The sequence below is a fragment of the Melanotaenia boesemani genome, chromosome 2 (genome assembly GCF_017639745.1).
Source record: "Melanotaenia boesemani isolate fMelBoe1 chromosome 2, fMelBoe1.pri, whole genome shotgun sequence".
Taxonomy (NCBI): Eukaryota; Metazoa; Chordata; class Actinopteri; order Atheriniformes; family Melanotaeniidae; genus Melanotaenia; species Melanotaenia boesemani.
The window spans coordinates 18,607,844-18,729,739 of NC_055683.1; the positions used below are offsets into that span (position 1 = coordinate 18,607,844).

Below are 121,896 nucleotides of genomic sequence, written 5' to 3' on the forward strand. Positions count from 1 at the left end.
CCTTATCTGAGCCACCTCAGCACCTCTTCTTTTACGCCTCGCCCCACCTCCTAGCCACAATTAGTTAATCAAAATGTGAACTTTAACACAGGATTTGAGAACATTTTTGAACCAGAAAATAATCATAAACAACAAGTCACATGATCACGCAACTGCCTTCCTATTTAACAAAAGGAAAAATGTTGCACACAATGTTGTTGAACACGATGGGAAGCAGCCATCATGCCACACGATGCAACAGTGGTAAGAAAGTGAAGGCATGCATACATAAACAGGAAGCTACAAGTGTGCACCCCTAGTTGCTCTTCTGATTCAAAGACACATGATAACAATCGTTCTGTGGTTACATAGAGACAACAGAGAGGAGAGAACATAAAAATGAAAACAAGCCAATAAAGTTTACTTTGAATCTTTAATGTCTCCTTATATATAGCCTTTGAATATCAGTGATAATCCTTTTAGCATATGGGTAATTATACTGAATCTAGAGGAGCATTATGTTCTGTTTGAATAGCAGCATGCCTTAAATGACACCACCTCATGAACACGAATTAACCCAGTTAAACACAGAGATAAGCTCTATCTCCATTCACAGTGACACACACTTGAATATTTCCTTTAATTTTCCTATATACAGAACTTTAGGTCTGCTCTGATGGCAAACTAACCAATCAGCTGTACTGATTAATAGTTTTGTGAACCCTTCAAAATCCGGCTTCATTGTTTTAGACTCGTAGGCTTAACGCCCTCTGAGTGGTCACTGAAAAGACAACTGGTTTGAAAACAAATAATAAGGGCCAGAATTCATCCAGATTTAAAAATGTTTGCAGACTTTTACTGGGAAGAGACTAGACTGATAAAACTGATGTGACAAGCCTTTTGCTTAATTTTGTTTTAGTTTGCTTTGTCTTAATTTTGTGGAGATGTTCATCCTAACCAACCACTCATCAGTTACTTGAAAAAAATAGAAACAATCTGATGAAGATGACTTAAACCAGCCTAATGTGGTTCCTTGGCATTGAATGGCTGAGGTCAAACAGGACAACCATTTTCTACGGCCATGAGAAGATCATTGGTAACTTTAATAGCTGAGTTGAAAGTACCCTTTTAAAGAAATAAAAAAAATAGATTGGATATATGTTCTTTATCAAGAGTTAGTTTTTTTTTTTAGTAAAGGTGTGTACAGCAACCATAAAAGCCTGCAGTACATAGTCTCTAAATAATGATCTGTTCCCATACATATGACCTATGATGAAATGAGTATATCTATGTAACCACAAGGTCTATTTGAATACATTTGGAGTCATAATAAAGGGAAAACTAGTGACATTTGTTAAGATGTGTATTACAATGTTATGTGATTTTTTAGCATGTTTTTGAAGAAACATCTGCTTGAGTCATCGAGTATAATCACTTTATCTGTGCTCAGCATTAAGTGACATCAGAAATCTGAAAATCCGTCAGAATCACAGCGTAAGGTCCAGGTCGAACTTACAGAAATGGTTTCTCTAAATTCAGCTTTGGGTGAGAGAAACTGAGTCAAACATTTAAAATAACTATCACTAAACTGGGATCTAGGGCTGATGACTAACCCTAACTGAAAGAAAGTTGACGAAACGGCCTCTCCAACTGTTAAGCATGGGGTGGACTGATCATGCTTTGGGCTTGTGTTGCAGCACGCAACACAGTGAACATTAAATGACAAATAGACCCAGTTAAGTACGAAGAAATTCTGGAAGCACATATGGTACTAGCTGTAAAAATAGCTGAAGACAAAAAGCGGAGCTGTTATCTATAACTACATAAAAGCAGAGATATTGTGTCCCTCAGGTAACAGGAAGGTTCCCATGCTGCCACCCTCTGATCAGAACCAAGCAGCTCTAGAGAATGCATTGTGCCAGACCAGCTGAATGAAAAGATTTAAGATCTCCCATTTGATTTGTGTTTTCTGCCCTCCATATATCCCCCAGGATCATCGCTCTACCTCTTTATGCATCCCAACCCTCTTTTCTCCATTTCTTGCCTTTCAGCCAACACTCTGTAACCATATCTCAGTGCATATCTATTAAATTTGCTGACAAATCACCCCTCATTCATTATTTAAACTACTGATCTGCTTTTATTTAAAGAAAATATGCCAAAGACACTTAAACCCCAGACAGTGGGGAGGAAGAAGTTTAGCTAACATACAGTAACTCTACTGTGAAGTCATGACGGTACATGTTAGCTTCAGTATTTTTGCGTATCCTTGACATATCTCTTGATATACTATGTCAAAGATTTTAAGGAAATTAATGTTGAGGGAGTCGGACAGAATGCAAACAGCAAGCAGGGATGAGTTGGGGGCTTTAAAAAAAAGAAACATGCAAAAAATAATGATAATAATACAATGGAGCTCAAAAATGGAGAAGAAAAAGAAAATGGTGAGCGAGAGAGAGATTAACACAATGCTTATAGGGTATATACAAGAAGAAATGTTGGAATGAAATGTTCCCTGTTTGGGGCATAAGGCCATAAATTAACTATATAGTAAACATCCAACACTGTATCTGTCTTTATTTAAAATGAATAACTATATAACTTTTAATCTCGATCCAATAGATTCGTCTTTCCTGAATTATTTCCCAACTCTTTCTCTTGATGTGCCACCTTCCCTTGAGATGGCTTTCCTCCTACCTGTCTGCACTCCTTTCCTATCTACATCCCTCCCTCACTACCTCATACTATCCCTCTGTCAACCCCTATTTCACTAGCTATCCCCATGTTTCTTAATCCCCCTCCCTTTCCTGCGACAATTCCTCTCCTTTTCCCCCTCCCCTGCTTCTTTCTGTCAAGCCCCTTCTCTCTTTCTTCTTCCTCTTTGGCAGACACTGTCCTCTTCTCTCCTCCCCTCTCTTCCCTCACTTTCTGCCTCTATCCTCCTCTCTGTTTATCTCGCTCCAACTTACCTCCTTCCCTCTCTTTCTCCCGCCATCCATCCCCAAATAAAACCTAATAGACTGCAGTACCACACATGCTCCAGACATGCTCTCACAAAGACGAGGATGTGCACCAGTATTAGCGCAGTAATTACAGGCGCAGCCACCCCCCCCCACCCTCTGCACACACGCATGCACATTACAACCTGCTGCTAAGTCAGCACCAATGCTGTTAGCGGTCAAACTGATGATTGCATTTTGCAAAGGGAAAGCATCTCCTTAATTAATGGGAGAAGCCAAAAGCAGCCTGAAAAGACTGAAAAGGACAGAGAATAAATGGACATGGACTGGTGATGAGATCTTAATAGAAGCAGGACAAGGAGTGGGTCTTGGTGATCTGCAACCAAACATAAACGCAGGACAAAAGTAGCAAAAGACGGTGTCTGTGACATATAATGAGTGAGAGAGGAGGATGGTGAAAGGGAGAGTTAGCAAGCTAGAGCTGTGCTCATTTGAGCACAAAAGATGCGAGCGTGTGTCTGCGTGCATGAGAATAACACCAAAAAGGAAGAGGAGGAGTGAGCAGGAGAGGGAGGAGTGACTTGGGAGAGGGAGGAGGGAAAAAAAGGGAGTGAGTGCGAGAGATATTGTCAGGCAGTCCTGCCAGAGATCAGCAGTGGCAGCAGCAGCACGAGCTTCAACAGCGGATGGGACACCGACGCACTGAGCAGACGGAAGCGGTCAGGAAATACGGGAATACACGCTGATGAAGAAGCATCAACATAAGAGAGAAGGATGGAATAAAGAGAGAATTTTACTGCTTCTCCCAGCGATTTATACTTTTGTTTGGAGCATCCCACAAGCAGAGCACCAGTGAAAACACATACATATGATATATATATAAAATTCCTATACATATATATCAAATTATGCCTGTTTTCAAAGAAGCTGCAGCCGGACAAGGACTGAATTGACAGCAAAATGCATCAAAATATTGGGAAACAATATGCAGCATTTATTTAAAAACTGTTGCATATCATTGCACTGAGGTTGTTTTTCTCCATTTTTTTTCTTTTTTTTTTTTTTTTTTTTTTTTGAGGGGAAAAAATGATGCAAATGGAAATCTGTAAAACTGGCAGCTGAGTAGTTTATCCAAAATTATCAACAGAGTTTCTGTTGCATGCAGTCCTGTAATTACAAAGGAGCTTCTTTTGAAAACAGGAATTTTTTTTTTCAACCCTCGGTGCTACACTGCCGTTTGGCTGTCGCATCTCCACTTGTCTCTGTCGTCCGTGAGAGCTGGTAGTATTCCAGTGAGGCTTGTGTAAGTGCACTGCTGAAAGTGCAGAGGGCAGTCCACAGGCTCCCTGACCCCCACGCTGATATTTCCTCAGCAACGACAAAACTCCCACTGAGCCTGAGAGATAAGGGTGAGGTAAGTTGTGGAAGAGACAAAAAGAGGCAAAAACATCAAAGAACGGATGGAGGTAGACGGAGATCAGAGGCAAAATTGAGCCATGAAAAAATGAGAAAAGAAGAAACAAAACCATTGAACCGTTCCATTCTGCGCAATAAAAAAAGAGAAAAGAAATCCAAGCACATTTATCTACTTCACAGCATCTTTTGAGTGTTGGATGGATGAGATCTAAGACATTAAGATCATAGAGTCAGTGTCACAACAACAGCCCTTCCCTCTCTCGTTCTCTTCTTTTTCTCTCTGCCTGAGCATTTCCAGTGGAGAGCTGAGCAGGCTGAAACACAAGAGTATCCAGCTGGTGTCCCAGGTCTGTCAGAGACCTTTGGATCCAAGGAGAGGAGGGGTTTCAGTGAAGCGCAAAAGGGAGAAAAAGCAACAGAAGCCCTGTGCATGCTGAGCACCAAAAGCCATTGGACTTGTGTGTGTCTCTTAAAAGCTACAGACTGAAACAATCGTCTGTTATCAGGGAGTTTGAGCTGTTTGGGAATGTGTGTTTGTGAGTGTATGTGTGTGGATGTGTGAGAGAAAAACAAGCCTCAGGTGCAAGAGGGACACTTTTGGACTGTAATCACCACAGGAGTACAGCTTGACGAGAGCCTGGAGTCTCATCTCAAAGATATTTAACCACTGTTACCTGTTGGGTGTTTGGCTGAGAATAGGAAGGAGCTGTCTGTGCAAATGTGAAGCTGATCACATAATATCACTTATAAAGACATCAGTGGCTGAAAGACTGAAGCTACATTTCTCAGAGCGGGAGAGACGTTCATCAACATCAACCACAGTGGCAGCAAAAAAGATGAACACTGCAAAGAAAAAAAGCTCCCTTTTAACAGTGACACTGAAAGTAGCAGGATGATAGGATCTGAGAAGAAGTAGAGGACAAAGGGGAACACGACACACTTTTGGTACGTGTTTTTCTCTGGACTTTAAAACTGATTTGACTCCACCGTTGAATTGTTACCCTCAGGAATATGGGTTTAAATTTGGAATGAAATATTTTCCATGGGGGAACCTTTACTGTCTGCAAGTTTGACAGGAATCTGGTTTTCGCACTAGCGCCATCAAGAACCTAGAGTTCAGACTTTTCACGGATTATTCATCAGCTCAGTGGGAAAGCTGGCTGCTGGAAATGCCAGAAGCAACTTCATAGGTAGCACGTCCTCCTAAACTGAATCCCCTCCAGGATTTGGATTTGCTTAGAACCGCCTCTGCTGTATGCTGATGACCTATGGCTTTGTGAAAGGTGATATTTTTAAAATTTTTGGAGTTTATGACACCCAAACACACATACAGTAACTGTCAGACTTCTTGTGTGTCTATGCATGTATGTTCCTGTCCTGTAAGGAGCATGCTGAGATGCAAGACATTTTTATTTCTTGCTTATTTATTTTCTTTCTTTCTGCCCTCTTGTTAAACGTTGCGCATTAATAACTCACAGCAATTGAAAGTACTTTTGTGCTTCAACTATAAGTATAAGAAAATGTCTTGCAATTTTCTAGCTGTTTACTTGTTTTAATGATATAAAGACTCAGAAGTTCATTCAGTGACACTTTTTCAGTAACAATTTCCCTGTCTCTTTGTTGTTTTCATAGTTGCGGTAGCTTTTGGGACTTTTGTTAAGTGCTACTCATCAGTACTAAGACGTCGCAAGATATTGGAGAAAGACAAAGATGGCCTCCTCAGTGTATCCACTCTTGTTGAACTTCTCATTGGCCATTTTCCTGGGTCTGACTTCCCTGAGTGGACTGAGCCCTCGACCATCAGGTCAAGCTTTGGCACAGGTTCCTACTAACAACCAGACAACAGAACCTTCTGTGTTACCAGAGGCATCGCTGCCAACGCCCACACCAGAGACAAATGAGCAAACAGATGGATCTGGTGGGAACCGCTGTTGGGGTTATTATGATGTTATGGGCCAGTGGGACCCACCTTTCAATTGCAACGCAGGTATCTACATGTTCTGCTGTGGTTCCTGCTTCTACCGCTTCTGCTGCCAGTTCAAAGTCCACAGTCTGGACCAGACTTCCTGTTCCAACTATGACACACCAGTGTGGGCGAACACTGGGCGACCGGCTGCACCTGTCACAGAAGTCCATGAGGAACCAGACCGGGATCGAACCCACATGATTGTATATATTATCTGTGGAGTGGTGGCCATCATGGTGCTGGTGGGGATTTTCACAAAGCTCGGGCTGGAGAAGAGTCAGGGAGGACAAACAGATATGACAAACTCCAGGTAAGAACTGAGAGATGAATGGATGGATGGATGGATGGATGGATGGATGGATGGATGGATGGATGGATGGATCAAAGACGAATTTGACACTTGACCTTTTTGAATGTTTTTTTTTTTTTTTCCCTAATTAAGGACTTTTAAGACAGTGGAGATGCTTTTCTGGATAAGAGTTAAATATGACTGCTACACAAATAGGTACACCTATCAGCTAGTTACATTAGCTTGGCACAAAGCTAACGGGGACACATTACACCAGTTTTGCTACACTGAGTTCCCATGCATTTCAAGATAGATTTGAAGGTTCTAAGGGTAGTTTATCAATGTCTTAATGGTCTTGGGCCTTCTTATGTATCTGACCTGATTTTAACTTATGAGCCCTCGTGGACCCTGAGGTCCTCTGGTACCGGCCCTTTAACTGTCCCAAAAGTTAGGACTAAACAGACTCTGTTGATGTTTTTATAAAGAGGCTCAAGACCTACCTCTTTAAGCTTAGCATTTATTTATTTATTTATTTATTTATGTTCAGTCTTATATCTTTGTTAACCCCTTTAGCTGTATCTAGGCTACCTTATCTGTTCTTAATGTTTTAGGTGTATGTGTGATTATAATGAGGTGGGTGTTTTAAAATTGCTTTATTGTATACTTGTGTGTGGGGGGGCTTATTATTTTATTTTAATATGCATACATTGTTTTTATAATGTAAAGCACTTTGTGTTGCTTTCTGTATGAAAAGGACTTTATAAATCAAGTTCATTCGATTTGATTAAAATAGCCTAATCTAACCTCAGAATATGAAATAAGTACATTTGTTCAGGTGTCGAAAACATAAGAGACAGTCCATGGCTGCATTTTTTGAAATGCTGACAAGTTCTTAGGTTGCTTACTGCCTTTTAGTAATTTGTACCTATGAACTATGATGTAAGTATTGACTTTCAGATAGCCCTTGGTTGTGTAATGTGTCTGTGCAAAATCAACAGTCACATAGATGAAAAAGAGTTGCATAGAGTGTCATTGTGTCAGCATGCCACCAGTTTGGTAATAAATGAAAAAACTGGATAGAGGTTGGTAACGGGTGTGAAGTCTGTTTGCAGCCATCCAGAGGCAACGGACAACATACCAGTTGAAAGAGTGGGGCAGAAAAAGAGAGGAAGGAAGAAATAGAGTTTAGACTGCAAAGTGGAGATTCCAAAGGATGGATATGAAGTGATAGTACAGAAGTTTTAGGGGGAGGGCAGTAATGCTTCTGTGTTTTATGTGTGTTGGTGTAGCAGTTTCACATTGACAGCTGATTAATTGCTGTGACACAACAATGACTGTGGCAATGCGTGGCCTCAGAGAACAATGAAAAGAGTGAGGGTGTTTTTTTTTGGAGGGGTGGAATATTGAGCGGATCTGACTGGAAAGCAGCCAATGTCTTTTACAAAAAGCAGGGGTGTTTGTTTCTGTTCGTGAGCAAGAGACAACTGTGTGCCGGGGTGCAACCAGCCAGCCTATTAGGTATTAAGAACTGGAGCATGGGGTCTCGTTTAAAATCCTTTCAGTTGTCTCTCAACTTTCCTGGTGCATAAGGAAGAAATGTCAGTAAGCATCCTTAACATTAAAGTGCACTCACTGTTAACACAATGAGATGAAGCATCTCTTGGCACATTTTATCTCAGTCAAAAGCATGTAAATATGTGAATTTTACAACTCAAGTTAAAAAGATTCTTTGAGCAGCATTTTTTAGAACGTGCTGGTTAAACCCACGTGCAGGTCAGGTTGCTTAGAGAAATTTTTAGATTTGTCTTGAAGTTTCAGAGAGATGGCCCATTTGTGCCTCCCAATGTCTGGACAGATGTTGGCAAACATCTGTTCTGCTGAAAGGTGCTGAAGCATGACCCTGAAAATCTACTCACTTAACCATTAACTTTGACCTTCCTGGATGTTTTTATTTTCAACCCAATAAAGTGAGGTGAGTAATTATTAACACCTAACGGCAGCATTAGGTCAGAAGCTTCTAATGCAACATAACAGCTGATCCTGATTATTTTCTTTTTCTTTTTTTCATTTATTAGGAACTATGTACAAATCTAAACATAAATGTTTCCAGTTTCCAGCATCGTACCAGAATTGGCCTTAGGCTAATGTGTATCTGCCGTCTCCTTGCAGTATTTGTCCTAACAAGTTTTGCTGGTAAAAAGATTTTACCAGAAATTCGGAAAAGCTTCAAACAAACAAACAAAGTGCATTTTATTTTTGTCATAATTTCAACACAATAAATCAAATATTTTGAGTCTTGGAATATTGGAAATGTAAATATCTGGCAAATTTGGGGGCAGAGTACATGTGTGAGGACAGCTATAGATAAATAAGAACAAGTTAGTCAGACAAAGAAGAACAGACTCAAAACATCCTCCTAGCCATCTTTAATATGCCTATATTCCACGTATTTGCATTTTATATTAGGCTCTCAAATATATTTAAAAAAAGGCAGAAAAAAGATAAAGGAAGTTACATGCATATGTTTTCCTTTTGCAAACTCTAACAGGCCTATATTTGTATTATATCAAACTGTCACAAAAGTGACATTGACCAATAATTCAGTTTAAAAAACGCTTGTGTGATGGTAGGAAGGGGTCAAAAATGGTTTAAAGCAATGGACTGCCAGACAGAAATCCAGCCCCATCTGAAAGCTTTTTACTTTTCAAGCCATGCTGTCAGTTGTGTTTTTTTTTTTTTTTTTTTTTTGTTTGTTTTTTTCTGTATTGAGCTTAAGCATGAGGAGTAATTTTATATGGTCTGAAACTAAGGGTTGATGTTTGGGGGTCATTTTGATACTATGGGGTTGTATGAGGACAAATGTAACTTTTAAAAGTCTATGCCCAGGGGGCCGTTTATCCATGTGTACAGATACTGTGACAAAACCAAAAATGCAACAAATGCAAGTGCATGACTTAGAAATGTCCCTAGAAATGTTCTTCTTTTGTCTTATAGGATGGGGGGAAGCGTCACAAATTGAATGAAAACTGCAAAGAAGGAGCGAAAGAGTAAATGAGAGCTAAACATACAAAGAAAGAGAGAAAGAAATGAGGGTCGAAATTAAGTGGCATTGGGGACAGGCTCATTTTACAACCCAGTTGCCAACCACAGCTGTTTACCTCATTTCTGCCGAAGAGTGGCTGCGAGTGCGTGAGTGAGAAAAGGAGGGAGAGAGAGAGAGAGAGAGAAAGAGAGAGAGACAATGACACAAAGGCTAACCACTGTACTGATGTGAGTCTGCTGGAGCGTGAAGAAGTGAGGGATTAAAGGACAAAAGACGAAAATCAGTCAAGATAGTCAGTGCTTCCAGTGAGTTACAGGCTAAGCTGTAATTCAGACGATTTCTTACTGAGACATGTGGGTGACATGGTCGGGCTTTTGCTTTTATCTTAACATCAAAATCTATTTAATATTGCTGTGAAAATAATAATCACATGTCAAATCATGAGCTGTCCAGGGTGTTAGTGATCTGAATAATGCAGCAATGGGAAAATGGGTTTACTAGAGATGTTGCAGATTTATCATGCTGGTAATTTTCAGATCCTGTTGATATGTATATTTATATTTGCATATTTATGTCACTCTATCCAAGAAAAACAAAAGCATAATGACATGAAGGAAAATACCCAGCGCTATCAATTTTATGTAATTTTTTTTTTTCTTTTTTTTTGTAGACCCAATTACATAAAGTCATGACAAAGCTATGGGTCGTTATTCTTTGCCTGCAAAGCACACTTGATGTCTCTGTCTTGAAAAGATGAGTCCAGGTGAAACCATTTTATTGCATCGATACATACTGGAAAATTCCTTCTTGACCTCCATACATTTTTACACAGGGACACCTTCACCCAGCTGTGAGCAGGAAATTTGTGTGAGTTTGGGTGCACGAGTGTGTGCAAATGTGTTTGCTTGTGCACTCAACAAATAAATCCAGCCACAAAGCTGTAAGGGCAGTAATGTGCTAAAACCTTGGGTCAGGCAATCACAACAGGCAGCGGTGCAATGATTTATCGTGCAAAACACACATGCTAACCACACACACACACACACATTAGTGTCCCCTCCAATCCATTGCTTCTCACCTCCAAAGTGACTGTCGATATTTTTTGTTTTGCTTCATACTGTCAGCTGATGCGTCTCATTTGTGGAAACTGCTGCAAAGCCAAACATTAAATCCTTTGATATATGATGCAGCTGGAGGAATTAATATGGCAAATTAAGTTTTTTTATATTTTATTTTTTTTATTAAAAAGAGCTCAGCTCATAATTGTGTAGACCACAGCATTCTTGAAGGTTTGAGAGGAGGATATTGGTAATTCATGACTTGTCTAGTGAAGTAGACGTGGTAATATTACCAAAAACCTCTTAAAGGTGACAGCCTATATCAGTTAGGCAAAAAAAAATAAATAAAAGTAGAAATATGTTTGACTGACATGTCAGCAGCTTAAAAACAGCTTATGCAATCAAGATAATCTGACAACAAAGCACACTGGTTCTAATAACTGTTACTTTAATTATAATGCAAATATTCTTTGTAAATACAGCACAACTGCAGAAATATTCAGTATTATTAGTCATATTATAGCTAATTGAAAACGATCCTGTGATGTGATGCGATGAAAAATAATTTACATTTTTATGTGTCTAATCGTAATCCTGCAAACAAAACAGTTCAGGAACTTTGCAAAACGTATGCCAGCTGCTGATGATCATTCTGAACGGTTAAGTATTTACTCCATAAACAAAACTGATTTCAGTTGGATTAATCCTGTGATTATGGCAAGATATCAGGCTACAATTACACTTAGGTGCCAAACATGAAAATTAGAAAAAAAAATACAAAAACAAGACAAAAACATGACAATATTTCTGACAAAAAAGCAAAAAAAACATTTTATCAAGAAAAGAAAGAAAAAAAATCTAACAATATTTAATAAAACTGATATTTTTTCTTAAAGTCTAACAAGAAAAAATGCAACAGAATTTCAGAAATAACAACAAAGCAGAAAAAAAAATAAAAGAATTTAGAAAAGAATTAGAAAACACATATTAAAGGAAGTTGTGTGGATCTCTCGGTAATTTAGTTTTTTTCTTTTGTTGTTTTTTTTTTGTGGATGTTAGTTAAAATAACCACCACTGAACAGATACATAAAGTATTTTTTCCAATATTTTGAGACTAAATTTTATTATTTATTAAGCTGCAAAGGCCTAGGGAGGATATCTACAGAAGAAAAAAATATTTAGTGACTTGTTTTACAGTAGAGTTTCCCAAATGCAATTTTTCCGCAAGTTAACTTTGACATGATGAGATCTAACTGACATTTTACAGAGAGCAGCCATTTGCTCAGACTCTGCCATGTTGACTTAAATATGTGCCTCTCAACGCCAGCGCAAACCAGAATTGATGATGCAACACCTGAAGCACCGACAGCTTTGGTGTTACTTCAGCCAGTTGTGCAAATTTCTGTTTTTCAAAAGGCAAGGCAGTTTATTTGCATAGCACATTTCATGTACTGGACAATTTAAAGTGCTTTACATAAAACAAAGGCATTACAGATATTTAGAAATAGTAAAAGGCATCAACACATAATCACAATAAAATAATAAATTACATTCAAATGATTAAAAGCAACAGAAGTTAAAAAAAAAAGTTAACATGCAGATTTCATACATAGGTGCATGAGAAAAGAAATGGTTTTAATCTGGATTTGAAAAATGTCTACAGAAGTGTACCTCACTGCACAAGTGGTGCATTTAAGGAAACAGGAAGAGCTGCAGGTCCATCTCTACATGAATCTGTGTGATCCAGCAAAATCAAAAATAGCATAACTATTGTAAATACTACTACTACTACTTAAAAAAAAAAAAAAAAAAAAATTAAAATAAACCTTGAGGCTACATCCAGACAAAAATGTAACTGATTATGTTTAAAAAGGTTTTCTATAAAATCGGAATCTATCAAGAAATTTGTGCATGCACTTCAAACCACTGAAAACACTGTAGTTTATATGCCAGGCCTGTAAGTGGTGCTGTAGCGCTGTCACATACATACCAAAAACAGAGAATAAGACATGGAACACAGGCATAAACTTGTGTTTAGTCAACAAACATACAAAGAAGAAAATGAAAAGGAGGTGCATAAGATTTTGTGGTAAAAGCTCAATCATCCTCAATAGCTTTTGCAGCACAAACACAACACTATAATCCACCATCGCTGTTGCTGTTAACATGTTTTGTGCATGCAAGTTAAGGGAGAGGTGGGGTTATGTTGTCATTGGTTTAGGAAAGATGTGTATTGGTTGTAAACATGGAAATAACACTCTCAAAAATGGTTGCTTTACAATGCGATTGAGATTTCTTTAAAATCATTAACAGATTAACAAGCTCAGTCTCTTCGAAATTCCCACAAGCAACTCCACATGCATAGATGACGTAACAAAGCCTCGGTTGGTGGGATCAGTTGACCTTTGGCCTACTAAAGCAGCGCTCGTAACACTTCTGGTTCGTAAGATTGAAGTGGAGTCGAGCAGACGGGCTCAAGCATAACAGCTCTACAAAACTCTGGCGGTTTCAGACGTGTTCACTCAAGGACCCGGTTCCAAAAATGAACATTTTGAGGCCCCTAAAACACCAGTTTGATGTGGACGAAGCATCTAAACAATCAAAGCTTTAGCTGATTCACCTATTCGTCTCTGCTTGGGCATGACCCAAATCAGATTAGGTTTAAACTTGTGTAGGAGCATTTGTGTATAGATAAATTTGTTCCTTTTCAAAATTAAAAGACAAAAAAAAAGTATCAAATTTAGTCTTTTTCAGAAATAATTTGTTCTGGTTTTGATTGAAATTTTGTGTGTCCACTTTGCATAGACTGAAACGTAACGCTTTCTTTTTTTGTCATTAATGGTCTTTCAATTTAGACCTCTTGACCACCTACAGCTCCAGTACTCTCTTTGATTTTTATTAAGTGAATAAAATTATTACTTCATACCTAACATGTAAATATAACATTTTTACACAGGGACAACTTCACCCAACTGAGAGCAGGAAATTAATGTGCGTTTGGGTGCACAAGTGTGTGCAAATGTGTAACGTGATGGATTCCAGTACAGACACAAATATACACACATTCAATCACAAGCAAGTAACTTTCATTCACGTTAAACAACTCTGTAGTATCTATTTTGCTAATGAGCTAAGCGTTCAAGGGCACAGACGATTGTGTGACCCACTGGGGAACTAAACAACTATTTTCACCGACCATTTTTTTCTATATATATTTGTTTCATCAGCAGTGTTTTCTATTTCCTTTATTGTAAGCCATGCTGCTTCTTTTCATCAACGCCCGTGACAGCTGTCTGGAACCCAGCTTCTTTTGCCACAGTTATAAAAGTATACAGATGTGCTGAACATGTTGTAGTGCATCATTTTTGTGAGCGTGTCTTAAACTGTGAGGTGTCCACATGATGATGATGATGATGATGATGATGAGAAGTACAGTGCGTTTAGAGCAACGGTTTTTTTACCTTGACCGAAGATAAAGATACAACTATCATAAGATAATGATTTTGTAACAAATGAAGTTAACCTTCTAACTTTGGTTTGGCAGCAAGGCCACACCTCTAATCACCTGCTGAGCATTCTTATACCTGCCTCACCAACTCAGCACTATTTGTCTTGTTCTCTCAACCCCACCCTTCCCATCCCTGTCCTCATTTATCCTCCCTCATCCAGTTATTTCCCCTTCGATCATCCACCTATTCATCCATCTATACCCCTTTCACCCTCTCACAATCATTTGCCCTTTCATCCTCTTTCCCTTCTCTTACTCATCCCCCCTCCAGCCTCACCTTCCCGCACCCATTCATTCTTATTCATTCTCCCTTCCTCCCCATTCTTTCATCCTCCCTCCCATCCATTCTCCTCTCTCCACCTCCTGTTTTATTCTCGCCCTCTAGACATTTTTGTTTTTAAATAAACTGTATTGAGTAAAGTGAACAGTGCACCACAAGCCATGATGTAAAGTGTGGGGTCGTAAATAAAGCTTGTTCCATCAGAGAACTTTCAAATTCATCTATAACCTCGTCCATACCTTTAATTAAACCAGTAAGCTAGGGGTGGATGATACTGCAAGATTTGGTATCAATCTGATACCTTGTCAATAAAGGGCTAGTATCATTGATACAGGTACATTTCATAGGGCTGTCAAAACAGTTTTATTGCTAAAAGATTAATCTATGGAAATAATGCTTTTTAACACATTAATACATGAAAGACAAAGTTATTACTCATACGATAAAAATCAGAATTTGGTATTATCACGGGGAGAGACGTTGATTTTGAGCATGTTGTGTCACAGCCGTGAACCAAATACACCAAAAACAGCAGATTCTCCTTCTTTATGATGTTTGTGACAGTTTTCAAGCCTTACATCTAGAATATTTATAATTGGGTATCCAGAAACAAAGTTATTACTGATACTAATTTAAAAATCTGAATTTGGCATTATCTCGGTGAGAGACGCTACGTTTGGGCATGTATAAAGGTACAGCTAATATCTGCCCACCACCACATTAAACACATTGTTAAGATGTGCTTCTTACTTCTCAAACAGAAGCAATTTTTCCCGACTGGTGCATCACAACTAAACTCATTACATTTCTTCAGCCCTCGCTGGTATTCTCTCCTGTTTTTGATAAAACAGTACACTCAAAATCTGTTAAAGTGACTTCTTTCTTGGTGCTTGGTCTGAATGCAAATAAATCCTTTGATGCTGCAGTGGCATAAAAAATTCTCTGGCCCTCTTACAGTGCACAGATAATTCAAATAAACAATGAATTATTGTTCATGCCTTTTACCGGCGTATTTAGCTTCTTATAAGGGGTTTAGGGTGTTGAATATTTTAAAACAACACTTTTTTTTGCCCTATCACAATTCATTACCAGCTTTACTTTCATGTTAATGCTAAATCTGCTTTTCAAAACTCCACAAGGCCAAAGAACTCTCTAAAAGCAATTAAAACACACATCTGCTTACTGTGTGCACCAGCCTAAAGGCTTTCTTTCATGCATTTTACGTCTTGGAATGCACAACCAAATGAAAGGTTTCTTTAGCTTTGTGCTTTGTTTGTCCCAGCTGTGCAAAATAACTCCAGATTCTTCTGAAGGTTTTATGTATTTTAAAAAAGAAGTGAATGCAGAACTTTAACTTTGAAGAAGAAATGGACATTAAAAAGAGCTTGCTTTTCTGTGTACACAGGCGACAGGGGTGAATTATTTACATGGTGGCAGCTGTATCAGCTGCGCTGTGATTGTAACTCCACACCACACCTCAGTGCAGCACAGCTCAGTGAGACAGGTTGCTGCAGAGCCTCAAAGTTCCTCAGCTCAACTGTTGCTGCAGTGGATCACCACCACATCATCATCTGGTGGTTTTCTATGAATCGGTAGTGGCACCAGCGGTGTTACTTGTGACTGCATGAACGAGTCAGTTGAAGCAAAACTCTCACCAGGAAATAGATGATAGCATGCTCATTAATATGCAAAATATCTTCAGCTGCAACACCAACTAGTTGACAGAGTTGCTTTTGCATGTATTGAAGTGTCTCTTTGTCTAAACATTTACAGCCTCATTCTCCATTTAGAACACTGAGGTTTAAATCAATTACTCTTGGTCGTTCCTAGATCCAGGCTAAAAGACGTATTTAATGAAGGAGGTGGAGCCTTTTCAGTGGTGGCTCCTAATCTCTGGAACAGCCCATTTTTTACACCATGGTAGCTTAGACCCTTAATCATTTATAAACTTTACTTAAAACCCATTTCTTCTCACTGGCTTTTAAACCTGGTTGGGTGGCTTTTATCATGCAAATACTGTTGTTTATCACCTTACTCATTTACTTGGCATTTTACTGTTTTATTTAACTCATTTTTATTGCTATCTTGGAAATTGTTGACTTCATTTATATTTGTTCAGCTTGACTTGGCTTGGCAGTTCATGGCAACTAGTCTTTATCGGGATGGAGTGAGCCACTTGACTCCACTCCATCCTTTCTCTTCTGGGGTGTGCATCCTCTGAGATTTATGGAACAGCTTTGCACCATCTTACAAATGTAGATTTGGACATAAATTACAATTTATTGCCCCTGCAGCATGTGTTTACACTTCATCTGAGAGCTCATACTAGCACACACAACCAATTTGGCTCAGAAAATATCTTTTTCAAATAATTAAATTTTGCTCATCTGCAGATCAGCTATGAACAGATACATTTAAGGCACTATTTTTCACAAGTTATGCACTATAGCCTAAGAGCTGACTGGTGGGTAATAGATTTATTATATTATCACTTGACAATTCTTTGGGTGCATAGGGGCTCCATGAGGACTGGGCTACAGTTTAATTTTTAGACGCCAGCATTTGAAACTGTGACATATTTCGGCAGCATCTGGCTGATGATTGCAAGCTTGGTTTAGCAATGACAAGTTCAATGTTGTGCTTGTACATGCCTATCAATACTGTATTTATTAACAAAGGGAAATTGGAATTGTCAACTTTAGACTTAAAAAAATGAAAGAAAATGCTATCAAGAAGTTGAATTTCTGATAGTTTTGTTTATTAACCTTGACATCTATATTTTAAATCAAAACTAAACATAAAATCTCTCATTTGCTATTCCTGACTGATGGGCACCATCAGTTGCTTCTTTAAGATCGCTGCTAATATCTTTTAACCTTGGCAATGTGTTAACACACACACCTCAATGCTGCAGACCAGCGTACTGACAACTTGAGCTGGATTTATACTCGCCCTGCGCTCACGTTAGGTCCATCACGCCTTCACCGCCGTAGGTCCGCAGAGGCTTGACGGCACCTCTTCCAGACCTGATGTGCATCCCTGCTACATAAACAGTTATGCGAAAGTACTCTTGTTATTGCTCAGTTTGGAATTAGACATTTTCAGATTTCTGGATCTTCTTGCTGAATTTGTGTGGTAACCACCTTTTATGAAAACAGTAAGAAGTAGATGAAGTTGATGAGAGGCTGATTGAATAATTTCTTTGTTTGCTTCCATGAGCTCATGAAGTCACTGAACCATACTGAAAGCCATTGCTGTTTTAAAACAGATAATCCATACCGCAACTGAGGTGAACCATCAAAAGAACTCCGACCTGCTGAGTTTACCAGCCGATTCCACCTCTGCTGCCACCTTCAGATTAAGAGGAGAAACTGCAACACAACATCAAAATGACACGTACCGCTACACTCGAGTGCGAGAGCACACTCACCAGCATCAGCTATGCTGTAACTGACCTTACACAGATGACAACCGAGTATACATCCAGCTTTACTTACCCTCTTAATTCTTATCAAAGCATGAGTTTACATATATTTTTTCCCACTCACTTCTTCTCCATTAAAGCTTAGCTCTGGTCAAAAGAATAATGACACAAATGATCTAGTAAGGATCAGATCATTTTCTCTGGTAACCTGATACTTTAGAACTTTTGCATTGACTGTATGACTTCACTGTATAAATGTGTCATTTCCGGCTAACTGTAATAGGATTTATCATTATTTCACTACAGAAAGTACAGCAAACCATTATTCTAATCTTTCTACATTTTCTCTCTCATACATAAAGTGAAATATTTTCAACATCCCTCCTTGCCCTTACCTCATCTTCTCTTTTGTTTTGTAACTTTGGTTTGGTTGTATGCCAGAGCAGCACCCCCCCCCCCCCCCCCCCCCCCCCCCACCTCTTCATTGCCCTACTTCTTCTCTAAAACAGATTCCAGTTCTGATGAGCTTTCCCAAATTACCTCATATTTAAAACATGTTCAGCTTAAGATAAGCCACTTGACTTCCACACATTACTTTATGTTTTAGGATAAGACATAACACAGTTAAATGAGGTGTGGTAACGACATAATGAGAGGTTTATTTTTGAGCTTGGCTGTGGGCTGTTAACAACGATCTGTGTCATTTTTAACTTTGTAATTTGGAGGCTCTGTGGGAGTGCCTCTGTGGGAGGCACTATTGTTGTGAGTGAATATATGCCAGTCTAAATTCACTCTTAGAGTACTTTGCTAACTCCTTAGGAGAGGGTAAACTCTGTTGACTGTGTGTCTGTGAGCTTCTATGGGAGCATGTAGGTTTGTGTGTCTGTGAACAATCTACATGGACTTTGGGAACATGCCATCTGACATGGGCTCAGTTTTCACTCCAGTGATCCTGCTAAGGGTCTCGTCCAAGTCTGGATTGATGCTGTTTCCAAGTCGTCCTGACAGAAAATCAACTGCTTACATGTAGCTGTTTGCTGAAGCACACAGCCATCTATCTATCTATCTATCTATCTATCTATCTATCTATCTATCTATCTATCTATCTATCTATCTATCTATCTATCTATCCATCTATCCATCCATCCATCCATCCATCCACCCATCCATCTTATGTAATACCAATGTTTAATTTAATATCTTATCCCGTTTTTTTCCTAAAGTGATCGTGTTATCTTAGAATAAAACATGTATGTCAATGTGCACATGGGGTCGTTTTACATGGTAAACGAGATGTATTAGAAAAGTTCAGTTCAGATTATATTTGGTTTGATATATTAAGCTGAATTAGATACGGTCCAGTTAATTCCAATTCAGTCGCATTATAACTCAATTAATTCTAATTCAGTTCGTATTTAGAAAAGAGAATCATAAAAACAAATGTTAAGTAGAGAAAACCAATAGATCACACTAAACCTTCACTTTGACTCAAATCTTAATCCTGAGCAAGCAGTATGAATCAGATTATATATATATATATATATATATATATACATATATATATATATATATATCCATTATCTTGACCGCTTATTCCATTTCGGGTCGCGGGTGAACTGGAGCCTATCCCAGCATTTTAACAGGTGAGAGGCAGGGTACACCCTGGACAGGTCACCAGTCTGTCGCAGGGCCAACACAGATAGAGACAAACAACCATTCACACGCACACTCACTCCTAGGGAGAATTTTAGAGTGTCCAATTAACCTAACATGCATGTCTTTGGACGGTGGGAGGAAGCCGGAGAACCCGGAGAGAACCCACGCATACACGGGGAGAACATGCAAACTCCACACAGAAAGGCCACCACCCTCAAGGTTCGAACCTCCCCCCAGCTGAGATTCGAACCGGCGACCTTCTTGCTGTGAGGCTGCGGTGCTAACCACCACACCACCGTGCAGCCCTATATATATATATATATATTTTTTTTTTTTTTTATTTATTATTTTTTTTTTTTGTATAGTTTTTTTTTACTGCATTAAATATATTGTGACTGTTGAATTGAGTCTTGATGAGAGTCAGAGAGAGACTTCCACAGAAGTATTGGACTGGTGGCTTATAGATGTGTGTGGATGTCAGTCTATATAGAATATTTAGCTTTGGTGATTACTCAGCCTGTGTGTGTACTTGCATGTGAGCATATGTGTGCAGCATATGAATTTAGTCTGCGCTGGGTGAGCGTACAACTCCCAACCTGACTTTTTGTCCCAGTCCAGCCCTGGTAGATGGTGATGCACAGCTAACAAGCTCTGTAGAGCTTCCTCTGTTTTAGACCCAGTGTTGGCTGAAAGTCACCACTCTGAAGATAGCTGGTATCGCTCCCCAAAAGCAAATTTAAGTTCAAAAGCTCTTCACTCCTTCAATGTCCAGCTCAACTATTTGGTGTAGCAGATATAAAATAATATATCTTATTTTCAACAAAACAGATGGACTTTTATTTATTATTGGATAAGACATGCACTATATCATACTTAGAGGTACTCATAAAGTTAAATATTTTTTAAGTGCAAATAAAAAACAACTTGATGAATCTGTACTGTTACTCTGGAAATTAAAAGGTTAAAAAGTTCACCCATTAAAAAGCTGGTGTGACAAACCCTTCTGAAAGATCATTACTCTCAAACCTGTCTGGCTGTGTCATGCCTCGCTAATTGCTCTCTATAATAATCGTGTCATTTTTTTAACACTGCTCTCCCATCTGCAGATCATGACAGCACTAATGCCAATGAAGAACATCAGGGAAAACAGCTCTTATAGCAGCTTGTATACGTTTTCCTTTGTTTCTTTTTACCTTAAAAGGCACCATTAACTACCATGTGTTACATGTCCTGCTTCAGTCTCCCATCTTTCTTTTTAAACTCCTTCTACCTTTCAAAGCACTTTAATCACCTCACCGTTCAAACGTCACACCTACAGGTGACCCTTCACACGCAGATCAAACAAGAGAAATATACCCGTCCCCTGTACCATTCAGATTTCATCGTCCACTCCTATCATCCCATCTATTCCCATTCTTCACCTTTATTGTGCAAATACTAATTACCCGTCCCCAGCCATTGTGCATGTTTAGCATTGTGCAGGGAGAGAGATCAAACAAAAGGATAAGATGATTGTAGATGAGGGGAATCCAAGAGGAGCAGGATGGTGCTGCGAGAAGGGTTTTCGTCTTGACTTTGCTCATCACTTTCATCCCTTACCATCAACTTGTTCCTGTTCTGTTTGCTTTTCATATTGCTGCGCTTGTACTTGTTCCCTGTTGGCCTTTCATGGTCTCTATCTCCTTCCTTTTTCCTCTTGAGCTTTTCCATCTTGTTGCTTGTTTTCTCACACTATCCCAGCTTTTTTCCTTCTATGTTGTTTGCATGAAAGAGCACATATACATTTATGGTATGGTACCACATAAAAGAGAAATAAGATGCAGCATTAATTTAATAACAATTAAATATGATCATTTTGGGGGCCTTTCATTGTGTTCAGTTGCGTTTTTATGTAAAGGTTGGCAAGTCCAGACTCATGGTAGGTATTTCCTCCCACTGAAGACAGCCCTGGCTTTTCTTGCTTTATGTCTCTATCACCATGTAATGCATTTGCATGATACCTGCCTGGTGACTAGTTTGGCACACCTCAAGTAAAGAATGATCAGCTGCCTCACAAGCCATGGTTTTTGAGGCCTTAAAAGACACAAGTGTTTCATGGATGTGGAGAAAAAGGGTGCTCCAGAAGTACGATGCAAATATGAGAAATGTATTTATTTTTGATGTGTCAAAAGTAATTTGTAAATAAGCCATTACAGTAAATGGGCTATTTAATATTGATGAACAGAACGAAGTTAAGATATTCTCATCTTACATAGTGACACATGCATTTATTTTTATTTTTTCATCTTAAACCAAATCATGACTCTTTTAAGATCCTAGATTTTGCCCAGCTAACATTGGTGATCATCCATTTTGTAAATAGATTTATGTGGCCAATGCAGGTACAATCACAATAACACACATCAATGTAACAGCCACAGAGCCCAGTTCAAGTATAGACAAATCTCTCCAGTAGTTCCTCACCTTTAGGCTAAAAACCTGCTTATTCATCTTCCTCTCATGACAGGTCAAGGAGAAAGATAACTTTAGAGGAGGAAGTTTAAAAGTTCCCATATTTTCCCTGCTGTCCTCTTCTTGTTCAGTAATTTAAGCAACTATCCTGTTTAATATTTTATTCAGCATTAAAAAATACACTTCATCTATATTAGTAGAATGGAAAAGAATCACATTTATACAAGATTCATACTTATTTGTCAGAATTAAAGTGTCGCCCAATATCTGCTAAATTCAACCAAAAGTGACCTAAAATGGTGAACTAAACTGAACTGAACTGAAAAACTCAGTCTTTAACATTGCAGACGGTTGACACCAGTTGTTGGTGACATTACAGCTCTGGATGTTTTTTCACCTGCTGTGAAAAGGTTGATTTATATTTTGTTGGAAAATACCAAAAACACCCCTGATATCTCAGTCTAATAATAGTGATATGTTGAAATAGATAACATATCTAAAGCATCAAACATGGTTCATTGTAGTTATCATTTAACAAATCCCCACTACACAAAAGCTGTAGAGTAGGGGTTTGTTAAATGATGATTTATGGATAAATGACAGCAAAATGTGGATCTTTTTAGTGTTTGTATATGTAATATGTTATTTTAATATACTCCATGTTATCCATATTCCAGGGCTGTTAATTAGGGGTTTCATTTGTATGTTGTTGGTGCAACATGATTGATGAGACTGCAGAGGTAAGGCTTACAGTTGATACTACCACTTTATCATTTGCACAACTCCCTGTGACTGCTTCAGTGGCCTCTTCGGCACAGCCCTTACACACACATAAATAATATTACACGAACAAAAATGCACGTCTACTACGATTTAGCAAAGAACTGACAGTAACAACATTGAGCAGTACTCGTAGTTTACACGGTTAATGTTTTAAAAAGAAGTTTTGTGTTTGACAAAATCACTCAAAGAAGCTGTTTTAAGCAAGCTGATGCTTTAAAATACACATTTTTATCTAACTTATATTTTGTTGCTTTGTTTTGGCAAATTGATAGTTTGTAAAATTCACATGAACCATATCTGATTTAAAAACTTTTATTTTTTATGTTTTCTCAGTCATGCCACTCCCCATGCACTCACACAAACACATGCAAGTAGGTACACTTTGTAAAGTTTGAGAGTGGTGGAAAAACCAAATGAAGACTGAATGCTGGGAGATGAGAAAACAAAATATATATTTTCTAAACCTTGAGAAAGAAAACTAAAAACCACACTAAAAGGTAGAAAAACTGTTCTAAGTGGTACGATTAGTGGTTTAACTGGAAAACTTAAAGTTCAACTCTGGACTTTTAGAATCATAAAGCTCTGTTAGTTCTGACTGGGGTGTATCACCATGACAACTCATCTTAAAAACATCTAAAAGCACCACCCCAACCTATCAATTCTCCTAGAAAATGTAAAAGATATTCAAGAACATAAGTTTGTGGGCAGGGTGAATCCCTCGCTGACTTTGAATCAAAGAGTGACAATGGTGTTTAAATTTTACTGTTATAACATAAAGCTTTCAAACTAAAACTGAATTAAATAAATAAAAGAAATTAAGTAAATAAAATATATTCATTACCTTCTCAGATATTCCAGCTAAAATATTATACACAGCATATTAAATTCATGAAAATAAATCAGTTGATTACTATGCATTCGTATTCAGATACATGTTTTAAAATGATTTTAAGATCTTATTAAAATCACTGGACAACTAAAATCTTTGGACCATTTCATTAGAGTAAACTTGTTGACTTACACATTTACTGTATATATTTGGCAATGTTGGCTTGCTCTTTTTTTCTTTTTCTTTTTTTTTTTTTTTTTTTGTAAGTTTTCTTACCTGGTCTCTCTTTCGGCTGCTTTTTTTCTTTTCATCCTGCATGTAAAACTTCACCTACATGATATCCAGGGCTTAGAAAACCCAGGCTGACTCACAGAGTTGATCAGCAGCATAGTACCACTGAGAAAAACATTCGTTGTTAGGGGTCCCGCCTTATAATGCAATTTCAATAAGGACACAAGAATGTCTAACAACACAAAACCATGACATTTTTTCTTGTGTATTTATATAAAAACACTAGAAACAAGTGTAAGAAATACCCTAAGCAGTGGAATTTATCAGACCGCTAAGCAGGCCGGATTTATTTTGCACTCAGAAATATAATGCAGCGTGTGAGCTATAATGGAAATCAATGAGGATTCAGCCCTGCAGGTACACCACACAAGAGCCACTGTGTGCAGGACCCAGGGTGTCCAAGTGACCTATTAAATCCAGTTAGTTAGTCCTAACTCTATGCATGTTGTAAACCTCCCATCATCCCTGGAGACCTCAAGTTTTCTAAGACTCTGCCAAATCCCCATAAGTCCTCTTTCAAAATTGTTCAGAGTGATGTACAAGGATGTCAAAATCAGAAGAGATAATAACTATCAACATGATTTCAAAATTAATTTATATTTAAATCTTTTGCTGGTCAAAGCTGCTATTTGTCTGAATATTACTGCAGACATGCAAAATGCACACTCACAATCATATCTGGCAGCAGACACACAATCAATATGGTTCTAATTATACTGATGCTGTATCAATATTTCATTGTCAAAATGATGCACGACTCATGTTTGCCAAAGGAACCACGTTAAGCAGAAAGAAGAAGAGAAAAGAGTGGAAAGGTCTTTAATGTTGTGCCCTTGAGCTGGAGTGAAAACAATATAATACTCCCTGCAGGCAACTGTGAAATAACACAGAGTCAATGGTAAATGACAGGGAAAGTAAGATTTCTCATCTCTACATGACAGCCCTGATGGTTCAAATGCAATCCACCTGATCCATCCACTCCTCCCTCTCTGCAATCATCTTGTTTTCCATTCATATCCTTCATCTCATTTTACGCTTCTTCCCTGGCCATCTTCTCTCCCCTCCTCTGTTTTCTTCCTCATAAACTCTCAAGCCAATCTGCTTCCTCTGGTGTTAAACCTTATGTTAGTTAGGAAAAAAAGTAAACACAGAAGCAGTTTGATGATGATCGGTCATTTTTCCAGCTGACATTAGAACTGCAGTTCTGGAGTCAACAACCACATCGTGTCCATACGCTTGCCTTAAATGTCAAAATTCACCACTTTCACCTGCTGTACACAGCTAGCTAAACTGATTACCCTGATGATTAGACAGACTGCCTTTTAACACATCATCAACGCTCTTGCCCTCAGGCTCCGTGAAAAGCTGTGTTGAGGGTTAGAACTCAAAATTTAAATGCTGTTTCCACTAAATGTAGTCTTAGCATCTGAAAACACTGGAGAACAGATGGAGGAACATAATCTTCAAAAAAAAAAAAGGGGGGGTGGGATGTCTGGGATGCACTTAGGCTGCAGCATGTTATGCCTCTTGAAAATACTTGGCACATAGAGAGGGAAATGTTCCTACAACTTATGGTTGCTATTTCCAAGAAAACAAACCAAGAAACATTAAAACAGTTATTTTGGTACCAGTAGCAGTAGTAATTTTAATTGCTATACTTTGAGGACTTTTTCCACTTCAATGGGACTCTTGACAGTGATTTTTAGATGGCGATATAAGAAGAAGGCAGCCATTAAATACATTGTGGCCTCATCTTCTTTCTTCCTTTTGCTGGTCACACATGATTCCTGCAGGGCTGCGCAACACTGCCCTTGTGGTTTCCTGTGGAACTGCTCTCTTCATACATCTGGGTACGCACCCATCTCTGTAAATGGACTGAAGTCTACGGTCAGAAAACTCCATCTGTATGCATATTTAACATTAAACAAAAAAGAGCCCGTATTCTGCAAAATGAATGGGTAGAGCTAATTAGTAGGGCCAAGGGGTGAAATTGGGATTGGGCCAAAGTAATTTCAAGTATGTTGATTTTTCTTCAGTAAAAGCAATTAAAACATTCATGTGCACTGTAACCACTGTACCTAGCTAACTCTTAAATAACTGAATGAGGAAGAGATGATAAGGAAAATTTGCAGTTCTAATTGAAAAACTTGCACAAATGCTAATTCTTGCTAAACTTCTCCTTCAATTATAGATTACATATTCTCAACAGAAATACCGAAAGCGAATTATGCCACTCAAGCTGTTGTATTATAAAAGTAAATGTGATGTATAATGTTGAACATGACCAAGGAAATCCAGAGCAAGAAAACAACACAATCCAAGCTGAATCGACTATTTAGGCTACCCACTACACATGAAGGCAGCTGTCACCTCCCTGCCTTTTACCTTCCTTCATTGCTGTGCCGTCTCTGGCTGTGGAAGATGCTTTCAAAAAGTACTTCCACCCCAGTTGCCAGCCATCCAAAACATCTAAGAGCTCACTGGGAAAAAGAGCACAGCAGCCAGCAGGCTGCACCACACTCACAATTGTCAGGAGGAAGAAACTTTTAAATGACTAAATGACACGGGGATTTGTTTTCCCAACCATATTACAGTGAACATGAACATCTTGCTCTTGTTTTTTAATATAGTGCACACCAAACCGTGTCTGTGTTATCATCTGCCATCACACTTGTCTGTGTTATCTTATCTATGGATGCACCATGAAACACTTTGCTAGATCTAAAGTTTGTCTTTGCAAATGGAGGGTGTTTTGTTAGTTTTTTTTCTGACTGGCCTCTTTGCTGAATATTTTTGCTGAACATCTATCTACATAGATACATATAGATATACTGTATATCTATATGTATCTATATATGCTAAAGGCTAAAGGCTGTGGTATGGGCTTGTGATCTCACATGTAGGTAAGCAGCAAGAAAAAGTATCACATTTTTAAATGCACTCTTAAAGATATTTAACTATCCAACCATAAACCTATTATCCTGCATCGTAGTCTATCTTCCTTGGAGGACAGGCATGACCCATCCCCTCACCCCAGCTTAGCTCACATTAATTTCTATAGCCATCAAAATGGATTTATGGTCCTCCTTTGCTGTGGGAGCTATATAACCTTTGTTTCTTCATTAGCTATGAGTCTTATATCTTATACATAAAGTCTGTTCTTATGGGTGATGACATCATGTAATAAATTGTGTTTAAATGCTTAACAATTCAAAAAATTTGCATCAGAACTTTGTTATGCATGTCCACACCTGCACAGAGTTCAACCAAGTTACACACAGAGTGCAGCTAGAAGAGAAAGTAAAGTCTCTACTAGCTTTAGGAAACCTAAAAGGATAAAGAACAAAGGGAGAGAAAATAAAATGAGGGACAGCAGTTTCTTCCTCATTTCTTTGTGAAGAGGGGAGCAACACCTGATCTATTACAATAAGAGCTAATATCAGCAGCATGATAGGAATTGTTTTGGGACTATGCAGATTAATTACTATCAGAAATTAATCAGTTATTACCATAAATCATTTGACTTTTCGGGACTTTGTGTCAATATTTTAGTTCTTTCAATTGTGACATATTTGGAATCAATCGATTCTTCGTAATGTCAAGATTGTGTTAACTGTAAACATGTTATCTCGAAAACTGAATGCACCAGAACTGTAATGTTGGTTGGTAGTGAAGGTAAACAATCTACCATCAATTTTAAATTAATCAAATGAAAGAGAGGAGGAGACTTTTCAGTATTTAAGGTCAAAATAAATGATGAATAACGCAGTCTGATTATTATAACTCCTACTGTGGGCACATTTGAATCAGATTTAATACCTTTTAGAAATATCTGACCTTGAAAAAGGTCTGCCTTACGATTATCACTGAATTACTTCATTCAGTGCATTAACTAGAAAATAAGGGAGTGCATCGAAAACATGTATAACCTGTTATGAGAAACAGAGAAAAAGCTCACAAGTTACAACACTAAACATGACTCATGTATTTGTTGGTGAAGCCTAGCAAATGGTTTACTGCATAGCAAACATATATTGATTTTCAGTATCAGTGTAACATAGCAATAAATCGTTATTGGCCAAGCATAACATCATGAACCACATGGTGCTTAGTTTCAGACACGGCAACAGCACCAGGTTCATGTAGGTAAGGAAGTTACTCAGTCATCTGTAGCTGATTTTAAGTCGAATCTTAGTAATACCTATACAAAGTAGTTATTATTCTATTGTATTTTATGCTACAAATAGGTTTAGATCATCTGGCATCTATTCTGCTTGTACTGAGTAGGGCCTAGTATTTCATACAACACCCCGGCATGGAGTTGTTGCTGCCCAGCAGTGTCCTGAGGCTGAAAAACCACATTTCACAACTTTTGCTTCCAGGATGCTGCGTTATGTTGCAGCTGAGTTTCGCTTCACGCACTACGTCACACACTAGCAAGCGGATATCAACACACGTCATTTTGAGCAGTGCAAGCTTTACATATAACGCAAGAGTCAACAAAGGGACTGACTTTTACTGTCTGGAAAGAGCTCAGAGTACAGGTAGGATACAAGATGGATGCTGAATTAGAATTGTTAGGGAAAATCTGCCCAAGTTTCATAAGGCCCTTCTTAGCAGCCTGAACTGCTGTTTTCTTTGGGTTGGTAAAACCCAAAGAAAGTCTTTGTCATCCCACTGCAGTTTCAAATTTTGACCATTTCACTAATTTATTACTGTCATCTCAGCCATTTGTTGAAAACCACTGATCCCTTTTATTGTCCAAAGGAACAGAAAAAACATGCAAAGAAAAAAATGGTCTTGCTTTTTTCGTAATGCAAACTTTGAAGGGTTGAAAAGAAAACATTTGTTGCTTAAGTCTACATTTTTCTTTTGTTTTTGTTTTTTTAAAGACCAAAGCAGTTTCATGTTTCCAGAGATCATGCAATCTTTTTTCTTACCGCAGTAAGACTGTTAATAATAATGTTAATAACTGACATCGATGAGTTTCTGATAATAAATAATCTGTGTTGTCCCTACATGAATCCTAATGTACTGCCTTCACTCTGAGACAACTGCTGCTGATATCAGCTGTTGGTGCAGGTGTGCTGCTCACATCTCTTTTCAAATAAATGAGGCAGCAGCTGCTTCTCTTGCTTCATTTTCTCTCCCTCTGTTTTTCTTTCTTTTCTGTTTTTGGTGGCCTGGTTTCCCTTTCTTGGAGACACGCAACTTTTTCTTTCCTGTTGCTTATGGCTGTCTGATCACTAAACAGAACTCTATCAACACTGCAGGTGTGGACTAAACCATTTTGCACATTTTTAAAGGTTGAAAAGGGTCTCAAAGAACATCCATCATTATTGTTAATGCTAAATTAAATTCATTCCACTTTATTTAGACAAGGTGAATTTCATAATGATGTTAATTAACTAGAAGTAAAAATTCAAACACAAAACCTTTTTAATTCCAGTCTTTTTAAAGACCCTTCCTACAGTGAATCCTGGGTAAATATTACCATTTCCACATCTTCCATCTGACAGTGTTGATGTAAAACATCATACAGAACAGCATAAAGCAGCATGTACATGCTATATTCCCAGTCAGATTTTAGAGGTGGCCCGTGCCTTCTCAGGTTTCCCCCTTTGGCCTTGACCCTGCAAACAGCTTCTGTCATTGGATGATGTTGATACTTATCAGGTAAGCCCTGCCCTTGCAGAATAAATCCCATTTAACACAATCTTTTTCACCTCTCTACCTCTGTTGTACTTCTGTCTATACTGACTTCTCTGTCATTCGCTAATGTTTACAATTAGGAATTTAATGTACACACGAGCAGGTTTAAAGTACATGGTTAAGTTTAGGAATCTATACCTTGTCATGGACTACAAATCAATACTTGGTAATATTTAGTTTCATGGCTTCCTCTCCACCTCTGCTCCACTTGCTTAGTGCAAACAAACGTGTCCTGCAGGTTACTTCACGTTTTCATCTGCTGAAGTTAAACAAAAAAAGAGTGATGAATAACTTTTGGTTAGCTTCCTAAATCACTACATTCTACACATTGGTGCATCCTTTGTGTTGTGACAAGTATCCTATACCAACATTTCCAATTTCAAACTGCATCCTGTATTCTTTGCATTGTTTTTAATAATTTGTGCCGTTTTCAATATTCATGTTTGCATGTACTCTATCTCTGAAGGGTGAAAAAAATTCTCAGAAATAATTGGACTGATGTAAAAAAAATATTCCAAAAACTCAAATGTTTGTAGGGCCATTTGGGATGCAACTATGATAAGTAAAAAAATGTTTTATTTAACTAGTGTAATGTGGGCTTCACTTTTCAGTTCTCAAATGTTCAGGATTAGCTATTTGTGACTTAAGACCTAACTGTGTAGCTACAACTCTAACATTTAAGCTGACCTGTCTGTTGCTGGTAAATATTCTTAAGAAGACAGTTTGTGTGCAAAAAAAGAGGTAATTATGCATCACTGCAAGCTAGACTCAGCAGCCACATAAATCTATGGCTATGCTTCAAACACAACGCAATGAGTAATCAACGATAGAGAAAGAAAAGTGGTGTTTGGAGGGAGGGGGGCTGAGAAGACGCCACAAGTGTGTGTGCTTATATGTGTGTGACTGTGTAAGTGAATCAGAGGGCAGTTTGTCATGTTGCTGCTTCACAGCCCTGATCCAAGCTGACAGATGAAGCTAAGCGCAGCTAAAGAGCACACATAAGAGACGGGATGAGAGAGATGAGGAGAGGGGGAGGCATTCAGGAGGCAGTGGAGATAAGGGGAGACAAACAGACACAAAAAAAAGGATAGGACACAGAGCATGGGAGATGGGGAAGAAGGGATGGGCAAAAAAAGTGAGAGATGAAGGGATGTGGCAATAGTCGACAAGTTAGAGCGCCATTTAAAGCAGAGAGGAAAACAACAAGGAGGCTTGATGGAAAGAGAGAGAGTAGGAATAATTTCAGTTGTTCTCTGAAGTCATCAGGGGGGCAAACAGGGAAAATATTTCCGCTGATGTAAATTACAGAAAGGTTTAAGTGAAATAAAGTGAGTCAAAGCCACATAAACACCACCAAAATACAACATTTTCCTCATAAAAACGGGAAGAATAGTGTTGAATAAAAGATATCCAGTATTAGAAGGTTATAAAAATGCTTCCAGTTGCTTAAATCCAATCAAACCTTTCATTGTTCTTGCTTCCATTTTACTGTTGGGAGTAGCATCATTTTAGTAGCAGTAAAATTGAGGGAAAGTGCTCCTGTGAAATCAGTGTGATGCCTTGTCTTTCTGGATAAGAGAAGAGAAAGAAAACAAAACTTTAATGACGTGGTGGCAGTTGAATGCACCATGTCATTAAAGTCAAAAAGGAAGTGCTTGTTTTGAGATAAAATATCTAAGAAAAATGATAAAAGATTTACCACCTGTAGATTTATGCAAACCCAACGAGGTGCAGTTTACATCCATGTGCCAATTTTCCCCATTAACAGGTGTTGTTCCTCGTCTGTGTTGTGGGCGGAGGATGTTTGCTACATATATTAGACCCCAGTGATAAATGTTTATTTTGTGGTATAAAGGTAAAAAAGAAATGTATTTGACTGGACATAGTTCAAATCCCTCTCCAGCAGTTATTAATCTCCTAAACGTATTACTGTCAGTTGTATATCTCAAAGTTTTTGCCAGAAAATAACTATTTAGACTATAAAATGTCTTAAGTATAACTCCATAAATCATAACATAAGGTTTGAAGTTCTAAAATGTAAAGTTTTTGCTTTCTATAACTTTAGAAATAACTTTCAGAAATTCCCAGGAGAGGATTCTTGCCTGCTATCAGGGCTCTTCCAGGACCCAGCAACCTGCTAAAGGCTAAGCTACGGGGCCAGCTGGTGCAACTGCCGGTAATGAGACCTCCACTGGATGACCAGTGCTGCTCTGTGGCTGATGGTTCAGACTGCAGGTCGCTCGGTACACAGCTGCAGCCCAGTTAGACTGCTTAGGGACACCGCTTGAGAAATGGGATTGCAAACAAGAGTGGAAGTGAGAAAAATCAAAATATCAGCAAAGGAAACTTAAATGTCATATTAGCCCATTTTTCAGTCTCCCTGATAATTGCTTGTTTTATTGAAAATGAAAACAAGCTATTTTGGGGTCAAATTTGCAAAGCAGATGTCTGAAACAATAAAGATTTAAGTCCTTAAATACTTGTGATTGTCAAAGTAATATCTCCAGATAAACTGAGGCCACCACCTGTGTACTTCTCCACTTTGCTCCAGCAAACTTCTCTTGCTAAATTCTCATTTAACCAGTTTCCTGCCATGAATTGTAAAGCTCTAAAATACCAGAGGACAATACTTTTTTAATACTGTTTTACAAAGAACATAAAAGCTGTTAATCTTTACTGTCTGAGGCTTTAGACGGTCATCTTGAGTTTCAAAGCAGAAATGTACATGAATGCCCTCATTTTAAATAGCTGAGGATATGTTTTTTAGTAGTGTGTGTTCACATAACTGCACAACAGTTATCTTTTATTTTATTGCCACATCACATGTCCCATACATCATCACGTGTTGCTAGACTTTTGGGATGTTGGAAAGCTGAGTTCAAGGTCCATCCTTGTCTTCTATACTTACTTATTAGGATTGGTTAGGGTTTTAGCATCATTAGGGCTTATACATTTGTGTATTTATGGGTTGTGAGCTCTGTCATGTTGTGCAGAATTTTAGATTTACAGCCATGGAGCGTAACACAACATTTTGCTGTTGTGGACAAGTGTTTGCTCATTTTCTAGCTAGAAAGGGATGGATGTGTCCTGGATTGTGGTTTTAGCCTTTTTCTTTTGGTTTTATTTATTTATTTTTTTTGTGTGTCTTATATTATAGCTAACTTTAATTTTGGTACAGTTTGTTCTTTAGTGCATTTCTGTGTTTTCTTTTTCCAACACCTATTTCCGGTTTCTTTGGCAGGTCATTATCTTTTTTTGTCACTATGTGTAACTGCCTGTTTCTTGCTTTTAATTACTCCTGATCTGTTTCCTACATTATCTTCCTGTCTATGTTACATGTCTGTGTAGTTTGGATTCATGTTGTATTCCCTGCCTTTGCAGCACTTGTACTTGTAAGTCTATCAAAGTTCCTTAATGAGTTACTCAACCTTCTTCTCATGTCTTCATTTGGTCTTAAATCCTGCTGTGTCTGGTCCATCTTCAACCCAACAGCACAGGAGATCTACTCTGTTGTCAAATCATAAATGGGTGAATGTATTGGAACCCACGCTGTGATGGCAGTCACCTCAGTACATCTTCATCGTTTCATAAAAAAACACAATTTTGTCACAATCATCAAATGAATTCTTGAATTGTATTTGATGAGTTTTAGGCTCCCAGAATTTAACAGTTAATCTTGAAGCCCAAGTGGATGTTTGCAACCAGAAAACCTAAAATACTCCTGAGATATTCATGAGAAAAGGAAGAATGAATGACCTCCGGCCACAGCTGATGGTTTAAGAATGGATGTAACATAGACAGAGGTCGAGTAAATGTAAAGAGAATGTGGATGGAAAAGGAAAAAAAGTAAAGCTGGACATGCTGACAGATTAGAGTTACTAATGTGACCCTCCCAATATATAAGCTCTCACTCATGTGAAGGAAAAAACCAAGATCCCACTTACATTTTTGTATGCACATATCGGTATGTGTCTTTCTAAGTGTGTGTCTAATTTCATGACAAATGAGGAACAAGAACTGGCAGTGAGAGATGCTTATCCATTAGTATATTATACTGCACTAACAGGGTGTCCTTGCACAGTGGGTGTTTGTGTGTCAACCGTGTGAAAAAAACAGATTGCACAGAGCTTTGATGTCTATGTATTGTACACAGCTAAACATTGTGTAGCATGAAGGGAACATCATTGCATGTATGAATGTGTACTATGAGATGAACCCAGGTTGACTGATGGCTCTGGCTCTTGTTGCGCTGCATTGCAAAGCTTTTTGTAGTGTTGCTGTCTGATGTATTACATTGCATTGCATCAACGTAATTGGACTGCGTCAGATGGAGTTGTTTAGTCTTAAACGTGTGAGCAACATGACTACAATGATCAGACACGGTTAGTTTAGTCTTTGGAGATTGAAGGCAAGAATACAGGAAAATATAGCTCACACAGTTGTTATTGGTCATTTTTTTAAAGTTCCTCAGCCAGGTGTGGTGCTTTAGGCTGCTCCGTTTTTACCTCACCAGGATCCCCAGAAAACATGTTAAGTAGAGTAACAACTTTTTTTTTTCTTCGTTTTTTGCTGAAAGCGTGAAACACATTTGTGTGCTGGCAGAAGTTAACACACTGTGCTGAGCTTCATGGTTGATTCAGAGCACCCTCAGAGGGTTTAACTGTGAAATATGTGAGATGTCATAAAAGTGTAACTTAGATAAATAGAAATTGGGAAAAAGACATTGCTTTTAGATAAAATCCAGCCCTGTTTTTAATCTTATTTCAGACTTGAGATCTGCACTATCAGGGACATCAAAAAGAAATATTAAGTAGAGTTGAGACTTATTCAGCCAAATTATTATTATTATTATTATTATTATTAATCCAATTGTCACATTATATTAATTCACATTCTGTTTAAGCAAACCATGTTAAATAATGCACAATTGGCAGCACCACGTAAAGCTGAAAATATATAAAATTCCTGGTTTTGCTTGTTTGTGTTGTTCTCTAACTTTGGCTCGCCAAATCAGATTTTTATAAGTGCACCAGCCTCAGGATAGAGATGTACATCCTTCACAGGCAAAGGCATACTGTAGTATCCTGATACTGTCCACCGCCCAAATATGACCACATGGGTCATATGCTTATGCAAATAGATACAACCTATAATAATTAGATTTAAAGAATATGCAACCTCTGTTGGTTGTGAAAGCAACTACACGTGAAGTTTAACAATTGTGTATATGAATAGGACGGTTGAATTGTAAAAAGAATGTATTTTATCCTTTATCATGATTATTTACTAAACCTAACCAAGTGTTGTTACTACCTAAACCCAACCATAAATTTTGTTGTAGCATATTTAAATATAACTATGGCAATCAGCAAAATGATTTACTCTTACAAGATTTTACAGCTTGTTAAATGAAAGGCTTGAGGATGACATGTGCTTCAACTTGGAAATGCTTTCATGAGTTATTTTCTCCCCACCACTTATAGGAGGACAACTCTACAGTACACGCTTATGGGTGATTTTTAACATTGATCTTTATGGTCGTTTTAGATTAGAGAACTTCTTTAAGGGACCTTTGATTCCCTGTCAGATCCATACATTACATGTTCTTTTTCACTGCAAAACCATCATCAGGCAAAGGGCAAACATGAGTCAGTGGAGTAGTCCACAAAGCAATAGGTTATGATGCACTAGCTACAGGCATTTCTTTATTTACAGTCTATGATGATGCTACATCAGAACAGGGATTAAATGTACCCATCAGATCTCTTAAACATACTTGATCATCAGAAGTACTTTGATGTTAGTGTCAAGCAGTCTCAGAATAGAAATACACATCCTTAATATTTTGCGTTAGGTAATATTGTATGACTGTTAAACTGAGATTTCTCTGTTCTAAACTGGCAGGAAATGAAACCTTAGGGTGTTTTTTAACCATGTGTAACATGAAATCGACCTGGAACAAGCATCTGCATATCTATTCAGGCATCAAACACATTGACTGAGTATCTAATGAAGCTGTTTGCATGTGCACTCATACTTCATGTTGCTAACTAAGCAGCTGAATCCCCATAGACACAACAAGCAAGCATCTTGGAGAAAGCGAGCTACTACATCTTTGTGCTAATCCAAACTGCATCCAAAATGAGCCAAGCTAAAATATGCAAATTCAGTAATCCATCCTTGATACATTCTTTCATTTGTGTGTACCTCACCTTGCTGAGCAGAAGAAGCAGCACCCTGAGTAAGCTGGTCATGCCAGTACCGTGTGTTAACGCCTGAGGTTGTAATCCAAGGTCACTAACTCTACCGTGCATACACAGTCACAGAACATCTGTCACAGCCTATGACAATGCACACATTAGTGAGTTCTGTGATGTTCCTTCTTTACCAGTGCTGCCCAACATACGACATACATGCCATGTACAGGTGAACTTACCAAAGACCTGACAGACCACTTTGCCTATGTTACAAAGATGGATGGTTTAGATGGTGACTCACCTGGCTGAAAAGAAACAGCAGTTTTGCCAAAGTGGGAAACGTATGTATCATTACATTGAAAATATACTGTTAAGCACAGCAGCCCTTCAGCCAGCTGTGAAACATTTTCAACTAGTGACACAAGTTGAGTTTTAGCTCATGCCAGTAACCCTGAATACTCAGAAACGTATAAGTTGATACAATCACTTTGCCATGGGATTCAATAGGGAAGTGACCCCAAACTTTTGAACGGTAGTGTATATATATATATATATATATATTTAAATCAGACAGATGATGTAAGCATGCCCTTCTTCAGTTCTTAGATTTTATGAATCAGAACAAAAGGAAAAAAAAGCACCTAGCCTTTTTCCAGACTAAAAACAGGTGAATTAAACCACATATGAACAGCAACATATGAAACATTATGCCATATCTTTATTCATCAACAAAAACTGAGACAAATGCAGCAACATTGTGTAAATGGTAAAAGGTCTGTATTTATATAGCACTTTTACCCAAAAGTCTTTACAATATACATCACATTCACAGACTGATGGTGGAAGCTGCCATGCAAGGCGCTCAACCACGACCCATCAGGAGCAATTTGGGGTTCAGTGTCTTGCTCAGGGACACCTCAACATGAGTTCAGCAGGCCGAGGATCGAACCCGCAACCCTCAGGCTACAAGACGACCACTCTAGCCACTGAGCCATGTTGGTCTAAAATAACAATGTGAAAAAGTAACAATATCCAGTAGCCAGGAAAACCACCTTCATCACCAACAACCTGATGTAATAATTCTCTGTTTGACGTTATCATTCTCTTACATAATTGTAGAATAAATTTAGTCCACTCTTCTAAATTATGTTACTTCATTTCATTGAGGCTTGCATTATTTGTTTATGGACAACTCTCTTAAGGTCCAGTAACAACATTTCAATCAGGCTAAAGTCTCAGTTATTCTGAGTGAGTTATAACAAAATCTTGATTCTTTTTCAGTCCTTTTGTTGTATATTTCTTAGTGTGTCTGGAATCATTACCCCAATGAGTGGCTTTAGCCAAGCTTTAGCTGTAAAGACAGATAACCGCACTTTTGACTTTAGAATAGTTTAGTACACAGACGAGTCCATGGTCAACTCAATGACTACAAAGCGTTCTGCTCCGGTGACTGCAAAATAACCCAAATAATTAGTCCTTAGTCCTCCACTTCCGTGCTTCAGTTAGCAAGAGGTTCTTGGTTTAATGCACACAAGGCTGTGCATTATCACCAAACATTTCCACTTTGGTCAGTTCTGCCAAGTTCTTTTGAGAGAGACAAGACTTTCTCCTGAAAACACTTCCTAACAAGCCATACTTGTCAAAAAATCTCTAAGACTGTTGTCGATGTGTACTTTCTTTTTCACATAACAATATAACAAATGTATCACAAATTCTCTCAAATGGCTTAAGCATTTTAGACTTAAACCAGTTGTAATGTATATATTATATAATAGAAAAATGTTTTTCTGTCTATGTCACTTTAATGATGAATGATACTGAGGTCATAGTATTGTGAGCACCTGAATATTGTCAATAATGTCAATTGGATGATGGATATTCCGCTGACAAATATGCGTAAGCACATGTGTCTGTGTGTATAGGTGTATTCATGCGTGAGTTATTTGTGCGTCACACTGATGAATGCCTTAAGGAGTGTGAATCTGTGTGCGTGTTGTGATGGGGTCTGTTTTTTGTTGTTTCTAAAATAAAGATGCCTGAAAATAACGAGTGCAAGTGGTGACTCACACAGTGACATATGGTATTTTCTGTGACATCATCTTCAGCAGCACTACAGTCTCAGCATTGAGATCCTGCCAGCAACTGGTTTGTGCAGCTTCCAGCATGCTGGCTGTGAATTTCTGTTTTTCATTTAGCTTCTCTGCTTTAGTTTCTACAAGTCCATGTTTAAATCGATTAATCAAGGGCTTGGCATTCAAAAGTACCAAAAATATTTATGAGTATTATTTCTTCACTTAAATTATTTATATACAGCGCCTGTTTTGTAGGATGGACCTGTCATATTTGTTATTTATGTTCAAACCTTAAAACAAAATCTGGAATGGTGCATATTTACAGTTGCACTTTGTACATAACTTTGTGTTCAAGCAGAAGTCCATCATGGGAAACTGTTATTGCCAATAGTTCTGCTAAACTCGGTTGTATTTATTCCTCAAGAGTTACCGCTGAAAAAGTTTGACTTTTGTGCTGCATTGATGACACAACAATGATCTATCTGTAGGATGGGGGATTCAGGAAAAGGCAGATGAATGACAGGAAGTGGATCATCCCAGCAGGGACCAGTTTATAGGCTGGTTAAACCAAAGAACAGTTTCCACGTAGCAGGTTTTAGAATATGCATTGAAACTAGTAAAAGACAAAGAGGCTTCTGATATAAAGGGATAACTGGGTTAATAAAGACAAACATACTGATCTTTGAGTAGGGCACAACTACATGGCAACAACTCAGAAATGCATGTTAAAGCCATGAATTCAACCTAAAATGTCAATTCTTACTGGTGAAGTGGCTCTAAACTGAAGCAGAGGTTGGAATTGCCTCTCAGTTTTAATATTATTTCAGCACTATATTATTTTATGGCACAAAACAATAAGACTTAGATTCCTAAAACTATCATGTGAGATAACAAAATAAGAGAAAGCCTTATATTTTGCCAAGGCACATTAAGCAGGACATCAGTAGCAATGATAAGAGACTAACTTGTATGTAATTTTCCCTTGAGGAATTATGAAAAAAGATAATAAAACTAGTCTAATATTGCTCAAATAAGCAAAGATGTGGCATAGATATGTAGGGACATTGTTCAAGCTTGCCTTTTTAGAATAGTCTTTATAAGGCGGATGATCATCTGTTGGCAGAAAAGGGAAGAGTGAGAGCAGCATAGGTTACAGGTTAAAACCCAAAATGTAAGTGAAAGGACTCAGCTGTTATATAGTGTTCATGCTCAGTTCAGTGTGGTAGCAGCTGGTGGCTTTTGCAACTGAGAAGGCAGATCATTCAAAACATGTTTGTGTGCGTGCATAGGCACACACATATTATAGTTCTCATAAACACATCATACAAAGAGTGAAATTGTTGACGGCATAATCAGATGACAACACAATCTGAAGTGCATTCAATGCAATACTTCACTATAATATTTCCTCAGCTGCTTAACACTGCACGAAAAATACAAACCAAAAGTGGTTAACATGAAATTCCAAATGATGAATTAACATAATAAGCAAAACAAAAAAAAATTCAAATTAGCTACCTGAAAGCAAGCCAGCTAGAAGAAAACATTTTGACTCACCAAAGGCCCTAAGCATAGTTAGCATAGAGACTTGTTCACACTTAGCATATTCTTGTTTCTAGGGCTGAGAGAAAAGAATGACACCATTGTGATGCCATTAAATGGCTGTGAAAATGCAAGGCAAAAAAATGTCCTTCCTTGGGCAGCCGAGTAAGCTTCCCTTACATTTAGGTATTAACTTTGAAGCTATCTGATTTAGCCTGTGTAGTTTTCTAAGTTATGATCCGTTTCCCTTGGATTAGCTTAGCCATGCTACACTAATAAATTCGCTGCAATAATGCATTCTGATAGGTCCTAAAATAAGAAAAGCCTAGCACGTTTTTGGTTTTATGCACGATGTCTGAGTTACAGATTTTTTCTTAACAGCAGAAAATCAACTGAATTGTGATTAATTCTCAAATCAATTATTTCCACAAAGCAGTTTTGGTGTTTTGGTAACCTTCGGTAGCTTGTCAGATCTTACAGTGGAATTATCTGAAAACCCATGCAAAACACAGAGTTGAACTGACTTATACTGTTTATTTTTATTATATTAAAGTCCTTTTCTCTCTGAAATTTTAGAGGAGGTGTGCTACTGGACACTTCATCTCTGGATATTTAGGTATTTTCAGAATCGCAGCCTTGTTACCAAACGTGCTGAACCGAAAAGTGCACAAAAGGGCAATATACTTTCTATGTGTGGCCACTTGTGCAATTAAAGCTAAGATTTACTGAGCAATTAATAATAAAATAAATCTACCAACCAATGCTCATCAGAGTCAACAAAGTCAATTTTAGAGACATCATGGACATAACTCATAATTTCACACTTAGTGTTTCAAGATGAAACACTAGTGTGAAGTTCTACACATGTACGTGCACACGCATGTGAGTGGATGCAAAACTACACATGAACACAAACAAGGCCTGGCTTTGCAGGGACTCAGCGATGCCAAGGGACATTATTTGGCAGCTGTCAGGTCTAATAGGAGAATAACAGGGTGGGAGACAGTTCCAGGCTCTGCACCAAGCCTGCATGGGTGCACTATCTGGCAGCAACAGTGTAGCTACGTGTCTGCTGTGTGTGTGTGTGTGTGTGTGCGTGTGTGTGTGTGTGTGTGTGTGTGTTGTATTTCTCTGACAGCAGAGGTGTGATAAAGTGCTGTGAATTACTGATAAAAAGAGACTTCAAGTGTTGACTTCTGTCATTTCATAACAGCAGAAGACAAAGAGAAGGATGGGTGGATACTGCGACATACACACTTACTCAGGAAACACACACACTACACACTCCATCTGAATGTATTTTTCTGGGTTCTCCTCTTAGTTTCAAAGACCTCATTTTGAATTCTAGTTGAAACCACCATTTCAAAGGCAGCAGTTTTAGAACAACTATGAACTTCAACTTCATTTACATAACAATCAGCTATTGAAAAACAAAGCTTGCTGCAGCCAACATAAAGGGCATGGGAATCCTTCGTACTGTAATCATATTGCATTTGAAGTCTTTTTCAAGGCATAAAAACAAAACACACAAGCATATTATGTAATATTCAAAAAGAAAGTGCAGGAGATAATTTGGTCACAAGGTCATGGTGGAGATATCTCTGCTGTCTGTTGGATCTGCTTTAGGTTTTTGTTTGGGATCTTTCATTTGAATTAATAATTAATCAACAGAAATAGGACACATATATTCCCCTCTCGCTTTGCTCAGTTTCTTATTTTAAAATTAACTTTGCCAGCCCTGAAGGATTTTTTGGTGAAACCTTTGAAAATCATGCACAGAAACACACACAATCACATACCCGTGTAATTCCCACCCACTGTTACCTCGCTGAATTCCCACCCATGAATATTATGGGGTGAGTCACTCCTTTGTGGCACCAATGAACTCCCCGCGGGCATAACTTTAGCAGTGCATATGTATGTGTGTTTCTGTCTGCATGTGTTTGTGTGTGTGTGTGTGTGTGATAATGCGCTATACTGTTTGTGTAGGTTGGTTGGGTGGTGCAACTGTAGGTGGCAGGCTGCATCACACACAATTATACAGCATCAGTGTTCAAAACCAGCTGGGTTTCATCTCCATGCCAGGTTATGGGAGCCTGGAATCAACGGTGGGGCGCCTTGTAATGTAAACTAACCTGCTGTGACAGTGAAGAGTGATTCAGCTACAAAATGTTGTGTTATAGACCCAGGGGACCAAATGTGTTTGAGTGTTTGGGTGTTTGTCTGTAGAGCAGTGCTGAATGTTTTATTACATGGCCATTTTTTATTTGTTCTCACCTTCTTATATGTTTTTGTGTGTGTGTGTGTGTGCATCAAAAGCTCTTTGACAATTGAAAACAATGGTGCTAGTTTAGTTATACAACCAGGGTTGTGAAACTGCAAGGTTGCAAAACACAACTATGGATGCTGTGATTGAGTTTCATGGTGTTTGACTTTATAGCCCTGTTAGATTTGCCGTTAGACCTTGACAAACAATTTGCAACAGCTGTTAAATTTTGTCAAATATGTTTTTTTATATTTGCATATTTCCTTCTCCCCTAATCCACTAGCAAATATGCACATACTTACAGCTGATGAAATTAGCAGACCTGTATAATAGGCTAGTTCTAAATCTTTTTTTTTTTTATTTAATCAACTAGCCACCGACGTTTCTGGCCCTGATTTACCATTGCTTCGTCAAGATTTGGCATGAAAAATATTATGGTTGGTATTAACAATGGGGTGATAATTTTGCACTTTAGAGGTGTGAGCACATTAATCTTTGCACTTTGGCCTATTGCATATTCATTTCTGTTAATTTGCACAGAAATTTGTGAATCACTGCCGACTAATTTATGAAGGTTTGTGCCTACAATGAAGTGCTGATTGTCCACTAGTTTACCCCAGAATACGTCTTAAATTTCATGCCTTGGATGACTGTAATTGTAGCTGCACAGAAGATGCACAACTGTTGCATGGCACCAGGTGGAGAAAAGAAACTGCAGAGGTTTTCCAGGTTTTGTTTTCCAGCATAGTATGAGTCAAATAACTGGACTGGGTTTAATTTGTTGAAGACGTTTTGCTCTAATTCAGCAGATTGAAAATTGTGATTTTGTACATTTGATTTGGATTAATTGTTATGTAAAAAAAAAAGGACAGTTTATATAAGATTTTTCTCCTTTCTGCTCCTTTTTATTTCACTTGGATTATTATTTTATTGTTTTTTGTTAATTTGTCTAATGAATGGATAAACTAAACTAAACTAAACTAAACTAAACTGAACTAAATTGACTAAGAGTTTCTTTGGTTCTTATGGAGATAGCGGGAGGTTTCAGTTAAGTAGCCTGTGAAACCACTGATATTTTAGTCTGTGACTGTAGTTGAGAGCCATGACTAACTTGAAGTCCTATTAGAGTTACCACTAGTGATGTGCCATGCACGAAAGAGCCAGCTCCAAGAGCGGATGCTTTGTAGTGAATCAGAAGAGCCTGCTCGCATTGAGTGAGGGCCTGCTCCGAGTTTTTTTTTTCTTTTTGCTGCGTGCTTAGCTCTCAATGCTCAGCCCTAGCTCTGCCCACAAATTGGACAGACGGCCAATCACATGTGAGGATATAGGATCATATCATTATGTGAAGACAGAAGGGCGGGGCGGGGTAGACGCACTACACTGTGAGTGAGACAGCAGACAGTCGTGAGGAGAGTACGTGAATGAGTGCGTCGTGTCATCAAACCTTTTTACAGAGAGGAGAAACTGGATCAGCCCGTCCAAGATGAGGCATCTTATTTTTCTGAATGCCTGCACTGAGGACATTAATGCTGCTTTCTTGAGTTTGGCTGTTTTGTAAATTTTGCTGTTTGTTCATTTTTGTGATATAAGGGTTTTGTTGAAATATCAAACAAAAGTTAATGGTTTTGTGTCAGAATAAATGCTCAAAAGGAGGCAAACATAAGACTTCTAGTAAAAATTCTCACAATTCACTAATTTCTGAGAAGTTAAGGTAAATTATGGCGCTATAAAAGATGCTAAATTAAGAGCCGTTCTGGAGCCAAAAGAGCCGGCTCCCTGAAAAGAGCCGAACAGCCCATCACCAGTTACCACTGTCAGTATTTTCACTTGAGGCTAAATGTGAATAGTTGTCATCAGTCTCCTTGGGATAGCTGAAAGGATGCTATTGTAGCTGGGGGAGGGGTGATGTCTCAGTACTCTTCCTCTGTGAAGTGAAGATTTTCTTAACTTGACATAGATGGGCTCTTTCACTGTCTGATCAAACCGCTTGCTGTTCCAAGATTTTAACATTGTGGTCCTCAAAAGTGGATTTTATCATTAAGATGAAAGAAAAGAGCCAAGTTATGGCCTGAGTTGGCTGTCCTATGCTGAGCCATCTGTTGAGCGGTTGGAAAAAAAAAAGATGTCAAAAAATCTTCAAGATCAACAGTTTCACAGATTAACTCTGTGAAATCTTCATCAGAATTAATGAAGTTTTTTTGGATGAGAGTGAAACATCTTCAAGATGACTTTACCGACACAGGAAACCAATGCTGAAATGTACTTAAAAAACTTTACCAGAACATACTGCTCACCAAACTTTGTTATTCTTGAGGAAATACATCCTGAAATTGATTTTGCAGATCTGTTTTGTTCTATGCTTTATTATTATTATTATTTATTTTTTTTAATGTAAACACCAGAAATTCTGTTGGGGTATTGCACACATACAGAAAAAGACAGTATTATGATTTTTACTGGTGATGCTGCTGATTAATGTAAACATGGCTGTAGATGACTAACTACAGCTGTGAATTTCTGATTAGATAGTACAGTCGGTTGACAGCCAAATGGCTTTTCAAGTTGTAGCCCAGATTTATAAGAAATGGCAGAGAAATATTTTGCATAGATTTTTTTTAAGATATATCCTTGTTCTCCAAAAATGTCTCCACAAAATGATTGTGCCACATTTGAACCTTTAAAAGTTAAGAAAACAAGTTCAGCCTACTGCAAATTTAATGTGTGAAACCTCTACAAGCTCAGTTACAGCCAGCTAAGCATCTACATGGTGGAAAACAGCACAGGTGTGCACAATGAAACTACATGACGCTCATGGAGAACTATCTTCCAAAGAATGTATATTAAAATTTTTACCCTAACAAATCACATCCATCCATATATTTTGGAGTTGTAAAAAGACAAAAGCTGTGAGTGAGTGGATGGCGAGCTACAGGCTTCTGATTATCAACAGAGAAGAGATGCTACTTCCCGTAGGCTGACTCAGTATTTGTTGGAACCAACCAATTGCACCTGTGTTTCTTAATCCGAAGTTTAGGAGTGAACCTCACAAAACTAGACGCTTCCATCAGCACTATTTCTGGTTTGCAGCCACGTGCTAATTTGCACATCTTAGTTAATTAGGACATTGATTACATGACGCCTCATTATCTGAACTCTATTTACTACCCCAATTAATTTAAATCATTATTTCATACATTATTTAATCCAGTTGTTTCATCTCTGCTGCAGCTCTAAGCCGCCTTTTTTCCTTAATTAGAAAACTCTGGAGGAGATGTTTGGGGATGTGCATGGTGCCTGTAAGGTTGGGTGGGGATGAGTGTGGGGGAGGGGTGATCATGGGCAAAAACTGAATATGTGCTTTATTTCTGTTTCCTAAAAAAATTTCATTGTTGAGTGACATGAAAATAAGTCTGTCTTGTAGCTGCAAGCCAGTTTTATACTAAAAATAAAAAAAGAGTCCAGCTTGTATTTGCATCCATTTAACAGTTTAATCAGTATTTTAATGGGGCATTAGACTGAATTAGTTTAAGCAAACTTAACCTAATATATTTGTACAGAATATAATGAGGAATATGCAGTTTATTCATTGTAATTTTCAAACCTTTAACGAGCTATGCCCGTTGGTTTTGATCACATACAGCTTCTAATAAATCATGAAAGATGCTCAAAAGAACTAAATATTTAGTTCACACACAAACACGCCCATTAGCACAGATGAGCACTACACCACTTGATAATACCTAGAATATTTGATGCAGTTGCTCATAATTACACAAAAACAAATAAAGATAAACCTTGTCAAATGACTGCAGTCTAATCATGGGAAACATAGTCGACCACTGAGAAGTTTCATGCTGTTTGAATATTAGCACAGTTTTAGAAGCTAATTATTTTTTCCTGTAAATATCCGGATGACCACTAATTGCGCTTGAGTGAGAAGATTTTTCATTGATAAATGGCCGACTCTGAAGCAATTACAGCAACATAAACTGCTTCACAGGAAACCACACTCTTACGCTCAGTTGGTGGGCTCAGCAGGACCTTAAATATATCACTGATATAAGGACTACTACAGTTCATTGTGTGAGAAGTGCTCTGTTAGAAATATCCTGTCTAGTTTTTGCAATATTTAGTAAGTCTGAGTCAGAACTAATTCCACCAAATCACACTGGAATAAAACCAGCAATAGCAAAGGCTTTAGAAATATTTTGTTGGTGTGCCAGCTTTGATTCATTCTTCAGTTTATAGCCCTGAACAACTGAACAACCTACAAAACAAACCTCTGGTTGGGTCCTGTGCACATGGAGAAACTTCCAGTCTCCCCCAGCTTAAAAACAGATTGTTGTTGACCTTAGAATTTCTATCTATACTCTAGATCTATGCTCTATGCCACACTTTGCACAAAAGTTAAGGAAATTTGTGTTTGATAGATTGTTTCTTTGTTGTAACAAACTTGTTTGTAATAAACATTATACTGTTGGAAAACCTGTTTATTTCCCTTTGAAATGGTGCCACATGAGGATCTGTGGGATGAGCAGCTATAGAGTTGACTATGTGGGTTGTCCACATTGATTAAGGTCTGAAGAAACACGACATACTACTGGCAATTTAACATATGTAACAAACAGGGGCCTCAGTACGTGGGTTTCCATTACCTCAAGAATTGCACAAAACCTAAATATCGCAATAAGAAACAGTAATGGAAACACCTAGATTTCCAAAAAGCTGTCAAATATCGCTAAAAAGTTTTTATGCTCTCATGAGGTAGTTTTTCAGACATGTCGAGGAGTATAGCGCAGAAGTGTAATGGAAACACTTTTTCACATTTACACATCCTCGGATGTGATGCAGGGGGTGATGTGACCAGTTCATTTCAACTGAAGATGGTGCTGCATGAATATATGCATGAGGAGGTGAAAGTAGTTTAAAGGAAAGAAATATAACTGCCATCCTTAAGAGCAAACAACAGCAAGAAAAATGGCTAATGCACTAACACCATTTAATGGAAACACCTGCAAATCGCCATTGCACTTTGTCAAAATTTTAGAAATATCACTTTTATTTTGCGAAAAATTGTAATGGAGATGCAGCTGCTATCAAGTGAAAGAACCATACACAGCCTCAACAGCATAGCACCTCTTCCCCGTACTGGTCACCAGCTTGGTCACACACTGCACTGAGATGGCATCTCTTTCTTCAACCAGTGTTTGCCACAAGTCAGCTAGTGTGGTTGTGTTGGTCACTCTGACACAAACTGCATGCCGAAGCTGATTCCACATGTGTTCATTGAGGTTGAGGTTAAGACTGCAGGGAAGCCATTCCATTCTCTCCCCTCCCAAATTCTGGATGTCTCTGATAAACCTCATTCTGTGTGAGCAAGCATTATCATCTTGGAGGATAGAGTTTGGTCACAGACTGTGGAGATATTGTAGTTCCGCTGGTTGCAGAATCTCATCTCAATATATCTCTGCATTGGAATTGTCTCCAATAATAATAAGCCTTGTTTTTCCAGTGAGGGAGATGCCGCCCCACACCATCACACTGCATCCACCAAATGCTGTTACCTTATCAGTGCAGCAATCAGCATAACGTTCTCCCCATCTTCTCCACGCTTTCCCTCTACGATCCAACTGCCATTGGCAGAATCTGTACTCATCGCTGAACATAATGTTCCTCCACATTTCCAGGTTCCAGTGCACATGTTCCTGACACCAGCCCAAACAGGCTGTGCAGTGAAGGTGAATCATGGTAGTCAATAGTTTGATAAGCAATTTGTCTTGCCCTGAGAAGATTTGGCTAATATTTCTTTGGCACAGCCCATAGACTTATAGCTCTGCTGCTCATCCAATGCATTTTTCTTAAAAATGTGGCACAATTTAAAGAGAAATAAACATGTTTTCAAATGTTAGAAGATTTATTCCAAAGAAGCTTTACTTTTTGTCCTAAGTTTATACCTAATCTAATTATATCATATGCATCTGAAGTATTCAGGGACAGTTAGTATGTGTTAGCTGAAGATAACATTTATTCACCCTCTGATGTTTACTGAAAAGTCTATGTCTCCGGACAGATCATTTAAATCTGTGTTACATTTGTATGTTGTTTGAAGCGCTCCACATCAACACTTAGAGCCCTCCCTTATCACAAAAGAGCCAGATTTCTCTCAGCCTACAGACTGCATGGATGCTTTTCTTATCTAGAGTTTATACAGTATTTGAATTTATTTCCACTACTTATCCTGTATCATTTGCATTAGCACTCTGAGTTTTAAGCATTCAGCTGTGCCTTACTTAATATAATTCAGACGAAGTAAGTTGGTAGAGAATGAAAGAGCAAGTTTAACTCAAACGTGAAAAAGATTCAGGAGGAAGAGTTGGGAATATTAAAGGTAATTAAAAGAAGAAACAAAGAAGAGGGAGAAAACAAACAGTGGACTAATGTCTCACAGTGCGAGAGACCAGACATGATGATCAGTGCAAGAGAAACCACATCAGAGGGCTGAGAATACAAGAAAGGCAGACTGAGGGTTGAGGAAGTGATACAAGCAGAGATAAAAGGCTTATAGCGATGAAATAGAAAATAAAGAAAGAGAGGAGATAACAGGAAGGGGAGGCTGAAACTCAGATGTGGAAAGTTGAGGAGATAAGACAGATTAGAAAAGAAGCAAAAACACTTGAAGATGTTTCCAGGGAGATAGAGAATGTAGAGAACAACAAGTGCCGAACATTGCGGCACTCTCAAGTGTAGACGACGAAAGTCAGACCTACAGAGCGGGTGGGAGGAGGAAAAGACAAACTGCCTCAACTCACTCATTGTGAAAGTATGAGGAAAGTAAGAGTGGAAGACAAATGAAAAAAAAAATGGAGGGGAAGTGAATATATTAAAAGAGAAATTAGAGTGGTGAGCACACTAAAATAGAAAGGTAAATTAAGACGCATATGTGGATAATGTGGTTTATAGACATGTTTTTTGAGTATTTATTGGGGGAATAACCTTTAGTAGTTTAGTAATACCTCAAGGTTTGTGGTTATATTCATTTATTCCTTCATAGGAGTTTTTCTTGTCTGAAATGGACTCATTTATTGAAGCTGCTTTCAACCAAAAAGCTGTGAAGGTATAATAATCAGTCAATGATACTAATAATTGTAATAAGATTTTTTTTCTACATTTCTATATAGGGCATGGGTTCCCTAGGCAGCTTCTTGCTTTGCCAGGTTTGTAATTCAGCCTTGCTTGTCATCGCGCCACAGCTTTGAAATTAAATAAATGTTTCCCTGATGTTGATTCATCCAGGAGAGATTTCGCTGAGCCGCTTGTTTTCCAGGCAGCACTCCCCCCTTCATGTTCACACCAGAGAGCTGGTTGCTGTGCAGCTCCACTGGAGCTGAAGATTGCTTAATGGCGCCTTAGCTGTAAGAAGAGTGTCGGGGGGGGAAAGGAAAGAAATACGGATTACATTAGATTCCCCTACCTGATTTTTGATCTTGATGTGTAAACTATAAATTTGTTTTATTTGCTAACATTATTCAAAGGTAAAACTTGACCTTTGTACAAACATGACAATGAAAAATAATTTTCATATTTGCATTTCAAAAGCTTATGAGATGTTTGCAAACAGATTATATTAAAATAACATCTCAAACTTACATCTAATATCATATTGGAATGTTTGTTATTATTAGCATTAGTGGAAATAACTTTACAATACAATATCTGGAGAATTTGTGGTGGGATTGCTGAAACTGCACATTTCTTTTCATTCAGCTAAAAAGTTTGGTGAGGTGAAGTGTAGCATTCTGTCTGACTAGGAGTGGTAATTTAATAAAACTTTCCCTCTAATTACTGCTTCTTAAAGAAAAAACTACTCTTAATGGCACTCTTCTGCATCCGTGAGCATCAGAGGGCTTTCCTGTAAATACTGCTGTGATATTTGTGTTTCTGGTGAAAAAGAAAAAATTGAATAGCAGTCAAGCTAAAAATAAGGCGTCCCTTGGTTTTCTCTGAATAACACTATGTGGTAGTTGCTCATTGTCCTGTTATATGGAGGCACTGTAGCAGATTAAGGAACATTTTCAGCTTTCTATGATTTTAAATTCTGCCTTGTTTACTGTTGTGGGATTTTTATTTATTTATTTATTTATTTTTAATCATGAATTATGTTGGAAATAGAACAGCCATCACAGTATTTTTAGTAAGCAAATGACTTTCTATGGTAATTTATCTGTTTGTTTAAACCTTGATTAGTCTTTCTGATTTGCGTTGCTAGTTGTATTTTGGTTTGTCAAGGTTTCAGGTTTTTAACCTATTCATTCACATTTTTATTTTCCTTTTTATGTTGTTGCTCTTCTGGTTGTACATCATATTCCCAGTCCTTATTTACTCACTGTTGATACTAAATGCTTATTAGGGCTGAAAAAATGTAAACACCAATTTAAAAAAAAAAAAAATAAAAAAAATTAAGGAAAATTATTTTATTGCCGAAGGTGATAAATGACATCAGTGTGCATGAAATCATTGTTAACAAAGTGTTATATTTCTCTTGTTTTTTATTCTACAAAGGCTTAGTAACAGAACATTTTTGACACTGGAAATAAATGATCTGAGGTCTCCAGATGGCCCTAGCCATCCTGCTATGTTCACTTCTCAGGAACAGTAATGTTGTTCTAGGGTCAGTTTGACCCGGGGCGTCTTCGATCGTCCAAAAGTATTAGAAACCAAAAAAATCCCACCAAACATTTTTTCTATGTTATTATTTACTCCATTACAAACCATTTAAATAAATATTCAGTGTATTGGTGGTCTTTACCTATCAAAGATCATGATTCATGAGGATAATCTGCTTGTTTTTCATCTTTTAAAAAAATACATGTTAAGATCTATACATGAAATACAATTGATTTACATGATATAGAATGTTTAAAGATTTTATTTTACATTTGGGGTGGCATGGCTCAGTGGCTAGAGTGGTCGTCCTGCAGCCTAAGGGTTGCCGGTTCGATCCTGGCCTGGAGAGCTCATGTCGAGGTGTCCCTGAGCAAGACACTGAACCCCTAATTGCTCCTGATAGGTTGTAGTTGAGCGCCTTGCATGGCAGCTTCTGCCATCAGTGTGTGAATGGGTTAATGTAATGTACATGTAAAGCGCTTTGGATAAAAGCACTATATAAGTACAGACCAATTAGTACAGACCACAGTTTTGCCTCACATCTATTTTTTAGATTAAGACCACTGTATTTCACAATTTTTATGTCAATGTCTATCTTAAAGGAATATAAATAGCAATTTCCTCATTTGGTTCATTATCAGAATCACCAGACCCAGAGCTGAACTCTTCATCTTCATCTTTAGACACACCCTCTATTTCATGATCAAAGATGAGTTCCAGTGCCTCCAGGGTTGTCACCTTTTGCTCACTTTGCAAAGCTCTAACAGAGAGTATTTTACAATATGTAGCTGCATGGTGTGTCGGTAGGACTGAGGTAGAATGTCTCACCATTCCCCTGCTGAGCATCCCCTCTGTAGGGGTGAAGTTTATCCACTGGGACACAAAAGGCACCAGCCAAAAGTCGTAAGGACACCTGCATTCTTGTACTTTACAGAAGAGAAAAGGGGGGGGTGACATTTGGAATATTTATTGTGGTGTACGTTGGGTATTTTTTCCGAAAATATGGCCAGGGTTTAAGGGGTTAATCCAGGGATCTGAAATTCTGTCCTCAAGAGCCATTGTCCTGCATATTTTAGATGTTTTCATGCTTCAATTCACCTGTTTCAAGTTAATGGTTTATTATGTGAACTTGACAACAAGCTGTTGGAGCCATTTAATTTAAATTAGGTGTGTTGGAACTGAGAAAAAGGTGTAACATGATACTCAGCACCTCCTGCAGATCTGTTGGGTTGGATTATTTTGTAGTTTAATCATGTTTTTAAGTTTGCTGCAGCTCACATAAGCACAAAACCCAACACATATGCTAACAAACAGACAATTCCCCAGCCCTCTAAAACATTAGTGTGTTTTAGAGGGCTGTTTAAACTTTGATACCACCACTTGTAGGAAACCTGTTTTTGTTTTATATCATCTTGCAGACATTAAATTAGATGCAGTTGTCAAGATGGAAGCAGGAACACAAGACAGCAAACTGCAAATAACAGTAAGTTGCCTAAATAAAATATTTGATACATTAGAAAGTTTTAAAAGTTTTGCTTTAACAAATCGGCTACAATCAGAGAGCTGTTTTTCTGATTAACCACAGACTCAGAGTCCTTGTTGACAGCTGCAGGGTCTAAGGAATTAAATTGACAAGCCTTTCCCGTCTAGTGTTCCAGTTTTCAGGAGAAAGAAGTTGTTCAAAGACGTCAAAAAATAGAAGATTATGAGAGGGGAAGTTGTCTTATTTATTTATCTTTTTTCTTGTATAAATGATTGACACTCCCAGCTGGCAAACAACTAGAGACTCATTCTTTTCATCCTCAATTTCACATCCTCAAACTTCATTCTGAGCATTTTCTCTTTTATTGATATAAATAATCTTTCTGAAACATGTAATCTCATGTTATATCCACATCAACATGTTTTCTATTTTTTACAAGCTCTGTCCCAGCTCATCACATCCTTGTTTTAGCAGCCACTTTGTCTCCTATCTCTGCCATGCTCTTTTCTTTTGTAACTTGTGTGGATTTGCTGAAACGCTCCAGGGAAAGCCAGCGAGACGATTTGCAAGTCTTAAATGTTTTTCTTCTTCCCTTCAGGACTCTGACGGAGCTTTTGAAGCAGCCAGGGGAGGCAGGAGTAGTGGATGGAGCTGGAGTTCATCATCCTATAGGGACAAACGGCATCACCGCCAGGACACTGCGCTCCAACAACGGTAGGTCTTCTGAGAGCGTGTGTTAGCCTGCATCTGTATTATGTAAGAGAAATAAGCTGATGCAGGAAAGTGACAAACAGAAATGTCCACCTGTTAAAGTATTCATGTGCAACTTTTTTTTTACTATCCTATTTAAAATCGCCAGCCAATTTATTAGATACACATAGCTAGTACCATGTCGGACGCCCTTTTTGCTTTCAGAACTGCATTAATATTTTGTGGTATAGGCCAACACGGTGTTATAAACATTTCTTAGAGATTTGGCTCCATATTGACATGATAGCATCACACAGTTTCTGCAGATTTGTCGGCTGCACAGCATCCCAAAGCTACTCTATTGGACTGAGATATGAGGACTGTGGAAACCATTGGAGAACAGTAAACTCACTGATATGTTCAAAGAACTGGTTTGAGTTAATTTTATCTTTTTGATATAGCAATCATAGTGCATTATCCTACTGGAAGTGGCCATCAGAAAATTGTCATAAAATGATGGACATTGACAAAGGATGGACAAAGGATGGTGTTTAAATGATGCTCAATTGGTACTAAGTGGCCCAAAGTTTGCCCGGTTAAATATATCCTACAACATCACACCACCACCTTCCTGAACAACTGATTGAAGGTGGGGTGGATCCTTACTTATGTGTTGTTTATGCTGAATTCTGACTTGGAGACTCATCAGACACGGCAGCAATTATTTCCATCTTCTGTTGTCCAGTTTTGGTGAGTCTGTGAACTGTAGCCCCAGTTTCCTGTTATTAGCTGACAAGAGTATTTTTCTACTGCTGTAGCCCATCGTCTTTAGGGTTTGATGTGCATTCAGAGATGGTATCCTGCATACCTTGGTTGTAACCAGTGGTTATTTGAGTTACTGTTGACTTTCTATCATCTGAACCAGTCTGCCCATTCTCCTCTGCCAATGAAAATGCATTCAGGTCCAGACAGCTGCCATTTTCTGGATATTTTCTCTTTTTCAGACCATTCTCTGTAAACCCTTGAGATCTCAGGAGTTCAACAGTTTCTGAATTACTCAGATCAGCCCATAAACATATCTCATTCTAAATCACTTAAATACCGTTTTTCTCTCATTTTGATGCATTTGAACTTCATCACATTGTCTTGAAGATGTGCATAACCAAATTTATTGAGCTGCTGCCATGTGATTGGCTGATTAGTTTTTTGTGTTAATGAGCAGTTGAACATATGTGCATAATAAAGGGGCTGGTGAGTACATATACAGTATGTATACACACATGAGAATATAATAATGACAATGAGAATTTCTTTATTTCTGTTTAAGTGCTTAATTTAATTACAGATATGATCAAAACACATTAGGTCTAGAGATAGAAAAGGTGAACCTTGTCTAATGACTGAGGCAAAATTTAGTTGTTGTGGTATTTTATTAACAAGGAAGAAGGATTCATTTTGTGTAAACAGTAGGTATAAGGCAAGGCAAGTTTGTTTGTATAGCATGTGTCAACATGCTTTACATAAAACCTTGAAAGTTTTACAGCAAGGTGCAAAAGAGACATTTAAAGGAGAATTAAAGCAAACTAAAAAGATGTATAACAAACCCCATGATTAGCTGTTACTTAGGCTGTGAAATTAGAATCAGGTGCATAACTGGATGTTTGTGATCATCCTGCTTAGTTTAGGGAAAGTAATTCAATCAATGTCCAATTCTTAAAAAAAGTGTACTTTTTAAATAAATAAAATAAATTCTTTAAAAAAGACCATTTTATCAGGCTTCTTCTTAACATCAAACAATTCTGTTGAGTCATCTTAGTTGGGTAAACATAATTAGGGTTGATGAGGGTTTATTTGATTTATTTACTCAGGCTGACTCTCACTTTAATTGGGTCACATTTGCTATGATCAGTTAATCAAATGCATTTGATGAGCAGCACCTGGCTGCTACTAAGCTCCTGGACTCCCTGCATGCCTGTATGCATGCAGTGTACGGCACAAACATCATAACAGGCTAAATCTGCTTAAAATTACATCAATTCCTCTGTCATCACAGGTCATGTGGAACTTAAATGGAAAGCATGCATATTAGCTAGTATAATTTAAGACATATTTGCCTCTGACCAAACAACTACTGTCTTCATCTGGGAACGTGGCAGTATTGTCCCAGTCCATGTGTGGTGGCACTCTGGGGCTCCCTCCCTTAGGCAGACCACATTGTGAAAGACAGTACAGGCCACTATGATGTCCCATGTCCTGCCTGGGCTGACCCTTAAGACACTGAAAGCAAGCCTTCAGGAGGTCAAAGGTCATTTCTACTTGTGCTCTTCACCTGGCATGGGTATTATTATACACTTGCTGTGCTTCCTGAGGGTCTGCAAAAGCTGTCAGGGAATAAAAGGCTGGCAGGCATAACCTCTGTCCACCAGCAATACACCAGAGAATTCATGGGTGAACACAAAATGTCATTATCACCACCTCATAAATAGAGGAAAAATCCTGACGCAGCCATGATGTGAACAGTGGTTATTAACAGTTATTAACTCTTATTGCCATGGTAGATCAGTGATCCTGCCATAGATTGTGTGGGTCTATTTGAAGGCTGATCCAGGATTGGTTTCACCTGACTGTGAATCCGTGTCTGCTCATCCTGGCTTGCTCTTTATGCAACCAATTAAGCCTAGATGCTCTTGTGTTGGATTGAATGAACCCAGCTTGGTCATTTATCCTGGATATCTGGATCCTACTCTTACAGGTAATAGGCCTCAGGGAAGGACCAGAAAAAATCTATTTTTTAAGGTTTTGGTATGTCAAAAATAAAAAAAAAAATGAGTGTTTTCTCTTGCACATGAATGAATGCAGAAAATTGTAAATGGTTAACAAATAGTCAAGCAGCACGGCATGTCACTGTATCCCCTCCAAAATATGAGGGTTTCATGCCTCCATTAACATTTTTCCTTTTAACTGTTTAATATTCACTGGTTACATCGTGGCAGGTTTTCACACACTAATCACCTGGATGCAGGCATAACAACTAATCAGTCCATTCAACCACAGTTTAGATGATAAGAGCTCTCCCATCTTAACGCATGCTTATACTTAAAGAAATGAAACACAATGCTGACCAATGTATCTTCATGATACACGTAAACACACAAACATGAGTCATCCATGGCCAATGATGAGCACAGACAGACAGGTCATTTTTAATTAAGATGTAATCAGCTGTTCTAGCTCCAGACCCACAGAGGAATAACTGTGTGACCCATCTGTCTGTCTAGATGTTTTGACCACACACACACACACACACACGCTCAGTTGTGTGTGTTTCTTCAGCGTATTGAGACTTAAATTAGACATATTGCCTGGGGGCTTATTTGTGACAAGACTGATGGCATGTTTAAAGGACAAAGATCTCCACTGCCTCACAGTTTTGCTCTTATTATTTAGCTGTGGAGCCTCCCAGCTGTTCTGATAAAGAGGTCGGTGTGCTTTACTATGTGACAGATGAATGCCTGAACTGTTAAGTTCAGGTTTCTCTGCAGAGGCAGCCGTGAAGCCATTTAAAAACAATTCACATGACAACAGCTGCTCAGCGTTAATGTAAAGGCACAAAAACAACACAACAGCAGCATGTGTTCCATATGTTCTGCCCGGGTTAATATATCAAGTATTCACTTTTTTATTTCACAGAAAAGCATGCACTTGCATGTGACGTTCACAAACATCGACACTAAAGGAAAAACTTCTTCCCTTGCTTTCATCTTCCCAACACTGGTATAAACAATAATTTGGCCTCATTTTCACCCCTTCTTCTGCTTATTAGCACTTGGCTTTCTTCCCTTATTCCTTCCGTTTCTTTTCTATTAATCCCCTATCTTAACTTCCTCTGCTTTCTCACATTCCTTTGTCTCAGTATCTTTTTTTAATCTTTAGTTTTATTAGCCTTAAGCAGGATGAACAGAACTATTTTATGGAGGCCCTGAAAGGCCAATACAGTGCTGCTAGATAAAACAATACACAAAATTGACTGAAACACACTGAAAATAAACAAGGGCACGGCCATCCTTACAATCTACCATGTTCTTCATCATAATGCTGCATTCATACAGCATCATCTCAGCAGCAGCCTATGTGGATGATAATATTTGTCTTTTCAAACTGTTTAGATTTCATGAAGGCAAGGCAGTTTATTTGTATAGCACATTTCATGTACAAGACAATTCAAAGTGCTTTACATAAAACAAAGGCATTACAGATATTTAGAAATAGTAAAAGGCATCAACACATAATCACAATAAAATAATAAATTACATTAAAATTATTAAAATTATTAAAAGCAAGATAAGTTAAAAAAGTTAACATGCAGATTTCATGCATAGGCGCATGAGAAAATAAATGTTTTTAACCTGGATTTAAAAGTGTCTACATTTGGGGAAAGTTTAATCTCCACTGGCAGTTTGTTCCATTTGTTTGCAGCATAACAGCTAAATGCTGCTTCTCCATGTTTAGTCTGGACTCTGGTCTGGACTAGTTGACCAGAGTCTTTGGATCTAAGAGCTCTGCTAGGTTTATATTCTCTGAACATATCACAGATGTATTCTGGGTCTAAACCGTTCTGGGATTTGTAAACAATCAGAAGGGTTTTAAAATCTATTCTGTGACTGACTGGAAGCCAGTGTAAAGATTTCAAAACTGGTGCGATGTGTTCAGATCTCTTAGTCCTGGTTAAAACTCTAGCAGCAGCGTTTTGGATGAGCTGCAGATGTTTAATGCTCTTTTAAGGAAGTCCTGTTAAAAGACCATTACAGTAATCCAGCCTACTGGAGATGAATGCATGGATGAGTTTCTCTTGGTCTTTCTGGGAGACTAAACTTATAATTCTGTTGATGTTTCTGAGCTGGTAAAAAGCTGTCTTAGTGACAGCTTTGATGTGGCTGCTGAAAGTCAGATCTGAGTCTATCAACACTCCCAGGTTACGAACTCGGTCGATGATTTTAAGAGCCCGAGTCTCCAGGGGTTTACCAATGCTGACCCTCTTCTCTTTGCTACCAAACAGAATATTCTCAGTTTTGTCTTCATTTAATTGTAGAAAATTCTCCTTCATCCAGGTGTTTATTTGCTCCAGATACTGACACAATAAGTCTATTGGACTGCAGTCATCTGGTGACAGAGACACATAAAGTTGTGTATCATCTGCATAACTGTGATCATTATTGCTAAAGTTCTGTAATATTTGACCAAAAGGAAGCATATACACGTTGAACAGAAGAGGTCCAAGGACTGACCCCTGGGGGACTCTACAAGTCATGGCCACTCGCTCAGATTCATAGCTGCCGATCGTAACAAAATAACTCCGGCCTTCTAAATAGGACCTGAACCAGTTAAGGACCGCTCCAGAAAGTTCAACCCAGTTTTCCAGCCTGTGCAACAGGATTCTGTGATCTACAGTATCAAACGCAGCACTGAGATCCAACTTAACCAGAATCAGTATTCAACCTAATGTCATTTAACACTTTGACCAGAGCTGTTTCAGTGCTGTGATGAGGTTGGAAGCCGGACTGAAATTTATCAAGATTTCCACTTTCATTTAAAAAGTCATGAAGCTGGTGAAATACAACTTTATCATTAATCTTGGAAATAAAAGAGAGGTTAGAGACAGGTCTATAGTTGTTCATTATAGAGGCGTCTAGAGTCCTTTTCTTTAGGAGTGGCTTAATAGCAGCTATCTTTAGTGACTTAGGAAAAATGTCTGATGCCAGTGAGCTGTTAACTATCAGTAGGAGATCACTTTCTACTGAGGTAAAAACTGTTTTAAAAAGTCGGAGGGTATCATGTCCAGAGTGCATGTTGTTGATTTCAAATGCCAAACTGTTTCTTGTAGGATTTTTAAATCAACCATTTTAAATTGCGACATAACATCAGAATTATTTCCGGGTCTTAGACACAGACTCATTTTCTTGTTTGACTGTGTGGAATTAATATTTTGCCTAATTGTTTTAATTTTTTGGCTAAAAAAGATTGCAAATTGGTTGCATTTCTCAGTGGAAAGGAGCTCTGGGCTTATCTGTTTAGGAGGATTTGTAAGTTTTTCAATCACAGCAAACAGAGTGCGAGAATTGTTGACGTTCTTGTTAATCATTTCAGATAAATGCAGCTCTCTGGCCTTGCACAGCTCATTGTTTTAGTTACGCAGGCTTTGTTTGTACAGCTCATAGTGAATTTGTAGTTTATTTTTCCACCATTTCCGCTCAGTTTTTCTGCTTTCTCTTTTTAGGCTGGTAACCACAGTGGTGTTTCTCCATGGTGTTTTCTGTTTGCTCAAGTTGCTCTTGATTCTTATCGGTGCAACAGCATCCATTACATTCAAGACTTTCAGAGTGAAATGATCCAGGAGTCCATCAACGGACTCTGCACTGGTTGCTGTTAACATAGCTATGGACTCCACAAACTTAGCACTTGTTCTTTCATTAATGTACCTCTTCCTAACCGAGGAGAGGTTGTTTGGACATTCTGAGTGATCAGTAAATCAAACAAAATACAAAAATGGTCAGACAAGGCCAAGTCAGTGACCGCAACAGAAGAAATATCAACACCCTTTGAAATAACCAGGTCCAGGATGTGGTTGGTTCTTTTACATGTTGCCACAAACCAAACATGTCCAGTATGGAAGAAAATTCCTTGACATTAGCGTCCGTGAAGAGAATGTAAAAGTCATAAAGCTGTCAGATGTGATGACTGTGTAAAGTTAAATGGCAAATAATGCTGAGCAAACACTGATAAAGTTCGTGATTTGGCTCAAAGCAAGTTCTTTTCGTTATCAATAAAGTGTGTGTTTGTGCAGCAATGATTAAAGCCATACAATGCAGGATCATCCTAAATAAACAATTGTTAAGTTAGTTGTTTATTTTAGTTGTTTATTTACCATTGAGTGTTGTTTTTTTTTTTGTTTTTTTTACAAATTTGGCTCTTCTTTTTTGATCAGATGTTCACTTTACTTGTAATAATCCGTTCATTATTTACTCAAATCTGAAGCCTGTTTTTAAAAAAAGGTTTCACTTACATATGCCACTGTTTTAAACATGAGTTCACTGAAACAAAATCTGAATCAGAAAGGCTTTATTGACAGCTGGTAAAGGACATTTACAGTATGAGGAATTTGTTTGGGGAGTGTGTGAGAGGGGGCGTCGCTTGGGGGGAGTTGGGACACTGTTGAGCAGACACTGTTCTGGGGCATGAGGTCCTGGTTCTGATGGAGGGGTACTTTTTGCCAGAGGGGAGGGACTGAGAGGATGAGAGGGATTGGCTGAAATCTCCATTTCCAGGAGATGTACACTTCCTGGAGAGATGAGAGGTTGGAGCCGATCATCCTCTCAGCAGGGTGGATGACTGCTGCAGCACGGCCTTGTCTCTGGCTGTGGCTGCAGCTAACCAGATCATTGTTAACCAAATGAAACTGCTTTTGGCTCATTTTTATAGGATACTTCAGTATAGTTTTGTTTGGTTTTTTTTTTGGTTTTTTTTTTTGTGGGTGTGTTTCCCAGCCAAGTTCACCTCATTTTCCTAATTTCTTCATTAAAAATGTTGTGCATGTTTAAGTAGAAACAATATTTCTTTATTTGTTCATGTTTTAACTTTGTGTTACCTTAAGCTGCTCTAGTCTAACACATAATGATAACACATTAAAACGGCACGGAACGGTATGGAATGACATTAAGAATAATAAGATACCAAATCTCACAAGATTTATGATTTGTCCTGTTTTAAAAATGCCACTGAAGTGTGTGAATGTTTGGTAGAAGTGGGGAAAATGGGTCAAATATCTATTTTGAAGACTTAGGGATGAAAGACGATCAGTATGTGTGTTCGTGTTTGATTTTCCCATTGGAACATGACACCAAGTGACACAGATACAAGAGTTTCTCCTCGCTGAACGATCTCTGGTATATCTTATTTCCTGATACCTAATATGTATCATTATAAATAGACTACACCTTAGAAACCATTACCTTTTCTTTTTTTTAAGGATACATACACACACAAAAAAGGAATTATTGAGGGGATGGTGTGAAATAAGTACAGACATATGGGGGTGAGGCGTACAGGGCATATCAGGGTGATGACAGTCACAGCGACTGGATGAAGTCTTCCTGATCCTGCTGTGTCAGCTGTCATATAATCACCTCTTAATTAAACACATTTAATCCTCCAGGCCACTTATACAGGAAGAAAAAAGAGAAGAGCACAAATAGTTTTGGAGAGACTGAAAGAGATGAGACAGACTGGTGAACAGATGGCGATAAATGTTTACAGGTTAGAAAGAAAGTACTTCCGAGTGGAAGTTGACCATGAAAAAGACAGATTTCAGGATTCCACTGCAGCAATGATAACAATAGCACAAACAGGTTTATATTTGGAGTCTATTAGTGAATTCAAGAATAGTTTTATGAATGGAAGTGTTTGAGTGTGAACTAGCTCACCAAATGTATGCATTTTTTTACTCCTTCAGGGTTAATTATACATTTATTGATTTTTCATGTAAACATACTAATGATGCTGAACAGTATAAAATGATTTGTCTGCTGGAAGTTGATGTGAGAAACAGTCCAGATGTTAGAAAATTGCTTTAAAGCGTGTGCAGTAAATGCACACAAACCAGAGCATAGGAAGACTGCCAACTTTCAAAAGATAACAGATGTGAAAAGTCTTTTATAAAATGCCTAAAATACAAAGATAAAATTATGCAGAGGTAAGATACCTCGGTGAATGAAAGCAGTGAGAATCAGGGGTGTTACTGAAAGCGAAATCATTGGTGAATATTGTGTGTTTAATGAGGTGGATGTTGAAAATAGAGGTTTAATTAAAAACCCTTCTGATAATACTTGTTTATCACTTTAATATATTTCAACAAGCCCCCCTAGTTTTTTTGTTTTGTTTGTTTTTTTTTTACAAGTGGGGGCGAGTAGAAAGGTTCTGTTGTGTTTGGATTGCTTTAATTAACTCTTGGCTTTAGGGAGGCTGTTTTTTTATATTTATGGTGGAAAATACATTTTTTTATTACTTTGTTCAGTTTTACTGCTCTCAGATTTGAACTATGCTACTTTCTGGCTCCAGGTGGTCTTGTGTTGCCTGCGTACTGCCTGAAGCCATGGTAACAATGACATGAACCTGGGCAGCATAAATACCAGTGGGTTAACTAAGTTTAGCTGATCCTGATGATGCAGGTAGTTCATATGTTGGACGTTTTGTTTTTTGTTTTTTTTTTTCTGTCAGCTTTTACACCTGAATAATCCCACAAGGGATGATTCATGTGGATGGAGATTTTTAAAAAAATCACACATACATGCACATAATGTGTACTATACAGGCTTCAAATATCCATTAATTCAAGAACCACACAGATCTGAGAAAAACCTGTTCACCACACTGGGTTTCCGTGATTTTAATCACATCACATCTTTATCAAAAGACATATTTTGAGGACTGATGCTTTGTGGTTTGAAGTAGGCTGCAGATGCCTGAGTGAGAAATCAGTGCAAAGTATGAAGCTGATCAGTAACAAGTACCAGAAACAAGAGCAAGTTCTGAGTCTCAGCAGCCAAGTCATCATGTTTCCAATGTGGATAATTAATAAATACAAAATAAATAACTAAATAAATAAAATAAAACAACTAATAAAATAAGAAAAAAAATCTATAAAATAATATAATTAATTAATTAATTAATTAAATCTCTGTATCTGCTTTTCCCTTTTCTCCTACATGCTTGTTCTCAAATTTAAGGCAGATACATTTTTAATGGCATCCAACAGAAGAACTGGGAAACAGAAGTAGATTCTGAATCAGAGGCTGACAGGAAAGAGGAAAATAGGACATGGGGGAGGGTGGGGGCTGTCAATGTTTTTTTAAATGATTAAATAGGTGAAATAGGAAAAGCCTTTTGTAGAGGAGTTATTGTAAAGGGGTGAGAATATGAGGAGTGGGTGAGCAGTGGCGAGCTGAATTCCTATGAAAATGCTTGATGCTGTTGCAGTTACTAACATGCGATGTTGCTTTACCTTCACTTTGACACAAGTAAAAATACATCTGAGGATCTAAAACTATTTTGAAAGTTTTCCTCTTTAATGTTAACAAAACCTATTTATATGTTACAGAAAGTCAGTACAAAATACAGTAAGTAACAAGGAGACTTGACTTGCTCTTAGATTAAACTACTACTACTTACTACTACTAGCTTAGAATAATCAATGTACTACAACCAGTGGATATTTTGGGGCTGAGTAGCAATCTTTGTGAGATGCAAGCTGGGCAAATGAGGTCAAACATTACACCATGCTGACTTGTGTATAAATATAAATGTTTACAATAAACAAGATCTGCCAGTCAGCATGTCAGGCTTATAAAAAATAATGTTCACAACAAACACAAATGCTCTGTTAGGTGTTTGCTGGGATTTAACCAACTAAATCTCCACAGATGTTAAACTTGGATTATTGCACATTTCTGTTCAGTTTCCATTGCAATGCTGGTCTCCAAGGTTGAAAAAAAAAAAGATGTCATTGATTTTATGTGACTAAAGTTCACTATCATCACTTTATATATATATATATATATATATATATATATATATATATATATATATATATATATTATTTGCTTGTTTGGTTCCAACAAACATCAAAACAACTATAATTAGGGAGAACAGGCGTGTGTGTCATGTTGTCCAGATATTTCTACAGCTGCTTATTATAACGCTATGAACAATGGAAGGAACCAGGCAGAAGGAGAATAAAATGAGATGATTTTAAAATATTTTCAAGTTATCTATGGCATCATTGAGGCGGGGACAAGGGGAACAATAAGAAAAGGATAAGAAGGTTCAGTTAATAAGAACATAGAGGCAGCTAGATTAAAGAAAAGGGGTAATAATGTACTAAACAGCACTGTGTCCAGTGGAGAGGAGAAAGAGAGGCAAAAAACAAAACACAATATGAGTGGCAGAGTGTTCAAAGCAAGGATAGACTAAGAGTGAGATAGAATAAAAGGTTGAGGAAGGAATGATGAACACAGAGATAGATGGAGAGAACAGATAGAAGAGACAACATGCTGTTAGCTGCAAGGGGAGACAGCTGGTCAGCTGCTTCTCTGCACTCTTCTGGTGTGGAGAGCTGCCCTAAGGACAGTCACCCTGCTCTGCTGTCACATGCACACACATAGATTCACAGATAAAACTGTTCACACACGGCCATACACACTGGCATACCAATGTTTGCATGTACTGTTTAAATAGAACAACATGCAAACTTTATATAAGCACATGCACACAAGAAAACAGTTTCCAAATTTTGTCTAAATTTAGGGATGAAGATCAGATGAAGATGAAGATCTTATAATAAAGATGTTACAGTCCTGTCGTCTCATTAAGCTTTTGCTCTGCTTACTAGAAATTTGAGCTGAGGACTAGAAATCAGGTTAATGACAAAACAAGGTGGATGTAAGGGAGACCATCAGCATTAGAAAAGCATCAGCCATAATTGTGGGAGTATTAGGCAGAAGGATGCTAATAAGAAATTGTGGCAGGGGAGGAGGAAGAGGAATGGAAGAACAGATGGTAGGAAATAAGAGCAGGAAGGAGGGAAGAAAGATGAAAAGCCAGGAATGAACTCCCAGATCACTTAGATGATGTCAGCCATGTGAACTTTGGCTAACTGCAACTGCAGGATGTGTTAAAGAGTTTTTTGTACCTGTGAAATTTTTCAAAGAATTTAAATGGCAGCTATGATTAGAACTGACTGAGTTATCCTATAATGCAAATGCTTCCGTTATTATCTCTTTTAACCTAAGAATTACAGGCTCATCCTTAAAAGAAAAGAAGTAATTATGTGCCAGTTTTTTGTAGCTGTAACATTAAAGTGTTTCATATAACTGGGATTCATGTAAATAAGTCTAGAGACTGGAGGTTGTATGTAAGCAGCTGCTACTTCTCTGCCTTTTCTTTCCATTTTGGATGACCAAGCTGGATGAAGAACTAATATTTTAAACATTTTCAAATTATACTGATATAAAATTGATATAAAATAGCCTTCATGAGACATAAACAACATATTAGCTTAGGTATTTAAAGCACTGTTTTGAGGAATGCTTGATCAGTGTGGTTTCAGTATTGCATTGCTACATAACAGGTCATTGTAGTCAGATACTTATTACAGTCTAGCTAAAGCCTTACAAATTTTTCTTGCCATCTTTATGTTATTCAAAGCTGTTTTCCAACAAGGCTAAAGGTAGATTTACACTTGCGCGGTGTTTGCGTCACCACCGTAGGTACTGCTTAGTTCCGCGGAGGCCCGACGTTCACCTCTTCCAGACCTGACGTGCACCCCTGCTACGCAGACAGTTACACAGATGTACTCCCTTACGATTGGTCAATCTGGGATTATGAGATTCCGGATTTCTGGATCTTCTCGCTGAATTTGTGTAGTAACCACTTATTTTAAAATCAACACCCAATTGATCAAGTTAGTGAGAGGCTGATTGAAATATTTCTTCATTTTCTTCCACAAGCTAAAAAAGACACTGAACCATACTGGATGTCATTGTTATTTTAAAACAGAAAATACCAACCGGAACTGAAGTGAACCATCAAAAGAACTCCAACCTGGTGAGTTTAGAGAAACTGCAACATGAAACCAAAACAACACGTACCCCCTATGGTGCGAGAGCACACTCACCAGCGTCAGCTATGCCGTAACCAACGACACGAGTACAAACCCACCTTAAGGAACCAGAGACTGATTTCAGCACCATGGATAGCACTACTCATATACATAGGAACAAATGAGCCAAAACCTTTTTGTATTGTATAACCAAAGTGCCCAACTTGTAACTAAATTATGAGCCTCGTGATGGTTGCATGTCTGCCTTTTATCTTTATATATATATATTTTCTGACATAAACACTATATAACAGTCTGTGTGAGGCCGGAAGTCAAACTCCAGTCCTCAAGTGTCACTGTCCTGCAGGTTTTGGATAGTTGCCTGTTTCAACAAATCTGACCAAAATTAATGGTTAATTGTGCTGAAGTTGACCAGCTGCTGGATCTATTTCACTTCAATCTGGATGTGTTGGAGCAGGCAAACATCTAAAATCTGCAGGACAGTAGCCCTCAAGGCTTAGAGGATCTTACAGAAAAACGTTAAAAGTTGAAATGTGTATAGTTTCTTAACCTAAAATTAACTTCTTTTTGAACCTGACCAGTGTCAGGACCAATATGCAGTCTATCTATCAGTGTCTGCTGCACTGATTCAAATCTTCTTCTAAGCTCTCTTAACACTCTTATCACCACTGAAATAATTTTTCAATAGAAAATTTTAATTGACTCATCATAATAGAACCAAAAGCTAATTTACTAGCTACATACACGTACAGTATAACACTTTAGTTCTGTCTTTTACAACCACTCACATTTAAAACACAACGAATTGTCATGCCTCATCAATGCAGGCCCCTGTGTAATTATTTTTTCAATAGTTCTCACAGGGTACCCTGAAACCAGCAATGACAAAAAGAGAAGAAATTAGTGGCACAGCATCTGAGCACAGAGGGTCTCTTCTGAGATAGAGAAGGATTTGCATTTGTGGGGCATGATTTGCATGTTGCTAGCCTGCAAGAAAGGAAAAGCAGGCAGAGACAGAGAATCCCAAACATTAAAATGAGATGGGAAGAAACTAAAAAAAGAGGTAGAGAAATGGAAAAAGGAAAGAAACAAAGAGAGAGGAAGAGACGAGATATGTTTGATCCAAGAGACAGAGAGAGTGGAGGAGCAGGATATGATCAGTGTGACATTGAAATCAAAACAAGGAAATGAGTACCATGGGAGCCCGCAGGACTGGTGTTAAGTGAAAAGACGTACTATAAGCACAGGGTTTGCGTGTGTTTGTGCGTACAGGACTGTGTTAGCATCTGTGTCAAACCGAGTAGTTGTTTACATCTGAGCGCCCTTGATTTCTGTGGATTGTCATTACAGTGCCACATGGGGCCATTGCCAATTATATCCGCACCAAGCTTGTCAAAGCCGTGACACCAGAGATGGAGATAGTTAAAAAGAGCACAGCTGATTTAAGAATACATTTATGTGTGTATATACACATGCAACATTAAAAAAGAGGCATTCATATATGAGTGTAGTGTACAGTTCGTATATCAGGTGGCCATCTTGTCTTCTAATGCAGTCTCACTATAATGGCATCCTAATGACTGACTCAGCTCAGTTTGTTGCTGTATTGATTTGTATTCTTATCAGCACCTGACTGTGTGTGCATGTGAACTAGAAACGGCTCATCCTGTCTTTTTGTGGCCTTGTCATGTGGCAGTTGATCAGCCTTCAGCTACTGGTCCAACAACCACACATTCACTGAACAACATATTTTATAGGATTTTAGGATTGCCTCAAACAGACTTAGAGGCTGTAATGCATAAAAAAGCATGATGCAACTGTAAGCTTTGATGTGAACAAATGCAAACATCATGGCTGAATGTTGAAGCCCCTGCAGAGAATAAATTACTGGCTTCTGTTAAACATATTTATCATTTGAATGTATCCAAACTTGGTATTTCAAAGAAAGCATTTTTTTCTCTTCTTTTTAACCATGTTTTAGCTAGACAAGCTATTGCAATAACTACTGGGTATATATTCTTTTTATTTTCAGTTGTGTAACTGACATGACAGTGGCCTTTTATTGTGTTAATATGAGGTTTCAACATTAATGTATCCAGTGTGACATGACCAAATATTGGCTAAACTATTCAGTGGGCTTCATACTGGGACATGGCGTGTGTATGTGTTTTATTTAACTACTGCATCATAGCTCCATATTTATATTCACACCAACAACCATACTGCTGCAGTGCACCAACTCCCTTAGCAATCACTTTAAACACGACATCTGGTAATGGCTGATATGATTTTAAAAAAATTGAAGATGTTAAATTCACCCAGTGTTAGCTTTTAAAAAAGTTACATTAGTTGCTGAAATGATATGAAAATCATTTACTATTAACAATTATCACTTTACACAGGTAAGCTGCAATCTTATTTATTTATTTTTGTAAAATATTAGCTTTGTGTTGAAACCAAGGTTATAGTGCATTGTAAAGGTATTTTACTTAATATGAGGACCATGATTACCTTTACTTTGTATTTTGCTGAAAACCACTTCCATGAAGCTACATCTTGTGTTTACTAAAGAACCAGCTGAAATTCTTGATTTATTGTGGCTACAGCCTCCATGTAACAACATACAGTAAATAGTCTAATGGTTTGGTTAACCAAAACAAAAATTATGAAGATTTGAGCACACCACCCTTATGCCATGCTGTGAAGCTGACATATTCAATTTTTATTAGCCTCAGCTGTACTGTTACTATATACAGTAGTCAATAACTATCATAGCACTGCTGCTTAACGCAATACTACACAAGTTTCCAACCTTAAAACCCTGTGCCTCTGACTCCGTACACTCTGATAGTACACTGACAAAAAACACACTTGGTTTGGGTTTTTCAGTCTTGTTATTTTGAGTATTATCTTTCCTGTTTTATTTTGTAGTTCTTTCATTTGTGTATTCTGTTTTGTTTTCTGCTTCCTGTTTGTTAGTACGCCTGGCCTGATTTGATCATTTACTTTACCTGTTCCTTATTAGTCCATCTATGTATATAAACCCCTTGGTTTCCTTTTCACTTTGCTAGTTCATTGAAATGTTCTCGTTGTGTTTTCCCTGTTTTTTCCGTGCATGTTCTTAAGAATTATTCTGCACCTGTCTAAATTCCATCTCGTCAGCCTGCATTTGGGTCCTCACTTGTGCCGCATCATGACACACACTAGCTGTTTTAAACGCATACTATGGCTGATTTAGCAAAGAAAGCTAAAAGGATATTATTAAAGGAAGCAAAGGAAAGAAAGGTAGAGTGATAGAGACAGAGAGTTAAAATCAGACTAGAGAAAGCTCAGAGAGGAGACAGGGTGTAAGGTGAATGTCTTAGTAGCCTTCATTAGGGGGCACGAAAAAGCAAAAATCCACCAAAATTACACAAACTAATTAAAAGAACAAATTAATCAAATGGACAATACACATGTTGCAAAACAGAAAGTTGCAAAAATAATAAATATTAATCAAAACTGACCATGATGCATTGCAGCCTGAAGCTGGGAGTGAATCTCTTGAACATGCTAATGCTAATATCCACTGCTTGAATTGTGATTCTAAGAATACATAAGCACAATTTACAGTATCATCTGTGAGCTGGTGAGTCTCTCATTTTGCCTAAGCTATGGATTTTAGAAAGTTTTCTAAAACATGTAAATTAACCATATTTAAAACTTTAGTGGTTAACACTAAACATGCTAGGGGATATGCTGCAATGTAGCTCAATTTGAAAATATTAGCAAACAAATTACATCAATAGGATTGCATTGGTTATGTTTGCAAAGATTTTACAAACAGTTTTGGTAATATGTTAGCCAAACCCTCAAATTGTATTGAAAGTTGTATTGCCATGCTGTTAGCAATTAGCTCAAAGGACTGTCTCACAAAGTCCCTGGCATCTGCAGAAAATTAGCATTTAGTTGTTACAACAATTGTGTACTCTATTTGACCTGGTCTTTATATATTGGTTGAACCTGCTGGATCACAGCATTTTATTCCAGGTTCAGTACAGTGTTAAAGTAATCTAAAGGTGGTTGTATAGCACAGGATGAAAAGAGGTCGTCCTTCAGATGGTAGGTTTCTGAGTTGATCCCAAACTTCCACAGTTCATGTGTTGAAGTGTCTTTGAACAAGATACTGAACCCTATATTGTTTCCCAACGTGTTCCTCATTTATAAGTTGCTTTAGATAAAAGTGTCTACTAAATTAATGTATTGTAATTACAAACTTTGCATAAAGTTATAGCCTAGATTTAGTATGTTTATACCTTTTGCTTGGCCTCAGTAACTTTGGTGACTTTTTCTACTCACAGAATCTACTTTGGTGTTTATTTATACAGAAATGTAGTTGGGTTTTAAACACTATTTAAAGTGATGTAAAACTGTAAAAGGAAATACGGCTCTTATTGGAAGCGTTTACCTCAGGATTGCTGCAAAAGAGCACCACAAGACTGGCCACGACCCCAATTTGTCCCCTTTTTCCACTTTTCATGCCTAATCTCCCCCAATCTTGGATTGCCGCCTCCTCCCAACTCACCCTTTTGATTGCTGCAATCCTTTGTGGATTCTTTCCAGCATCTTCCTCTGGGATTTGGGTCTTTCCTTTGACCTTCATGAGATTAGTAATAATCTATTATTGTTTGATTTGGAAAGGGGGAATGCGAGTTTGCATCTTCCCTCTTCTCTTTCTTTATTCTCAGTGAAAGCTATTTATAGTTAGACTGTCAGATATTTCATTTTTTTCTGAGTTACACAACATTTTTGTCTGAACTGTAAACTTTACATCCTTTCGGCTTTAAAATAGGTTGTATCGATTTCTCCAAATACGACAACCTTTCATACACTTTTTGGTAAAAGTTATTTTCAGTTTTCAGTGTCTGATGTAGGGTGGAAAAAAAGATTCTTTTTATGTTCTACCAGAGATATAGAAGGATTAAGATATCACCACTGATTGTAGAGGATAGTGTAAATCCGGTGTAAATCAGGCTAATAATCCGATAGTGCATCAGCGTAGCTTTACTCTCCCGGTGCAGTATCTCTAATCCTCATCTCGGTCTTCTCCTTTTCAGTTTTCCCTCATTAGCTGCCAATCTTCTCTGATCTTTGCCTTCCCTCTGTTCACTGCCCCCCACCACATCCACATTCTCCCTCAAGGTCTCTTTTTCTTCTTTTTCTGTCATTTTTTGTCCCTTTTGCCTTCATCCTGCACCCCCTCCCTATTCATCTTTTTACTTCCCCTCTCTAAATCATAGCCCAGGTGTCTGCAGAGCTGTGCCATCCCTCATGGTAACTTTAAAGTCACCAAAAATGTTCATAGAGTTGCTATAAAAAGATCTGATGCCCCCTTTGGTGCTCAAGAGAACAACTTTAATAATAATAATAATAATAATAATAATAATAATAATAATAATAATAATAAAAAAGTAATAAATGAAAGGTACAGGTTAGAAACTTAAATGAAGAAATTGAAATCAATAGCTTATAGCTTGGCCATCATGTTGTATGTTTTATTCATCCCAATTCTATAATGCTCCTTCTGCCACCCCTGCTCAAAGTCAACCATCTCACAGAGGGAAAACATCCATAATAAGCTTATTAAAAGCCAGGGCAGTGGCAGATTACAGCTGCACTGAACCATCAGAAAAATCACATGAGACTGGCAAACAGAAACACACAGCTAGCCAGAGAAAGAGCAATGGCACAAAATGAGTTGTTTGATTGGCTCATACAAAAACACAAACAATTCTTTGATTAAAGGATTAAAAGTTAGACAAGTTTTTTTTTAGAATACCAGTGACTATGAGTCTATAAGGTCTTATCTGCAGTCTGAGCCAGATCTGCATGACAATGAGAAGGACCGTTTCCATGACAATGTAAACAGGGCCACGCAAAACTTAAATATTTTTTCTTTGTGGTAAAAAAAAAACACATTTACAGAACAGCGGAATGACAACTTTGTCCATGCAGGACAAAATGCAAACAGGACCAGATGTAGTTCACATGCCAGCCCACTAGTGGGTACTAAAACTTTGCAAAGACACAGTCAGGTGTGCACAGCGTTAATGAAGTTATACCAATATTGATAAAAAAAAAAACTGATAAAACTGACTATATAGCTAAAAACCTTTTTATCATTTAAGTGCAAGTCTTTGTGTTGCAGCGATAAAAGTCATAATGCAGGATCACCCAAAGTAAACTGTTGATAAAATAGCTGATATATAAATTCTTTCTACCACCTGTTAGACCTGTGTCTCCAACATCTGTGCAGCAGCAATGATTTAGAAAAACATCCCCTTTCTTCCATTTTATGTTTCATTCTCACCAGATATCTGAACCTAATATTTCTAGAATGTGCATGGTTGTCTTATGAATAGTAGATTTTACAGCTGTTACCAGTAAATCTCATTAATGCTAATATGAAATAAATGCAATCAAATCTAACATCTTTCATTTTTCAGCTTCATGTGATAGTGACATGAATCTGACTGAAAATACTGCTAAATTATTCTTTTTTTTTCCTACCATGTCCACAAACAATACTTTGGAGTGAATACTGTATGTGCTGGTGTGAACCACAAACTGCTAGTTTTCTCCTACAAAGCTGAACAATACGATTTTTTTCTTCTTTAATGGGGGATAAGTGCAGGTGTTGAACCCACTCACTGGGAAAAGCTTGGGTGTTAAAACACCTTCATCCCCCATGGGTGCGATGCCCATAACTATCTCAGGGCCCTTCCTTTCGTTTATGTTTTTCATTGAGGCTCAGCACCTCCATGTGAGCATGTTTTCTCAGTTATGCCATGTGTGACCATTATTACTAACTCCATTATTTCCAATGCAACCTTATGAGCTAAATGAACTTGGAACCAAGTCAAGAACAAGTACAAAAGCATATTTGAAAGCAATAAGTGACAAGGCTTTATGTCTTCACAATGTGTCCTTTTATATAGAATATCATCAGAGACATCAGGAGAATTACATTTATCTCTAAAAACTCCTTCTCTCCTAAGTGCTTCTTTTACGATTACCATCTAAGAATGGGCAAGCCATTTTTCAAGAGAACTGATTCTTTTGGAGGTGGACCTTTTATAGTGGTTGAGCTATAATCCAGAACATAAACTGCTGTGGAGGTTAGCCATTCCACTTAAGTTACCATGGTGATTTACCCCAATAGGAAGTGAACAGCCATTGAAAGATGGAAAACCCAGGGTTAACTCTGAAGTTACCTCAGTAAGAGAAAATCCAGCTTCATACAGGCCTCAGCTGTGACATGAATAGGAGGCGAATTAAGCTGAATACAGGGGGAGAACCCATTTAGATACAAAAGGAAACAATTTACTGTAGACAAAGACTCAACCTGAACCGAAAACCAAAGAACACTTGAACCAGAAATATGAGAACTAAACCAAAACCCATAGATCATGACAGCATCCATGTGAGTCCTGTAAAATAAACCTAAAGCTTTACTTATCCACAGTTATGTGGCTATGTTACTACCACTACTTCTGAAATTTCCCTCTGGGATAAATAAAAGTATTTTTAATTTTATTAAATTATACTGGTGTTAAGGGTACATGTTAGGGTCGGCATGTAAACATGGCCATAATTAAAATGGTAACAGTGTTATATATTCTATATGATGCCATGGCTCTAACACCCACCAAATCTGCAAAATGCAGATTGTAGGGATGAGACTTTAGTTTGATTGACATGCCACATGGCCAACAACATGTGAGAAAAAGAAAATTCTGACTTGTGGAAATTCTGATTGGCTTGTAACTTTGGGACTGTACTGGCCACATTGACTACTGATCAAAAAGAATCATTGATAGCCCAGTATAAAATTTGAAAATGTTTAACATATTCAGTATCTTACATTGAAATTTAACCATTCTATGGTTGCTAATTAGCACTACCTAAGGAAGTGAATATAAGTTACTTAGAATACCCTTTCTCACAGCTGTTACATTGACAATGACATGTTAAAACAATGGCTAACATGGTTTGATAACAATACTGGATGTAAAGTAATTTATTTCTAATTGTTCTGAATAGCTATACTTGGTAGGAAAAAAAAGCAGTCATAGAGAGAGAGGAACTTTTCCTTTTAAATACATTTATGACCATGAACATTTTCAGACATGTGCTACTGACATTCAAAGTTACACTCTTGTGTTCATGTGTAAAGTGTCAGAGGCTATTGCATAATAAATTAGAAAAGAAGAGATAGAAACCCATCCTCCTATCTCAGTTCCAAACAGCTGGCCTATCATGGTGTGAAGTAGGTGTGAAAATCATCTCATCTGATGACAAAAAGTACAAAAATGGTCTGAGTGGTGGTATACCAAGCTTTTCAACCATCCGACAGGCAGGTCATGCAGATAAAGTACCCTATACCAGCAAATTCATGGTGGCACTTAGAGCAAAGACAGCAGGAAATGAACTCTTAGGCGTTTTCACTTTCTATACAAAATTGTATGGTAATGTAAAATACAAAGATCTCCATGTTCTCTGCTTTGTATATATTAAAGTTAATACTTTTAGACCCCTGCAGCTGTTGCAGAGGACATATCACACATGAGGGGGGAAAGAGTATCTTCAGGCACATCTATTTTTACGCAACAGCAGGAAGAGTGAAGATGCTTGTATTTGTGTGTTTATATGTGTGCTTGTGTGTGCGTGCATTGATCCAGAGTGGTGTGCTGGATTTTCTCTCTGTCATTTGAAGGACACCATAGCCTACTCTGCGGTTTCACACGCCAAGCAGTCATGACGTACTGGCTACACAAACACGCATACAAAGCTACGGTGAGCATTGTGGGTAGCGTGAACAGATGACTCAAACAGCAGCTGGACAGAGACAAATTAGGGCACAAACTGGCAAGACATTGTCAGTCTGTGCTGCTTTGATCTGATGTAAATGTGCACACCAGTGCTTTTGTTGTGCATTAAAAATGTCAAGTGAAGCTTAGGGAGGCTTTGTTATGTCTGTCACTTCATGCCTCCAGCCGTCCTGAGGGTCAACCATTATAGATTGACACATTTTACACATTTGACCTTAAAATTTATTTGTGTGAGTCATTGAGCTGAAGCATACACAGTGAGTGACAAAAGTGGTAGTGCACAGTCATTTTTCTTGTATTTAAGTATCAATTAAAAATATATAACACCACTATGCTTTAGAATTGCATCACTGGAGAAAGAAACACAAAACAGTCATTTGTATGTTATTTTGTGTTAGATGCAAGATTAAAGCATTTTAAACATTGAAGTTAGAAAATTTTAATGTGTTACTCTCAGTGTTTCCAATGTGTGTTTTACATGAAAAGGCACTTTGCACTCCTTCATGAGCAAGAAGAGGGTGGCTTTTTTAGGTGTAAGGCGCAATGAGCAGCGAGCCAGATGAAAGGGAGAAATTCTGTGGTTGGGAAAAGATCGTAAATGTGCATGTATCAGTATGTGTGTCTGTTGGATAGTGACATAAGTCACTGCTGGGCCTCTGACTGAGGTGCTGTGTGTGGCTATACATTAAATGGCAAGGATTAGCCACGACTGCTGCAGGCTCACCGATAGCATTAGTGTTATGGAGCGACTAAGAAGGATCCTGCTCCATTTTTAGCTCTGTTATTCTGTTATAATGAGGCATAACCCCTCTCAAAGAGGACTAGCTTCCTGATTAATGCATTAGGCCAAAGGTAGATCTGGTGTGCTGAGTACTAGGAAGAGAAATGACACAAGCTGGAAATATGCCCACAAAACAATACACTTACAGGAAATCAGGATATTGTATGATCTACTTTAGGTTCTCATGAGTGCAGTAGAATATAATTTTTATATTAAAGTTAGCAGGCTTCCAAGTAAAATTAATATTAAATGTTAATAATAAACCATTTGACAGCTGAATGTATCACCAGCTTATACAGTACCTTTCCAATATAAACAAAATATGTTGTTTGTCTATGCCTATGCGGTAACATCCAGGTTTACCTCGGAGAATAACAACCCCTTAAAATTTTGATGAGTTGACAGGTAACAGATCTCATGTCAAGCTGAAGTAAAAACCTGAGAGTCCTACATTCATGCTGACAGAAGACTATATTTTCAAAATATGGACGATATCATTATAAAGACACAGAACGTCTTGCCCAGCCTTAGTTATAATGTAACGGGGGGCTTTCTGAAGCTAAAATACCTTAAGCTAATTAAGCATGCATTGTGCTATGAATACATTTTACATGTTAATTTTAATTGATAATATACAGTTAACTGATAACGGCAGTTAAGCTTAACTACAACAAAATCTCCTTAGCTAGGAAGCTAATCTAGAGCTAGCTTAATTAACTGTATGTGAGCTGTGATGATGACAGGTCAAGCTAGCTAGCTAAACCTTTATAGCTTAATGTGATAGGTCAAAAATGGTCATTGTGCTAAAAACAATAAACAACAAAACATGGATATAGCCAGTGTAATGTCTATTTACTAGGCCTCCACCTATGAATTTTGCAATACTAGGGGTATGGAATACCTCAAAATTTGGAAATGATCTGATACGTATAAAACGTCATGAAAGTATTGCTAATATTGATACCGATGCCAATACTTTGTTTTTTTAACTTTTTTACTTTTCAATTAGATTATTATGATCATAATAAAACACAGGGCAAAGATTTTAGCTATGAAACGGAGGTTGTGTACTGAGTGTATTTCATCATACAAGCACTGCCAATGAGATAATACTATAATAATATTATCTTTTTTTTTTGTTGTTTGATCCACTCACTGCAATAAATTACATATTTTAAAAAGGGAGGGAGGATTGACAAGTTATCTACCAAAACAAGTGCATACCCCACCACATGATAATGGCCTTCCTTTCACATCAAACACAAAAAACACACCATTGTTTGCCAAAACATTTTCCAATTAGAGTGAGTAAAAACTGTTTAAAACTGTCTTACACAGAAAAAATATCTGTGAGAAATGTGTTACACACCACAGCAATAAATAAATAAATAAATAACAGTCAATATAGATCTAAGCATTAAGTTCAAAGCTCGGTTTCAGTGGTGAATAAGCAATCTAGCCCACCTCTACATATGGCTTGTCTATCACCATCATTAGATTCTCAGTTATGTCAATGAATTTATTCAGAAAAAAATGCACTGACCTAGAATTTAAGGAAAGTATTTGGCACTTTTTTTAATGGAAGCCTTTTAGACACTGTGCTCCTTTGTGTCCAGCTCCAAGTAGCCATCATCACCAGTAGTACAGCAATTAAAGGCTCTTCTGCACTGGCATCACTTTTAGCATTGGATGACTATATCCACATCTCTTATAAACAGTAGAGTTCATGATAGATTACCTTATCACTTCATCTTTTATTGAAGATGTGATGTGCAACACAGTTTGGAAAACATCTTTCCACTTTGAAAATACTCTCAAACCCACTTAAACCTAAATGTCCTAAGTATTTACCAACACTTAAATGCAGCATGTTGTAGTGTTGATTTAAGACCAATAAGCACATTTTACCTGATCTGTGTATACCAAACGAGACCTGAGAGGAGCGAGTAAATAAAACCTGTGCATGAAATAATGATTGTGATTCACATTGTGATGTATGTTTTATGAAAAAAGGTTTATATGTACCTTTGTGTGTCACATTTATCGAACATTTGCAAATCTTTTTTTTTTTTTTTTTGCTTAGCTTATTTTCTATGTGCTCATGTGGCATGCATTTGTTAACATTTTAGAATAATTCTTCTTCACAAGAAAGAGCAGCAACACTGCTTTTGCATTGTGGGACTTGAAGGGTTAGGGGATACAGGGGAGACTCACTGACCACCATGCAGCGCAGCATGAACAGAGAAATATAGCTGTAGTCAGACTTAACCAGGCATGTGACACAACCACAGGACTCCATTTTCAATGGTGAGACAGGGAGACAGGGTTAATTCTGCTACTATCCTCCAAAGAGCTCCTCACATATGTGTACTGTATTTGTGGAGGAATGAAACAACCCTGCTGTTTACACTGATAACTGATGTCAGCCTTAAATGTCTTAAAGTTTGATGTACAGAACAATGTTGATTGCTGATATGGTTAATGCCACTGTACACTAGCTCGATGAAAGTTAAGAAAGCTTAAACACACTCTCAGCTAAATAAAATCAATGGAAACTTGCAAAATGGGAGCAGAAAAACACATGTTTTGGAACAATGTGCATTCTGTTTGATAAACTGGCCTAGACTACACAATTACTATGCTATCTCTGAATGACACCACTGGATTTTGATATTTTTCACTCTGACCGCAGGCTGACTTGCCTCCTCGAGGGTCGCATTCCTGTACGTTTTATATTTGTCCCTACTCTAACACGCCTGATTCAAATCAAATAGATCCAACAGCTAATCAAGTTCTGCACAGTGAGTCATTAATTTGAATCAGGTATGTTGGAGCACGGACATATGGAAAACTTGCAAGACAAGGGCCAAAGTTCCCCATGACTGCTTTACAGGATTATGACAACTTAAGGATTATATAAATGAGCATTAAATTATGTCATTATATGAAGCGTTAAGATTAAAAATATTATGGTTAGATTAAGAAATAGTATTCTCAGTGACATAAGCACAGCTCTGCAAATTAACCTAATAACAAGTAATATGGGAATGTGCTTTTAATAAAAGCATTTCCAGTCTCTGAAGGTTACTCCCACTGTGAGCTTAAATTGATGTGGTTATCACTAAAGAAACAGTGGCTGAACTTGGCTCTGCGTGACAACTGTGCATGTGTGTGCATGTGTCTTAGCTAGGCCAAATGATGTTGTAATATATCGGATTTAAATCAGTCTACAAACAAAAAGCCAATGGTCTTGGAAAGCAGCATGGCAAATCCTCACACACACACACCTACACACACACACACATACATTTATGGCTTAATGCATTCATGACTAATGCATGGGACATGGTATTTGAACAATGCTGTAGCGCCTCTAGCCTAACTTTAACCATCACAACTGAATACCCAACCCTGACCCTTACCTCAATCTAACTCTCAGTTTCACCCTAGAACTGTTGTAACAGGTGGAAAGACGACCAAAAAGCAGATAAGCAACTATGAAAGAAATTTTAACGGTTTATTAAAAAGATGCAGAGTCCAGACTGAAAAAAAACGGAGAAAAATTGGCCTGTGTTGATCTTCCTTAGAGGAAACAGGTGCGTTGGCGGCAGGCGGGTAAGCAGGCGAGCAGGTAGTCAGGTTGAACAGGACCTACAGAACGGTGGGTTGTCAATGTGGATGACTGAGCAAGAGGAACAGAAGAGATTTCATTAACAAACATGAAAAAGCAGCAAGGAGTTAAAGATACCAAAGTGACCTGATGGTACCACGGGACTGGTGATCAGAGCTGGGTACAAATACTGAGCAGTGATGAGATGATGGAGATCCCAAAGTGGCAGACATACTAGACCCCACTTTGCAGGAGGTCCCCATAAGATGTGGTCCTGGCTTTTGGTCCCTATAATAATGATCAAAACAAGCATACACCCACATAAACACCAAAGAACGTGGACCCATATAAAGCATCACTCACCTTATAGCTAGAAAACTCAGTCTACCTCATGAATATGAACACTCCACATGAAAATGGCAACACACATAAAGGACACACACTCTTTCCCTTTCTGTTCAGAAATCACACACACGCACACATTGCCACATCACATCAAGTCATCTTTAGAGAGCGTGTTTAACCTAATCACACTCAGCCATGCGTGATCCTCAGAGGGGGAGTCAGGTCTGTTATGACAGCTGATGTGCTGTGTGACGGCCACAGGGTTTAGAGAGCACCGACCAGCAGCCTGCTTTTAATCCACACACAAACGCACTGTCACTTCACATACACATGACAAAGACCTGTGCGAAATGACGGCAGATGTGGGCATGCCGACTGACCAAAAGGAAGCCAGACAAAGAAGACTGCCAGACAACGCAGGGTGACTAATTGTATGGTTTATTTCAATATCGCTAACCTGTAAGGAGGCAAAGATCAGGGCAGCAGCGCTCACGTCTGATCAGATTTGTCCCATTGAAACACTCAGAGAAATGTTTTGTTTACAAGCCCAGTGGCTTCTGTGATTCACTGTTTACCTTTGGGTAAATAATGGTGATGAGATGGGAGTCTGTATGAGTATGAATAGAAATCATACTTACCAGGCTCAGGAAGAGTATGATCATCTCCATTAAATCTGACAGTAGCATTAAATCTGAAATAAATTATAAAGACAGTATTTATTTTATTAAACTTTCCAATAGGAATATAGCATAAAATACATATAGCAAGGAAAAGGAGTAACTTCATTTTCATAATAAAATTGGCTCATGAGATACTTTCATATTTGTTTTCCCAGTTTTGGTGTTCAAAGGAAGTTAAGTTTATTTTTTTATTAATGAGACGCAAATTTTAATAATGGATTTAAAAAGGAGCACTAGATAAGTGAATAGCACTACTTGCCATAAAAATCTTTTGATTTTGACTTTATTTAATTTGATGTATAAAGCAAAGTTTACAACATAATGAATACTTGTCAAAATATATTATTTTAGATTTCGTCTGAAATATAAATGTAAAGCACAGTGTAATTAATTGCAAATTATTTAAACACTGCATTAAACTAAAAATAGTATTTATACAAGAAATGAAATGTTGAAACAGATTTTTTATTAACATTTTGAATTAAATGACAGAAACACAATTTAATGTTAAATATCAGTTAGTGTCAAAGCTGATCACATGTTTGTATAATCTTTGTCAATTTTGTTTTGGCATTGTCTTGCTGAAATTAGCAAGGTCTTCCCTGAAAAAGATGTTGCATATTTTGTTGTTTTCTTTTGTATATGAAGTATATTCCCTTATAAAAAAAAATACACATGTTTCATACGTGACCTTATGTGGTTTTGGACAACAAATATTTGGCACAAGAGAAATACGGTTTTGGAATATTTTTATTGTTAAAAAAAAAAAGTCAAACCCATGTAATCACATGTGAAACCCACTATACATTCTTATGTAAACCCATATAATTACAAATGCAAATTCCCATGTGAAACTCATATAGTCACACATGAAACCGATATGGTTTTGTATGGCCATGATGTGCATGGTAAAATATTATGAAATATGACCACAGAAACCACAAGGGTTTCACTGATTATATGGGTCTTATATGTTTAGGGGTGGGACTCAAATAAATAAAATTAATCCAATTAATTAGAGGATTTGTCATTAATTAATCTTGATTAATCGCATTTTAATTGAATAACAATATTTGCCCCAAAAAGCTCAATTTTGTTTTTTTTTTTTTGTTTTTTTTAAGTGGATTTTAGTGAACGACTGAATCCAATAATAGATACAGATATTATTATTGTAAACTTAAGCTCTATATGACTGGAAAAATGCATTTAATTTCAATTCAAAACAGTAGAAAAAAGAAATAGAAAATATCCCTGGCCAAAAATGACCAGACCTAAAGTTAAAGTGCTTTTAACAACTACAGCTGATCTCTAATTAAGAATCTACAACAACTTAAAGTAATTTTAACTTTAAAAATGTTGTTGTACATTTTTCATTAATAGGCATCAATATCTGACAGTAAGCCAGGGTGGAATCAGCCAGTGGCAACTTTTCGAGTTTCGTTTTCAGTCTGGTCATGGAGCAGAGGTGAACGTCTCCGGCTCTGACTGCAGCTAAGAACAGTAACGGATGGGGGAGGGGTGGAAGCGCAGCTCATTCAGAAGAAGAAAACATGCTTTCACGTCAGTTTCCAAAAGTCTCCAATAACACCAGAAAATGTCTCTAGATTTGTTGCTAGTCACTTTTTTTAAATAAAGTTGCTAAAGGGGTCTGAAAACTCCCTAAATATAGTTGCAAAGTTGCTAAGGTGTTAGCCAAGCTCTGACATGTGGACCAGTGTATTTGGTGTACCACGAACTTGTGACAATCATTCGGAATTCAAACTGCAATTAAATGCTTTAATTTTTTGGACATGTACATTTTTTTTGTGATTAATTAATCAAAATTAATAGAATAAAGTCCCAGCCCTATATATGTTACTATGAAAATTTTCCAAAACCACATTTTCCCATGTGCAAAATATGTATTTCACATCAGTTCCAAATGTTCAAAACATCACATGTGACACATGTGGTTTTTTGTGAGGCTGCAGCTAAAAGGAAAAGCAAGCTGTGAAGCATAAAGCTTGTAATTACAGAAAATTTAGCAAAGATGCTTTAAATTATAAATAGGAAAAAAATTAACAGCAGACAATCCAATCGTGATAAAAGCGAATTAGTCTTGCTAGAATTAATGTTTCTGCAGCTCTCTAGTGAATCAAATGCTCTGTAAAAGTCTTAAAATAAAGGTTTTTACAATCTGTATTTCTCTCTCTTTTTATCTCTATAAACTTAAAGGCTGTTTCTGCCATGACTACTCATTATCTCTATAAAGAACAGTGACAAGCATGAATACACACACACACACACAGACAGTGTGTGTGTGTGTATAATAGCACTGCTGTAATTTACAGATTGCTATATGATTTACAATCCACATCAATCTGGGTTTAACATCTACTGTTTTGATGCTATTTAAATTAATTTCACCTGAGTATAATTTCACCAGTCTCTCTGTTTAATGCTCATTCATAAACCTGCAGAAGCCCACATGAGAAAGCGGTTGGTCCTTTCAACACAAGCTTGCACGGCAGAGGTGACATCATTATTTCATCACTTTACTTATCACTGATTAATCATCTGCACTGAAAGGTGGTCTTGCTAGTCTAACTGTGGCTGTTTTTCTACATGCTGTAATCAGTCATCAGGCTATAAATTGGGACAGAGATAATTTAATCATGCTTGAAGCAGAGACTGCACTCATTATGGTAATATCACTTGTAATTCCAATCAATGTAAAAGCTAATACTCTGATATCTTTTAAGATTCATAACCTGTATAACTACTGCAAAGACAAAGTGGTGCACTTTACTTTCTTTCTGTAGAGAAAAAGATTTCATAGAAGGGTCTCAGAAGCATAACTGGAAAAATATGAAAATAAATACTAAAAAAAAAAATAATAATAAAAAACAATTAATCTGACAAATGGGTTTTATCAAAAGTGTACCTATAATGGTTATTTTTACATATTAATGTGGAATTATTTGACATTATGATAGTAAAACAACTGGAAGGAACAATACTTCATTACGAGTCAAGCCCCCAAATTTTATATCCCTTACAACTCTCATTTATACAGTACAGAAATACAGAAGTAATATCAGCTAAATATGATAGGTGGTAGGACTGTGGAGCAAAACATAATAACAGAGATTGTAATGGTTTTGTTTTTTGTGTTTGTCAAAATATCCCATTTTCTGTTTTAATATTATATTTTCTGATATTTCGTGTTGTATAATATTTTGATTTTCTTCTCTTTTAATGTCTCATTTTTTTGCAATTCTCTCCTATTTTTCTTGTTTTTCATTTTTTTCTTACTTTGTCATCTTGATCATATTGTATTTTCAGTGGCGCCCGACTTATAATATTGGATACCAGCAAGAGAATATTGCAGTTATTTTGGCAATTTGTTTGGGGGGAAGATAAAATCGACCAAACAGAAATTTCCTGACTTTTTGTGCTAATTTTAGATTATTGCTTGACCATGCATTGCTAAGTCACAGCTATGGATTTCCAACACTGTAAATGAAATGATAAGGCCATGGCCACATATTGTTACTGTGTCAACAGCTTGTCTAAAGTCTGCATGTTGCACATTTTAAAGTGTGCACATTAAGGTCCCGAAATATGGTGTCCCTTACTATTTATGAAACTGTGTTTAGTTGCAAAAGCGCACAGGATTTTATAATAACTGATCATCTCATTATTTAAAAGCAAATATTTCTTGGCTCTACTGCTGTCATGCTATTTGTCACAGTTCAATATAGTTTTATTCAGACTACTGTATTAAGCAGACATCAGCTTTTGTTTTCTGAAAGCAAGAAATGGGTCACACACCTTGAGGCCACCCTCCTTTTTTATATCAAATAACACAGCATTAGCTGCAAATTCTGTAAACCTTTAAAATAGTCAACCCTGACAATGGCTAATTTCTACACCAGCACTTTCCCCTTTTACTAGAATTGAAAAACCACCATCACTCTGTTATTGGCTGCTTGTAGAAAGTATTTCATGTCAGGCCGGCTTCCCCGCGGACACAAAATCAATTTCCTCAAGCGCTTCTCTCAGGAAAAGAGATTGCCATGTTCATTCAAGAGTGGTCATATACTTTTATCTTTTACCAGAAAACAGAGACCAACTAGTCTCTTTAATTGTTGCACTGAGCTGCTGCAGTCACACAGAGGAAAACAGTACCGTCGCTAATGGCACATTAAGACGGTGGATTTGTAAACTTTTTATGACAACACCATATTTAATGTGCACTGAGCACTCCTATCTATGTGTGTTGGACAAGAAGAAGTGCAAGAAAGCACCAAAAGAAGGCACACAAAGGGTTTAATAGTTGTAAAAAAGTGGCAGATAAAGGAAAAAGAGAAAGAAAGGGTGGTTAAAAAAAATAGTAAAAGAATGAGATAATCAGAGAGACACAGAGAGCAGACCAACAGAGAGAATAGCTCCCTGGTGACATGGCACTATTGATCTTAGCTTGTTGCTTGGAGAGAGTTCCTCTGAGATCAGGCTGAGCGCTGACACAGCCATCACAATGCATTATGGTGGGGGATCAAACAGAGGCCAACATTGGCCACCAAGCATAAGCTGATGCCTGAGGGGGGGTGTGGAGGAGAAACCAGAAGAAGAGAGGAAATGGGAGAGAAAGAGACAAGGAGGAAACACTGCTAAACAGATATACCAATCGTGGGCCGTGATTTGTTGTGGCGTCTCAATCATTCAACATCAGAGCAGAGTCAGAGAGGAGGGAGGATTGGAGGTGGAGGAGATTGAGGTAAGAGTGAAAAACAGGAGAGGGAAAGAAAATTAGAGCAGGAAAGAGGACGTAAAAAGATGCCAAAAATATTTGAGTGTGTGCCTGTGTGCGCACAAAGCATATGTGTGCGCATGTATGTGTGACAGATGGAGGCAATAGGGTGATGATGAGGTGGGAAACATGAAGGGACTCGGGGAGTGTGACTTCCTAGAGAAAGTAGAAAGGATGAAGAGAGGTGAACAAGACGGCTGTGAAGGCTTGAATGGAATCCAAGCAGGAATAACATGTTTATATATGGAAATAAAACCTGTTTAAAACACCCAATTTCCTTTCTCTTTTATTTAAAGCATTTTGTTTTGTTTTGCTCTGTCACTGTCTCCATCATCCAGTGTGTCAAATGTCACTTGACAGGCTGCATGTGCTTGCTGCAGACCGAGAGAAATGTCAAGCATGGTAAAACCGCTGACGTGTTTCACTGCGCGTATGTGCTATATTAAGCAGCTTGTGTGTGTCAGTGCAAAAAACATAGTGGAGTAACATTTAAGGCATGGTCACATAATATATTATAATATTGCATGTTATTACATGTATTCGAATATGAGTTAAAGAAAAGATCATTTATTTTACATACAACAACAAGAGCTCATGATTCGTTTGTGGCATTGTATTTGAGCTTTGTGGACAGTATAATCACACAAAAAAGTATGTATCAATGTCTGCCTGAGCTTCGCCCAGCCATGTTGTGCAGTGTGAGTGTGTTTTATAACACACCCTGAGGTGGTACACTTCACCCACCCGTCTCCATCAATAACTCTATGAATCACGTGTTGCAAATGTCAGAGTAGTGACCTTGACATATGAAGTCACGACTCTTCCTGATGGTTACTCAGGGAGGGTTTGAAAGCAGTATTGAATACTATAGTAAATAAAAGAGATGAGCAATCGATGCTGAGACCAGCAGGGAAAGTAGGGGCTGTGAAAGTATAGCTGAAGTGGAAAACTCAAGTCACTTAACTTGCGTTTGATTTGTTTGAATTGATCCTTCACCCCCACTGTTTGTGCAGCTCTACGGGAATCACAGCATGGAATATTAGTAATGAAAATTACCAACGTTGCTCGCTTTCTGTCATCTGCTACGTTAGTGTGCTTCATCGAGGAGGCTAATACAACATTAGCATCCTCAGCTGGTCGTTTAGATGTTGCCATGTTAGCTCAAATTAGCATGACCATACTGTTCACATCAGTCGCAATGGTCCTTCCATCATTATCAATCTCAGTTTAAAATAACATTTAAATGTTACAGATCAATAAAAGAAAGCCTAAAGTCTAATTAAAGTTGGTGTGTAAGGATACATTATCCTGTAGGTTTGGTGCAAGCTAGTCCCTATTCCTGTTTATCAAGTTTAGCAACTGTGAATCACATTAATAAAAATGAATGTTAGCTAAAGGCTTCTGTAGACAATTGATATATTTCCAAAGAAATATTAGCATATCCCAAACCAAGCGTCAGTGGTGTGATAATAACAATGAGAACATTCGAGGCAACACACAAAGACAAAAAGCAATATTCTGCTGTGCTGATTTGTTTATTTTTCTGATTCTTGCTCACTAACTTGACTTAAAAAAAACCACAATATCCATTAGCAAAAGTGACCTTTCTAGCTAATGTTTAATGTTTAAGATAAGCTTTTGAGGTCACATGATACCTAAAGATGTTTTACTAAAAACTGTCAAATCACAAATTAAAAATGAAGAATTTAGCAGGGTAGATAACATTCAGATATTTTCAATGACCAGCTGATTAGACCACTCCTCAATTGTGGCTTGTACAGTGTTACACCCTATTTGGTGCTGAACAAAGGAGAAAACATATAATTGTCCTCATATTAAAAGAAATAAAGTAAGAAGCTAATTCAACCCCTGATGCTACTTAAAGATTAAGGATGTGGTAGTGTTGATGGGTTTCTTTACTTGTACTGTCCCTCTCACTCATGGTACCAAACTTTAAAATTCAAACAAAGCAGAACTCTCCAACATTTTCTAAATGTAAATATTACACAGGACATAAAGCATATAATTAAAATTTACAGCATAACAATCATAAAAGTTAAACTTTCTGCTGAATATGCATCTCCATTGAGCCTATGTGCTCCAAATATGTTGAGTTTTGAAAATAGCCCTGCCCCTCTGACAAACATAACATGTTCATTTATTGTTGCTAATCGTTATTATTACACAGCACAGAAAACTTTTAAAAACAACAAGTAATGAGACACTGCTTATACAAAACATTAAATGATAATAAATCTCTACTAAAACGTTCATATTCCAACAAAATCTATGTTTACAGTGTGGTCTTTTGGCCCCTGCCCTGCATACCTTACATGTTTTCCTGCTCCAACACACCTGATTTGGATTAATGGGGCAGCTCAGCAGCTTTTTGTCAGGCTCTGCAGAAGTCATGCCATTTTTGTGAATTGGGGAAATGTGCAAAGGTTTCAAGGTAGGGAGATCAATATGTATGAGGGGCCATGGAGTTTTGAGATTAATTATGTGGGATTTACCACGGTTTACTCTATTAACAGCACTACAAGGGAAAGCATCACATTCTTAATGAAAACTGTTCATAAGGCTACAACGTCATTGTTATGAATTTGATTAAGTGATTGTTTCTTAAAAAGAGTCAAATGGGATCATCCATAAGTATCCCAGTTAGCCATGACAATGAGCTGGCATGCTTATACTGAAGCAGCTAAATGGGAATTACTGTTTAGCTATGCCTGTTCATTGCCTACCATGACATGTCACAATGTCTTCTGTAAAAACAACCACATTCATTTTTCATTAGTGTGGCTTGCTGGACTCTAATGGACAGTGGAAATCAGTAGTGGAAAAAGTTATACCTGCATTTAAACCTGCCTTTTTTTATTGCAAATTGCAATAGAAAAGGCATTTAGAAATGGTGAACAGTTGGAGCACTCCTGAGTGGCATTTCAATCGGGCTTTCCATCAGTCTTTCCATCGGCAGGTTTAGTTTGAGCTGCCAAATCGACCAGTTATCTCTTGAATGCAAAGCCTTGATGAAACAATGTGGCATATTTAATTTGATCAATGATCTCATAAGAGCTAATGGAAGTGTTTCATTGAGAGTGAAGGAGCCTGGTCTGTTTAATAAATTGACATTCAGAACTGTAAGAGCAACATTCCTTCTCAACAGTCTAATATTTTTAGTGTGGTGGCCTACATTTCACACTTCCTAAAGGATGACAGCGCATGGACAGTGGGGTTTTGTAATCATTCAGAACCAGACCTTTATGTCTTCTCATCCCCACTCTCTTTTGCTATCTCTATCTCCTTCCCCACTGTCTACGAGAGACAGACAGAGGATCCAGCTGCCAGAGTGTGACAGATCCACAAATCACTGCCTTGGGGAACCAAAGAAGGGGTGGAAGTGGAGGAGGAAGATACAGGATGAGAAACTGATGGACAACATGAGCAGATTAGCAAATAACAGGAGAGGGTACTTGAGAAAAGGCCAGAAATTGAAAATTGTCCGAAGCATTTCAGAGTGGGAAAAGGAGAAATAATAGATGGCGTGAATTCCTGCTTTCAAGATCAACAAAAAGATGAATATAAGACAAGTTAAAAACATTAAAAAGAGAGCAGATTGCCTCTGTGTGAGACAAGGCAGCAGCTGGATGCAATGATGTAGCTTACTGTTCCTTTGTCACCGTCATGTCATCCGTTTCTCTTTCAAAGCCATCTGCTCCCTCTTTCTTTCTCTTTTCATGCACACTGCTCACTCTTTAGGCTCTCTCTATCACTCATCCACAGATATCCTCAGGTCTACCATCACACCTCCATCCCTGGATAAATCAGGGTCCTTCCCTCCTTCTCTCCTATACAATTTCCTCCCACCTCCACCTCCATCCTTGCCTCTCTTTGTTCCTCCCGTTCTGCAGGGAACATAGCAGTCAATTAACAGTCTGTGCAGGACATGCTAACACCCCTCATCCACCTCCCAACACTCCAACCAAGTACTTTCCCAGGTGGCCTTTGCAGCACCGACCCATGTTAATCGGGTATCGGTCAGAACTTACAAAGCTCTAGACGCAAATAGAGATGGTGGGGGGAGTGGTGGTGGAGGGTGAATTGAAGGTCAAATCCAGGCATGTGCATGTACACACATCCATCCGTGCCCACAGACATGTACAGAGTTTGTTTGAGAGTGTGTCTGTGGAGCATCAATCACTGTTAGACATGGTGGGTGGGCACACTAGCAAGAGATTCACGCTTTAGGAAGCACAGAGAGGAGCCTGATCCTGATCCAAGAAGACAAAAAGAGAGAGAATAAAGGGATTGCATGTGTGTGCGGAGGACCACGAGTGTGAATGTACATACATATCGTATCTTAGTTTTGTTGATGTTTGTATGCAGTCCTTGCAGGCACACCTCATCACTCAGTCGAGCTCCTGTTTGTGTGTGTTGCCTCCAAAGTATGCAGCAGACAAGTTAAGGGCTGCTGTAGGACGTGGAACCAAATTCTCAAATTTCTCACAGAGGTTTGTGTTGTGTTGTTTTCTGCTGTGGTTTAGTCTAGATTACACAAAACCCTTTCTTACAATTACCTTCATATGTTCATATCTTTTTTTGGATGACAGTACAATCAAGTTTTTATTTTAATTGTTCAAGTTCAGTATTTTATATGTAGACTATTGTATGTTCTTAAAAGAATCCAAAGACCAAAACACAGCACATATTCATTGCTGGAAAAACAGAAAATACTATAAAAAAGTCAACCCTTTCATTGTGAAAATGATGTAATTTCCAGCCCTGTTATGATGCAACAAACTTGATGCTTGAGATATATGATGTAGGTAGTTAAGTTTAAAAAAATTACATTTATGGATGAAATGATGTTTGGTGGATCCTGTTCAAACCTGGCTTTAGAACTTCTGAGACCACTGGTTCTAATCATTACCTGCACAATCTCTCCCATTGTTCTTTTAATTAAATTTTTGCTTCCTCCCACCCACTATTACTTTGTATATGGTTAAGTTGTTTAAGATACATGTTTACAGCTAGAAAACTATACAGTTTGATAATCTAAAATCACAGCTGCCACCACGGGATGCAACATTACAGCTTCCTTGCAAACGTGGGTTCTTGTGGCTCCTCAATGGCTCTTCATTTAGCATCACTCTGAGCCCTAATTTAACTAAATTTAGCTATTATGATTAAGCTGTTTTGGTAAGCAGTTTTGTATTTATTGTTTTATTAAAGCCTTACTTTTATGCTTTTTTTCATTTTAAAAACACAAATGGTTACAACTGTTTAACATTTTGACCAAACCTTTAAATGAATAACTGAACACACAACCACAGCAAACAAATCAAATAAACAAAGGTCAAAGTCCTAATATAATGACACTTTAAATAAAAGTTTTTAGTTTCCTGATGAGCTTGTATTTATATCTGCCTCCCCCATCTCGTTGTCATTCTGTGTTTCTGGCCCATACCACTATACTCACTTCCGAGTATCTGTAGTCTGTTCTTGCATCTGATTGGTAGGTCTTTTTGTTAGGTACAAAGACTCGGCTTTTAGAGCCAAGTCATTCACAAAATACACGTCACTTATATTAGTAGATATAAATACACACAAATGTATGACTATCAGCTTTGTAAAGGCAACAGACTTGCTCATTAGGAGGAGGGCATGGTTACTACTGGCTCTATAACATCAACCTTTTTAATAGAACCATATTTTTTGGAGATACATGTATGTACTAAAGCCACTTGATAAGAATTTTAAATACCTAGTTATAGTTAATAAATAAAACACCAGTTTAGGTTTGTGAAGAAAAACAAAAACACATGCTTTTATATTAACCACAGAATTTACACATCTTGTGCTGTGACCTCTTCGGTCTTGTTTACCTGACCTGTTGGGTAAACAAGACTAAAACAGGGTAAATGCTTGGTATGTTGACCTCCTCTGAGGGGTGCATATATAGAGAATTTAAAAGCTATTGATTTGGTTTTGCAGCAGGAAAGGAGGGAGACAGATATCACACATTTTTTCCACACTATGTTGCTGACACAGCTGTTATTTTAGGTTTTTTTTTTTATTTTCCTCACATAGTTAATTTTCTTGATCAGTCACCCCTTGCCAAGTGTTGTAGGAGCTATTTAGTGAAGGACAATGCTGGCTGCTGAGGTTTTATGATGCTGCATGAAGTCAGTGAGCTGAGTGATTCCAGTGCTGCTCCCTGGAGAATGTGGAGGTCATTCCCACGGGTGCATGCATCAGGAATCACCTAAAGAAATAAATGGCCTCAGATGCCCCTGAATATAATATGAATATATCTAGATATAGTTAACAGACAGAGAAACAAATTTGGGGTGCACATATAGACATGAGGAATTAACACCATGAAATGTGTGCCTGAATACCAGGTCATATCACTAGTGTGATCACGTTACACGCCTGCCACTAAATGTAGGCCAATACCAGCACAGACGGTGAGGGATGCACAGAGATAAACATGATGGGATAGATGCATGATTGTGTACAAAGAGATTCACATATATAGACTTCTATAAGTCTGTGGTGGAGTGGTGCAATCTGCTTTGCAGCCATCTGTTTGTGCAGTAGCATCAGAGTCAGTGATTTAAAAAAAAAAAAAAAAACTGGACATAGGATAAAGAATAGACGCCTCTGTCTGTTGTCCTTATTTGACAATTTCAGCAACATGGTGGTAATTCTGATTTCACTGGTCTCAATAAGTAACATAAGAAGACCGCTTCCTCTAGAACTGACTACATCAGAAGCTTTGGCAGCTCAGCTTGTGGCAAAAATATTAATAAATTTGTAAATATGGTGAAAAATGACAAGATCCTTGCAGTTTTCTTGACAATGAATGGATTTTAAATATATCCAAGTGAGAAGTTGCATGGTCCGGTTTGCAGAAATGTGCCTGTACACACACTGCAAAATTCTAATATTTAGGATAAGTAATAATCCAATTAAGCTACGTGAAGTACGTTGATCTTATTTGCATTATGCAGCTCTGTATACACCTTAACTACAATATTTTTATATATTTTCCAATAGGAGTTTTCACAGCATCTTGTAGTACAAACCACTGTTTTACTTTTGCCCAGTGTCCAGGGCTTCAGAGTTGTGTGGTTAGCTTAAGAGCAACTTTGGGCTTGTATTTTGGGCGCTTGTCAGCAAGATCTGGCAACACTAGCTCCAGCAAAGTTCAGTGCAGAACAGGAAGGCCTACTCCTGCTGTGAGGGAGACAGCCATGTTGATAAGGTTATGGAAGTATTTAAGACTATGGAAGGGCACAAATATTGCAGTTGCATAAAGGAGCATGTTGGTATGAGTCATTATTCAGACTAATGGAATATATGCAACTCATGTAAGCATCATAATAATGTAATATTGTCCTTTTTTGTGTAATTAAGGTCAGTTGCCAGAATGTTGCTGTTCATGTGCAAATTTCTAGTCCAGTCCAATAACTTAACATCTTAGATCAAAAATGTTCTGTTCTTGGTGAGGAAGATGCCACCCCCTTGGAATACTAAATAGTTTCCACCATCTTTAAGCAGCTGATCCAGTTCACTGCCTTGACATCTCTGCTTAGCAGCTCCGTCAGTCAAGCTAGGTTGAATTTTGCTTTCTGCCCTCAAGTGTGCACGAACCGCTGTGATTACAGAAACTCACGTAGAACTTGGACCATTTATTGGACAAACATTTGGAGCTAGCCTCAAGTGGTTGTTTGGACGTCAGTGTTTCTTTTGCAAACTATATAATGGTTTAGGATACACTCTCCTTATTTATTGGCAATCAAATCAAAGTATATTAACAGATATTGAATCTAGAGCAAAACTTAGTCACATTTAACTTAAATCAAATGTTTTATTATTATTTTAGAGATGTCAGATAACAAAAAAAATCTGGTCATGTGTATTTTTGTGTGCCAAGTGTATTACAAGACAACAACTCTGCAAGTCATGCTCACTGTATGTAACGCATCCATTTAGGTAGTTTGTGTGTGTGTGTGTGTGCATATCTTGCGTGCTGGCTTTTCATTAAACAAGGAGTATTACAAATCGAGGATCAGCCAGCTCCTTGTAAGCAACACACATTTTTGTATTGCTGTCATCAACCATTACACATCAAATTAGATCTGCGCCCATTTCAGCCAAACCTATTAAAGTGACACTGCTGTTGTGTAACAATGGCCTTCTAGCATGAACGGCATCCATGCACACACACTCTCACACACATGCGCAGCATGCACTTGTTTATGTCTTCCGTGTCAATTTAATGTCAAGCTTTGGCTCCTAACTACTCACTAAAGTTAGTTCTTGCTTTCTTTCTTCCGTCTTTCCCATTTCTTTGCAACTTCTTTACACACTCTCTCCAAGTTGAACTTCAAACTTATTAAAATATCATATCTTTTTCTCTCGCTCTCCCTTCTCCACCTCTAGCACCCTCCCTCTAAGTAACCCAAGCGCTTTCTTCTCCTCTATATCTCTTCTCTTCCTCTCCCTCTTTTATCCTTTATTACGTTTCTTTGGCTGCATCAAAGGTCTTCTCCGTAATATTTCATAGAGGAACTAATATGCGTAGCCCCTGCCCTTTCTTTTACTCTGCATGCATACATAAATAATTAAGTCCATGCTTGATGCGTCTTTGTCACACAACCTGGCAAACCGTGTGTGTGTGTGTGTTCTTTTTGTCCTTGACTATGTGTGTGTCCTTTTTAACCTTCATCAACTAATAGTTGGAAGCCGACTGGCTTTACAAACTCTAGGCAGACCCAACAGAATATAAATCAAGCAGGTTAAAGATTCTTTACTCTAAACTAACACTTATCTTTTAACTATCACTAAGAATGAACCATATTAGCTTTTCAATAACCTAAAAAAAATATTCTTTAATTCAAACCTGATATTTTTAAACCCAAGTTAAGCTTCATTTAAAAAGAAATTTGCACATTTAAAAAAATATATATTTTATTGCATTCAAACCAATGTGATGTTGTTGCTGTAGCAACAGTTTTGTTTTTTGTTTTTTTTTTCCTTTCACGTCATATATTTGTGTAGCATTAGCTCTTGGTTACAATTTGACTGGGTCTGTGGAGGAGGAGAAACAGGCTTTAAATCTCTAACCAGCCCTGTCATTGGTCATGATTTCTATGTTTGGGCAGATGTTCAGAGAACAATAGAACACAGGCCAACACAACATGACCCTTTTTAAACAACCATGAAAATTATATAAGACCACAGTTACTGCATGGATAAAGTGAACTTTAACACACAATAATTTATGAGGCTTCCAGGCCCTCTGAAAGCAACACTTTATGTAGGGAAGTTTAAACACAACAGAGTTAAGACAGGGGTAAATAAAACTGCTAAAACTGGGAAAGTGTAAGAGGGCATATGATGATTAATCAAAAACAAACATTTCAACAACCAAAAATAAAAAAGAAAAGAAATTATGAAAAGACTTGTCTTATCCTGGTCTTGACCAGGTAATGGTCAATTAAAGGTAACGGTCTATGGTGGCTAATGAAGGGAGGCCAGTGTGTCATGTGTCTCAAAATATTATCATCTGATAGTATGACGCTAAACAAGTTACAAGACCACTTGGAAACAACTTGACTCTTATTTAATAAGCTTGTAGGAAAACGTTTTTAAAAGCTCTCATCAGAACTTTGGAGCCCCCGTCTGAATCTGCAACCCTCAGCCCCCTTAGCTTGGTGTTAGTGTTTGTGCACACAAACTCTTAGTCTGTGTGAGCGCAGACTAAAAAGTTATCTGCTTGTCAGATCTAAGTGGTTCCAGCTCCTCTTTAGTCTTCAGCATTCTTCCCTTACTTCGTTCTTTTTTTTTGCTGTTATACACGTCACGTCATTTAGATTTTGCTCCTCATTCAGCTGCACTTTGTTCAGCTCGTAGCATGTCAACATCATGCATGCTAAAGTAATGGATGTATGATACGTCATGGAATAATGTTTTTGTTTATGCCCATCAAAATTAATTTTAATTGGCTTTTGTTGGGTTGGCAGGTGTTGATTTAGAGTCCTGATTGCCACACAAGATAAATATGACCAAGACAAAATGCTTTGCAGCAGAAGTTAAATTGTTCTGAGGCTCAGCCCGACACATATACTCTGTCATCATGGGACATAAATTCTTATAATCATGATGTGTGGGTTTTGGTTCTGCTTAGTTCTTGTTAGATCTCTGGTTTTAATCTTGTTTTATTTCCTTTTGGGTTTCTGCTGGGTTTTCTTTATTGTAGGTTGTTCCATTCCTCTATGTGGTCTTGTTTGTGAGATTATTGTGCTCTGGTCTCATTAACATTTTGGTTAGTCTTGCTTCTTGTTTTGTTTCATAATCTGCCTCCTTGTGTACTCAGTTTAACTTTCTTCCCATTCCTGTCACACCAGGTCCTTAGTCCTGATTGTCACACCCTGGTTTCCTTTGATCATCACCAGGTTCTCTTGTGCCACTTTGTCATAGTTTCCTACTGGTTTTAGTTTGCCAGCAAGAGTATGTTTTTAGAACAAACAATGTGTGACAGTCCACTACTGACTAATTACTTTGTAAACTGATAAATGGTAAAGGTATTATTGTAGTTGCATGTATATGTTTTTCATGTGCCAATGAAGATGTGCAGACAAGCACATACTTTCCCCTATATAAGCTGCATAAGCATTTTTTTAGCATGTGAAGATGTGCAGATCCTTCAGCTGAAGATTAAACATTATAAAAGAAGAAAGATTGTCTTGTCTCTCCTGTATTTGACTTAACTCTCCTGAAGAAGCGTTCACACAAACTGAACCATAACAGCAGCTAGTTTGTGGTCAGTTATGAGTTTTTTTATTACGTTTTTGGTCAAGAACTTGCTAATCCTGCCATTATAGCACTGTAGTTTCTTTAAACAAATACTAGTCCATACATTCACCTGCCTCATAGTGTCCTTCCTCCTCATCTCAGACCATGGATCATGACAATGGCATCATCAAGATGTATATTTTAACACTATCAGGCTTACAGGCATGCAAAGCTTCAATTTTCCATGACTGCTTATGAGCACAGCATATGGCAATATTATATAATGATTGTCATATTAAGATAGTCATTCATTTATTTATTTTTAACCATGAAATAAACACTCAGACAGACCTCTGGTCAGCAGTCATAACAACAAACCCCATATAAGAAATATAAAAATAATTTCATGTAAACATGATATAAGGAAGGTATAAAAACATCATAATTTAAGATATCTAAGGTTTAAAACAGAATATCCTCACTGCAGTTCAAAAAGGGGCCAAATAGTTGAGCAAAGAATTCACAAACAGACATAATCTGCTTTTACTGTGTCTTAAATTAAGTGAGTGAAATCAGCTCCTTAAGATTCTAATGATTTTGCAGCTGACTCCATGCAGATGGAGCAGCAAACTTAAATGCTTTTTTCCCCTAATTCAGTACAGACATTGGAGACAGATAACAGAAGCTGTAAAACTGCATGTATGAATATTTTTGCACCTGTTTTAGCTTCAGATCATGCATGCCATCATTGGTACGATCATGTAGCAAGTTTTACTTGAGGCTCAGAGATTTGTTACTGGAAAGGGAAGCCCCTGGAGCTGCTTGGCCCCTGTGATGAAAGGGCATGTTCAGCTCTCAGATTAGCTCAATAATTCACTAGTTCTCTAATTTTAGGGGAAAACAGTGTAACTGCACTGTCGAGACACATGTTCTTATACAAACATGCACATCTACCGGCCTGGTTGTTATTAATTCATCATAGTGAATGAGAAACCCGCCTGACAGCAACATTTCCCTTTACAGAGATATAGAAAGGTTGCATTTGTAATAGCACGAATGCTTTACTTTTTATTTTCAAATTGCTCTAGTTTTGCTAGAAAGTTTTTCTCCCGATATTATGTGTTGGTATATCAGAAACAGTGGAAATAATGCAGCCTACAATCAAAATTTTTACCGTTTTTTAGCCACATATCCAAGGGGTGTGTATCTCTCCCTTATAAGATCATACATACATATCTAGGTTAATTGTGATTTAAGTGTAAATTTAGAAAAGCCATTTCTGTAAATGTGTAAGGCAGCATGGAGGGAGCAGCATAGCAGTGTGGTAAAGCTCAAGTTTCAGCTGGGGGGGTCCTTCTTGTAGTGTCTGCATATTCTCATCGTGTCTAAATGGTTTTTTTCTCCTAATTCCTCCCACAGATCAAAAACATGCATGTTAGCTTAAATGGTAATTCTGGATTGCCTGTAGTTGTAAATGAGATAGTGTTACACAGATAGAATATGCTCCAGCCCCCACAACTCTGAATAAGATGAAGCAGCTATGAAAGAAAAAAATGAAAGCATGAATGACTACATGGAAAAAATCTGGGAAGTTTTTGGTTTTTTGGTTTTTTTTAAGATGCATTTCATAGTAGTATACTTTGATGAGCAAATCTGACTCTCATGCATATTTGTTCGTGAAGTACTGTCTAATTGTTTTCTTTTCCCACAGATCTAATGTAAAAGTTTCGTATCACCAGATTAATCACAGTGAATCAAACCGTATTGTCTAAATCTTTGGCATTGAAGCAGTAAAGACTGTAATTAAATTGACTTTGCCAAGTTGAGGTTAAGTATGTGTGTTGGGAAAGTGTTTTCAACATCTATGTTTTTATCTTAAGTGCCTTTAACCTGATAGCAGCTGTGATAGGCTCTAGCCACCCTGCAGTCCTAAGCTGGCTATAGATAATGGATAAATGTCTCTAAATGTTTCTATATATTGAGTGTTATCGCTGTTCTTGCTTGTGTTTACTTGTGTATTTGTATCCAGGGATTCACCATGATGTCGCCCCAGTGAAGCGTTGAAATCTGCAATGTTAATTCGAGTCTCTCTAGACTTGTATCCACAGTTCTTTCCTTCTTATAAAATACAAATGATCTAGATATGAGTGAGGCATCTGGCATGCAACTGGCGCACACTCTTAAACAGTGTGCAGGCTCCACAGTGTGCAGGCTCCACTCTCTCAGCATATTCAGTAGTATTGATTGGGATCCACTCTTACATTTTACTCTGAGGTTGATGTGGGACTAGCAACAAAACCTTAATCAACTGACTTTCAGATGGAAGCTGTTGACTGGTTTATAATGCATTTTATTCAATCCAGAGGTCTGCATGCATCTTTAGCCTTAAAATCATGTTTCAATTAATTTAGGTTAGTTTTTAAACCCCTTGATATTTCCCTTTAATGATTCAGTGTGACTTAAGTAAATTCTGCTATCTTCAAAGGAAATGAATGACAAGTAGAAATTTACTAATGAATATATTAATGTGAAGTAGCTGAAAAGTAGAACCAAGAGCAGACGATGACTCTTTTTATCCCTTTAATGTAGTAAGTCTCATATTTGATACATACAGTTTCCAAGACGTTTTATCACTTTATGGTCAAACCTTTGTCGTACAAATCTGATACTTGTCTTCGGCCCCCCGGTGGATACCTTTTGCACTGCCATAGTTCACACAGGAATACTATTATAAGGAGTAAAAACACAAAAATAATTTTTATTTGTTTTTCTTTTTACATTTTGTTAAAGGGACAAATAAACACTCAGATTTTGAAAAATCTGGATTTAAATTTCTCCCCATTTTTTCTTGGGTCAGTCTTTAGAGGAATACAGATTAGCTCAATGTTAAAATTCTTTACTGCTACAATGCCTGTGTCATTACAGTGATCCTAACAATCGATACCCCAGTAGTCTCGCCTTGAGGAAAAAGAGGTTCATTACATATTTTTGTTGGGATTTCTTTTCCTGAAATTCCTTGTGAAGCTTTACTCTGTTTAAGATGAACTGTTTAATGAGAATCTAACAGTTTTGAAGTTGCCGGTGTGCATATTTAGAAAGTAAAACCAGAAATACTCTGAAATGCATTCAATCTTCTTTCCTTTTCACCTGCTCCCTTTAGGTGTTGCCACGGCCAACCATTTGCTTCTATTTAACTATATTCATTGCACTCTCTTCTCTTACACCAACCTACTTTATGTCCTCTTTCACTATATTCATAAATCTCCTCTTTGGTGTTCCTTGAAGAACCCTGCCTGATAGTTTCAATCTTAGCAACCCTCTGCAAAACTGAGCTGTAAAACTGAACATAACAATTTCTATATCTGACATCGCAGCCACATGTCTGCCTGTAATGTGATAAAAAGTAGATGTAAAGTAATGTCATATATAATAGAGAAATGGGTAACAACGGCATTAAATCACTTTTAGTATTAGTGTTAGTTACTGATCATCATCTTCTAACTCCAACACGAACTGATCTCATTCAGATGTTGCTGACCAGATCCTGATTTGTAGTCTCAAACTTTTGTTTAGACACGCCTCCCCACATACGCAAGAAATATGGAAGGAAGACATGCATACTTACCTATATGTGTACAAACATACATCTTCACTGTACATATATACAGACATACATATTTGTTTATTTCTACAATTATTTGTGAATTTATAATAATTTCCAGATGAAAAAATATATTTCTACATGTAATTATTTACACACATATTTATTAATTTCCTCATATATTTAATTATATTCTAAGGTAATTAGCACTGCTTAGAAGTAGATTAGAAACACTAAAATACAGTAAATGGATAAATAAATTAATGTAAACATACATAGAAAAAAGTCCAAATAAAGAATTTATTCATTTCTGAATATGTTAATTTCCTAATTTATTTCTAATTGTGTTATTTTTGCATATGAGGTCATGAATAATAATAATAATAATAATAATAATAATAATAATAATAATAATAATAACTGAGAGGCAGTTTAAGTGCTGCTGCATAACTTTGGGTTTCCTTACCTTTCCAGATTCCTGCAGCAGATATGAGTTGGAAATGATAATAAAACATGCAATAATTACCCAGAGAATAACATGCACAAATGGACCTTAACTGTGAAGTCAACACCAAGTTCCTAGATTTCTCATAAAACAAAGATGCATAAACATAAACTACTAATAAATGTTTTACAGTTAGAGTGAGTTTCAGATGACCGTGCAGTACAATTACAACTTCTGAATAACTGAATCCTCTGAGTTAAGTTAAGAAGCAGCAGCCTGGGGTTTGATTTGTTGTTCTTGAAGAGAGAGGAAATAAGAGCCAAATGGAAGAATGAGTCATGATGACACGTGGGACTTCAGATGCCTGTTAGACTTAAAGCAGCTCTTTGTAGATCATAAGGAAGAAATAATTGCATGAAAATATTCACTTGCACTATTTGTTTTACTGTTACATAACAAAATCACAACCACAAACCACAAAAACGGGAAAAAAAAAAATGCATGCTCCTTAATAAATGCCTATACCAGCAAACTATTACACGTATAAAGCACATTTTACACCACAGGCATATTTAAATAAACAGTGTTGTAAAAAGGCCTTCATGTTTTATCCTTGGTTACATTAAGAATAACTTTTAGCACACAAAATATTAAAGTTTATGACAATAGAACTGGAAAAAGACTGAACAAGTATGAATTGTTTTGAAAGTTGCTAGGAGAGGGCTTCCTTTCTTTAAAAATAACATAGCAGCATAGTTTATGTTTATAAAGTTTCATCCAAACAAACCATAAGACTTCTGGAACAATGTTCTTTGGTCCATTGAGACTAAACCAAACACAACAAAGCAGCACAAAAACACCGTGAATTGTTCAGCACGGTGGTGGAAGGGTCATGATTTGGGCTTGTTTTGCAGCCACATGACCAGCACACCATATAATCTCTCCATTTCAAGATAATGCACGTCTATTTTCACATGATCAACTATAAATCTAATTATTGTGTCTGTCTCATATGATTATATGACAAACGCACAGGGACTATCTATGATTCTGCAGCTCCCATCAGAAAAAACACAAGTAATAATTCATATCAGCTGTTGGTAATATATTTTTAATGCATGTGTTTTATATTACACGCCATACATAGCTACATCTTGGCGTTTATCAGATGGCTTCAACAACTTTCAACCAGAAGTTACAAAATCTCCAACACATTAGCTTTCATGTTTTTCTTACATCCTCCTCTTCTTTCCTCTGCTGCCTCCATTTATTATTCTCTTTCTCCACTCTGAGTTCAATATGCCCTCTTCAGCCATCTTTTCACTGTGTGTGTGCAGATACATAGCAGCTCAGCACATTATGTAAAGTGATGAGCTGCAAAGCTCTATGCATTCAGTGTATAGGCTAAAGGCAGAAAATAACGGCATTATCCTGGGATAAGACCTCGTTTACTCCCCAAATAGAGTGTGAAAGAGGGGAAAAGAAGGGAGGGAGCGGTGACAGAGAGACTTCCCCATTAAAATTAGTATACTGCAATGACACCTTTTACTCCTTTTAACACACCAAAGCAAAAGTGAAAAACTGTTTAAATAACAGAGGAGCACTGAAATAAGCTTTAGTTATAGTTCTGAATGTGCCTGAAAACATAGTTAAATGTTAAAAAGAAAAGAAAAAAGAACTTTATTTAAGGGATCAATCAAGCATGATCTGATGGCACATGTTTGTGGTATATCATGGCAAGAATAAGAGATTTCTAAAGACCTCAGCTAAAGAGTTGATGATAATCAGGCTGGACAACACTGGCTCAGCTAGGAAAAAAGGGATGGCAACATTAAATACTGGAAATTAAATGTATTATATTGGTTATTATTACATTTCTTATTAAAGACCATATCTTAAGAGTTTGCAAAATCCACAGTCAGACAGACTGGATCCAAATTTTAGAAGTTCAAGGCTATTTCTGCCCTCATTGGGTGGTGGTTAACCAACAAAGATCCAAGAACAAAGTATAAAACAAGGTGTCAAATAATCCAGATAGCATCTAAGCAGCTAAAGACTTTCATTATTTTGGCTAATGTTATTTTTGATAATGCTGGTTGGTATATCAGTGGATATGTTTATATTTATTTCAAACAAGCTATAAATTCAGACTAGACAATATTACTTGCAATTACATTTTTTAAGCAGCATTAAACTTAGATTGTGCAAATGTATTTTCATTAAGTTAAATTTTGCAGCTTTACCTTTCACATTCTTTCTTATTTGCACCCATTTTGCTAAAAGTTTGGATAGATTGTTTTAAGAACATAGAGGGTAATGTAGTGCAGTGCTTTCCACACACACACTGCTTCATTGCATGGCAACAGATGGTCTATCTTGTATTCACAGAGAGAATAACAGGGTGAAACAAGAGAGTGTCACAAAGAGAAGTAGGTGAGTGAGAAGAGATTAAAAGATAGAGACAGATGAGAGAATGGGAGAGGTTTGAAGAAGAAAGAAAAAAATCTGTAATAAGCAGCATCTGCTTAATCCATGTGTTTGCATGTTTCAGAGGGACAACAAGAAATCCTCTGCAGCACTTTAAATAATCATGTGCATTTTTAAAGACAGTGGGTCAGAGACAAATAAGGAGGCCTATTCATGGCACACATAGTAACCACTGAATAATGCAAGTTAAGATTATATTTCTTTTTATTATGAAAAGCTGACAGCTTAGTGTTTGAAAGTGGTGTATTTAACTATTACAAATTAAGTTTAATCTAAATTAACAGTACTAAAAAATAGAATTTAATAAAGAATTCTATATAGAATAAAACTAAACTGATTAAATATAAAAGAATCTTCCTTGATTAGCTGTAGTGGTATTAGTAGGTGGATTTTTATACATTTGGACATAGCCAAGACTCTTGTTCTCCATTTCCTTCCACTTTTGTTAAGCTAGGTTGGCTAACTGCTAGCTTTCTTTATCTTTTAACACTGAAGAGATGGCTAGCTACAGGGCTAACTTTAAGATATTTTTCAACCGAAACAGCTTCAGTTTGAAGTAATTTATCCTTTATTTAACTAGATTAAAAACCTCATTAAAATTAGAAATCCCTTATTCATATCCGAGCTTATTTTCTTTCCAGCCAATCCTTTCTTACCGCCACAGATAAACATGCAGCTTGACTCTATCGCGCTTGTGCCTACGTCTTCTACCAGGAATCTTGGTGTCATGGTAGAACCAGCTGACCTTTAAGGACCATGTTGCCTCGGTTGCTCGATCTTGCCAATTTGCACTTTACAACATCAGGAGGATCAGAACCTACCTGATAGAACATGGCATGGCTCAGTGGGTAGAGTGGTTGTTCTGCAGCCCAAGGGTTGCTGGTTCAATCCTGACCTGGAGAGCTCTGTCTGATCCGCAAAGTCCTTATCCATTTTTTTAAAAGCAAGCTAAAAACGTACCTGTTTAAGGCGCATTTCCGCACATAGCTTAACTCTTCTACTCAGAATGAGTTAGAAAGATTTGTCCAGCTCTTGACTCAACAAAGTACTGAATAAGCTGCGTGCACTTATGCCCACGTTGATTTTGTTCAATGAAATCGTGATCTTGTATTTAAATAAAATGACTTACAAAAAAAATAAAAATAAAAAAAACTCACAGCAGTCTGACTACCACTTAATTATGATGTCCCATCTTGTTTGAATTCTTGCTTGTGTTGTTCTTACTCTCAAATGTAAGTCGCTTTGGATAAAAGCGTCTGCTAAATGACTGTAGAATAGAATAGAATAGAACAGAATAGAATAGAATTTAAGAGTGGCCTGGCCAAGAAGCAGCACAACCACAAGTTCAACTATCAAACAAAACAAGTAAAACAAAAGTATCAGCCAACATTAAGTACATGAAATGCAGAATGAGATGAAATTTTGCATAATGGTCACATTGACAAAGGGAGTTTTCCTCTTGAGCCCTTAAAATCAAATTAAACTCTCCCACAGGAATCAATTTCATTCATTTCAAATCAGTTTGTAAGTTATTCCAAGTAGAAAGAGCAGCAGTTTAAAAAGCTTTTTTCCCAAGTTGTGTTCTCAATCTCTGGACCATCATCTGCAGACCAGAATGAGAGTGAAGGCCACATTGAATATAGTTTCTAAAGATGTAAGTAGAGAGAAGGACCTAGCCCAAGAATAGTTTTATATATGAAAAATCCGCCAATGCGAAGCCTGCGTACATAAAGGAACGGCCATTTAGCAGTAGCATGTAAAATACAGTTATGTGTGCAATTTCTGCAGCCAGTGATAAAATGGTTCACAGTAGTTTCTCAAGATGCTAATCAGGGGCATTCAAAAGATCCATCCAGAAGAGTCAATAAGGAAGCTTAGCTCGAACTTTTCAGATGGCAACATACACTGACAGAAGAGTACAGTAGGGAGGTGTAGATTTATACTTTAAATGTTCAATTTTCAGGAACACAGATTCACTTTTGGGGGATTAATGACTGCTGGTGTCCTATTTCAGTCCTATTATAGCTAAAACAACGCATTATTTTTACAGTGTGCTCAGTGCATTTAACTACGCAGGATTCTCTTTTTCCTTCTCTGCCTCTCTTACCTCTTTGCATCTATTTTCTTTTTTTTCTGTTTCCATTTTCTCTTTCTCTCTTTTCTCTTCTCTCTCTCTCTCTCTCTCTCTCTGTCTGTGTGTGTGTGACAGTAGTCATGTCAGAGTAAGGCTGGCTGAAGCCCTAGCAGCAGTCAGTCTGTTTGATGTTGAGCCCTGCCGAATTAGGCCATCACCCAGCGGTGCTCTGCTGCCTGCCTGCACCCACACTCAGCAGTCTTTCTCACACACACATACAAACAAGGTACACACTTACAAACCAAAACAAATGCATGCTGGCAGGAAAGCATGCACATGGAAAACAAACTTTACATGCTGCTCTTCACACATGAGCTGTGGACATACAGCCGCACCGGCCTGACAGAGCTTCGGATAATATGCTCTAAAACATGTCCACAAACATTTCATCACTCTCACGGCTTCTACACGCTCTGACTTACATTTATTTGTGCATTTTTTTCTGCACTTCTCTGTAATAAACATAAATGTAAATTCTTATGATCGCTTCTCCTCCGAGACCTCCCCACAATGGTACATCAAAAACATGTGCACGTTGAAGAACACACATTCAGGGAAAATCTAGGACATTAAGAAGAAAAAAAACTTTAAATAAACACAGGAAAGTATTCCTTTTCAGTCTTGTTACCGCTGAATTATAGTAGCATGTGCGTACCGAAGTGACTAAGACAAGAAGCCTCCTGAATCATATAAAAACAGGCTGGTGACCTGACATTTTATAAATGAGCAAGACATCTTAAAATAGAATTAATTATACAGTCTGCACAAAAGTAGAAAAAAACATGTTGTTCAGTTGAAAAATAAATATTTTACTCCTCTGATTGAGGGATTTCTGTTGATAGGGTGTTCAGTCCTTTATGACAATATTGTATAAAGTAAAAAAAATTCTGATACCTGCCTTTAGTTTAGAGCTGATAATCTTAAATTGTTATATAATTGGCATACTTAATCAGCAACCCAATTATTTTCACTGATGTTGCTTCATAGCTACATAATCTATCAATAAGATAGCAATAACCTAATGTTGTGATTACTGCGTCAGATGAGAAAAAATCCACAAATACAGCTTTAAATACTGGGAGACTTTATCCAGCGTTTATAAGCAACATTAAAAGTTATTGGAAAAAAGTTATTGAAAAATATTGGAATACAAATATTATGTTTGGGATTTTTAATCCCTTAACAGAATTGTTATGCACCTTTTAAAATTTGACACAATTTCCTGAGGAATGTCTGTCATATGCTTTGTTGGAAATATAGATTTACAGCCCAACATTTCTATTTAAAAAAATAATGAACTTACAGTGCTTTTTTTCAGCTTTCAGGAGGTTAATTCCACATCATCCCTCTCTTCTGTGGGGTGTGTCATAATTAAGATCTCTCCCTAAAGTATTCAAACATACATTTGGACATAAATTACAGTTAATAACGTTTGAGCATGTTAGGCATTACTGTATAGCAGAGCCTCTGGTAAGCAGTCTGAGAGCTCACACTAGCACACACAAAAAAACCAAGCTCAGATCAGTGCACACCATAATTAGAGAAAAATACATGAATGAATATTTATATTTCCCTCTTCTGCAGTTTGACTAGTTTGTACTACTCACTCTTTACACATTCTTATGACAGCAAATGTTAAATTAATTTCATGCACCAAGATAACCAAGAGATATATATTAATAAGTGAGAAAAAATTAGTTAAATTAATTTTGATTTTTGTTAGCTTATTTCACCAGAAAGTCACACTGAGATAAAGTTTTTTTGTTTTTTTGTTTGTTTGTTTTGTTTTTTGTCTTTTTTTGGTTTGTTTTTGTTTTTTTTACAGACTTGGGGTTTATAGTAGCAGCCATAAACTGTGGTAACATCCCATGTTAGTAGCATTCAGCATGATCTACTGCTAAACAGAAAAGAAAACAAGCTAATTAACCAGCTAATCCAGTTAGCATCAGCAAGCTAGCAACGAAAGCAGTAGATTCTCAGCATACATTTTGTTGCCAGCAGGGCTCGGATTACACCGAGGCTTTCGGGGAAGCCTTCCTTTAATAAATGATGTTACAGGCCAATACTGCAGTGGAACATTTTTAAGCAAAATTTGTTTTTGTAATGACAAAAGGTGGTGTGTTCGTGACAATCCGACATTCAAGTTTCTGAGTAAAAAAAAATTAAAGAATGTTATTTACACTAATAGATAGATCAGTACTGATAGAGCATTATCAACCTATTTATTTAGCTTTATAAGGAACAATATATTTCTTCAGTCAATATCACTCATACCAGCAGGAATGTGGCTTTCCAACACAGTTTCAACAGGAGTCACCCAGAAGCTTCAAGACAATGACTGCAAGTCATTTTCATATAACATAATCATTTACAAGTTATTAGTTTTAACTAGAAACAGAAGTATTAAACCATTTCTTTAAGATCTTTTAGTCCCCATTATATTCTATACCTTTAGTGTTTAGCATGACAGTCTTTAGAATAGTCAAAAAAGGGTTGCCAAAGAAACATTAAGTGGAAAAAGAATGAAAGAATGTTATGCACATTTCTACATCTAAGCTGTAATAACACAAAAAAGCCTCTGAATCCTGTCACACTCACTCTCTTGCCCTCGCTCTCGCTATCTCTCTCTCTCGCTGTCTCTTTCTGGTGGCCGGGAACAGCCCTGTGGTCAAACTGGAGACCAGCCAGCGATCTTTCCATCAATTAGCTGGTATTTTTTTCCTGTCTATCTCTGCCTTCAACTCACTCTGCCTTTCTTGTCAGTTCTTCACTTCATTTCCTCCCCTCTCATTATTTCTACTGTTGTTGGCCGGGAACGCTTGAAAACACAGCATTGAAATGTAGGACACTTCATGAGCTACAGCTATTGCGCTAAATGTTACATAATTACACAAAACCCCACATACAGTATTGGACTGTATGCTGTAGACAAATAAGTTATAATCAGTTTTTTATGCAGTTGAGTGAAAGTAATCCACCTTTAAACGTCTGTCTCAGATGAGAAAGGAGAGCAGCTGGTAACAGTGGTTTCCAAAAGACAATAACATCTCTTATTTTAAACACACACATGCACACATAGAGCTCTGTACGCATAAAATTACATCACACAGTCGGGCCTCCCAGCACACCACGCCACACACAGCGTGTCATTACTGCATATCAATTACACGGGGAAGTGAAGATCTATTTCTAATTCAATCAGTCAGTGCTGGTGTCACATTCCTCGCTCTGTGGCTTTCTGCCCGCTGCTTCTTTTTCCACCCTCGCCCGATTCCCACTGATGCGCTTCAGTTATTGTGAGGTTGGTGGACCTGGGTTTCAAGTCTGTGTGTTTGCTTATGCAAGTGTGCTAAAGTGTGTATGCAATTGTGTCTTTTACTCTGTTGGAAACAGTTTTACTATTTCTAGGGGCTTGACACTTTGGAGAGAAGTGAAGTAATCCTTTTCTAACCCTGTTTTATTTAGAGGACCAGGAGGGGTTTAAGGCTAACGATACAATGTAGGATATTTTAGTGGCTCAAGTAAGACTCCCTGTCTCTTAATGAGTAACGAATCTCTTTCGTTTCTCATTTTGGCACTTTTTACAAGTACTTGGTTAGGAATTTAAAAACTTAATTATGGTTTTTCTGTGAGACTGGGTTGGTACAAATTGTTCCTTGATTTGTAGGTATCTAAGTGTTGCACCCTTGAGAAGGACGATTCTACTCATGTGGGTTTTTATGGAGCCTTTAATGGAACAGTTCTGTAAACAGACATAGCATGTATTTATCACTCTTGTCAGGGTGCGTTTCATGCAACAACTGGCCCTGACAGATTACCGTCTTGCCCTACTCACTTCAGGGGATACTCCCTCTGGTGGTGAGGTAGGGAAATCATGCATGTTCGTCAGCGCTATGTCTTATGGGGATGGGAATACAGTTTTGAAAAATAAAGATATATTACAACAGGAACACAATTATATAACAACAAAATATATTTGGAGGGGGGGGGGGCTTTTCCCCTTACATAAGGCTGCAATTAGAGAGGTCTCATTTTGAAGAATCTGAAGCAAATCCAGACAGAGAACTGTAATATCTCAAACCACCAGAAATGTCATGGCGGGATCAGCAAACGCTTGTAGTTTGTGTCTCTGCAACACTTCTGCATCAGATACTTTGTCATTACAGTCTTTCAGCTTTAGAAAGTCTTTCCTCAACATGGAAACAAATAAAACACCTTGAGGCAAAATCCACCATGAAAACATCTCTGAATCTGTCTGATGCAGAAGCCTTGTGGTGTATAAATTTAGTATTAGCGCTCACCACATTGGAACTTTTGAGTTGATTTGAATAGGAAGCCTCCTTCTTTTTGGCTTTTTGTTTACATTATTGTCTCGACCTGTTCGTAGTCTATAAGCATACCTGTATTCTTGTATATAAACACGCAAGAGTACGGGATATCTTCCTGCAGCCATGTTTCGGTGAGTCACATAATGCTGATTTCTCTGTATTCTTTCTGTGTCCTTGTTAGTGTGTCAAACGCATCCAGTTTGTTAGCTAACAATGTCATATTGCCAATTAGAGTGGTTGGAAAAAAATGTTCCCTCTGCCTTTGTCTGCATTACTACTGACCTGCACCTTTTTCCTTTTTTTCTTCCATTTGGGATTTAGCACGTTATTTTTCTTATTGATTTGGTGTGGTATTGTTTGTCTTTTCTGCTATCCTTTGTTCTATTTGTTTTAAAATACCATTTGGATCCACACTAAGTACGCTGCACCTGTAAAAGCAGTAAATATGTCATATTTATTTTGAGGAGACAAAATGATGCCATTGGAGTTGATACGAGTACAAGTTGGGATGCACAATTGTTCATTATGCCTTCATGATAATCACCACAGTCACCACATAAAAAGCTAAATTAAAATTTTATATTGCAAGGATATTGCATTTAAATAAAACAAAATCTAAATTCATAAAACAAAATGCATTGCAGGCTTATGATGCTTTTGTCTTCATATTCTACAGTACTGCAATAGTAACGTGAATATCCTCATTATTTCTTTTGATCAACTTTTCAGATGTTTGGTTGATTTTTCTGTCTCTCTTTTCTGTCTTTCTCTTTTTGTCTTCACTAGATCACAACCATCTGAACAACGCAGCTTTATCTCCTCTGGGACCGGCCATGGCCCTGTCTCACCCTCATAACAACCTGGGAATTGGCTTCAACAAGTACACCTCACTAAAGGCTGCAGGTGGGTTGGCCCACTGAGACATACTCACCATCATCTGCACTGACTGCATGGGTGCATACACTATTACAGCTGTATTTTTGCATGTTCTAATAATGATGGATGCAACAGCTGCTATAGATGGAACAAGACAGGCACTGGAAACAGGCTTACTATACCAAGGTCAGTGATAGAAGTGGCTATGAGAGGGCAATCATGCATTAATGAAATGGTTGCCACTGTAGGTCATCATTCCTTTATATATATATATATATATATATATATATATATATATATATATATATATATTTCCTACCTCTGCAAAAGTTAGTGTTAGTCATAAAAATACATACTTAGGTTCAGACAAAAGATGTCTGAGGTCAGGATGAAAAAACATTGGTTCAGCTTCGGTAATATAGGTTGAGACATAGCATTTCACACCATAAAATGAGCAGGAGTTGGGCCAAAAACACAGATAAACCAAGGTAGAAACCCAAAGAAAGCACACACACTGCAGGACTTCACTTGTGGCTGCATTATGAAGAGCTGCTGTGCTTGAAATGTCACCTCAGTGCACGTTTGAAGGCAGCTACTGTGCAAGCCTTCCTTTGATTTTCTGTCAGAGTTTAAATATTAATAAATGCGTGGTAACAAGTTTGCATCAAGTAAACTTAGCCCTCCCTGACAACTCACTATACCTTGAACGTGAGAGTGCACTCCTTTCAATAAAGAAATACTCCACAGATTTAAAACAGGAGAAATACCTGACAAAATATATTATCTTAATTCTTTCAGCAGCAACCAATAAACACAACTTTTACCTTGAAACATAAACATTTATGACATGAGTGATCCTCTGGTAAACTGGGGTAGCCCTGGATTGAACAAAGCAAGCATTTGGATCATTACTGTCCTACAATCGCAACAAATACACTATGTGCTGTTTGTTATGGGAGCATTCAGCCATAACAGTTATTGACAGATGCCCTGTCTGTAAACAGTATTTGTAACACAGTGTGGTGAGGGGGATGTTGACAGCAAATTCTGATCTAGAATGTTGTCATCAGCTTCACAGTATGCATTCAAAGATGAAACACACACTTGTACAATGATTCAGGCTTTGGAGGGTGGTGAGCAACAGTAGTCTGGACATTAGCTGGGAGAAGCTGCTAGTTCAGGCCTTGAGCATGCCCTGTAAAAATGCACCACATAAACACATCCTTCACACGCATAAACCCTCAATATATAACATAATTCTGCCTAATGCAGAGTCGCTTTTCAGGGGAAGAAGCGCAAACATGTGTATGCAAATGTGGACAAGCGCAGTGAGAAAAACAATCTTCATCTGATCACTGCAGACAGTTAAGGACACGATGACAAAGATGAGGCACGACAGTTTGACACATGTTCATATACTGTTCATGGCACAGTATGCAAAAAGAGATGCAAGTGGTCATCATGGCTGAAGAGAATCGGACACAGAAACTATGAAGCAGGAGATGTTATGAAAGACAATCAGTAAGATGACTCACAGATGGCTTCCTTTTTTTTAGAATGGAAAAGATTAGAATAGATATGCAATTAAGGCAGCAAGTAGGGGAAACTGAAGCCAGCAAAATGTGTTGTAAGTGTGGAAAGTGACTGAGGAGGAGAGTCAGGAAAGAGACAATCTCATCTCATTACTCTGCTCTGAGACTGAGAAACAACGGCTGATTGCAGCAGCAGCAAAGCCCCAACCGCTTCAACAATGAGTGTCAGCCACATTTCACTGAAAAACACTTCAAAGTATAAAATCTCTCACACAATGAGGTGCAATATGCTCCTTTCTGTTCCCGTCTCCTCCTCCACGTCTAGGTGTAGAGCTCAGGCTCTGTTTGATGACACACATGCTCCTATTTGTGCTCCTCTGCTTGGTATCAACTCTGTTGTCTTTCACACACAGTTTTAGTGTCGAGCTTTCTGTCATCTGGGCCACTGATCTGGGAAGTGTGTGTACCCCTTTGCACTCCTACAGAAACATCTAAAAGACTAAAACATGCACATCTGACCTTTGACGCTGAAGCCCCATTGTTTTTTTAAATACCTGAGAAATTGTGCATGAAAAATCAGAGTAAAGAAACAGTAAATCTGCTCTGAAAGACATAAGGCATATTTATATTGTGTCAGAACATTTAGCACTATTAGGTTAAATTTCCTTCTCTAATTCTCACTCTTAGTAAATTTGATGCATAATTTAGGACTGAATAGTAGGGAGATTTAGTTTTAGAGTCGGATGAGATCTTCATGTCTTTTATGGCTTAGTTTTAAAGCAGCTAGTTGGCACATTTTCCTTCTTCCAAACACTTCTTTATACATCATTAGAACATAAGAGTAGTATTGATCTTTTCATTTAAACCTCAGCAGCAAAGTGCTGAAATTGTCAAACAAGTCTTTGTATAATTTTCTCCAGCTTTGCTTCCCCTAAAGACCTTGGCTACACACTGAAAAAGAGAGCAGCTCTTTTCACACATTCTTATCAGTTTTCTTGCTGGGTAATAAACAAGCCACTGAGTCCAGAGATCCTTCCTGTGCAGACAAAGTCATGGCTAGGGCACAAAACAGTCTGAGTGAGGAGAGTTGATGGTGTGCCAGGTGGCAGCAGGTCTCTGCATCAAGCTGCTTTGAAATCTTTATGAACATGCATGTTGGGTTGCACCAACAAAATATAGTTCAAATCACAGCTAAAAAAAGTGAGGTTTATGAAACGGAATAAATTCAGATGTGAAATTAAGCACAATGATAAACTGATAATGATGTAAATTCTGCATAAATAGATCAAAAGTAAAGTTGCTGTCAGGACTTTGTAAGAAGTTGGGAAGTGATTAACTTTGGCTTACGCTGCTGTCTATTTGGCAGGCGTTGGAGTTGCATAGGCCAAACATGTCCCCTTATGCTCTCTGGAAGCATCCAGTAGCATAAAATCTCAGAAGCACCAGAAGTTAGAGCATCAGTGGGTGGTAGAGCCGCAATTTTTTTATTGTCATATTTGACAGCTGGCCAGTTTTCTTTATGAACTGACATCTTGAGAGAAATCCAGTTGCATCATGACACAAAACGCAGACCCTGTTCAAACAACAAAACCTCTCATTCACATGCAAATGGCATTTTAAGCCAGAAATACTAAGAATTTTACATTTTCAAAGTAAAAATGTGCAAAAAGTCCATTTTCAGACTATGTGTACATACTACACCAACAGTACTACCCAGTACACCAGAGATGCACTACAGAAAGAAATGACATTGCAACTGCACAATAAAAACAACACAGATAAAAACATTGTAAAATAAATAAAAGGCAAAAGCTAAAATTTAGCAACAATAGTTATGAAAATATAAATGCCTTTAAAAAAAAAATATATAAATATAGTGCAAATGCTGAATTGAAGTGCCGATACTAGGTACTGTTGAGCAGTCTGATGGCAGTTGGATAAAAACTGTCCTGGAACCGTCCAGTTCTGCAGGTCAGACTGCGGTACCTTCTGCCTGAGGGCAGGACAGACAACAGTTCATAGCAGGGATGAGCAAAGTCCTTGATGGTTTTCAAGGCCCTGGTTAGGCAGTGCTGTTTTGCCAGGTCTTGAAGTGTTGGGATGCGTGACCCCAATAATCCTGTTGGCCGCCCTAAGGTGGTGAGAATTTTTGGTCTGAGGTGAGCTCTCTTTAATCTCTCCAGAAGTGCAAGTGCTGGTGGACCTTTTTGACAGTAGAGGTGTGCAGGGACCAAGTGAGGTTAATGGCTACATGAACTCCAAGGAACTTAATGTGTGGGATGATCTCCACAGTGCCCCTGATGTAAATTGAGGTGGGCATGGGTCTGCAAAATGTTTGTTCCTTTACAAACTGAGGCCTGTTCATCAAAAATTCAAGGACCCACTTCTTAAGGGGGGTCTTCAGTCCCAGTGGGCCCAGTTTGTTGACCAGATGCTGCATGATAATAGTATAGAAAGCTGAAGTAAAATCCACAAACAGCATCCAGACCAGTGAGTTCTTGTTTTCCAGGTGACCCAGTGTTAGGTGAAGTGCAGTGTATATGGCATCCTCATGGGTCAAGTGAAGGGGGTAGGATAGAAGTAATGTGACCTTTGACCAGCCATTTAAAGCACTTGGATGATGTCTGAAACTTTGTAGCAGGATAGCAACATCACTTGAGAGAGAGTTGTTCAATAAATCTCTCAGGATGTGATGGGGCGGCGTGGCTCAGCAAGGTAGAGCGGTCGTCTTGTAACCCAAGGGTTGCCGGTTCGATCCTAGGCCTTGGGCAAGACACCGAACCCCTAATTGCTCCTGATGGGTCGTGGTCGAGCGCCTTGCATGGCAGCTTCCGCCATCAGTGTGTGAATGGGTGAATGTGATGTATTATGTAAAGCGCTTTGGGTATCATCCCAGGTACAGTAAAGCGCTATATAAATACGGACCATTTACCATTTAGGACATGCGTCAGTTGTTCTGCACACTCCTTAAGCATGCAGCCCGGTATCTGGTCAGGACCCGCAGCTTTTCCTGAGTTAATCCTGATCAGCGTCTGGTGAATGTCAGCTGGGTTAAGACACAGCACCTGCTCTTACTGTTGGGGGGGTAGCTTTCACTGCTGTTGTGTTGTTGAGTGCTTCAAACAACAACAGCAGTTTAATACCAGTTTCTCAGATCTAGCTAGCTTTCTCAGAGGAAATATACATTTACAACTGCAATAGGCAGCCTTGCATCACTTCACCGCTGTTCACAGACCGCACATATAATTACTTGAGCCACAGCATCCAACTTTCAAAGTTTACCTTCAACAAAAGTTTTGGCTCAGACCTGGTTAGTCAAAGTCAAAGTCAGCTTTATTGTCAATTCTGCAGCATGCACAGGACAAACAAAGAATTGAATTTACGGTTCTCTCAAACCTTGGTGTGATGAAATACAAGATTGTAAGCTAATAATAAATAGACAAGGCAAATTACAGTCAGTCCAATATATTTTTCTGTTATAGTGCAAAAAAGAAGATTGAGTTAGCTTATGGTCTGTTTCTGAAGCGATGAGCAATCCTCCTGGAGTACTACTTCATTGCTTCCCTGATGCCACGTTACAAGTTGGCCCTCGCTGTCCTCAGACCCTCCTCATCTTCTGCTCTGAAGACAGCATTCTAAGCCTTCAGCAGCCTGTGGACCTCCCCTGTCAGCCATGGTTTCCGGCTAACAGCGTGCCTTAGCTTTAGCCCACCTACCTCAGTTAGCCGGTTAGCTACCGTTAGCTCCTGGTTAGCTCGGTTAGCTCTTAGCTACATGCAGCTCGGAGTTTGATGGGTGTCAATCATCCACCCTACTGCCCCTTCCGCCTGGAAGCAGGTTAGCCACTCGAACTGAATGGCATGGTCCGTGACGTTGTTATTGAGCCTATTTTCTGTGGACACATAATCAAAGCACTCCCTCACAGCTTTCTGAGTTGTTGGTAGAAGGCAATAGTTAAAATTTATTATCCGAAGACCATACCTTGGCCAGCACAATGGTGGTAATAGCTGGCTTGTGTGGGCTAGCTGCTAGCCCAGCTCACACACCTCCGAGCTTGCCCCACTTCTGTTTCCTCTCACGCCACTTGTGTCAACTCTACTGTGGATGAGGTGCAGGGCTGGGGCTGGTGATGGAGCAGGCCTCCAGAGCAGACTGCAATCTTGTAGCTCTTCTACTTGCACGGAGTTTAACCTGTAAGAAGTGGTCCTGTCGACATTGAGCAGAAGCTCATGACTGTATCTGTGGAAGAACAAAGTACGATTTCCCCCAGGGAACGAATATTAACACCAACCAGTTGTGTCCTTAGTCAAGACCCCTAATGCTACTGCCTAACCACTATAAGTCGCTTTGGATAAAAACTTCTGCTAAATGACTGTAATGTCTAATGCTTGAAGATGGGAAGACGCAACAAAGACGTACAAAAACACTGCAACTCACATGACAAAAAGCACCATCTCATTCGGAGTGAGAGAAGCCGTAGTGTGTGACGCACCTCCATGATTTTGTGAAGGAGTTACAAAGTTTTGGATTAATTAATCAGGTGACTCAAATATCCAACCATCTATTCATTGTCTATACCCGCTCATTCCAATGCAGGATCACTGGAGCTGAGGCCTGAAACAGCTTTTACCAGGTGAGAGGCTGGTATATCTTGGACAGTTAGGTTTGGAAGTGGTGAGCTCTAAAGGGAAAAACAATACTGTGAAAGGGCAGGACAATGTCAAAGATACCGGAAAAATTCCATAACAACAAACCTGCTGTTTGCCAGGTGCAGCAGCAGGACTTTGGCACATGCAGTTCTAATATACCGTATCTATCTTAATTAAAGTACTAAGAGAACGACAGGTGCACTGGTAGTAAGGAAATGTGGGATAAAGATGCTAAAGGTTGAACAGAGAGAAGGTGAGACGACAGATTGAACAAGCGAAGGAAGTATAAAATCCTAAAGGATTTAATTAAAATCATCTTAAAAAGTAGCTATGGAAACTTTTTGTGTGTATGTGTGTGTGTTTATGACTAAAACTATGTGTATACACAAAGGCGGAAATGTGAATCTGCAGTGTTGATTTACAATGCCATACACAGTGTTGGAAACATTTTTAAGTAGATTAATGCCATTAATTCAATTAATTAATGCCATTAAAATGAATCCGTTAAATCCGAAAAAATACTTTGGTTTCACAACAATGTTTTTCATTTTATAATTACCAAGAGTTTTGGGGATTCAGAGAATCCTAAAGGCATCAGGATCCCTTCTGAAAACTCAGTGAGCACATGTTGTCACTGCACCCACATATGCAACTCTGTCATACTCCAAAAGAGCACCTGCCTCCTCAGGACCTAAGTTTATTTAAGATGGACAGAGTATATATGGAAACTGCCCTGTGGTCTGATGAATTAAAAGTTAAACTTTATTTAGGATGCTGTGGACTCTGAGGGACCATCTATCTTGATATAGTCTAAAAGCCAGGCCCCTATGATGTTGGTGCATTGGTTAGCATGGTATGGGTAACTTGATACACCATCAAAAGAATAATACATAAGTTTCTGACCTTACAATTCTGTGCTTATTGCTCATTATATGGCACACTGACATTCATTATGTCCATTCTTTGAACCGTCATTGCCCTGCAGTGTCCTGAGGCTGAGAATAATGTGACATCTGCAACTGGAAATCGACACACTGGCTGTTTGAATGTGCACAATGGCGGAAATGGCAGCAAAGAAACAGAGAAAGTGACAGAGCATAAGAGTCAACATCAGACTGACTATTACTGGCTGGAGAGAGCTCAGAGAAGAGACAGGATGCAAGATGGATGCAGAATCAGCCATTATTACGGGGTGCAAAAGTTCAGTAGAGCTGTTTAATATTGCACCGTTAATGATGGATTGTATATACAGGTTTAGAAGCAACAATTGTTGCCCCCTCCCCAGCAGTCGTCTTTTGATGATCATTCAAAAAGAAATAAAGGTGTTCAAGCCTTACCATTGCCATGTTCAGAGGTAATTAGCTTTTTCCAGATCAGGCATTTCTAGAATAGCTGCTCAAACATAATGAAAACTGCATTAAATTTAGACCAAACAGAACAAAGCATGTCGTCGAGTCCTATAGAGGCTCATACTTGTTCAGTTATGAAGCAGTGGCTCAGATTGAGCATAGGGGCATCTCTTCAGGCTGCTGCTGACGTTGTAAAAGAGGAGAAAAAATAAATATAGACATGGACAAAAGACAGAATCTGGGAGAAATGGTGAGCAGATGGAGCCTGTAAAATGGACATGATGAGTAACACTGTCATAGAGGGTACTGCTGACAGGTGCAACATGTGTGGAACCACTTAAATGGACAGCAACAGACGTTGTTGTGTTTAATTATTTTCTCTGTGCTGTCATACATTTTCCAACACTGTCCAAAGTTTTTCACCAATTATCCTGTCAAATTTGGCTGCAGCTTCAGTTTATTACATCAAGAATAAATATACTCAGTCTACAGTCAATTCATTTTTCTAGGATAAACAGCTAAGATTATCAATGCATAGTTATATTCATATGTATAAATTTTTTGTATATAATATGTCAAGCACAAAATAAATTTAACTAAAAATTGTCCTGAAAAGGTAACAGCTTTCAAAAATGGGTGTGAAATTTTTATTTTTTTTCTCTCTCTCATTTTGCAGAATTTCTAGACTATTCTAAAAATTACTTCATGAGCACTATGCAAACCCGGCCCTGTTGTTTTATGCACACTGTGTGGCTCTGATATGGAAATGCTCACTTCACAAACATCTTTTCAAATACTCTCTTGGATATATGAAATGTTTTAATAACTAAATGGAGCATACTTCTCTAAATAAAATTAAACAGGTCCAAGATTTGTCCCCTGAGGATCCCCAAGCAAAGGATAAGGCATAGATAGACAAGGGAATATTTCAACACAGCAGAGAGAGAGGGGAAAAAAAGCTAATTTAAATCTATGCGCCGTCGTGGAAAATTTCTCTTTGGGAGTAAATGATTTCCTGTAACTTAGTGTCCTTCCACAACAGCTGTAGTGGAGGTGCCCCGGAGTTGCACAATGGCCCGATATATAAAATGTTTAATAAGTAATTTCATGATTTTGAGAGTTCTGGACAAACAGTGAACATCTTTCTGGATGAGCAAATATTAGACTGTGTCTTCGGCCATCTTGACTATATTATTGGATTTGATTGTAGCTACAAAGTAGAAAATGAGACGCTGCTGAACTCTCTTTCTTACTATCTGTTAATAAATCAATTACTTTGGAGTCTCTACCTATAAACTGCACAGTCAGTCAGATTCATTCCCACCACACTGATTACCATAAACTGAAATCATCACGTCTTCTAAGCAGACATATTCTTATTATCATGTTACTGTTTAGAACGTATTATTGATGAGATCAGACATGAGGGAGCACATACTGAGATATGCTGGACAGAATGCTTGTTATGAGAAAGACATCAAGACACCACATATAGAGACAGAAGAAAAAAATATCACATATAGTGTGTTTTCTTTCCTCAGGCTCTTCTATCTTTTCAGGCAAAAACACCAGCAAGCAAACAAGGTTGTTAGTGTCTTTAAGGGGTTTGTGGAGTTGGGTGATAGTGGAGGGCAGTGATGATGAGGTCCAAGCAGTAGAGTCAAGTTCTACTCAAGGGGTCTGCACTTATCAGACTTGACACTCTGAATTCTACATGCAAATTAAGGCAGTAGCACATGTTAACTGGTCAGTATGTATACAAATCAAATATTAAACATGATGTCCTCCACACGTGCATACACAGGGTGTGAGTTATGTAGGGGGTTCTGGTGGAGACTTGTTTTTGAAAGTGCACAACATCAGAAAAATCGTGCAATAGTAAGTAAAGTCAGAGCAAACAACAAGCAACAGCTGATAAACATGTAGTCCAACAATAACTAAGTTATCTCACACAGGTCTTCAAGAACAACAAATCAATTAAATAAAATAGCTGAACAACCATTAACTAACTTAAATAAACCCCACAATCAAATAAAGCAACTGTCTCTGGTTTGCAGCCTTCTCTGCTTATCACTGTGCTATTAATTTCATTATCTGTTACTTTTCCTGACATTTCACTTTTTCCCATAGATCGCAATAAAAATTAAAACTGAATAAGGATCAGAAGGTCATTTTAAAAACTACAGAAAGCAAGCAAATTAAGTGGTCAACCCTGGGGTGCTCATGGCATGCAACAAACAATTCTGCTGTCTGTGCTGCTAAAATACCAGCTCCTGTAATGAGCATAATGAATCAACGTTGTCTAGTTCAGAAACACCCTTTGCATCATCATCAAAATCACAAAATACACCAATGTTAAACGGGGCTATGATTACTCCTGTTTATTAGTTGACCCTAAGTCAGTAGTGGCCACAGTGATCTGGGCTGTAAAACTGTTTTGTTTTGTTTTTCTTTTAGTTTTTTTTACAATAACAAACTTACTACTGACCCACAAATGAGCAATAACACTGCACATGAGCGACATGAAAGTGGATTTTTTTCAGAGCTCCCCCTCAATGTCCCAACTGAGTGTTGTCAGGTTTTCCCCTTAGATCCCCCATAATTCGAACTATGGTCATTTGTTCTTTTGGACATACAATTCAGCTTTATTTGTATAGCACCAAATTACAACAAAGTCATCTCAGGGCATGTTACAGACAAAATCAGTTCAAGCCAAATTTATTGTGATCCAATTAAAACAAATACACATTTGTCCAATTTATAATAACAGTGTTTATATAAGCCAATTCATGAAACAAGATAGAAGCCTAGATAGGGAAAACAATGGATGGCATTGAATCTTGTCTTCAATCCAGTCCCCCATCCTGAGCATGCACGGGACGGTGGGACAGCAACTTAAGATGAATTCACTATTTAACACCTATCATACAGTTAATTAAACTGTCTCTGTCTTGCTTTCATCTGTTTCTCCCATCATCCAGACACAGGTCCAAGAGACTACTACAAGAGCTACCCAATGGTAGATTACACCCATCGCCAGTCTCCACCCACTTTCCAGCCCATCAACTTCCACCCCAAGGACAAGCCCTTCCTCCCACCGCCTGACATCCATGCACCTCTGGCCATCACTATCAATGCCTCCCAGATCCCCAAGCCTAAGATCTCCAAGACCAACACCCACCCTCTCACCTCCAGTTCAGCCTTCAAAGCATGGGACCCAAGTAAGAGCCACATGCAGCACCCAGTGGCCTCCCACATGGGCATCGGGGGACAGCAGCATCACCCCATCCAGCAGCAACAGCACCAGCCACTGCACCAGCAGAACAGCAGGCGCCAGGCCTACTCTAACAAGAGACAGTTCAGCATTGAGACGCTGCCAGAGCTCTTCTCACAGCCACTAGGCTATGGCCACTCACCACACATGCACCCCAAGCACAAGGGACTGGCCACCAACAGCAAGACAGAGGTGACGGTGTGAGCATGTGGGTAAACAGACACAAGACAAGATTTAAAAAAAAAACAAAAAAACAAGAGGAGATTAAAGGAAGTTATCTGATATCCTTTATATCCACATGCAGCTATGATGGTGTGTGGGAGCAAGCAAATATCGTATCTGAATTTTTAACTCTGTGTTCCTCATCATTGTTGACTAAACAACAATAATGTGAGTGATATTTGTGTATTTTTAAAACCACCAGATCAAATCAGATGCAGATAAGCTGTGCAGGTGATGGATTAGCAGGTGTTGGCTGCAACCCTTTTGAACCTGACAGCTTTTTAAACTAATTGAGAGGCCTCTCAGTGTGTCCTCACACCTCTCTGCTTCGTCTCCTCTCAACCCTCTTGTACCTCAGTGGCATTCTGCTCTGCTCTGTAGCACCACTCCATCAGCTACAAATGCTCAAAATCCCACATAGAGACCCCTTTTTTAAACCCATAAACTAAATCCCAGGCTCGGAGGCCGTCGGAGAGGCCAGGAGGGGAGTGTTTCCCCGAAGACTTTGGCTGCTTATCAACTGAGACAATGCCATTGTGTTGTCAGCTCTCATTGCCCTCCAGTCCTACAAAGAGTGAGAGATCAGCCTGGCGATTCATACCAGACAAGAGGGCATGGGAGTGTGGAAAGGATTCATCTCATTCTGGAGGCAAATGTGATGAGAAGGATCTGAACAATGTACATCCATGCATGCGTGCACATAAACACATACAATACACACTTGTCAAAAATTACAAAAGCTTCAAGGCACTGTCAGAAGCCACAGGCTACCCCACCCTACACCCATCACCCCCGAGACGAACACACACTCACTTGTCTAAACACACTAATTCCCAGAGAATAAGCAAGCTCTCTTATTCTCCTTATATGCAGGGGCTCATTGGACTGTCTCTTATTTTGCTGTAGATGAAAACTTCTCTAAAATCCTGGATGCCTCCAAGAACAAAACAGTTCGTGCATCCCGAAAGATCGCTGAAAAATCACAGCATTCTCTGTACGGGTTTTCACAAATATGTCAGAGAACTTTCAGTTGCATATCTGATATCTGAATATGGATCATGTGCACCCTCTGAGATGCGCCTTGCTATTTTCAGCTCCATACGTTTACCAAGACCTGCTTTTCGTAAACAAACACTAATTATCAGCATCGTAGAGGTTTTCTGAATGTAGGAAGAGAAAGCACTGATGCACATAAGAATTCACCTTCTCCTAATATGGCTGTACTCAAATGCAGCTGTTTGATGCTTGTGTTTACTGCTGCTGCTTGCACTGCATTTTACCTCACTCCCTCTTAATGAAGTGTTTTAGCACTCCAAGTAAATGACTGCAAGCACTTATGCAAAGCACAAATGTAATTCATGGCTTAGATGCATACAGCCAATCCATCAAGGGTTTTTTTTTTTTTCTTTTCTTTTTTTTTTTTTTTTTTGTTTTGTTTTGTTTTTTTATTTTTTAATGTTCTTGAGACAGTTTTCCAAATGTAGCAAAACAAAATGTGAATATATCTCTATCATTACTCACAATTAACTACATATAAGCTCAAGAAAGTGTAGCAGCAGTGTATATAACTGTCTGATATAGAAGTGACAAAATAGGTCTCAGTCAAACTGCTATGAAAATGTTTAGTGCTGTGTTGTTTTAGGTTGGAAGAACTCACTTTTCTGATGGTTCTGCTCTGCGTAACTTTTAGCATTAGCTCATGCTTCAGGAGACCTCTTCCTTCTCTAGTCTAAAAGTGTCCTGACTGCTGTCTGTGCAGGAAAGGCCAATGATTAACTTACTTTTTAATCTACTCTTTGTTTAGACAGCTTGATCTGTTCTAGGTGTAATTTTTCATACACTTGCGTACACCATGAGGGGGCAGATTAGAGAACTCAGACTAGATA

At 37.9% G+C, this 121,896-nt stretch overlaps 1 protein-coding gene across 1 annotated transcript; it reads left to right on the top strand.

The window, feature by feature from the left end:
* The first annotated feature begins 2,896 nt into the window (after positions 1-2,896).
* On the top strand, positions 2,897-121,413 carry LOC121629656 (protein shisa-8). Its single transcript, XM_041969366.1, has 5 exons — positions 2,897-5,638; positions 5,988-6,631; positions 52,468-52,583; positions 108,895-109,011; positions 119,496-121,413. The coding sequence occupies exons 2-5, from the start codon at positions 6,066-6,068 to the stop codon at positions 119,990-119,992; spliced, it is 1,296 nt and encodes a 431-aa protein (XP_041825300.1). The 5' UTR covers positions 2,897-5,638; positions 5,988-6,065; the 3' UTR covers positions 119,993-121,413.
* The last annotated feature ends 483 nt before the right edge of the window (positions 121,414-121,896 follow it).

Bases quoted from the DNA above. Each gene is read 5' to 3' on its own strand.
- LOC121629656 (XM_041969366.1), top strand. From the start codon at position 6,066: ATGGCCTCCTCAGTGTATCCACTCTTGTTGAACTTCTCATTGGCCATT. The intron at 52,584-108,894 runs GTAGGTCTTCTG...TGTCTTCACTAG, and splicing joins GACACTGCGCTCCAACAACG to ATCACAACCATCTGAACAAC. The intron at 109,012-119,495 runs GTGGGTTGGCCC...CCCATCATCCAG, and splicing joins CACCTCACTAAAGGCTGCAG to ACACAGGTCCAAGAGACTAC.